Source organism: Xyrauchen texanus, chromosome 10, assembly GCF_025860055.1.
Source record: "Xyrauchen texanus isolate HMW12.3.18 chromosome 10, RBS_HiC_50CHRs, whole genome shotgun sequence".
NCBI classification, from domain to species: Eukaryota; Metazoa; Chordata; class Actinopteri; order Cypriniformes; family Catostomidae; genus Xyrauchen; species Xyrauchen texanus.
This window is the reverse complement of record NC_068285.1, coordinates 34,446,024-34,553,425: the sequence shown is the minus strand read 5'-3', so window position 1 is coordinate 34,553,425 and position 107,402 is coordinate 34,446,024. Positions and strand designations below refer to the sequence as shown.

At 39.5% G+C, this 107,402-nt stretch overlaps 2 protein-coding genes across 4 annotated transcripts; both read right to left on the bottom strand.

Moving 5' to 3' along the window:
• Nucleotides 1–36,473: 36,473 nt before the first annotated feature.
• On the bottom strand, nt 36,474–91,357 carry trit1 (tRNA isopentenyltransferase 1). Of its 3 annotated transcripts, none has more exons than XM_052135331.1 (11): nt 91,198–91,357; nt 61,829–61,968; nt 58,556–58,655; nt 58,271–58,425; nt 56,410–56,552; nt 56,216–56,327; nt 52,224–52,336; nt 50,100–50,177; nt 37,998–38,107; nt 37,713–37,830; nt 36,474–37,362 (listed from the first exon to the last, which is right to left on the bottom strand). In XM_052135331.1, exons 1-11 carry the CDS (start codon nt 91,354–91,356, stop codon nt 37,229–37,231), a joined length of 1,362 nt encoding a protein of 453 aa, XP_051991291.1. In that variant the 5' UTR covers nt 91,357; the 3' UTR covers nt 36,474–37,228. The 3 variants fall into 3 exon arrangements, with proteins under 3 accessions (XP_051991291.1, XP_051991292.1, XP_051991293.1); XM_052135332.1 differs by lacking the exon at nt 91,198–91,357 and adding an exon at nt 62,439–62,506; XM_052135333.1 differs by lacking the exon at nt 91,198–91,357 and having other exon boundaries at nt 58,556–58,652; nt 61,828–61,937.
• A 4,129-nt stretch (nt 91,358–95,486) lies between these two features.
• myclb (MYCL proto-oncogene, bHLH transcription factor b) lies at nt 95,487–101,343 on the bottom strand. The gene is made up of 3 exons (XM_052135335.1): nt 101,017–101,343; nt 99,733–100,344; nt 95,487–97,614 (listed from the first exon to the last, which is right to left on the bottom strand). The coding sequence occupies exons 2-3, from the start codon at nt 100,304–100,306 to the stop codon at nt 96,968–96,970; spliced, it is 1,221 nt and encodes a 406-aa protein (XP_051991295.1). The 5' UTR covers nt 100,307–100,344; nt 101,017–101,343; the 3' UTR covers nt 95,487–96,967.
• Between the last annotated feature and the right edge of the window lie 6,059 nt (nt 101,344–107,402).

Below are 107,402 nucleotides of genomic sequence, written 5' to 3'. Positions count from 1 at the left end.
TAAAAAATATGGGATTAGAAGCAAAAGAATGAATCAAAAAGACAAAAGCAGTGCTGTACTTTGGATGTCTCGCGCCGTTAGTCTGACTTAATTTGATCTTCTAATACATTTTCTATATGGAGTTATGTTGAAAATCTAAATTCTGTATGAATATATAGATGGCATGCTGTAAAAGTTCAGACAAAATTGTAAATATGGTGTTTTTATTCATTTTTAATTGTTCAGTGACTCTGAATTGGGTATGTGTTGTCTTTAAAAGAAAACAAAAATAAACATTCGTTTTGGCTTGGACCATCAGACTTGCCCTAGAAATATGTTCCAGATCTTCAATTTCATAAACAAACAGGGTGGGGGGAGGTGGGAGATGGGGAGTAGTCAGGTTTGTCCATTTGCTTGTTATTTTGTACATTTTGTTCAAGAAATAAACTTGTCATTTACTAAAGTACAAAGTAACAGGAGCTTTGTTGTTTCTTTTTGAACTCTCTCTGACCTTAATCATAAAAGGTTTCAAATTAGGATCAAGAAGATTATTCCGTATTATGAGAATGTATTTTTAAGGCTAAATGACGCCAGTCTTTTGGATATTGAATGCTTCAGATCACCCTTTAATGAATGTGTACTCACCGTAGTCATGTGCTTTGAGTTGCTGTCCATGGTGCTGTATTCTTAGCACAATGAATTAAATCAATGCAAAACTCTGAACTAATCATGGACAGTCAATTTGGACTTGCTGTTCTGTTGATTATTATGGTTGAAAATCATGAATAAAAAAGAATCTATGCCTAAATAATTGGAAAACTTTTATAACTACAATACTAGATTTTCAGCAATCGCTTCAAGATCAGATCAGATACTTAATTTTTACCCCTACATTTTATCAAAATAGATTAACTGGTCAAAACTTCATAATACATTCAGAATGTTTCCAGAGTAAAATACATAGATATATTAAAGAGATAGTTCTGGAATACTCGATTCTGATTGGTCAGTGGTGGCATCCAGCGGTCAGATATTGCTCAGAAACTACCACACATCCGGGGATTTAGACGTATCAGAGCGCTCATCGGGGTTCTGCGTGCCGTCTCTCCTGCTTCTCGGATCATTGTGCAATCTCTACAAGTAAGCTAATTAATGTGCATTTATGTATTTTTTTGAAAAGAAGTCTTGTAATAGGCTGAATAATGAGGAGTCAGATGGTCATTTTTATAAAGTACGCACAAACAGGACTCGGAGGTGGATTTCAGCTGTTCAGCAATTTCTTTCTTCTCAAATTACATAATTTCAATGCAATTCAAAATTGTATATCCATGCATTTATTTATTTGGTTAGTAGCTGTGTAATAAGTGGGATAATGTACAGTCAGCCGGTTTTTATTGCAAAATAAACCCTTTCAGGGTGATACAAGACCCCTCTGCTTTGCATCAGGGTCCTGATCACCCTGTCAGGGTTTACTGTGCGATAACAACCGGCTGACTGTACATTATCCCTTCCATATGCCATCCCAGATGTGTATGACTTTCTTTCATCTGCAGAAAACAAAATAATATTTTTAGAAGAATATTTCAGCTCTGTTGCTCCATACAATGCAAGTGAATGGGTGCCTAACTTAAGAAGCTCCAAAAGTCAGCATAAAAGTAATCCACATGATTCCAGTGGTTAAATCTATGTCTACAGAAGTGATATGATAGGTGTGGGAGAGAAACAGATCAATATTTAAGTTTTTGGTGATTCACATTCTTCCTGCACATCACCATCTACTGGGCAAAGAGAAGATTTTCTAGAAAAACGGAATAAGCAATAAGGTTCCATTTGTTAATATTAGTTAAAAACATTAGCTATCATGAACTTACAATGAACAATACTTTTACTGCATTTATTAATCTTTAATGTTAATTTCAACATACCTGTTATACAAATACATTTTTACAATCAAAAGTTATAATTGTTAAAGTGTTACCACTATTTTTATCCATATACTCATTACACTTTGTGCTACTACAATAAGGAGTAAGCATCATTCACAATATATATTAACAGTCAAATGTATTATTTTTATTATTACTATTTTGAAAATAAGTCATCAAGTCCATGGAATGATACTATGGAATAATAATGGGAAAATTATGATTTTTCCATTATTATTACTCTATGTAATGACCATAAATGTTGAATCAAATATTATCTTACTGTATATTTTAGCTTCTACAAAGTAGCCACATTACAACATATATGTTTTCATGAAGTATCCATCTGGGATGCTTGTACAGTGCATCCGGAAAGTATTCACAGCACTTCACTTTTTCCACATTTTGTTATGTTACAGCCTTATTTATTCTAAAATGGATTCAATTAATTATTTTCCTCAAAATTGTAAAAAAATTACCCCATAATGACAACGTGAAAAAGTTTGTTTGAAATCTTTGCAAATGTATTAAAATCACATGTACATAAGTATTCACAGCCTTTGCCATGACACTCAAAATTGAGCTCAGGTGCATCCAGTTTCCACAGATCATCCTTGAGATGTTTCTACAACTTGATTGGAGTCCACCTGTGGTAAATTCAGTTGATTGGACATGATTTGGAAAGACACACACCTGTCTATATAAGGTCCCACAGTTAACAGTGCATGTCAGAGCACAAACCAAGCCATGAAGTCCAAGGAATTGTCTGTAAACCTCCGAGACAGGATTATATCGAGGCACAGATCTGGGGAAGGGTACAGAAAAATGTCTGCAGCATTGAAGGTCCCAATGAGCACAGTGGCCTCCATCATCCGTAAATCGAATACATTTGGAACCACCAGGACTCTTCCTAGAGCTGGCCGCCCGGCCAAATTGAGTGATCGGGGGAGGTGACCAAGAACCTGACGGTCACTCTGACAGAGCTCCAGCATTTCTCAGTGGAGAGAGGAGAACCTTCCAGAAGAACAACCATCTCTGCAGCACTCCACCAATCAGGCCTGTATGGTAGAGTGGCCAGACGGAAGCCACTCCTTAGTAAAAGGCACATGACATCCCGCCTGGAGTTTGCCAAAAGGCACCTGAAGGACTCTCAGACCATGAGAAACAAAATTCTCTAGTCTGATGAAACAAATATTGAACTCTTTGGCCTGAATGGCAAACGTCATGTCTGGAGGAAACCATCATTACCTGGCCAATACCATCCGTACAGTGAAGCATGGTGGTGGCAGCATCATGATATGGGGAGGTTTTTCAGCTGCAGGAACTTGGAGACTAGTCAGGATCAAGGGAAAGATGAATGCAGCAATGTACAGAGACATCCTTGATGAAAACCTGCTCCAGAGCACTCTGGACCTCAGACTGGGGTGAAGGTTCATCTTCCAACAGGACAACGACCCTAAGCACACAGCCAAGATAACAAAGGAGTGGCTACAGGACAACTCTGTGAATGTCCTTGAGTGACCCAGCCAGAGCCCAGACTTGAACCCGATAGAACATCTCTAGAGAGATCTAAAAATGGCTGTTCACCGACGCTCCCCATCCAACCTAATGGAGCTTTAGAGGTCCTGCAAAGAAGAATGGGAGAAACTGCCCATAAATAGGTGTGCCAAGCTTGTAGCATCATATACAAAAAGACTTGAGGCTGTAATTGGTGCCAAAGGACCTTCAACAAAGTATTGAGCAAAGGCTGTGAATAATTATGTACGTGTGATTTTTTTTTTATTTTTAATACATTTGCAAAGATTTCAAACAAACTTCTTTCACATTGTCATTACTGTAACATGTGGAAAAAGTGAAGCGTTGTGAATATTTTCCAGATGCACTGTATGTATTCTGCTTTTACTTAAAACTCATCCATTTCAAAAAAGAAAGAAACAAATTTAATGAGTACAAAATTCAGCCAAGTGAGTTCAAACCTTTGATCTGTATCGTATTTAAGTGATGTGTTACCACCAGGGGGAAGCAGAGTATTAAAATAGAGAGTTTAATCATTCATGGCACTACAGTATCAGGGGGCCCTAAAATTGTTATTGTTTTATTTTGGCCCCTATTAAAAGTTTCACAACCCTCCTTTTTGTAATATCTATATAAATATTACCACATCTTAGAAGACAAAGTGAGTGCAAAGGGGAGTTGGTGGATATTAGTGGGTCAGAAGGACAATAATCCACTTTAGTATCAATGTAGTAACATGATCTTGAGAACCTTACTGCTTATATGGTGTTTTGCATCAAAGTGCTGCTCATTTTTTTCAAACAATGTAAATGAATGGGAACTGATGTTTGTGTTCTACACAAGAAAGACATTTATATGGATTTAATTGTTGGGTGAACTATTGCTTTAAATTTCAACCAATTACATTTACATTTATGCATTTGGCAGACGCTTTTATCCAAAGCGACTTACAGTGCACTTATTACAGTGACAATCCCCCCAGAGCAACCTGGAGTTAAGTGCCTTGCTCAAGGACACAATGGTGGTGGCTGTGGGGTTAGAACCTGTGACCTTCTGATTAACAGCCCTGTGCTTTAGCCACTACGCCACCACCACATTACCTGGAGTTTCAATTCAGTTAATTAAACTGGTAATTACAAATCACTAGTCATTTCAATATTTTCAAAAGCACGAGAGAAGGTTGATTTCAGTCCACTGTACCCCAGTACACATCCATATGAAAATAAATATTTTATCCCTGTCTGATTATCCTGTCGTGATCAGCGCTGACATGTCTAGACACATCCATTGCTAACCCACTAAAGTTAAAGGCAATCCATCACATCTCAAAGCTTTCCATTAGTTTCCTCAGAGGCCACAGCAGCTATAAGAATACAATATCACCCTTACTTTTGCTGATCACTCACGTTGGACTAGAATCTGACATTGGCAGTATTTTGGAAGTTTTCCAGGTAAATTCTGGAGCTGCCGGGCCATTGACAGGTGTATTGCCAAGCTAAACAAACTGGCCCGACACGGGCCAGGCTGTTCCACCCCCGCACATGGAAGGAAAGACAGTAGAAAGAGAGGAAAGTGTAGGGTGAGATTTTCTAGCTGGAGGGATGGACCATGCCCAGTGACAGTTACTGGCTCTTTTTTATGACCGAGGTGTTCGTGTCATTTACAAGCATTGGATTAGCCAAGTTTATCAGTTCACTCCCATAAACTTGAGTCTGGGTAACACACAATTCAGTTGTTGTGTGTATCCTATTTCTTTTGTTCAAGGGAAATGAGCTGCGGTTATATTCCCTAACCGCCATCACCTCCACCTGCCCTGTACACACCCACACCAACTGTAACAACAGAGCTGTTAAGAGTGCATCACACAAACATTTACAGTTGCATGCACCTGCAAGACATACATTCTTACTGAAAATCAATTATTGAAACATTTCACTAATTTATATAACAAATAAACAACTCTTGAGTGGTTGTAGGCAGGTGGGTAGAATTGCACATTATCATAGCTAGCAAATCTGTATTATACACTGAATATTATAAAACACACACACACACACATATATATATATATACACACACTCACCTAAAGGATTATTAGGAACACCGTACTAATACTGTGTTTGACCCCCTTTCGCCTTCAGAACTGCCTTAATTCTACATGGCATTGATTCAACAAGGTGCTGAAAGCATTCTTTAGAAATGTTGGCCCATATTGATAGGATAGCATCTTGCAGTTGATGGAGATTTGTGGGATGCACATCCAGGGCACGAAGCTCCTGTTCCACCACATCCCAAAGATGCTCTATTGGGTTGAGATCTGGTGACTGTGGGGGCCATTTTAGTACAGTGAACTCATTGTCATGTTCAAGAAACCAATTTGAAATGATTTGAGCTTTGTGACATGGTGCATTATCCTGCTGGAAGTAGCCATCAGAGGATGGGTACGTGGTGGCCATAAAGGGATGGACATGGTCAGAAACAATGCTCAGGTAGGCCGTGGCATTTAAACGATGCCCAATTGGCACTAAGGGGCCTAAAGTGTGCCAAGAAAACATCCCCCACACCATTACACCACCACCACCAGCCTGCACAGTGGTAACAAGGCATGATGGATCCATGTTCTCATTCTGTTTACGCCAAATTCTGACTCTACCATCTGAATGTCTCAACAGAAATCGAGACTCATCAGAGCAGGCAACATTTTTCCAGTCTTCAACTGTCCAATTTTGGTGAGCTCTTGCAAATTGTAGCCTCTTTTTCCTATTTGTAGTGGAGATGAGTGGTACCCGGTGGGGTCTTCTGCTGTTGTAGCCCATCCGCCTCAAGGTTGTGCGTGTTGTGGCTTCACAAATGCTTTGCTGCATACCTCGGTTGTAACGAGTGGTTATTTCAGGCAAAGTTGCTCTTCTATCAGCTTGAATCAGTCGGCCCATTCTCCTCTGACCTCTAGCATCAACAAGGCATTTTCGCCCACAGGACTGCCGCATACTGGATGTTTTTCCCTTTTCACACCATACTTTGTAAACCCTAGAAATGGTTGTAGCGTTAAAATCCCAGTAACTGAGCAGATTGTGAAATACTCAGACCGGCCCGCCTGGCACCAACAACCATGCCACGCTCAAAATTGTTTAAATCACCTTTCTTTCCCATTCTGACATTCAGTTTGGAGTTCAGGAGATTGTCTTGACCAGGACCACACCCCTAAATGCATTGAAGCAACTGCCATGTGATTGGTTGATTAGATAATTGCATTAATGAGAAATTGAACAGGTGTTCCTAATAATCCTTTAGGTGAGTGTATATACACACACACACACATATATATATATATATATATATATATATATATATATATATATATATATATATATATATATACATGCATATACATATATATATACATATACATATATATATACACATATACATACATACATATATATATATATATATATATATATATATATATATATATATATATATATATATATATATATATATAAATATTTTCCATAATTATTAAATACAATATTTTATATTACTGTATATTTATTATATATATCAATTTAACATGTTTATGTAGTGCTATTATGTTAAGATAATGTGTAAAAATTAAATATTGCATATATATTACTGGTCCCAGGCAATTTCCTGCATAGCAGTGCTACTTTTATATATGTCTCAGTGCTGCTTGCATTTTATTGTAAAGAATTTTATTCTATAATCACAGGGACTACTATTACAAACAGAAAGCAAGAGGCTCTCCCTGAGATAGTGTTGAAAAGTTTGAGATGTCTATCACAAAGACACAAGGTGCTAATACATCTGCATGTAAAACAGCTGCAAAACTTAATCAGTAATCAATTAAAAAAAATGAAGTGTGTAAAAACATTCAAACCAACACCCATCTCTGTACATAAAGTCATAAACTTTATAACCACTCTTTCAAGTCTTTATGTAACAGTACATGCAAACTTTCCACACCAATGTGTAAGCCCATAAATCGGAAGTTCAAAGAGGCCAGACAACTCATTTAAGGCATGGCAAAGTCATTAACATCTATGTTACTTCTATTAATGTGCAGAGGACACACACATGTTCTGAGACTATGCGAGCTGCTGTGAGTTACATAACTTGGAACATAAGGTGGGACTGTGTGCTTATGCAAGTTTTTATAATGCTTCTTGGGTTAGGAGGTTCATGTACACTGTTGTGCAGCACTGAAACAGTTAACCCCGTTTCAAATGGCTGCACGCCCCTGCCCACCAGGGCTCATTTGCATGAGGCATTTAGCAGGAAAGCCTCCTTTGCTGTCTTTGTGCCAGAGCTCCTCCCTCATGGCGGGCTCTAGTGGCGGGAAAACCAGCACGCTAAACTGCAGCTAGAGTGCAGCAGACCGGTTCTGGCCACTCCCATGTCTTTCTCCCACGGCAACTTGAGGCCAACCGGCCCTGTCATACCCAGGCAACCAGTGAAAACATTCAGCCTTGATCTGACACATTCAAATACACCCCCTATAAAAGATACAGTAAAATAGCTAAGGGACACATGCAGTATCAAAAAACACACACACACACACACACACACACACACACACACACACACACACACACACACACACACACACACACACACACACACACACAAAAACAGAGTGTAGTAGTCTGTAAAGGGTTAAAGAGACATTTGTGTTCGTGCCTTGGTTTTGGCGCGAAATGCCCCCAGAAATAAGAGATGGTTTTAAAAGAGAGGAGGAAAAGAGTGACATTGCAGAACTGTTATTTAAGATGGCTGATTGAAACAATTCATATAGGTTTCATATGGTTACATGAACAATCAATGGTAAAACATTACAATTAGGTTGTATTCATTAGTTAATTAAGATGAACTATCAACAACACTTATACAGCACTTACTAATTGATTAATGTTTATTCCAACATAAACTAATACATTTATTTTTAAATTAGAAGAGACATACATACATACATACATACATACATACAGGTGAAACTCGAAAAATTTGAATATCGTGCAAAAGTTCATTAATTTCAGTAATTCAACTTAAAAGGTGAAACTAATATATTATATAGACTCATTACAAGCAAAGTAAGATATTTCAAGCCTTTATTTGATATAATTTTGATGATTATGGCTTACAGCTTATGAAAACCCCAAATTCAGAATCTCAGAAAATTAGAATATTACATGAAATCAATAAAAAAAAAAGGATTTTAAATACAGAAATGTCGGCCCTCTGAAAAGTATAATCATGCATATGTACTCAGTACTTGGTTTGGGCCCCTTTTGCATTAATTACTGCCTCAATGCGGCGTGGCATGGATGCTATCAGCCTGTGGCACTGCTGAGGTGTTATGGAAGACCAAGATGCTTCAATAGCGGCCTTCAGCTCTTCTGCATTGTTTGGTCTCATGTCTCTCATCTTTCTCTTAGTAATGCCCCATAGATTCTCTATGGGGTTCAGGTCAGGCGAGTTTGCTGGCCAATCAAGCACAGTAATACCATGGTCATTGAACCAGGTTTTGGTACTTTTGGCAGTGTGGGCAGGTGCCAAGTCCTGCTGGAAAATGAAGTCAGCATCTCCATAAAGCTTGTCTGCTGAAGGAAGCATGAAGTGCTCTAAAATGTCCCGGTAGACGGCTGCATTGACTCTGGACTTAATAAAGCACAGTGGACCAACACCAGCCGATGACATGGCTCCCCAAACCAACACAGACTGTGGAAACTTCACACTGGACTTCAAGCATCTTGGATTGTGTGCCTCTCCATTCTTCCTCCAGACTCTGGGACCTTGGTTTCCAAATGAGATGCAAAATCTGCTCTCATCAGAAAAGAGGACTTTGGACCACTGAGCAACAGACCAGTTCTTTTTTTCTTTAGCCCAGGTAAGACGCTTGACATTTGAAGCCCATGTCCAGGACCCGTCTGTGTGTGGTGGCTCTTGATGCAGTAACTCCAGCCTCAGTCCACTCCTTGTGAAGCTCCCCACACATCTGAATGGCCTTTTCCTGACAATCCTCTCCAGGCTACGGTCATCCCTGCTGCTTGTGCACCTTTTTCTTCCACACTTTTCCCTTCCACTTAACTTTCTATTAATGTGCTTTGATGCAGCCTTTGAGAACATCCAACTTCTTTTGCAATTACCTTTTGAGGCTTTCCCTCCTTGTGGAGGGTGTCAATGATGGTTTTCTGCACAACTGTCAGGTCAGCAGTCTTCCCCATGATTGTGAATTCAACTGAACCAGACTGAGAGACCATTTAAAGGCTCAGGAACCCTTTGCAGGTGTTTAGCTGATTAGAGTGTGACACTTTGAGCCTACAATACTGAACCTTTTCACAATATTCTAATTTTCTGAGATTCTGAATTTGGGGTTTTCATAAGCTGTAAGCCATAATCATCAAAATTATATCAAATAAAGGCTTGAAATATCTTACTTTGCTTGTAATGAGTCTATATAATATATTTGTTTCACCTTTAAGTTGAATTACTGAAATTAATGAACTTTTGCACGATATTCTAATTTTTCGAGTTTCACCTGTACATACGCATACATACATACATACATACATACATACATACATACATAAGTTCTATCAGGAAGACTCGCAGACTTAAGTGAAACTTAAGATGACATTTGTTTGATGAACATAAAACAGAAAGGTAATGTCTCTCTTTGGTGTAAACCCCATCTGGTGGTACGAAGAAGTTGTACTTTGAACCGTCATATCCTGCTGGAGATAGGAGGCAGGGACGAGGAGTCTAACCCCGTGCAGGACAGGACTTAACTGGTGGTGGTGGGGTGGTGGAGGTTGCCATCTTAGCACACTGAAACAGCAATGTGATATTGTGAGCAGACTTATAAAGCAATGGCTTACATGTGATTGGCTAGGAATTACCCAGCTAATGGTGCGACGATGTACAGCTGCCAGTCTTCCTGCTAGAACTACACTGCTCTTACATTTATTGCATTAAATTACCATGACCTAACAATGAATAATTGTATTTTTATTAATTAACATAAAAAAAGTTAAATGCTATAAAGAAAAATTGCTCCTTGTTGGTTCATGAATACCTAATACTTTTTCTCGTGTTAACAAATAGAAATATCGTAAAGTGTTACAGCATTTATTATTCTAATTAATTGTAACATAATACATTTGTGACATTAAGTTGTTTAACATGCACTATGAATTAATATGAATTAACAATTAACAATTGTATTTAAAAAAATTTAATTAACCAAAACTACTAAATGTTGTAAACAGTTCCGTAGCCAAAGGTGGGCCAGAAATTACACCAAGACACACCCAGATTACTAGAGATTATTCTTTGACTTCAAATATATATTTATAAAACAGTTTTTAAAAAATGCATAAATTCTCATTTCTGAAAGTGTGAATGCACATTTATCTGCTTTTAAGGAAAGCTTTGGGTGAAAGCTTGGCCTATCCATTTCTATTGAGACCCACCCAAAGGTAATTTCCTAGCTACTCCTTTGGCTGTAAAGATATAATGTTCTTTGTAAGGAATATTCTGAGTTTAAAACAAGATAAGCTCAATCGACAGCATTGTGGCATAATGTTGATTACTACAAAAATTTATTTGGACTTGTCCCTTCTTTTCTAAAAAATAAATAATTAAATAAATCAGGGTCACATTGAGGCACTTACTGTACAATGGAAGTGAATGGAGCTAATCAGTAAACATTAAAATACTTATTGTTTCAAAAGTGTAGCCACAAGACAGTGTGTGTTATCATGATTTTAGTGTGATAAAATCACTTAATAAGCTTTTCTCTGTAAAGTTTTATCCAATTTTATAACTTGGTTGCCATGACAATGTTACACTGTAAACCTGAAAATGACTATACAAATGTAAATAACTTTACAGCTCAAGCATGAGTTTTACTAGAAGAATCAATATAAGTGCTTTCATAAAATGATATGCTTTACATTCCTGCCTTTAAACCCTACAAAATTTGGCCCCAAGCGCCTAATTGTAACCTCGATTTTTGCTTCTTTTAAGAGGGACGAGTAAAATTATTTTTGCGGTAATCCACATTATGCCACAAATGCTGTCGACCAAGCTTAACTTGTATTGAACCTAGAATATACCTTTAATGGATTAAACTGTAAATAAATAGAACCTTAATGTAAAGTGTTACTGATTTATTAATCTTGATTTCTACACAATTCTTTCCCACATTTAAAATAGTGTATGATAACATTAGTAAATGCATAATTAACTAATATTAACAAACAATGAACAATAGTATTTGATAAATTATCATCAACCAAAATGCTGTATGAATTCATTGTTAGTTAATTTGAACTAATGTATTTCCTCATGATAACATGGAACCTCACTGTAAAGTGTTACCATTGTTTTGCACTGGATATTAAGCCATATTGACAAAATTAAACATCGGCAATGGAAAAAAAAAAAACATCCATCTAAACAGACAAAACCACAGAAGAAACTAATGCTCTATGATGTCTTAAGCTGTGAAATTCTGCTTTTCCCTCAAGCCTCAGCCATTTCTTAAGTACACAGTGAATCAACACAGATTAAAACTCTCATTTTATTCCCCCAGCTGGTGACTGTGTGTGTAAAGAGTCTTTTATAAATAACTGTGTTGTGGTATGAAGTGAATGTGACCTGGCACAGAGAAGTATTGCAGTCAATCTTCCACCTTCCTTTCTCACCATTTCTAGCCACAGGGCCAACAATCACACAACCGGACTAACCACCACAACTGCCTTACCTCATCCAGAACATATTCAACACACACAAGCCTCTTATGTCCTAATAAACTTTCTCTCACCGTCTCAGTTGTGAAACTCTCACCTTACCGGTTTCTTTGTCATTTACAGCATAACTAACTGTCTTTGCCTGCAGCACAGCTGTCTTCAACTGATGATAAAATGTGCATGCTTGCCTAAAAATCAATCTGTAACTAAATGGCTAGATTTTTACAGTTTCTTAAGAAAATGTTGAGTGGAAAAGCAGCACAGTACAGAAAGCACAGGGCATATCCGGGTTACGGTAAACAGAGTGTTTATGAAGCAGAGATTATTTTTAATGCACACAGAAAGGCCGAGTAATACTCTGGGGTATTGGGGGAAAACCAGCACAGTGACTCATGGGGAGGTGTGTCTTTCAGCTGAGTGCTCTTATCCTGTCTCTGGGAAAGGGTTCAGTGGGCCACTGAGAAAACAGGAAGAGAGGAGCAGAGCAGCAGATCTGCTCAAGGAAGGAAAAAGGAAAATAACAGTGAAGGAGAAAACCCACTGCCCTCGGATTACATAACACAGCAGGAAATCTGCAGAGCTATAACATTCTACACCAAACACACAGACAATCCAGCGTCTAGACACACACATATGCTCCTACACGGCATTTACATGCAAATTGGCTTAAATAAATGGATTGGAGCGCATGCTGTTCTCCACCAGATGATCTCACAGTGAAATCGTAAACAGTAGGTTGACTTGGGCACTTGTGAGCTCCACGGAGGGGTGCCAAAAGCGAGTTGAACTTCAGTGAGGAGGATACAATTTTCACACTGTTCCCCCCCAACCCAAATCCAAAAACGTCTAGGTTACGTATGTAACCTTCGTTCCCCGATGGAGGGAACGAGACGTTGTGTCAGAGAAGCGACACTAGGGGTCTCTCTTGAGCGCCGATATTGACCTCTGAACTATGAAAAAAGGCCAATGAGAGTTGGCAACCAGTATTTGCATGTCCCGCCCCCGGACATACGGGTATTTAAGCAGCGCAAATACGAGAGTTCATTCAGGATTTTTCTGAGGAGCCGGAAATGGTCCGGCCACAACGGTGGCTCGGCTCAGCGACGTGGCAGGGGAGACACAACGTCTCGTTCCCTCCATCGGGGAACGGAGGTTACATACGTAACCTAGACGTTCCCCTTCTGTCGCTCTCTCCACGTTGTGTCAGAGAAGCGACACTAGGGGTCCACTTATAAAAGTGCCATGCGCTGAGCCGTGTACGTGAACTGCTGATACAGGAGCGAGCAGGTATTCTTACGTGCAGGACGACCAACTGTATCAGGCTGCACGTACCCTTCCCCAATGCCCCATTTAAGCCATCAGGACTCCTTATCGTTACCCTGGAGGGGGGAACAAGGTGCTGGCCGCACCCCGAGAGGGGAGGCAAGTTTAAGTGGCAACACCATCAGAGGCCTGACTTAGGGCCTATGTGGAAAAGTTGGTGCGGTGGTGGATCCAGCCTCATAGAGGGGGGAACATACAGCACGGCATCCGAGGCAGCCGTGACTGCCTAAGGGAAACACGGGAGTCCGCTCGCCAGAGGGGACAGAACCGTGGTGTTCCACACAGGGGGAGTCCGAAGGAGGCCTTACCTGTAGAGCACCTATACCAGTACAGGGTAGCTTGCGGTACCTGCAGTGGCTTGGGTCGGCGAGTTCCTCCGCTGAACTGCGCGTCCGCGTTCACATCGAGGTTGCCGGGGATGTGAGTGGCGTGCAGTGACTTGAGTCGCTGCTGACTCCAAAGGAGGAGACGACGGGCGAGCTGTGACATGTGGAGGGAGCGTACTCCGCCTTGGTGGTTTATGTAGGCTACGACCGTGGTGCTGTCTGTCCTGACTAGGACGTGTTTGTTCCGAATTAATGGGAGAAACTTCTGCAGGGCCAGAAAAACAGCCAGCAGCTCTAGGCAGTTGATGTGCCAGCGCAGCGGGCCTCGGTTCCACCGGCCTGCGGCTGCGCGCCCGTTGCACATGGCGAACCAACCCAATTTGGAGGCGTCGGTTGTGACCAGAACGCGTCGGGACACCTGCTGCAAGGGTACTCCTGCCCTTAGAAAGCAGAGGTCTGTCCAGGGTTTGAAGGTTTGGTGGCAGGCAGAAGTAACTTTTACGTTGTGCGTGCCGCGGCGCCATGCTCGTCTCGGGACTCGAGTCCGGAGCCAGCGTTGAAGTGGTCTCATATGCTTCAACCCTAGCGGCACGACCGCCGCGGAGGTTGCCATATGCCCCAGGAGCTGACTTTGTACTGATACGCCTGGCCGTCGAACGCGAACCGTAGGAAGGGTCGATGTCGAGGGTGAATTGAGACGTGGAAGTACGCGTCCTTCAGGTCAACCGCTGCAAACCAATCTAGATGCCGGACGCCAGATAGAATTTGTTTCTGGTTGAGCATTTTGAACGGGAGTTTGGACAAGGTCCAATTGAAAACTTGCAGGTCCAAGATCGGTCGTAAGCCGCCGCCTTTCTTGGGTACAATGAAGTAAGGGCTGTAGAAACCCTTCTTCGTTCCGGTTGGAGGGACAGGCTCTATTGCGTCCTTTAATAGAAGGGAGGCGATTTCTTCGCGCAGGGAACGGGCATGTTGGCCGTGTACTGCGGAAAAATGTACGCCCACGAAGGGGGGCGGAGACCTGGCAAACTGAATTGCGTAACCGAGTCGAATGGTCCGGTGCAGCCAGCGTGACGGTTGGGCAGTGAAAGCCACGCCTCTAAGCTCCGTGCTAGGGGCACCAAGGGGACGAGTTTTTTGGACGTACCCGGCGGGGCTTCGCAGCGGTGCGGAACAGGTAACGCGGCATCGGGAGGCAACATGGCGTCCCGAGGCTCTGGTGCTGAGAATAAACTCAACGTACTTACCTTGCTCCGCGCACCCGGCAGGGGGCGGGTTCGTGACTGAGGAGGAGGTCTGACGCTGGCGTCCTCTGGACTCGTCTGAACCGGCCGGCCAGGGAACAGTCGTGAGGCTGAAGGCGGGGACACCGCGTCCATGGAGCCGGGACTGTTGAGGCCTGAAAACAAAGTGCCGTGAGAATGGCATTTGCGGGCCATGTGCCCCAGAGACAAAGGAAATATCTCTTTTATTGAGAATTTGGGTACCGCAGCCCCTGTTAAGGGGTGCGGCAAATGAAAAAACAAAGGATTCTCCTCCCGGCCCTCCACCGGGGGACAGAGCGGTCTTACCACCTCCGGAGATAACGTCTTGGGCTCTGGGTGCGTTGTCTCAGGAGCGCCTGGGAACCTTCCGGGTCCTCGAGGGGGTCCGTGAGACAGGGGGCGTGCGCTTCCCGCGGTTTGCTCGACGCTGGGGCTGAGAGCTGGGCCCGGGTTGAGGCGGAGCAGGAGCTTGTCTTCTGGCAGCGGGAGGATGCCCTCGGTGAGCAGACGGGGCATGGGCTGTGGCGGCAGGCTTGCGGCGAGGCATGATGTGAGAGATGGCCTCCGTCTGCTTCTTTACCGTGGAGAACTGCTGGGCAAAGTCCTTGACGGTGTCGCCGAAGAGGCCGAACTGGGAGACAGGGGCGTTGAGGAAGCGAGTCTTGTCGGCTTCACGCATCTCGACCATGTTCAGCCACAGTTGACGTTCCTGGACCACTAGCGTGGCCATCGCCTGCCCGAGCGCTTGCGCTGTGACCTTCGTCGCTCTCAGGGAGAGATCGGTCGCTGAGAGCAGTTCCTGCAGCGTGTCGGGATCAGGGCCACCCCAGTGCATGTTGCGTAGTGCCTTGGCTTGGTGCACCTGCAGGAGAGCCATGGCATGCAGGGCGGTAGCGGCGCGTTCGGTGACGCTGTAGGCCTTCGCGGTTAGCGAGGAGGTTGCTCTACAGGTCCGGGAAGGGAGTACGGGGCGACCTCGCCAGGTGGTAGGGGTTCCGGGGCATAGATGGATCGCAACCGCCCTATCCACCTGGGGAATCGGCGCTTACCCGTGGCACGCTTTTTGCCTCGAGGGTGGCGAGGGCGGACGAGCCTGTGGCGGTGTGATGAGTGGAGAGGGTTGCTCTCCACGAATACGTCAGCTCGTCATGCACTTCTGGGAAAAACGGAACCGGGGGGGGCGAGGCTGTGAGCGGCGCCCAGACCCCAGGAACCAGTCGTCCAGCCGTGAAGGCTGTGGGGAGGATGGAGGGTTCCAGTCCAAGCCCACGCTGTTGGCTGCCCGGGAAAGCATGTCGGTCATCTGTGCGTCGGCCTCAGCCTGGGCGTGCAGGCCCGAAAGCGGCAGCCCAGGGGAGTCCTCAGCATCAGATACCACGCCCTCCGATGCCGCGGCGAGCTCATCTGCTTCCATCGCAAGAGGGTCGGCAGACTGGCTGTGAGGCGAGTCGCCGCCGCCTCAAGCACGGACGGGAATCAACGAGCATGCTGGGGTGCGGGTGGTCCGAGGGGGCGTACCCGGCGGAGCTGCACCCGCTGCCATCCCCAAATCGCCTCCATCGCCAGCTGCATCGTCCTCAATCCCGGGAAGATTGGAGCAACACGGGGGGCGGCTGGAGTGGCTTGCTCACGGTTGTAAGCAAGCCGCGACCGCAACGTTGTCATGGTCATGTTCTCGCAGTGAGAACATGAACCATCCACAAACGCAGCCTCGGTGTGATCGCTACCCAGACACACGAGACAAAGCCTGTGGCCGTCTGAAGCGGAGAGCACTCTACCGCATCCAGAAACAACACAGGGGCGGAAAGGCATCTTTATAAAGACGCGTCCTTAAAAGGACGTTCAACGCCGCTGTGTTTTGCTCTTTTAGAGTAAATTACTCTTTTAAATAAAATCACTCTTTTATGAAAAAAGGACACATGAGAGTTATTTTATGATCTGCACTGCCGAAGCGCCCAGGGGCAGGGATGCACAGCCGTGCAAACAGGAGAAAGCCACTGTTGTGCAGCGTGGAATCCAACAGCATGCAGCAGAGGAATGACAGGAACTCGGTGTGTAACACGCAGCAATTGCAGACACGACCATTGGCTCCGAAGAAATTTTCTGAATGTACTCCCGTATTTGCGCCGCTTAAATACCCGTATGTCCGGGAGCGGGACATGCAAATACTGGTTGCCAACTCTCATTGGCCTTTTTTCAAAGTTCAGAGGTGAATATCGGCACCCAAGAGAGACCCCTAGTGTCGCTGCTCTGACAAAACGTGGAGAGAGCGACAGAAGGGGAACTAAACCTAACCATCAGTGTAGTAAAATTTAATGTTAGGGGAGAAAAAAATGCAACCTCCAAATCATGCTAGTCACTGATTATGCGAACGAGAGTACTTCGGGGTTTCAATGCGGGATCTGAACACGGGTCTCCCATGCTGTTGACGCAACACAAGTCTGGTCGCTCTACAGAGGTATGGGAAACATACCGGAGCCGATGCAAAAATGTCTGATAGGTGATGACTCATTTTACCTCATTTACATCTGGTATTGAGATCCATTTTTAAGCTATTACAAGTGGACAGCCATAAATACAAGCGTAAAAGGGGTCCACAATGTTTTGTGATTGGATAAAGAGACCACATTCATGTAAGAACTTTTGAGAATGTTTTTAGTGCTGAACTATGCAAGTTCTGTAAACAAGCTTGTCTCAAAATTCTCATTAATGTGCAATAGACATCAAGTTCAAATTTTGTGTTGTTTCTCACCAAAACGAAAGTCTTCAGAAGACTTGGAAAATAATGCAGACGTTAATGAACTACTTTTATGATAATATTAGGTCTTTTTAGTTTTAAAGTGAGCCACCACTGCCATTGTATAAAGATGGGTCTGTAACAATCAATATGTCTCATTAAATCTCCTTTTGTGTTCTGAAGAAGAAAGTCATACAACATTGAACGACATGAGGGCGAGTAAATCAGAACGCACAGACAAACGCACGTCTCCCTGCAGGCCTCTCACATCAGATCAACTGCATGTGTCCTCGAAGTGTGACCTTGACAGATAATGAAGTAATTAGCCTCATATTGCCAACACTCGCCTGCTTCGTCCAATAAGATAACTTACGGCTCTGACGCCTCCAGAAAACACGCTTGATTATTCACACATTAGATATTACATCACCGCTCTGAGCTTCCACAAGATAATACATCTCAATAATATTTCAGATAACTAGCTAAATTTAAACTTTGAAAAAAATAAATAAATAAAATGGTTGTAAATGGAAAAAGAAATGGATTGCCCAAAAAAGAACCTCGATTTTCTCTCCCATGTCATTCGAAACCTGTATGACTTACCTCTGTGGAACACAAAAATGCAGAAACAATGTAAGCCTATTTTGCACTATAATCCAAGTATTTCTGTGGGGAACAGACCAACATTTTATTTTCACGTATTCACTGCCATAGCTGAACAAATACAACTACATGTTCAATTACTGTTCTTTAAATAACTTTGAAATACACAATGCAGACTAATTAATTCTAATGCTTATTTCAGAGTAAAACCTAAGCTCCTAAAATCACCATGTGTCCAGATCAAACACTCTCCTGAGTAATTACCTCAGCAAATGCAACACAGAATGCAAAGAATGCTGACGTATGACAGGGTTATGTGTGAGAATGCAACTTACTCAGGGCCGACATGAAAATCTGCAATGGGGGAGTGTTTACTTCTTTTTGTGAGAAAGAGTAAGTGTGTGAGTAGGAGCCTGGGAAGAAGAGAAGCAGAGAAGTAGGCTGTGTCTGCGAAAAATGAGGGCAAAGTTTCCCTGCTGTAAAAAAACTTCTTAAAGGCACAAATCATCCAAAAATGAGAATTCTGTCATTTACTCAACGTCATTGAGTAACCAAAACCATGACTTTCTGAATGTTAGGGCCTTTTCACACCAAACACGAACCTTCACCGTGATTTACATTTATTTTTTACATTTATTTTATTTATATTTTTTTTATTTATTTTCCCAATTTGGAATTCCAAATGCGCTCTAGGTCCTTTTGGTGGTGTAGTGACTACCATCAATCCGGGTGGCGGAGGACAAATCTCAGTTGCCTCCGTGTCTGAGACTGTCAATCCATGCATCTTATCACGTGGCTTGCTGAGATGCTTCTCCGCAGCATCCACGCACAACTCACCACCTGCCCCACCGAGAGCGAGAACCATATTATAGCGACCACGAGGTAGTTAACCCAACATGACTCTACCCACCCTAGCAATCGGGCCAATTTGGTTGCTTAGGAATCCTTACTAGGGTCACTCAGAACGCCCTGGATTCAAACTTGCAATTCCAGGTGTGGTAGTCAGCATCTTGACTCGCTGAGCTACCCAGGCCCCTCTGATAAAATGTTCGGAAACAATGGATTACTAACGAGCCCGTCACACCTGGAACAAACATTCGCGCCGAATCACGCGTTGACAAAGCTAAGCATTTTTCTTTCTTTGCCTGTTGAAGAAATACCCCAACCAATAACATTTGAGCTCTGAATCACAGGTCAGGAGCTGCTGCAGTTCCCAAAACCAGCAGAACATGTGGTGCTAAAGCACAGAAATCCACTTTGACCACTGACATTAAACACTGAAGAACTCCTGAGAAAATCCTGAACCAGCAGTGAAGACATTGCATTTCATTCATCATCAAATGCCATAAACAGAAACTGTTTTTTCTCCTATGGGTTCTCTTAATATGTCAATTATATTGCATTACACAGTGATTATAAAAATGTACAGTGGCAGGGCGGAGGGCGGGGCCGGGTCATACACACCCGGTCCCTTATCAGGCTAATCAAGCCTCCGAGAGGGATAAAGGGCGACTACGGAGGATTGTACGGGAGAGAGAGATAGTTTACGGACATGTCCGTCATGTGTGTGTTTGTCTTTTGGTTTAAGTTATTAATTAAAATATTATTTATATTATCAAGCCGGTTCTCGCAGCCTCCTTTCCATTGACTTCTTTACATGTACTTAACATACATAAAATTGCTTGTGATTAGCACCACCTATTGGGCATCACTTTCTATGTCCAAGGGCTATTGTTCGGTGAGTTACTTCTCTTAATCGAGTCGCTTTTGGTGTGAAAAGGCCTTAGTCTCAGTAACTATTTACTTTAATTTTTCCACAGAATTCATTAGGAGGCTAACATTCTGTCTATCATCTACTCCTGTATTCTACAGAAGAAAGTCATACATGCTTGAAAGAACATAAGTGTAATAATGACAGTAGAGTCATTTTTGGGCTAACCATCCCTCAAAAACAGTCCAAGCCTGAACCCCTTAAAACTAGCAAAGACCAGCTTGTGTGCAAAAACCCCTAAAAGTACTCAAAATCCTTCTAAAACCAGCAAATCAGACCAGCCTGACTAGGCTAAATGATCAGCTAATTTTTTTTCTCCCAAAAGGGTCTTTAGGCTATGTTCAGTGTACCATTTTTTAAACCCTTCCACTAAAGACTTGACTAATCAAGTGCCTCAAAATCTCTAGAGGTAAGGAGGGAGGCAGAGAGGAAGTGAGATTTAGCCTCAGAAAAAAGATGGGGCAAGCAAGCAAGAAAAAGAGATAAAAGGACTTTCCTTTTAGGATTTCCAAGTACATCTTCTTTACTTCTGTTTGAGAGATGGAAATCTCTACTGCTTAACCAGCTAGCAGTAAGAGGGGAAGAGAATGCATGTGTGCGCTGCATCCTGTCAAACAAAACCAGAGTGAGTCAGCAGTGTTTAACAGGTGGCTGCTTCCGTTAACCTGAGAGGGTTTCTGACAACAAACAACTCAAGTGATATCCTGCATTAGACCCGAGAGCTTCCTCAAAAACAAACTGACCAAAGATGCAAACATTGCATGGCCAGAAAAAAAGGAAATGTACAAATGTAAGTTGTGGGAGGAAGGTTGTGCTCGTGCAAGATGCGATTTGTTACTGAGCACAGTTACATAAACTGACTTCACATTATTATTCTTCTGCCAAGGACTCATAGAAATAGATTTACATAGACCAATATTGTCAGACAATCTTTAGTCACATAAAGCTACAAAACAGCTGCATGTAACCTAGCCTCATCTTCAGACAACAAGTTATGTCCATACTGCACACAAAAATGGAAAGAGCTTTTTTGAAAATAGCTAGCTACAATCTGACGACAAAAGTTCACAGTCTGCTAAAAGGGTATTTATGAGGATAAACTGGTCAGCATGATCACACGGGAGGTTGGCATGTTGGTTCTGATACTTCTGGTAACCTACGGTAGGATCAGCAACATTATGTCAACTCAAAGTCAAGTGCCAACTCCCATCAAATATTTTTGCATTGGCTCCATCGCTTATCTCTGTCCATCTCTTCTGATCGTTTTCCCTTTCTCTGCAGATAAATCTCAAACGAGGGTGTGATCATTCTTGGGAAGCCAGGCAACTGTTACTTTATGGTTGTAATCAAGAATATGCAAATGTGAGGCCACCTCCAACCACCAGAGGAACACCTAGGGGAGTTTTTCATAAAATGATACAGCCCTTTGTTACCAGGTGCAACAAATCGACCAAGAACAAGACATGTTAAAGAAGAGCTGACAGAGATAAAAACTGCCCCAGAAAAGAACAAGAGAAGCAGAGATGGAGAGAAACCACTAGGTATTTAGAAGGGAACATGGTGCTCCTGAAGTGATGGACAAGATAGAGATTGTTCCCTGTGGTACTGCTGGTAAACACTGTTATTGAGAACTGATGGCATCTTATCAAACAGACCTTCAAAGTTTCAGCTGTTTGTGTAAGGACTGTGTGTCTAATCCACTGTTATTGAGACATATACCAGGCAAGGTTCATTACGCACCACAGAAAAGCGCAACAAGCATCATAAATATGAGTGTCCTCAGTTTTAATTGACATGACATTCATGCTGAGAGATGTGTGGAATTCAAGTTCAGTGTATTCGTTAGATAACAATTTCCAGAGACTTTGACAAAGATACAATATAAGCTATCCAAAAAATAAAAACAGGAGCCATAAACAGTTTAGGGATTTGAAGACAAAAACTGGAACATTCACAGATGTAGTCGTATTGTTAAATGGTAGGACAACTATGAATGACGTTCAAAGGGGGCACAGAGTAGCAGACAGGCTGGTAGCCAACTCAAACAGGCCACCCAACCACCCTGCCAGCATTCCTGCATCTGACCACCACACTCATGCACAAAGAGGAAAGGCTTAAGCTAGGGCTGTCAATCGATTACAAAAATGTTAAATCAAAGTAATCACATATAACAATATTTGTTCTGGACAAGCCTACAGTCACCAGCAAGCCTCTTCAACTGGCGGCCCGCAGACGAAATCCAGCACCTTTTCAGTGGCCCGTGAGAGGTTGTCCGATATCTCTTGCTTTCCTAATGGTAAAAAAAGTCATTTTTATATATGCATTATTTTTTTCTAAGACTCTTATCACCCACCCCACGCATTGGAGAATGTGGGTCTCAACTGTCAATAATTCATTTTAAAATCAGTGAGACTGTTTTTTTTGAGGTTGCAGTACGAATAATCATATCAGACTGAATGGGAAAATGTAATAACTAAAATATTTGTCAATTCAAAAGTTAAAAATCGTTCTATAAAGAGTCAACATCTGTGCCAAGAGCTCGTGCCAATCACTGTGCAGATTTTTATTTTTCTCTCGCAATGTGATCAGCATCTGGCAGTCATGTGATCATGTCAGCCGATTAAATGATTAGTATTCATTAATTACTCCATTGGACAGCACTTGAAATCTCTTGTTCTCTCACTAAACCCTCACTCACATATCTCTCCAATTTTTGTTCACGGTTGCGATTTAAAACATAATTTTTATCACTTCTAATCCTTTACATCATGTACTGTGGGCATTTTTCAAAAATTAAGAAATTCAATTGACTGGATATATTAGTTTTATAGCTGCCAAAAAGACAGAAGGCATTTTGAACTCTCCGCCAATGTTTTTGAAATTCTGAAGATGACAAAATAAAAAGCTGGTTCTGATGAATAAACGTGAAAATTTCCATCGAGAATGGACTGTCAACTAGCCTACTTTTCACACTACTGAACCAATGTGTTTGGTAACACTTTACAATAAGGTTGTATTCAGTAACAATAAGTAACACTTTTACAGCACTTAATCTTCATATATCAACAAATAATAATTATTTTTTTTTTTAAAGTTCGATATGTTAAAATTAGTGCATTATGATCTAACAATGAACATTTGTATTTTTACATACATTTTTAATAACATTACCTAAGATAAATAAATGCTTATTCAATTGTTCATTGTTAGTCCATGATACCTGCATCTGCTAATGTTAACAATTACAACCTTATTGTAAAGTGTTACCATGTGTTTTTTAAGCAATAATACTGTAACCGTAGTCATAAAATTATATGACTGCTCTTGCATCTACATGTCATCAGTAAAGTCAAGTTAACTTTACATTTTCAGAATTTCCTGCTCGGTGGAAGTGTTTCTCATGACAAAATAAGATGAAAGCTCAACAGAAGTTGTATTTATATAGTGAATAAATATTATACTACTGTATATAATAGGACCGTTATCTGCAGAAAGAAGCTTTTTGCTGACAAGATGGCTTCTGGCTTGGCCCGCATGCCCTGAAGAACTTCTCCATTTGGCCTGCTTGTTGATGATGTTGAAATGTCCTGGTCTGCATCAATGCATTTTGTGATCAAATTTGTCAATCTGATTGAGGTATACTGGCGGCGCATTCTTGTATGCAACATTTTTCAATTGTCGGTCTATGCTACAAAAGTCAAATGGAGATTTTTAGTTTTTGCGCCACATCTTACAGTTTTTTCAGTGTCCCATACTTGCAACGTTGGTTCAGTTTAAATGTTTAACTTTTTAAAAGTTTGTCTGAAGACCACTGCATTCTTTTAGGGTGTGTTCACACTTGTAGTTCGGTTCTCTTGGTCTGGACCAAAAAAGGTACATTCTGGTTCGCTTAACATTCACCCTGGTATTTTTATCAACGAACCTAACGATACAAAACCAAAGGCATTAGGATATTTTTTTACAACGTGCCGATCATCCAAAACAATGCAGTCTGCTGGGAGAAATGCACTCGTTTTATTTAAATATATATATATGGTGGCATTTCTACCAGCTGAGTATAAATGAAGAGCTAATAAAATGTGTAAAGGAGTCAAAACAGTGCCAGGAATTTCTCCGTTGAACACACAAACGAAGAAATGCTGCAAGGACTGCTGACGGCGGTTCCGACGCCTGTACCGAACAGTAATGGGCAACATAGCTTCTATGACAACAACCACCAGGTATGCATGAGGTCCGTATTAGGCAAACTATTTCCTGCTTTTGGTCTGTTTAGACATGTTGCATTCATTTATCAATCGAACTGCACCAGAGTTCGTTTGGAAGCGGACCGAGACCCACTATTCAGGTGGTCTCGGTCTGCTTGTTTCGTGCGCACCAAGTTTCGGGTGGCAGCGTTCACACTTGTTCAAATTAACCGCACTAACAGAGCAATCGCACCAGAGTTCGTTTTAATCGAACCAAACCTGCCAAGTGTGAACACACCCCTTGCCATTTTAAACGCAAGAACGCATCCTTTAAAAACAGGTCCTGATTCTGTGTTGCCCACTCTCGTTAAGTGTGGTTTGGCCACATGAATAAAAGCGTAAATTATAATTGCAATATTTTTGGAATAATTGTACTAAACTAAAATGTTAAACTGACAGCCATAGCTTAACCATACACTGAAGAGGACAATCACAAAACACTAATGAATTTTTTGAACTAGAACTACAATATGGATATAGGCGGTGTCCGAAACCAGGAAAATGCTGCCTCCAGAGGCTGTATAGGAGGGATCAAGGCACGTCAGAATACAATGTTCGCGTCACATCCTGGCTACTGAGATACCTTCACCTGATTGATTTTTGAAGGCAGCACAGATGTGTCCTTCGCTGAATATGAAATCCCACAATCCAGTGCGTCCAGATCCACACCAGTTGAGCTGAAGAAAATGGCAGCCGAAGAGGCAGTTGGCATTTGTATTTAAATGCATGTTTTGTTTTCTTCACTTTTTCAAACTTTTATATCTAGTGAGAAAGTAGTATGGTAGTTATTAAATATATGCTTGGTTATCACCAGTACTCTCTTGTTTTTGTTCTAGAATTATAACCTGTTGTGGTTCGGTTAGACTGAATTAATGCCGGTATCCTTGCAACGATATGACAGTTCTGCCACAGAAGACTGTACAAAACCGAATTCAGGAGGTACCTTCAGAAGCAAACAATGTCTGTAAAGTCATTGACTTATAGGTCAGCAAGGCAACAAGGTAGTTAGCTACCCTTTGGATTCGGACGCAGCAATGATGTTGAGTGGGGAGTGGTCCTGGTTTTAATAAAAAAATATATTAAATACAGAATTTAAAATTTAAAATGTTAAAATATGCCATTTACATAATTTCCTGCTGCAATTAATAACTAGCAGCTTTTAAAAATTTATTCTTTGTGCTAAGCCAAAAGGTCAGTTTCAATTCTCTATTGGACATACTGTACGCCTTCTTGTCATACAAATTTGCAGGTCAGAATTTCCCAAACTTGAACTTTCGTCTGTATGCTAAATTTCTTAGCATGCACTTGCGTTTCATTCTCCAGTGTTTGGATGCATTTGATTAGAAGTGAATGGAGTGTGTGACTCCACCTTAACACCATTCAGACAATAATGACAGTCCACCACCCATTTCACCATTATAACGTAAATGTTTCCTGTATAAAAATAAATTCCACTAATATCAGCAAAGTAACAAAACATTAAAACCAGAGAAAAAGTAGATTTGCAGAGTAAACAATGTCACAAATTATAACCCTGGGAGCGTGAAAAGATAGCAGGCATGACCTTCGTTAAACTATGCATTAGTCCCATGTGTTTGGGTTAGGGCTAAATGTGCAATATCTGCTGGTTCCCTTAAAACGACAACATGGTGTTTTGTGCCAGGAAACAATGTGTTTTCCAGTTGACAGCACAGTTACACATGGTAATAGTGTTAGAAACAGGTGCTAATGCTGAAGTCATGGATATTTTGAATGTCAACACAATCCCATATGAGCTCACAAGTTTTTGGTGAAAATGAGTGATTACACACTATAATGTTTGTGTCCAAACATTGTCATAAGATAACGACTATGACTATCCTGCTTTAACATCAGAATTATTTTTTACACTTCCAGGTAAACATGAAACAGGACATGCTTCTCTGGTTGAGAATTTTATAGCTTGATAGTGACTGATTTCACTCTTACCAATAGCTTGAAATCCCATAACTAAATTATGTTATCAATCCATATCTATATGCATTCTGTAACTTTATTATGTCGACTTCTAACGTTTTCATAGAAAGCTGCTGAAGTCAGCTAGCTAGAATCAATATATACAAAGCAGGTGACAACCACATTGTTCACAAGTCTGTCTGCAACAGTTGCATGTTACGTTACTATCAGTGTTTGTGCCTGACTGGCTGTGGGCTTGTGTGCATGTTTATTAGCTGCATTTGTCAGTCTAGCTCCAGATGGCAGAGTGTTTTGTCTAAGGGGATTAGGATTATAATGTAGACTCAAAGGCGAATTTAAGAGCGATCACGGCATACTGCCTCTGACTACTTAAATCCAATACAAACTCCACTTTTCAGACATAGAGATATACAGTATCTCACAGAAGTGAGTACACCCCTCACATTTTTTTCAATATTTGATTATAACACTGAAGAAATGACACTTTGCTACAATGTAAAGTAGTGAGAGTACAGCTGTGTAAATTTACTGTCACCTCAAAATAACTCAACACACAGCCATTAATGTCTAAACCGCTTGCAACAAAAGTGAGTACACCCAATTAGCCATTTTCCCTCCCCTGTGTCATGTGACTCGTTAGTGTTACAAGGTCTCAGGTGTGAATGGGGAGGTGGTGTGTTAAATTTGGTGTCATCGCTCTCACACTCCCTCATACTGGTCACTGGAAGTTCAACATGGCACCTCATGGCAAAGAACTCTGAGGATCTGAAAAAAAGAATTGTTGCTCTACATAAAGTTGGCATAGACTATAAGAAGATTGCCAAGACCCTGACACTGAGCTGCAGCACGGTGGCCAAGACCATACAGCAGTTTAACAGGACAGGTTCCACTCAGAACAGGCCTCGCCATGGTCGACCAAAGAAGTTGAGTGCACGTGCTCAGAGTCATATCCAGAGGTTGTCTTTGGGAAATAGATGTATGAGTGCTGCCAGCATTGCTGCAGAAGTTGAAGGGGTGGGGGGTCAGCCTGTCAGAGCTCAGACCATACGCCGCACACTGCATCAAATTGGTCTGCATGGTTGTCGTCCCAGAAGGAAGCCTCTTCTAAAGATGATGCACAAGAAAGCCCGCAAACAGTTTGCTGAAGACAAGCAGACTAAGGACATGGATTACTGGAACCATGTCCTGTGGTCTAATGAGACCAAGATAAACTTATTTAGTTAAGATGGTCAAATGTGTGGCGGAAACCAGGTGAGGAGTACAAAGACAAGTGTGTCTTGCCTACAGTCAAGCATGGTGGTGGTGGGAGTGTCATGGTTTAGGGCTGCATGAGTGCTGCCGGCACTGGGGAGCTACAGTTCATTGAGGGAACCATGAATGCCAACGTGTACTGTGACATACTGAAGCAGAGCATGATCCCCTCCCTTTGGAGACTGGGCCGCAGGGCAGTATTCCAGCATGATAACGACCCCAAACACACCTCCAAGATGACCACTGCCTTGCTAAAGAAGCTGAGGGTGAAGGTGATGGACTGGCCAAGCATGTCTCCAGACCTAAACCCTATTGAGCATCTGTGGGGCATCCTCAAACAGAAGGTAGAGGAGCACAAGGTCTCTAACATCCACCAGCTCTATGATGTCGTCATGGAGGAGTGGAAGAGGACTCCAGTGACGTGAAGCTCTGGTGAACTCCATGCCCAAGAGGGTTAAAGCAGTGCTGGAACATAATGGTGGCCACACAAAATATTGACACTTTGGGCCCAATTTGGACATTTTCACTTAGGGGTGTACTCACTTTTGTTGACAGAGGTTTAGACATTAATGGCTGTGTGTTGAGTTATTTTGAGGGGACAGCAAATTTACAGTTATACAAGCTGTACACTCACTACTTTACATTGTAGCAATGTGTCATTTCTTCAGTGTTGTCACATGAAAAGATATAATCAAATATTGACAAAAATGTGAGGGGTACTCACTTTTGTGAGATACTGTACATAGTGGACTTGACCACAATTTACACACTTTAGCTGTTCAAAACCTAATGAGCTGCCTTGATGTCTAATGCATACATAGTCAGCAACCTTGTATGGCAGCATCCAACATGAAATCTCACACATGGAACGGTCTTTGGAATGGTCTTCGTAAGCAGCAACTCCATGTGGCAAACAAATAGTACTCTTTACAGTATGTTAAGCATATGGGAGATTAATTCACAATAGTTTGATGTTAGCATGTTGCTAAGCAAATCTCTAATAAGCATACTAGCTACTCTAATCAGCATGAAAAATGCCTAGCACCATAACATTTTGGGTAGTAAATGTTTTCCTAAATATTAAGATTTTGGGGTCCATGCACAAATAGCGATTTGTAGCGACACAAATAGGATTAATTTCAATGTATATTTTTTAGCGTCATTTTCCATTTTTTGAAAAACCTTTTTCTAACCGGCCACATGTCCGATTTCCACAAAACATATCATCTATTGATGCTCCAGGCATAAATATGTTCAAATAATTTGGATTAGTCAAAAACTTTTGAAGATATAAGCAAATTATTTTTTGGGCCGTGGCCCAAATTCACTCATCAACCTATATCTTCTGAACTGAAAGCCCAAAATTATAGAAACTTGGTATACTGTGACAACAGGACACTAAGGATGCATGCCAAGTTTAGTCTAATTACGCCTATATGGGGTGCTAAAACTAAATACCAGCTATACACCCGCAACCGTCCAATTTAAATTTAAATTCGGCATGCATTTTTTGGGGCAAGTGCTAACATGTACTTAAAAAAATCAATCAGACAAATCAACAAAATTCAGTATTCAGAATTCAGTAGTCCACAAATTCATGTGACTATCCGATTAACATGAAAATTTGTATACATGCAGGGTGTCTACATGAAGCTGTGTGTCCCATGTTTTGTGAAAAATCAGACAACACGGCACTATAATAAAAAAAATTAAACCAAAGGAAAGATTTTCGAAATCTTTCCTTTGCACCTGAATAAAATAACAATGAATTTCCATTCCTGCAAAAAAAAGTAAGATTCAAATTAAATGTAACTCTTATCATCTAGAGATTGTCCTGACAAAAAGTTGTTGACAAGGTATTTTGATTAAGTTGTTCATAAGATATAAGCACATGTATTTTTAGGCAAGGGCCATAATGACTAGTTGGCATGAATCTTGTAAGTGCATTGCTCAAACTACACAAAACTTGGTTCACATGGACCAACAGGATACTCAGAGAACACGTGCCCCATTTTTCAATGTTGACATTTACAACCAATACAACTGGATCCACAGCATCTGCATGATCTGTTTGTTCAAATTTGGCAATCTTGGCAATTCCCAAACCACTTGGATCGCTTAAAGACTGCCGCTTGTAGCTATATTTTATTATTGTTTTTTTATTTATACATTGATTTACATTTATAATAAAACATTTTCACGACAACTCTGGCATTTTGCATCCATTTTGCCACTGGGCTAATTGTAATACATGCAGGGCATTCCATATATGTGAATGATAAATGCAATGCTTCCCCAGAATTTAGTCAAAACTAGGTATCTAATGCTAGTATTAATATTACTAGTATTAGCTTTATGTAATAATGTTGACGACTAACTTTAAGAACAGTCTTTGTGGTCTAAGTAGACTGCTTACTAGGTTTTGGAACAGAGCTTTAGTCTGGCTGACCAAACCACAAATTAACAACAAAAGCCACAAATGAAAAAAAAAAAAAAAAGAATGAAAATTTTGAGCTTGATATTGGGACATGGAAACTTTTTCCATTCACAGTACATTTAATCAGTCAGTGAATCGAAGAAAGCTCTACACACCTGTCATTCATAACATTCAAGGGCGTGAGATTGACAAACAGACACAACATTGTTGAATGCTCTCCTCCTCTGAATGCAAACAGACACGGTTCACTGCCTGGCAAGGGAACAAAGGTTAAAAGGTATGTTATCAGCATTTCCATTTATGCCATGCTTAAACAGTATATACCTTAACTGACACTAATTCTATACAGAGAGGGAAGACTGTGTGCTTGTGGAGCAGTGTGCCACATGGCTATTACTAACAGACACAAAGCTGACCTCTGCTAAGGACTGGGCATATACTGTTCTATTGCACTCCAGAATAACATGATTCATTCTCTATTATATCATTACTTAACGAGAAAAAATTTGAGAATGAAAGACAGAGACAGACAGTGCAGGGAAAAGGAGAAAAGCTGAGAGAAAATTAAGCCATGACCTCCCCATTTAAGCTGATATTCAAGTAATGGAGGGGAAAGGTAAGATGAGAGAGAAAGAAAGTGAGAGAGTTTCTAGAAGGGGAGTGTATCAGAGAAAGTGAAGGAGAGAGAGATAAGAAGTTGAAGGGAAGCCGAGTCATTCATGTTGGTTGAGTTTCAGAGGTCACCGGACCTTGACAAGGGGCCATCAAAGGGGGTAGACTGTACCTGACTGTGACCCTCATTCACTCCACAGAGATACACAGTCACATACTGATAAGCCCGTAAGCAAAGCAGGACCCACTACATATAGGCCAAATCCTGATCCCCATACTTTTACGAAGTACGGAATGTATATACTGGGCTAATAGTGGTAAAGTACGTACTTTAAAGTACAGCACATTAAATCAGCCAGTATTATGACATACTACAATGTCATAAAATTCCTTTTCTATACTGCATCAGATAATCATCACAAATCAATCATAGGTTAAATACATTTTCGGAAATACTCCATGACCAAAATGTGTACTTGTGTGCAAATGTGTACAGATGAGTACTTGGAAAAAATGTATAATAATAAATGGTACACCATACAGGCAATTTCAACATACAAATTTCCTCATACTATGATTTGTTGAAATAATCCTAATCTAAAATACTGTAGTGGTTAGAGGGCAGGGCCGGGTCATGATTCCGCACACCCAGCCACTTAATCAGGCTAATCAAGCCTCTGAGAGGGATAAAGGCCGACTGGAAGCTGCAGTGCGAGAGAGAGATTCGGACAGCTGTCCCGACACCTTTGTGTGTTTGTCTTTTTGTTTCAGTTTTATATTAAACTATTATTTATATTTTTAAGCCGGTTCTCGCCTCCTCCGTTCCATTGATCCCTTTACACTAGAGTTGAATTTCTAGAGAAGGTTGCCAACATTTTTAATACAATGTACTGAAAGCAATTAAGAGGTTCCTGACATTGCCTTTTAAAGCATTGTGCGAACGGTCTCAGATATACGGGTTCTGGATACGTGGGAACCAGGAAGATTGCGTTAACAAACAATGAGCTCTATTCCGAGGTTGCATTTTTTCTGAGATTACATTTTTACTTAGCTGACGGTTAGATCTAGTGTTTGGGTAAGGGGGTAGAGTTAATCAAATATGCGTTTCTGTTGACTGCATTTCATAATTTACAACTCTATTGGTGCCACTCTGCAGACTTTTCACCCAAGACATGGGGCTCATACGTGACCTTATGTTAGACACTTATGCTTAAGCCACTGGCGATATGATACGAATTTCAGTAAACACTGATGATTTCAGCTGAAGAACTTTCAACCTACTGTCGCCAAATTCAGTGAGATCAACTGTATTAATCAGCCATATAATCATTACTTGTGACTAGCATGATCACTAGTATACAGCGTCAGTAGAATGCAAATTGGGCTTGAGCCATGAAATTTCACTTTTCCAGGAAGTGTTTGTAAAATAAACAAGCTCACTCTCACAGTCCTTGCACAATCATGGCTTGTGTGTGTTTCGAATGGGCTTGGAGAGATCTTAATGAGACTGTACATAACAAGCTAATTAAGCAAACAAACTTGACCCAATTATCCAGTTCTCAATGCGGGTTAAGTTGTGCCATTGAAACACATTACATCAGTTGGCTTTATTTTATTCAAGGCATGAATCAGCCATTAGGAGGGCGAAGGGAAAGAGAATAATCAAGCCAACGGCAGTATTAAACCAGCTAATCATCCCAGCATGAAGTAAACACACATACTGTCATAACACAAACACCCTCCTCATTACACATTACAAAAGCAAGCTAAGCATTCAATGAAGAGGTGTAATGGGGAGTTCTACAATTGTATATCTTTCTATTGCTCTTAACTATCAATAGCCAGAAAACTTCACTGAAATTTTAAAGGCAGCAGTCAAGCAACTAGATTTAGGATTTTGAAAAGAAAGAAAACTTTAAAACAGTTATCGTTTTACCAATTCTGATTGGTGACACTAGTGGTGCAGATATTACACACATCAACTTTTAATTAGAAACTTATGTAAAATATAAAGTTTTTCACAAGTGTGAAAATAATGTACTGTACATCTTTGCCTATTGATAACCCTTTACAAAATCGGTCCAATTGCACACAAGGTCAACAATTACAGCTGAGTGCAGCATTTTTTGTTCTTTCTTTCCATTCACTTTCATCCTTGAGAATGCTCTAATCTAAATGAACTCTTATCCGTCAAAAGGAAGCTCAGTTGACCAACTAACACTCTTTCCCGCCAAGCCTTGGACTCTTGCGGAGCTAAAATAAAACTCCCACACAAGGATGAGAGACTGCTGGTCACCCCGCTTGTACCGGAATCACAGGCACCCGCTCAGGTCCAAATCCATGACCCAAATCAGTGCAAATGTGGGGCATCCACTTACACACACACTTTGTGTAAACACTCCCTTCCAGCTATTGTATGGGGGATGTAAATTTAGCCTGGACAGGGGAGCTAATTAGTGTAGGTAGGGAACTTACTGAAATCCCACACTGGAGCACATCCACATGGGAGCACTGTTCAAAAGAGAGGGAGAAAGAGAAATAAGGTAGTTTGTGGCTCCCAGTCAAGGATTATGCACCGGTATGAGCAGATATTGGTTTGATGTGGCCCAAGCAACCCTGATAACTCAAAACCTTTCTGAGGCATCTAATTAGATAAAGAGTTGTACATTTTCTAATGAAAATCTGAGTGGTCCTTGGCTCTGCAAAATGTATCTCCTGGGTCATGGCCAGGAGGACATTGGTATTCGGTTGCTAAGGTGTTCTGGGTGGTTTTCAAAGCATTGGTAGAGAGTTCCTTATCTAAGCAAAAGAGTCTACTCTGATCCTTAAATACAGCTCAGGTCTCTCCTTAACTATAGGTCTATGGGTAGAAATCTTAATTTTGATCGTTTAGAAATCAATGCTCCCTCTGAATTTACTTCTTGAGAAAATCTTTTTTCAATTAGGCAGAATCTACGGCCACCAAAGCACAATTTTATTTATAAATACACAGTATATACACTGTATGTATAGACACACACACATATGGCCAAAAGATTGGAATAATGCACATATTTTGCGGTTTCAAAAGTAAATTGGTACTTTAAATCACCAAAGTGTCATTCAACTGATCACAAAGTATAGTCAGGACATTACAGATGTAAATCTTTTTTTTTTTAATCAAATCTAGACAGGCCCCATTTCCAGCAGCCATCACTCCAACACCTTATCCTTGAGTAATCATGCTAAACTGCTAATTTGATACTAGAAACTCACTTGCCATTATATTAAACACTGCTGAAAGCTATTTGGTTCATTAAATGAAGCTTAACAGTGTCTTGGTGTTTGTTTTTCAGTTGCCTCAGTATGCAATAGACTGGCATGTCTTAAGGTCAATATTAGTGAAAAAAATTGCAAAAAACTAACCAAAAAAATGCTCAGTCAGTCATTGTTTTGAGGAATGAAGGCCATTCAATGCTTGAAAATGCTGATTGAAGATGAAGATTTCATACAAAGGTTTATATGAAAAAAAATATATAGTTGAAAATGTAAATGCCCACTGTTCTTATTGGCTACCATTGTACAGCCCCTCAAATACAGCCATATTTTAAATTAAATAGGAAGAGAATGAATAAACAATAGTCTAAAACTACATTTCAGAGTTTACACACAACACACATACAGCATCCAAATATATTAAACGATTCATCTCAAGCACAACTGGATGTGAGAGGCGTGTCATATCAAAAGCAATAGAACCCATTATAATCAATGATGCTGTCTACTTTCGTCCGTTGCAGAAAACAGATCTCCCATTGTATTTTGCGCTGGCGTTTCTACTGCAAACAACAACACAAATAAACGATTTAGAAAGTTTGTTGATGCGCCCGGTGTAGACAGCCTCAAGTCGCTGCATTGCATCAACGGACGTGCCAGGTGTAGACAAGGTTTCAGCATCATAAACCATAAATAATTTGAAATATTCATGAATGGACCCCTTTACTAATGTTTTTAATGGGGTCCAAGTGTTTTTAACTGCCCCGTATCCATCAATGACAAATCCTTTGCAAAGCTTGAATCGTTTTATGACTGTTTCACAAGCAATCCACGCTGAAGACACATTCACATGACACATATTGATAGTCCAAAGCACAGTGATGATACACACATCCAGTTTCCAGTATCATCCTGTACTGAGGTGCACATCGGCAGAAACACATCAAAATGGTTAAAGACGTCCATTTAGTGTGTGTTTAAATACACCTACAATTAAAAACAGCAGAGATGGGCAAAAAAAACAGTATGTTGAGCAATTTGTGCACACAACAAGTGGCAGCAGCTGAATGTAACCGAATGGTAACAGTAAAACATAGTTGTAATTTGACATAGCGTCTTTTAAAAGTGACGCCAGAGACATGACAACAGTCAAAGACATCTGTATAGTCAATGTTTAAATACAAAAACATTTCAAAATAATCCAGATGGGTCCCATTTGGTTTAGGAATAGTTAGACCACACCATTTGCCCTGCTCTCTCTCTGTGTTTATGAACTGAGCCCCAGGGCCAGTGGGTGGGGCCAAGAGTGCAATGATGTAAAGTAGGTGTTGATGTTGTTGCTGTAGAGGCAGTTATGAATTAATGAGTACACCTTGTGACATAGGGTAAAGACGATTTGTCGCAGATGTAAAGACGACATGTTTTGGCAGCTTGGTTTCAATAAATGCTTTTATTCCATTGAGGATCAAGTTTTGATTTCTGAAACTTACACTAGGTTTTTATGTTAGAAAGACCTCTTGTATGTCAAAATATCAAAAATGGTATTCCTCATGAGCCCTTTAAGATCTCTAGGTTTTCACACAGAGGGGCACAGCCACGCATGCACGTAGCTTAAGAGGAACAGTGTTCAAAATGTAACACAATGGAAGATACTCCATCCAATTATTTTGTTTGTAAAATGCAAATGGTAAACTTAAAATGTCTGCCAAATTCGCCTACATTCAAGGCGAGGCGTTTGGCATCTCAAACGATCCAATTTGTTTTTTTTTTTTTACACTTTATCGTGCTTTTTTCAAACTCACTCACATGCTCACATTGGTTTATGGCACATTTTATGCATACACACATAGAAAATGCAATTGTAAATATAATTTGCAATTTGTTTTGAAAAGTGCTCTGAATATACTTCCAGATCACATAATTTGAGGCATGTCTGAAGCAAAACATTGCAAGCGAGTTATGCATTGATGTGTAAAGGCAAAAACATACTCTATGCAAGTATGTAAACCCAGATGAATCTTGATACATAATTTATGTGTTGTTGCCTTCTAAAATGTTTCAGGTTCATAACACAATCCTAAAATGTTTCAGGTTCATAACACAATCCAAGTAGGCCCTATGCATTGCATTCTCAATGTTGCCGCAATGGGCACTATAGCCGACATTAGAGTGAACTGTTGCTTCTAATGTGAGTTTCCTCTTAAGTCAACTACTATCATGGTGGAGCAAATATTTGAAGAGAATATTGCTGAGCAACTTAACGTCACCTGAATAACAAATTTAAATGGCAGACATTTGAAGGTATCTCTATCGCCTGCTTGAGTTCTGAGGCTTGATAATGCCACAGTAATGCAAACATGTCTGTGTTTGTGTACTTGTTCTACCTAAGACTCAAGGTCAGGGGTAAGTACAAGTCCATGACCCAAAGTATAAGCTATATTAAGTGATGCTTGCCACTTAAAAAAAAAAAAAACTGTTTAGAAGGGTAATATTTAAATCATAGAAAGTTTATTTGCAAATTACATTTACATCATTTTTGTATTGATAGACATTATGCAACACTCTTGCTATAAAAGCCTTCGAATCAAAAGCAAATGCAATCGAGACTTGAAACTGAAGAAGAATGTTTTGATTTGTTGTCTTCAGAACAAAATTAAAGGCACTTAGAATCCAGGCGAGAGAAAGTCCACAATAGCTTAAATGTTCAGTCACATGCAAACCCAAAAGGCTAATCAACAGATTATAAAAGTTTAAGGTTTCAAAATAAAACCAAATAAAATCCTGTCTGATCTAACAAACTCATTCCAGTCCTGATCAGCAGAGAAATATGTGACCCAGTATTCCAACAACAGTGATGTAGTCCTCTCAGAAAAAGCCTAAGGGGAGAGCATAGCTCACTTTGAAGATCAAAAAAGCACCAGACATGGTTAGATGTGGTTAAAAAGTGCACCAAATAGACAAAACAGCAGCGGGATGACATCTGTTCAGCTCAAGAATCAGAATCCAGAAACGATCCATAAATCTCGGTCTGTGGCAGATGGGGATAACCAACAAATCAAGTTGCCCAATCACAAACCCTGCGGTTTACACAGCTACTCCATAGGGACAGTTGAGGTATCACTGCTGCTATCTTATGTCCATCACAGACACGAGAAAGATTACTATTGATCTTAAAAATACATCATGATCCATAACGGAGCACTTTTCTCTGGTCCATCAGCGAGTTTGACCCCATAAGCCACAGTAGAGCAGGCGGGGCTAGAGGACTGGTACCTGCCTGTCACTGACATTTTCATGTTTGCTAGGATTAACATCCTGGGATTGATCTGTGGCCTGCTCGGCTTTTCTCCTCTTGCGGACTTGGTAAAGATGGTTTTTGGACTTTTGATGTGCTGGACAGGTCAAGAAATATCAAATATTAGTGACTTGTTTGCTGTAACTTGTGTATGACATTTGAGAATACGCTAGTTTGGTCTTTTCCATACAATGAAAGAGAAAGGACAAATGACAAAACAAGCACCATAAATCATGTCCAAGTGATGTGTACAAGCCTTCTGAAGCCAAACAATAGTTTGAGAAAGATGTAAATCTAATACAGTGTTTTTTTTTGTTGCTGTTTTGAAGCATAACCCAGTCCCTTCTGACTTTCATTGTATGGTAATGAGCAGCCCGTTCTTCAAAATGTCTCCTTTTTGTGATACATAGAAAATAAAACACAATAGTTGGAATATTGGTAACTCACCTGTCCATTCCAAGTCACCGATGATCACCTTATCGCACAATTCACACATGTGATGACTCCGCTTGTTGCGAGGCCCCACCCCCAGTGCTCTGATTGGTTGCACAGATGGCTGCTCTCCCTGGAACGGTTCCAAAAGATGAGGGACTATGAGCTTACACATGCCAGCTTGATTAATAGAGGGTCAGTAAAAACAAAAATACGAGACAAATCTGACCACTGTGGTGTAGAAACACTGTTTGCCAACCAAACAAAAAATGGGGGGCAGGAAACAATAGAAAGTCAAACCTTTTGCAGGCAGTCCAGTATATCCAGGGCAGGAGTGAGTACAGTAGTCTCCCAATTGGTCACGGCCGTCACATCCAGACCGTAGACAGGAGGCACATTGCTAGCAGGTCCTGAAGATTCAGAAGATAGATTGACAAAAGAACACATTGATGAAAGAGCATCTTGATAAACTGGAAGCAGTATTAATCACATTTTAAATGTAATTGTGTGAATCACAGTGTACTCAAGTTTGATGTTCTCATAGCAGATCTAAATGAGAACACAATGTAACACCTTAGGCTAATGGTTAAAAAAAATGCTCACCGGTTTCATGCTTTAGTGCACTGGGAAATGCTTAACTACACAACATATTCACTGCCTTCAAAAATGAACAGTTGTTTACTAAAGCTGCAAAATGACAAAAAGGTTGTAATTTGTGCGCTATAGCTTATTCAAGTCTTCTGAAGTCATACGGCAGCCTCAGACTGAGATTTCAATTGTTATTCACTGAAATTAAACTATTTAACAATTAAATTTTACCATTGTGTAGTCCAAACAACTTTTGTAGTCTATATCAGAGGAACAATACTAGTGAACAACTAGAAAAATATACTAGACTGGGTAAAAACACAGATTTTTCCATTGCATCGCAATCTTCGTTTGAACAATCTCGATATTGAATTGAAAGCTTGTGAGTGAATCGGAATCGAATTGGGAACTCTGTATCAAAACCCATCCATATAAAAAACTACTTAAATTTTGCACTCATCCTCGCACAAAACTATACTATGGCTTCAGAAGACTTCGAATGTAAATCTTATGCACTACTTTTATAGGTCTTTTTGGTTATTGTGGAGTTTGACAGCCCCATTCACACGCATTATATGGAAGAGATTGTCCAGTTTATTCTTCAACATGTCTTTTGTGCTCCATGGAAGAAAGAGAATACAGTGATGGAACAACATGAGTGAGTGAGCAACAGTTCTCATTTTTCAGTGATCTATCCCTTTAAACTTCCTCATCTAACACAGAAAAAAAAACCATGTTGCAAGCAAAAGGGCATAAAGAAAGAAAGTGGCTGGTTTTATGTTGCAGGCGTTAGCGCGGTGCAGTGGATGGATATGGAGTGAAGCAGGAAGGGGCCTGCAGCAGCCTAAACCTGCTGAATCACCGCCACTCGATAATCTCCAGCAGCATTCTGACACTGTCAGCAGAGACGACCTCACTCTACCTCCCCCTCAATGCTACTGATACACTTACAATACAGCAGACACATTCAGCTAAAAAATACAGACAGATAATGAGAGGCCTACACGTTAGGCACATATAGAGAGACACGCCAAAAGCCCTGGAGAAAAAGGAAAATAAAAAAACAGGCTAAGGGACACAAAGTTTATTGGAAAAACTAGATAAACTGTCCAATGCAACAGACAGACAGACAGACAGACAGACAGACAGAGAGACAGACAGAGAGACAGACAGAGAGAGAGAGAGAGACTATGTGAAGAATTTATGACAAAATCACTAAAAAGGCATTTGGAAAAGTAGAAAGGTTTTTGAAAAAAAAAAAAAAAAACTAAAAATCACACATACCTTTGAGATCAAGTCATTCACTGCACAAACCACATAACACCAACTGTGTTATGTGGTTTGTTTCTACCTTGGAAACAAAGTTTTTTAAAAAGCAGCTTTGAAACACCCCATGAAATCAAAATGTGACTTGTAACTTTTAGTCCATGTCTGTTGGCTTGGAAGCCATCTATGTGAAACTGTATTTCTAAAACTTGACCAAATTTACCTTTAGCAGATATATGAATTTAAAATCTTTTAGCAAGAGAGCAAGAATACTGATGACTCAACTTGCACTTCACAGATTTTTGTCCAATCAAACGCTCTTTAAAATGAAAATGTCTCTTCCCCAATATCACCAGCAAATCATGGTTGATGACTAAGACATAGTTAGTCAAATGGCTATTTAAAAATAAGTGGGGTGAAGTCCTTCTACATGCAAGTCAACACATAAACACAGGAAAGAAAACAGTGCTCTTCAATTTATTTTATGGAACTTGTCTGTTAGCAGGGGGGAAACATTAAACTTTGTCTTCAATTGAGAGGTCTTGACTTGCTATCATGCTTTACTAGGATCCTCCCATTTGAGGAGTGGTGATATAGAAATTATGCAGAAGTTCAAAAGGTCAACATGTGACCTCTGAGCTTGTCTGACAGGAGATGCACTACTTGAGACCCCTTCATTCTGCAAGCAGGTGGTCCACTCTAAAGACCTCTCTGGAGATGGACTAAATCGCAAAGACCATATTATTACAATATAATAGTAACTATTTAAATGATCAGCTTTTATTTAAATCTATTAAAGGTTAATATAGAAAGCAAATAATAAAGCCCAATTTCTATGCCTAACCTTAAAAAACACATTGTGGTGGTACATGGTTAAGTGATGTTTCAGATGGTTATACTATGGTACTAAATGATTACCATATTCTAACACAATAGTATTTACATATTACAATATACTTTAAGGAATACTTCGGTATTATCATAGCACGTCAATATTCCCATAGCACAGGTCAAAAAAACATATATATCACGAGAAGAACATGGGAATATCATAGCCCTTTTTTTTTAAGTGCAGTAAAAAATAAAATAAAAATAAGCATCTATCGTTTTCTATAGTACATTGTTTTTCTTTCAATTAATGCATGTAAAGTCTGAATTAGTGTTTTAGTGTGAACCTTTTTAGTAGACAAAACAGATTTATATTTAAATAAAGTACAGATTTATCATTAACAGTATTGGACATAAGTCCTATAGTGGTGCATCCACAGTCCTTTTGGTGGAGAAAACGACTTTCTCAGCATTTACTAATGCAATTTATTTTGATTCAAGTAAGCTAACAGCGGTCAGTGAAGTGTCACTGTGACCAACTGCAATGGTTTGGCTCACGGAGGCTTAATTACATCATTGCAGAACTGATGAAGACGTGAACGGTCTAATTTCTCCTGATGTGATCACCAGTTTCAAATGCAGCATCAGTCAAACTGTCTGGATCAACTTTCAATCTACTTTTAATGACTACCTGTACTTAAAAAGATTAGTTTTTCTTTGAAGTAATGAGAACAGAGAAACATTCATTAAAAATCAAGATTTCCCAAAATGTGTTGCTGCTTGTAATAATCCTGATCCCTGAACTGCACAACGATGCCGTTTTGGGTAGATTAATCCAAGAAGAGTTGTGGTAAGTCTTGATTCTTAACTGAATCAAGTATTTGACACTTTTTGCATGAAAGGGAAGGAACTTCTACAATGTGTAAAATGCAAACTAACAGTCTACTGCACAAAATAAAAAACTAATTAAAATCTCATCCAACCACAACAGGACTTTGTCAATATCATGGTTTCTATTTCTGCAGGGTCGTACTTGGTAGCCCTGTCCACCCTGAAATCGAATTGTTCCAAATTCACGCTCAGAATTTTGTAATTGTGTTTTCCAGGCCTGATAAAGTCATGCAAATGAATAAAATCTTAAAAAAAAAAAAAAAAAAAAATGGAATTATTATAATGAATTATGGAATACTTTTGTAGTTATGCTTGGCTCTAAAATATTTGATCAGAACATTGTCTTACACGAATTAAGTGTCCTCTTTCAAGCTGCTTTTGGTGAAATTAACTTTCTTGCCTAAGACACATTAGCGGGAGTATTTAAAGAATCCTATAAATGCATTTGGAAAAAATGAAGAATTGAATCGTTCATCGAAAACCTATAAATCGTTAATCGATTAGATTTCAATGCAAAGATCCACAAACCTACATACAGTTAAAAATAAAAAGCATCTTCTGATTGGTGGACAGAAAAGCCTCTTGTCGATGGAATCTTTGTTGCGTCACACCTGGTTAGAAAATGGTGTAATTCAGGATCAACAGCTTTGCTATATAGTGCAAAATGACAGAAACAAACTTTTTTACAACGTTTGCACTATAAGCTATAAAGTTTTTCTGCCTGACCCCTCTAAAAAGACTACAAAGAGTCAAGCAAGCTGATAATATCATGCAGCCCACCTTTGTTTGCATGAGGCAACTGCTACGCAAGCACTGTGACAAAGTGATCCATACACATTGGTAAGATTTCTGTAAAATGGTCTAGTAAGCTCTTAATTAAAATAGGACTTTACAAAACAACTATATACAAAAGCATTCCTTTTACATAGAACACAAAGCACACAAACAAAAATCATTATCTGTAACCACAAGTTAAATGTTAATTGCAAACAGTTCCTCCATGTCAGCCAAAAAAAGGAAGTGACAGTTTGTATTTTGACCCTCAGCCAACTACTGGAATGACGCCAAAAGCAATTTACATCCTTATCACCCTGTTTACAATTAGAGCAAACCTAAATGACCCAAATGTAAGTATTACATAATCCTAAAACTCATAGCTTTCTGAATATTCAACAAGGCACCATACAATAATTATTTGGTAATCAAAAACCTGATTTGTTAAATTAAATCCTTTTAAATTCATGAAAATGTGCCGGCACATGTTTTGCATTGACATCAAATCCTCAGGTGTTTCTGCACACAAGAGACTGAGCATGCCACCTGGCTGGTGTAAAGCATCTCTTTACCCGTACGCAAAACCTTGCTCCTTATCAAAGATTGTTCTGCAGTCTTTATGTCCTCTATTGTGCCAGTCAAAAAAAGAATGGCAGCAGGTGGGCCGACACAGAGACACCTGGCCTACCTGAGCCATGTGGACAGTGGAAGAGCACATTTCTTTATACTTCTTTTCTGTACTTTTCTTTTAACTTTTCATTCTCTTGTCACTATGTGGGGTATAGAAATGAGGAAGAATAGGGCAACGATGGCCATCTGGGGCAAACAGATGCTAAACGGCGGTCTTCTAACCCCTCTCAAAATGTAAATCTCAGTGAAATCTAAGTAAAGCAATCTTGCTGGTCCTGAAAGGTGGAAGAGAAGACAACAAGGGTTTTTAACTACATAGATATCAAATATCCTCTTCAATGATGGAGTGTCTCTACAGCACACCCCCAGCAGACAGCCGTACAGCTGCTGACTTTTGAAGGGTAAAAAGGCCCCCTGCTCACCAACTGCTCACCAAGACCTCACCACAGACATGCGCCTTAAAGAGACAGGTCTGTGGACAAACACCTGCTGCTATTTGTATGATAAATGTAAAGCCAAGATGCATGGATTTCTGCACAGGGCACCCATTGAGATCAAAGACAGTTGTAAGACTTTATCAATCATTGTTGCACATCTCAAACACAGCTGGGTTGGGAAACATACCCTTTTTTAACCACAATGGTGCCTGGTGTACATACCAAAGCCAAAGCTCATTTGGTCTCGGTCAGGAGATCTTCTCACCTCCTTCAGAACCAGCTGTAAAGCCTCATGCTTTTTGGGGCATGGGGGGTGGGGTTACAATTTGAATATATGTTGCAGATTCCATTGTTTATGAGTCTTTTGAGAACATTTTAATATTAAAAAAAATTGTAATCACTAGCTTCTATGGATGCAAATGTCTAAAATGATATCCAGCCAGGGCTGTCGAACGATTTAAAATTTTCAACTAATTAAAATCGCACAGTTTTCTGATTAATCACGATTAAATTATGATACATGAAAGAGAACAAACATTACAAAAAAATCATAAATATGAGTAAGAATAATATAGTAATATAAGAAGAGTAAATATAAAAAAATTAGACAATACATACAGATATAAACCATATTGAATGCTTAAGTTTAATTAGCTGAAGTTTAAAATCTCAAAACTATTATTTTCTCTGGCTGCTGTTCAGTATCTACAACCGGAAATACATCTTTTATTCTTTAACCCTGCTTAAAGTGAATGGCATCAATGCTCATTTTATTCCATTTCTTTCCGTCTAAACCTCTGGATTATATCCTACCAGATCCATCACCGGTCCTGCCTGATGTCCAATTCCCACTGTGTCACTGAGTGATGATGACTAACTGCAGCATGTGCCAGCCAGACTTCAGTCTACTAAGACGGACTTCACAGAGAATGAACTGATGCAAACTCAAAGACATGGGATTATTCATGAGCCACTGCCTGAAGCATCAAAAACCTTCCAGTCGGACTGCGATGCTCCTCACTGAATGATACTTATATCATCTCGGTCAAAGGAGGGACAACACTCTTAATCTCCATTGAAAATAAATGAACCACTAACAAAAGCCTTCATCGGCCCAAATCAAAGAGCAATGCATCTACTTTAGGGCTGGACGTCGACGCAAAAAATACGTCAACGCAAAATATGCGCGTCAATTTGTCGGATCCAAAACAAAGATGGCGGCGCCGGCGAGTAGTAGTAACACGAGTGGCTCCTCGGACTATCAGAAGCGCAAGGCGGCGTGCACTCGTTCCTCTAAAGTATGGGAATTCTTTAATTTAAAAGGAAACAATTCCGTGATATGTCGTCTTTGCAAAATGGAGATGGCCTTCCATTCTAGCACCACGGCAATGCACCAGCATCTGAAAAGTCATTATAAATGTACCAAATTTTGTTATGTACCAAATAAATTATAGATTGGGATTGGAGTAGCACAATAAACTGCATCTGGGATTTCATAAAATTTGTACTCTTGTAGTCTTTGTGTCTGGGCTATCTAGTAACAGTAAAGAAAGACCAAGATATGTGTGTGTGTGTGTGTGTGTGTGTGTGTGTGTGTGTGTGTGTGTGTGTGTGTGTGTATATAAGCTTTTGATACTTGGGACCATTGAGGGTCTCATACACTACTATTACACAAGGTGCAAACATTCACACTGATGCTCAAGAAGGCAACACACTACTATACACATACTACACTTTATGTAAATATCTGTTATGTAGATTTTGAAGGGCAGAACAAAATAAAAACCAATATTTTATCTCTTATATTTGTATAAATTCTGAAAGGGGTGTGAAAACTTATGAGACAAAAGGGGAATGCAAATTTGTGCAATCAACTATGCAGTATGTGCTGTATTAAACGTCTTTTCTTTGGCTTTCTATCTTGTTTTTGAACAACCATCTAAATCGAGCAATTCTGTGATGTGGCAACTAAACAGCCTTTTGGCTCCTAAATGTTTCAGTTTGGGATCCAATGGCTCCGAAGTTATTTTTTAGTCTGGAGCCCTGGTAGGTCCTTAAAATGCAAGTGAATGGAGATTTCTCTTTTGAAGCTCCAAAAATCACAGACAGCAAGTTCTTTTAACTATAATCCAACGCTTAACGAGAGGATGGAGTCCAAGCAGTTTCATGTGTGACGTATTCGCATTGCCATGGTATAGAGGTAATCTCACGTTCTTCACTCAGTTGAGACATCCAGGATAAAGCACACAAATGCACCAGTGTGAGTAAAGAAACTGATAAATATAGATCTAAACCAAAACCAGCCAAGGTACTGTACAGCGTTCCTCCTCACTTATAAACAGCGCTGCACTTCCGGCTGTGAATTATGTTTCAAATGCCAAGGCGACCTAAAGCATGATTTAGGAGTTAAAAAAGTACTTAAATATTTATATTTTTGCACCAAAACCAGTCGTGTCGCTTTAGAAGACATTAATTTAAGCACTGGAGTCGTATTGATGACATTTATGCTGACTGTCTGTGGTTTTTGGAGCTTCAAAAGAGAAATCTCCATTCACTTGCATATTAAGGACCTAATGAGCTGAGATATTATTCTATTATTCTTCACATAAGTTCTGGTGAAGAAAGAAAGTCATACACACCTGGGATATCAAGAGGGTGAGAGAAAAATTAGAGAATTAAAATTTTTTGGTGAACTGTCCATTTACTCAATCGCAACAACTGTTTCCAGTGAAGACAGGTGTCTTTTGGCAGTTTTATTTTTATTTATTTTTTCAGATTTTGTTATTATGGGAGCAATCTAGTTCGACTTTGGGTCAGTCTTGCCAAACTGATTTGTTGTTGATTTCATAACTTTACTTGGTTATGACATTATCACACCCTCAGCCTCTGACATTAGCGGTTCCAAGTTTAAGACCAGCAGGTTTTAGGAGCTAACACAGTGCCAGAACCTGGCCCCGAACCTGCAGGGGATGCACATGGAGCGGTTCCAGTTAGGGTACTTGTTCTGGCAACAGCATTCTGTCAGTGGAAAAGAGGCTTTCAAAGCAAGCATTCAATATGAGGTGAAAAGTTAGAGATATGGTGACATTGAGCCACCGAGGGCCATAACAGTCAGCCTCTCCAAATCATCAACATAGCCATTGTCACAGTTAACCCCCCCAAGCCGCTCACCCAGTCTCCCCGAGGAATCATGGACGGAAACAGAGCTCAGGTTTACCCTCATCCCAATCTCAGTTTTGACGTTCAATGTCAACATTAGGGTTCAAAACAGAACAACTCAATGGGCAGCAAGATGCGGCTATTTTCCTGCATCGAAAACTAGGACTCCCCAAATTACAAAAACTACTCAAACAACAAAGAAACACTACCTCAAAATATTAATAACACAGAGACATTAGAGCGGTGCCAGAGAATGCTAAAAATCTATTTATTCCAATGGGGTTGGTGTGTCGCCATGCAAACAAATGTTGAGAAAAGTTTGCTGCAATATACTCTCATATAGGCATCGACTGACCAATGAGAATTTCAGAGATGCGGGCCCAGCTGTGCTTTCTAAAATCTCATTTGCTGAATTCTTGCTTGATTTCAAAGTTACTCTACTCTTTCGAATAATAGGAATCTTACACATTCCTATTTAACAATCAATCTATGAGAGCTTTTTCTAGTGTGGCAGCACCCTTAAAACACCTAAGGCTGAAAACAGCGACTGAGAATAACTGCATTTAATGAGCTTCCCAACACACGTGGGTTTACTTCTGTTCCAAACTATTTCTGTTCTATGGGCAATGTTCTATTAACAGCTGCTCTGAGGTCAGCCTGGGCTAACAGATCAATATAGTGATCTGTCCCAAAAGCAGAAAATAAAGACGATGAGAAAAAATGTTGATTGCCCCCTGTAGGTCAGGAGGAGTACCATGAACTCAAGTTGCCCTCCATAACCCCAGCAGTCTTTATCCTCAAGAGGCCCCTCTACAGACTACAGCCTCCTGACACCTTTTTGAATTACTGGTAGCAAGCTTATGTTTGTAGGATTAGACCGGTCAGCTGAGGGCCCCATGAGGCCCTGCAATGCGTGGGGGGCATAAGGAGGGCTCAGATAGGCCACTGACAGGTAGCCACAGGAGCTTTATCAGACAAAAAGCAGGTCAGGAGTCCAATTAAGGGTACGAGAGAGGTGGAGATGGATGTAGGGGTTCAAGGAGGACAAAAAAAAAAAAACAAGAGTTGAGATTTTTGGAGAACCACTGACCAGGTGAACCCGTTGAGTAAGGTAAAGAAAACAAGCAAAGTTGTTGGGAAAGGCATGGTGGAGGGAAAATTCTGCTTGTAGCTTTTGTAATTAGCTTCTGATGTCATTAGGAAACATAAATACTCAGTGTAGTACAATATTGAGGCACAGACAAAGCAGAAACTGTAGCTTGGTATCATGGACGCCATGCAGGTTTGATCAGAACCATCTGGTGAACCTAAATACTTTTGCAGAATAACCAAAAGGCACTTTCTTGATCAATTTGGATGAAGATGCCTCAGCCTCTTTATCACAACAGTAGCCCGTGTCAAAGCCATGACACCATAAAAGGCCATAGGAAAAGGGCATGTTCATGAGCAACTCACCTAACAACAGTTCCCTGTGTGTAGTGTCAGGGTGCATTTGACAGGACAGCACTACGCTTAATGAGGGCAAGTCACTGTCTCTGCCTAATCCCATTAGGGATTACAGGACTGCTGGTAGCCTGTGTTGGGATGGGAAGCATGGGGTAATCCAGGCCAAGATCCTCCGATGCAGGGGTCAGAATACAGGAAATGGTGGGATAACTTTAAGAGTGCTAGAGCTGGTGCAGGCCCAGGGCATGTTTGATAAATGGCCAATGACCAACTATCTCATCTCACTGACCAAAGCATGTCCGAGACATGCTTTGGTCAGTGAGAGAGTTTAGGGAAAAAGGATAGGGTGATTTAAGGGTTGAGAGGGAGGTGGTTTCTAGTGATGGGTCAGAATTGTCCACCAACCGACAAGTCATTTAGTGAGGTTGACTCATTATTACACCATGTAATTTTTGCTATAAATTTAAGATTTTTGAAGGCAGTGCTTTAAAGGAAAGGAATTACAAGATGCAACTTGGAGACATCTTTAGTCATTTTGCTGCTTCTCATTGTTTTTTCAGCATCTCAAGCATTGGGTTTTTGAGACACTGTGTCAATGTAAAATGGTTCACATTTTAAAAATGTTTCAGTTTTCAAAGTTTTGAGCATTTTTGAACACGTCTTATGTAAACACCCCCTAAGATATGTGTCATATTTGGTGGACACGACACTAAATCAATGTTATAATCCACAAAATCCTTTAGACAGACAAGTCTATTAGTTGTTCAGACAACTTGATGTCTATTTGGTTATGAAAAAATGCAGTGTTGCACATCCCTGGTGGTTAGAGGAAGGTTGTGAAGAACAGGATAAAGGAGGGGTGGAAAAATGTATGCAATGGGACAGTGAAAACCATAAGCATGCTTGTAACACACACACACACTTGACCAATCCTTCCTTTTAGCTTCAGATTTATCAGACAAAGAACAAATAGTCTTTCGTTTGCATGCTCTCATTCTTATGAAGAATTCTTCACCACCTTTCTCTAGCTGAACTTCACACTCTGATGTCACCAACACATACACAGCTGTTCTGCCACTGAATGGCTTGTTGATTTGGCTGTTGTCGGTCCAGGAGCAAAAGAACAAATTGTTCAGACTAAACGTGTCTTTAAACACCCAAGCTTTACAACCGCTTGATCTTTTATCAACCCAAGGCCAGTAAACACAACCCTGATCCTTGGAATTTTGAGGCTCTCTATAAGGGAGGGGTAGGCCTTCGAACGAACATGCATGGTATTTCTGCTCAAAAGTTTGTGTGTTTAAAATGGTCTGCATGAAGCCAATCTTGTTATTACCTGACCACTGGACAATGCTGAACGAAAATGGAAAAGATACATACGATTCCAGTAACATCTAGGGGCGATTGCTGCCAATATACAAGCAAGCCAAGAGTGTTTTCACATAAGCAGCCAAAATATGATGTGGACCGATGAATTCAGAAGCTGAGTGAACTGTAAATTTACAGATGCAGCTGTTCTCTTCAGAGCAAGTATAATCCAAATCCAAACCCACTGTCTCAGTGACTGAACTACAGCTGTGGTGTTATGGAGCATCCGGCAGTAGAGAAGGTACTCTCACAGACCAGTAAAGGGTAACTAAACACCTGCTCAGAGTCTGACTCCACCCACTAGAAATATTTGAAAATGCTGGAAAAGTGGGCAGACCCCCGCGGGGATAGAGGGAACGAACCGAGTGCGGGGCTGAGCGGGGGGTTGTGCACCTGAGACTCGTAGTGACGGATTAATTGACAGCTGCTGTCAGACTCTATGATATTATTATTCCTCACACGGTCGTAAGACGACATGTACATGAATCTGGCGTGGTGAGCTGGAACCTGCTTACGTCAGCTGTCACTGCTTACGTCACAAAGTACCGCAACAGCCAATAGGAAAATTCAACTGCAGTAGCCACCGTTCAACCTGAAGAGGGCAGCACTCAGACGTTTTTACACCATATTGTAGAATTAAAACACTTTATACACAAATGTCAAAAAAATTACTTCAATCAATGACCAGTACTAATAAAGCCCCATGCTTACAGATCATTAACTAAAAAAAGTTGGTTTAGGGTTTAGTTACCCTTTAAACAATCAAAGACAACCCAGATGATAGGAAAGTAGAGGTGGACAATTCAAACCACACTAGACAAGCTTGTCTCAAACAGCCAGGCAGGTGTAAATTAACTATGACTTGTACACAATGTCGACATAGAATGGGTCAGTAAAGAATTGTATAATCCAATTCATCTCTGGTTTGTGATTACTGTTTTGTTGTTTGAAATCTGAAAAGATCTCTCATTTGACCACAGGTTGCTGAGGGAAGTGAATGCAATATAATACTTACTCTTGAGGAATCTGTTGCGGACCCATTTGTTCTGTTTTCGGGCGTAGCGGCGGGTCACCTGCTTGAGGGACTCAATCCCTAAGGAAGGAGGAAAATATAATTATCCCAATGGGATGGTCACTGCAAAAATTGCTAGTGCAGATGTCTGCGGAAGACATCAATTGAAGAAATTAAGTGATAATGTGTATACTGGCACAGTTTGAAGTGCTACATTGCTAATCCTAGAGGATATGGGTAAGTGAGTGAGGGAGGAAACAAGAGAGAAGCAGCAATGACGGACCCAAGCACAACTGGTCCATTTCCACCTGGTGGCTTTCGGAAAACAATGCAAGGTGGCCACATGCATTTGACATTTTTAACTATTTGAGTAAATAAAAGAGGACTATTTTAAAAGTCTGTTGTAAGAGCAATATTTCCTGCTGCCAGGTGGTGGTGCTATGAATGTGACCCAAAATAGTCAAATCCATGCAAAATTTGAAGCATGACAAGTGCCTCAAAAACACCCAAATATAGGAAGGAATAAAAACAATGTGTTGCCATGGCAACAGTATTTAAGTTATCAAATATCCCTTAAAATTACATCAACAGTGTCTTGACATTATTCTACAGAATTTAGAAGCAATTCATGAACACTAGAGGGCTATTTCAAAGATTGTTAAAAGTGGCATACATCCTGCTGCCGATCATAGCAGGTGGTGGTGCTATGATCGTGACCCATAATAGCCGCCGGCATCAGTGTGATCAGCCCTCATTACCAAACATGCAGCTGAATTTCCATCAAAATCACACAATGCACACAGAAGATATACAAGTTTTCCATTTTTCGCCATAAATGCATTGCTTCGGCATGGCGACACCATTCAAAATATCAAAAATCTACAATGTCTTGGCATGATGTTGCACAAATTTGATGTTAGTCACATGAATTCCCTAGGAGGAGGATTTAAAAGTTCAGAGCCTGCGATTTTCAGAAAATACAAAATGGCTGACTTCCTGTTTGGCAGAGCTAATGACAGAGTTTGAAAGTTGTTAAACTTTGAGAACTATACACACACACACACCGATCAGCCACAACATTAAAACCACCTGCCTAATATTGTTTAGGCCCCCCTCGTGCTGCCAAAACAGCACCAACCCGCATCTCAGATTAGCATTCAGAGATGATAATCTTCCCACCACAATTGTACAGAGCGGTTATCTGAGTTACCGTAGACTTTGTCTGTTCAGACCAGTCTGGCCATTCTCTGTTGACCTCTCTGTAACTGCTGATCTCCTGGGATTTTCAACCACAACATTCTCTAGAATTTACTCAGAATGGTGCCAAAAACATCCAGTGATGGGCAGTTCTGTGGATGGAAATGACTTGTTGATGAGAGAGGTCAACAGAGAATGGCCAGACAGGTTCGAACTGATAGTCTACGGTAACTCAGATAACCGCTCTGTACAATTTTGGTGAGAAGAACATCATCTCTGAATGCTATTCTGAGATGCGGGTTGGTGATTGGTTTTGGCAGCACGAGGGGGACCTAAACAATATTAGGCAGGTGGTTTTACATTTCATTTCATTTACATTTCTGCATTTGGCAGACGCTTTTATCCAAAGCGACTTACAGAGCATATATTACAGGGACAATCCCCCTGGAGCAACCTGGAGTTAAGTGCCTTGCTCAAGGACACAATGGTGTTGGCCGTGGGATTCGAACCAGCAACCTTCTGATTAACAGCCCTGTGCTTTAGCCACTACGCCACCACCACTCCACTGTTTTAATGTTGTGGCTGATCGGTTTATGTACTCATTTTGGTGAGAGTAGATAAAAATGGGGGTGCAACAATAATGATATCATTGTTTGAATTGGTGTTATTGCTTAAAATGCATTACAAAAAATGTGTTCATTCAAGGACTATGCCAACAGTAATAAAAAAAAACAACTTCATTTTCTAAAACAGTGACCCTCAAAAACATGTTTTCAGTCTAAGCATCTGAGATTGGGTTTGGTCTCTTTACTTTTTGAAACCAGGAGAGGTTTCATAACTGTTCTCATGCATAAAAATCTCAAAACCAATTGTTTTACAATTGTTGGTCTCAATGGTTGAACTGAATAAAAAAAAAAAAAAAAGTGTTACCTTTGATCCTCAGTTTCTCACGTTCTTCATGACTGATGTTCTCGCTTGCTGTCAAGTACTCGTGAAACTCTTTAAAGCCAATAGACTGAAATATGCCATGCTGATAGTCCTGACTGCAACACACAAAGAAAAATCAATGTTTCTTATTTTCCCTAAATTAACTTAACTAGAAAAGAACTATCAGTGCAGTAGCATATTAAAAGCTTAAAAAAAAATCCATGGACAACAAATACATGTTTCTTATTCCAAAGAAAATGTAATTGTTTCTTTCACATGCAAAACTCATCACCACAAAGCTAAGCTATTATGGGTTGCTTCGTGGTAGTTAATTTGTTCCATGTCATTGAAGTTCAATGCTCTGGTTCCTATGGTGTTCTGGGTGGTTGCTTACAGGGAAAAACAGCCCATCCCCAAGTCTCCATGATATTATGACACCTAAATATGGCTTGGGTCCCTACTTTAACGTAACTCTGGCTTTTTTCTCCACCTATCTATTTGTCCACCATGTGAAAAGTAAAAGCCTTTTAACAAGTCACACAATTTGGGGAATCATTCATTTCTGTAGCACAAACTGTTGCATGAGTTGTGTACCAGTTTTTAATACTTGGGGTTAGGGTACCCCAATTTAAAGAATAATACAATGGTATTGCGACAAAAGACCTGGGTGAACTCAAGTGTTCCATCACATGTCTAAAATTTCAAGGGACACAATATTAGAGCTGGAATTGCGGTCACTGGGTGCATCAGAACACCAGCCCTGGGGTAATAATGAGTTGTCATATAGCTCAGGAATCACAGGGACACAGACAGTGCAGAGTGGGGGAGGGGTGTCTATTGATGGGGCAAAGCGAGATAGACGCAGAGATAGAGAGAGAGAGAGAGAAAGAGAATAGAGAGAGAGAAATAGATCGGAAAGGAGAGACAGGCAGAGTCTGACCTTCCTGCCTTGTGACGGCTCCCGATGTAAGTTGAGACTGCTAACGGAAGGGCAACAGATGCAGACAAGGAGAGAAAAAGGGGAAGAGAGTGGGATGATGCGAGGAGAGGGAGAAAAGTGCTTGAGTGGCGAGATTGTGGCTAAAAATGGTCTGAGCAAGGTGGTGGTGGTACGATCGGCGGGAAGGAGAGCTGGGCAGTCGGATACTGTCTCATCAATCACCCAAAGCCACACCCAGAATGGTCCAACCCCAGACACTTCTGTGTCATCAACATCCACACACACACAGACAGACTGCAGTGCAGCCCATCTGCCAATATCCTTGCACAATCGAGCATGTGACAGCACTAACAATCAATAATGAATTAACTTATATACAAAATACTGTTAGTGTGCTTGTAAATACGGGCTAGAGTGCGGGATACTTCAAAACAGCTTACACATATGATGCTGTAAGATGTAAATCAAGAATGAAGTGCAATTTTTTGTGCCATATAAATCTAATGGCAATACTACACAGCTGCCAAATACAATGACAGGTGCTGCATGTCTGTGTCAATCTGAATTTATTTCCAAAGCAGATTTTTACATTTTTAAAGTGTGAGTGGTGCTTAGCTGTGCAAAACTCACTGCCACAAGGTTAGGGCATTGTGGAAAGTTGCAACGACGTTGCTAAGTGGTTCCTAGTGTGTTCGAGGTGGTTCCTTACTAGCCCAAATCAAAAGATCCCCAAATCTTTCCAAGTCTGTTTTATAATTTGCCAGGTGAAAATCTTAAATCCAATCACATAGATAAGAGATAGCATGAATGGCAGATATTATTCAAGTCCGTAGCAAATCCTTTGTGGGTCAAGTTACTTCCAGAAGTTTAATATTAGGGGTTTGTTCAAATGAGATTTGTCATTATTGTCCAATACCTGTCAATTAGTGAGGTTGACTAGTTTATCAAGATTATCAAGATTTTGTTTCATAAAGTTTGATATCTTTAATGGTGGTGCTTTAATTAGCATGTTGACAACATGCTATGCTTTATCAGTTAAACAGTTTGCAGGGTAATATGCTCTCAGAGAAGTTGCGTCTCTAAATTCATTCCCATTAAAACACAGCAATAGACCTTATTCACACGAGTGCAATCTTTGATTTTTAACGGGAATGACAATGCGGCTGTGAGGGATAGACTTTTTCCACTGCACGTTACGGTTCGACTCGACTCTGCTCGCTTTACTTTTCTGAGTTTGCTTTTCCACTGCAGTTTAGTGCCGCCTCAATGTGGGTGAGATTATAGGTTGATCGTCATAGTTGCACGGCCTCTACTGCAGACATAATTTTAAACGTGACACAAACATTACTGACCATTAACAATAACATGACCACTAGCTGTTATTACTAGCTCATTGTGCTGCATAAATCAGTTGTTGCATGGTGATTTTACATAAGTGTAACAGTTCAATTGGCCTGGTTGTTTTAGAAGCATGCTTCCAGTAGCTGGTCAACTAAATAAAGTGAAGCTTTCAAGCAGAATATAGAGTTAACGTAACAAAACATACCATCCTCCATCGACAATCCACTCTCCCTATCTATCTCGCCATAGATAGTGTCCATTTGGTCGAATCACTTCCACTTTCTTCTGTCTGAACATCTCCAGCTGTTGTGGTCCTTGATGGTTCTGTAGTCACTTTTAAAGTTTTTTTTTTAACTTTTCCCTACACTGTTGGTAGGTCCGGTGGAAGCCATGTGCGGACAACAGCTGAGACACTTCTTGAAAGACTTCTTCGTTTTGTGTTTCGTTAGTCGCTAACTAGAGGAACATCTGCACCTCGTTTATTCACCACGGTGAGGATTTGCGCACAGCCATTTCTTTTTACAATTGGAAAGACGCGTAAACAAATGATACTGCTGTCGCTGTTTTTTAATTTACAGATTGTCCCCAATTCACTTCCTTTGTAAGTGCCTCACTGCCATGCAGATATTTGCTTGTTTTAAAGAAAAGGTCAGACAAGTCCAAATATTTTTTGTGGTAATCAACATTTTACAGCAAATGCTGTCGATTGAGCTTAAATTGTTTTGAACCCGAAATATTCCTTTAAGACTGATTACTAGTCCACATGGAAAATGTGAAGGTTTGCACATCCCTAATATTAGCAATAGTAATAGAGATGAACTAGTCAAGTCATTTTTATTTGTACAGCGCTTATCAAAACACAAATCGTTTAAAAGCAGCTTTGCAGAAAATCATGCATTAACAAAAACTTTGTGTAGTTTGATTAAATATGACTGTAAATTGTATATAAAAATTAAATAAATAATAATTGTATTTAGAACCCCAGTGAGCAAGCTGAAAGTGACTGTGGTAAGACTCTATAAGATGTTGGTTAATGGAGAAAAATATCCTCGGGAGAAACCAGACTCACTGTGGGGGCCAGTTCCGCTCTGGCTAACATCATGAACATAATGCCAATATTAGTTATTTATGTGCGGTCCAGGTAATGGTTTAAGATTAGTAAACTTAAGTAAGTGTTAAGGTCCAGTGTAGGTCATACAATTGTATGAACTGTAAAATTAATGACTAATGTCTTTGTTGTTCATGCTGGATTAACAGATGCATTGTCCTTTGTTAGTTTACTACGAATGATAAAAGGTAATACTGGGTCATAACCAAAGTTGTCAATTTCCAAAGTTTTATCCTTTAGCTGACACAATTCCACTATCCAAAGTACATTAGTTAAATTAGAGTACCCAAGTACTGTGTGTAACGCACTTCTGTGTGTAACACATCCCACACTATTTGCTTCACGAAATGATAACTCAAAAAATGGAGATTGTAAAGGAGTGGTGTGATATTACATTTCTAAGCTATAAGGTTTATGATTTTTGCCTACAGAATGATACAACAGGAGAAAAACTTACATAGATTTATACATCAGGAGGGACCCAAGCTATATCTAGGGACCAGAATATTATATAGAATTGGGGGTGGGCTCTTTTGACTTAAGCCCGTCAGGCAACACTGATATTTTTTCCAGTTAAAAAAATAATAAAATCTGTATCACAAAAACCTGCTGTCTTTGATCTTCTGCTCATTGAAGCGCAGATGAAAATCCTTGAGTTCATCAATCAGCCCAAGAGACAACATCTCATCCACACGCTTGTCCAACCTCTCATCCAGAGCTACAGAGGAAATGAAATAAACATTCTCAAATCTTATTAACACTACACAGCTAATCTAAGATGACTAGCAGGTCTTATATACCATCCATGTTGGAGTGCAGCCAGAAGATGCAGGGATCCTGGAACCGCAAAGGACCACCAAGACAATCTCCACCATCCTGCCCTCGCTGCTCCTCTAAAAGTCGACTGTGTGGAAATCCAGTGTCTTGATACACTTGCAGACTCCTGTCAATCAATAAATCAAATCATCAACCATCCATTCATCATAATCAGTTACACAGCCAAAACACAAAGTCAGTTCACCTGCCAAATAATGTCAAAGAGATTATATGGAAAGACCATTCCAAAAAAAAAAAAAAAAAAGAGCAAGAAAACAGGTAGAAAATACCGATTACATTTTTGTCAAGCCAAACAAAAGGTGCACATGATTCTGTTTACTGTGCAAGTTCATTTAGTTCATTGGCCCCTTGATACTGATTAAACACCAACTGAAGCATGTGAAAACATGCGTGTAACAAGCTTGGAAACCACAACGGACAGCAGTTCTCTCACACAAATGCAGAAAACGATGCAGCCCAACAAAAGCATAAATGTACCAGGGCAAGACATAAAAAGCATTCACACCCAAGGGCCATTCAGCTTCAACTCTACTCCTTTTAAGGGACATGTATGGGTAAAACCTCAATGCAAAAAAGCAGGTATAGGTGCCGCGGAATGTTGTAGGTTTGAAGCCCATTAGGTGCAATCGAGGCCCACCTCAGATTGGGGTACTAATTAAGATAATTAGTATCAGGATTTCCACACTTTGACCAATTCATTTTCATGATTTTTCCATGACTTTTTAATGTCACAAAGCGAGAGCGAGACAAAGAGACCAAAGAGCAGATTTATTTACAGTTCATATAGTAACTAGAGTTGAGGAATCCTCCAATGAGCACTCCCACAGGCGATCGCATGCACCGTGATGGTGAAGAGCAGAGTAGAGAGGAAACCTCCACATAAATGCAGCTGACACGCAGCTAACTGGAAGGCAACCACACTCCTGACATGCGGGCAGAGACGTGGAATCCTCCATTGAAGATTTCTGAGCGCAGAGAACACGCACAGTGCAAACTGAGAGGCAATCGCACACCAACAAGAGGGCAGAGACGGGCAACCAAACACATACATATGGCAGGACCAACATGGCAGAGAGAGTGAGGTAGGTTACTTCACATCAAACAACTTTCTCTAATGATAACACACCATACACAATGACAAACTACATTCAACAATCCAGCAAAGAACACGAAAAATTCCCATGAAAAAGCTGATTCTGCATGCCATCGGCACCTGAAACACGAGGGAGAAAACGTCAAAACAGTTAGATCAAAACAAACAGAACAAGGAGCATGAGTGTCCGGATCCCGACCGAAACTGAACCATACAGGAAGTCAGGACCTAGACACCATGCTCTGGACAAGAAACAAGACAGACTGAAGAGCTCACGGTGGTAACTCACAACCATGCGCTCACACAAAGAACGTACACGAAACACAAGACATGGGATGATGATGTCACTGTCCCATCAGAAAAAAAACCCAACCTGACAGAGTGACAGAACCGTGACATTACTGAAGAGCGCACGGTGGTAACTCACACCCAGACCCTTGTGCTCAACTCAAAGACAGGACACGAAACACAAGACAGAACATGGGGTGATAATGTCATGGTCCCATCAGACAAAAACCCAACCTGACAAAGTAGCATGACCATGACATTTAAAGCTTCTGCTAAATGACTATATGTAAATGTTAAAAGTTGAAGCCATAGGCCAAGACATCAAATAATAAGACCCAGACAAAGGCCTCATTTTTGTGACCGAGAAGTTTTAAGTCCAAGATCACATGGTCAAGAACAATTGTGTAAGACAATGAAGCATTGCCACAATATCTAGCAACTACCTTGCAATCTTGCGTGCATCATGAGGGTGCAATATGGCTGCCATATCAGGGTCCACCTCTAACAGCCTTCTGTGAAGTTCAGGACCACCCAGTTTCTCAAGTGCCATCTTTGATTCAGGTGCCCCGCCCCTTTCTGACTCAGTGTCACTCCCTTGCTGCAGGCCAGACAGAGGTTGTATAGTTTTAGATGATCTCAGCCAATAGATGCATAGAAAAATTCTAAAATCCCTGTAATATTACAGAAAGACATTTTTCATACTCACAGCATGTTTAATTCATACGTACCCCAGTGTCAATGAGCACTTTCCATAAAATGGACTCAATGTAGTAGTTTGTGCCTCCAACAATAATGGGCAGCTTTTTTCTCTGATGCATGTCATCTATGTCTCATATTAAGGAATTCAAATGCCATGACGAAGAATACACTTTCAAGTAAACATCCTATGACTCACTAACATATAAATTATGTATCACAATCATACATGTAGAATCACTTTAGGTTGCTGCAACAGTACTCAACTAAAATGCAATATCATATTCTCTGATCTATAGCTTATCATTAGTAATAATGTGCTCTCTAATGTGATGTCATAAATCTGGTGCCACATGAGGGCAGTTTGCTTGAGATTCAAATAAACAGCATCAGAAACTGCCGCTCTGGAGCAATTAGATAACTTCTTCAATAAGAGAAGGCGGATCAGCACTCCACCTCACTCAAGATGGACACAAACACATAATCTGGCCACACACACAGTGTCCATCCCCAGCCACATCACTCAGTTCTCACTGGGGAGGGAGGTGGAGAAAAGCAGGGCGTGGCAGATAAAGGCAGAGATAGTGAGGAAGACAACAAATAAAGATACTGGGAGCGGAAGAAATGAGGAAAGGGGTGGGGAAGTGACTGTGAAAGAGATATGGATGGAGAGAGGAAAAAAAGCATAAGAGCATCTCTAAATGTGTACAACAGAGGCATGAAAGAAGTTTCAGTGTATGGCTGAAGGATTGACAAATCATAATTGTTGGTTATTTTCCTTGATGCTGTAATCAATAAGGATGCGTTACGATCGTTAACAAGTTGTCCAACAACCGACACATCAATCAGCGAGGTCGCCGATTTATCTATTTTAGATTTTTTTCAAATATATTTTTTAGAACATTTTCACTGCTTTAAATAGCATTCTGACAGCACGCTGTGCTTTAGCTATTAGATAGTTTGTCAGTTAAGCCATCTCTAAAAATGTTTTAATTCACCCTCTTTAAAGCTAGGCTGAGACAGTCATAAACTTTCAGGCCACATAGACACTTATCAGATTTTCGACAGATTGTTTTCGCCAAAGTATGTAGTAGAGCGTTTTCAAAATGTTCCATTAGATAGAGGGAAACTAAGTTTTAGCGTAGATGAGAGATGTGTAGATGTAGGGAAATCAATGTGTTTATCTAAAAACAGGTTCACCAGAGCGATATTAACAACACAACACAACACAACACAACACATAATCCAGAGAACAGAACTTACTAAATATGCCTGATGAGTGTGTAGTCAGAGAATAGACGCATTTCTATCCCCAGCCTCATTTGTTTGAAACGAGGTACTCAATCAAACAGAGAAAGGAGGCGGTAATGTCCGTCAACTCTCCTCCATTCTGAAACCGAGGAGCATTTGTGACAGACCTCCAACTGACAGACCTCCAGCTTATGAAATGCTGGCTTTAATATGCTGTTATGTGAAAGTTTTTGGACGGGTGCCGGTTCACAGTGGGTGGGGTTACCTGGTTTGTCATTGTTTGACGTCACAGAGTACAAAATGTTTTCACAATTTTCTCCGTTGTGTTAAGAAAAAGTAAAAAGGGGTTAGATTAAACATTTTGGGGTGAAAAAACCCTTAAATCGTGTTTGCCATTGATTTTATGTACTATAAATCAAATAGCACATAAAATATGTTTTTGCATTGAAATAACACTTCTCATTTTCCAATATTTTATAATAAGTAAATGTTTATATACCAGTGGATTTTTTTTGACAAAGTATGGTACTAGTTATTCACCCATTTAACCGTTGTTGAAGTTTATGAGCTTTCAGCTGATTGGTCCAAGTTTGCTGCATGGCATTTTGAATGTTCATTCATAGTAAAAAAAAAAAAATGTAATGTTTTAAATAATGTGTGTAGTTTTGCACATCCTAGTAAATTGAACATATTTCGTTTTAGGAGTAGTCCTAAATGGAATAGTCACTTTATACAATTAAATCACAGCAGCCACAATCATAATCAATATTATTTTTAGATTAATCTCAATGCATGTTTCACAGCAGTTATAACTGCTCTTTCGTGTGGGAGCAAGACTGGGGAGCACATATCACCCGCCACTCACCATTTTGCACGTGTGTGAGCGTCTGAGGTGAGCGAGCACACTTGTGTCTGCGGCACTGCAGACACAGCGAGTCACCCCACCTCCTCACACACTCACAGCATCTCCCTTAGCTATTAATATCCTCCTCATCTCACAAACATCTGCAGCAGGCGGGCAGGGAAATCGAGGACAGTGATGCCTTTCTCTCTCTCTAAAATAAACGAATTTCCAGTTATACCCTTAAATTTACAGAAAGAGCATGCCTCAAGTGTCTGAAGGGAGTACAACCCAGCGCCCACTCATAAAATGCCACAGCCACTCATGTGACGCGCCGGGAAATGCCAGATTCCACAAAAGTCAGGAAATTAAAAGATTGGGATTTGCATTCACACAAGGCGCAGCCACACAAAAGCCATGCCACAGATGTCAGGGAGGCAATGACATTTTCGATGAACAATTAAACGTCTATTAAAATGTTTTCAGATGATTTCTTTAAAGGCCGAGTAATGGCCCATTAATTTCATCTATACAAAGACAAATAATAAACATTAATATTTTAAAGGCCCCTTCAACTAAACTTGAATGACTGCCTGTCATTGTGAATTACAGGAAGAGGGGATGGGTCAGGATAATTAACTAGTGCATTGGTTCCCAAACCTATCCCCAGAGGTTTGTGTGGACACAAGTCACCATTGCTGTAACCAAGGATGCAGTTAGGGTTTCCAAATTATACTACAAAAGAAATTATACTCTAAAATAAACAATAAAGGGTTGAATTTAAAGCCACAAACTCTCAGAGAAGGTTTTGTTCAAGTACTAGTAAGACTGTCAGGAAAACCTACAGTAAATCCCTTTCCAGCAAGTGGTGTTTCTAATTTCCACCCCTTTTAACTTAGAGACATTCTGTTACACCCCATCCATGATTTGTAAAAGCAAGAACACAGCCTATGTGAACACCCTGAAGAATTTATGTTAGGAAGACATGATAGCATTCGGAATTCATTTCTTTTCAATGATAGTTTGTGCTTTCTAGAAACATGAGCAATAGCGGAGCAAAATTTATGCAAATGAGCAGTGACGCAAAACAGCGGTCATGCATAACAAAAGGGGACGTCTTTAAGAAGACAGGGAAAATGCCTTAAATAATTTCATTCATTCTAGAAGACTTTGGAATTTGAATTGCTGCACTGATATAACAGGAAAGGATATGAGAGAAAGAGCTTTGTTCCTGAAGTCCACCACTGTGTATCCACTAACCAATGGATCCACAAAGCTGATCATGTGATGGCAACACTGGGCTTGTTCCTCCTCGGTAACCTTGTTGGTGATGATATCCAGCCCTTTGTATACCTGCAGTGAGAAACCAAGCAGAGTCAATCAGATCACACAAATAATGAATCAGCAAGTAGGTCAAACCAGGTCATGAGTTAAATTCTCAAAGTAGCAGAAGTTGTATGCTTCAAAGAGGCCATTGTTTTCGCTTGGTTCATCATTTCATGATTGCTACATAAATCCTTTAAAAAGGCACATTTTAAATCTCAGTCAAGGGCAGTCCACTGGGACGGATGTCAAACAGGTCACGGGCACACCCTTACCCTGTCCCACATTTTTACTGTTATGATTCTTGACTAAATCCAATGACTTTTCCCTTCTGTTATGCTGTTATTCCTTAAATTCTGTTAAGGAATTTACTGCAAGCTCACATCTATGCTATACCATTTCTTTTGCCGTGGCACTTTAGAGCAAATAAATGTATCAGGAGACATAGGAAAATGGCCGAAATGAAAATACTATGGCGCCTGCAGGAATGTCAGTCTCACCTTTCTGTTAAAAGAGCAAACTGCATATTTGATAGAGGCCTCATCTGTTTATTTTCCACTTTAGAACATGCATGCTCATTAGCTCCACCAGCCTGAAAAACACAATGATGTTTTAAGCATAATTTGAGCTAAAGCAGCAATAAGAATGGCTCTCGATTCCCAAACTTTGTCATGTGGCATTTGTCCGTAAATGTCTAGCACATTGTTCAGTTCACCAAAAAGTGTTGCCATGTGGCCTTTCAACGAACCTCTCGAGTGTCAGCAAGGCTTCAAGGGCATGCGTGCACAGCCACAGCTAAATTCAGAGCAGCTTACCGTAACTTCTCTGTGCTTGCGTGCCGATTTCGGCAAGTTAGGTAGAAATGCTACTGAATAACTGAGATCCTTCCCTTGTGCTCTCAACAGGACATCTCTGCCAGCAAAATATTAATGTGTGTGTGGGGGGTCAGCAATGAGGCGAGACAGCCATTCACCCCATTCTGTCCACAGCAGACAGATGGTAACACTAATAAAGAGGATTGATTAAAACACACAGTAGGCCTTAACAAATCGTCACAGTACTTAGAATTGCAGAGTTACTTTTTTTTTACTGCTGAAGTAAAACGCTTGGTTTTCAGACCCAGCCCTCTTGATAGCAATATTTGGGCTTTACTGCCCCTAACTCTGTGAAAACAATAACAACTGTTATTAAATAAACTAAAATGCTGAGTAGGATCAAATGATTGTTAAGATTTGTCCGTTTTTTTAGGGCACGATAAAGCAAACAGTATTTACTTACAGCCAGCCGCATAAACCATCATGGAAGTTGAGTACAGAATGAAGAACACTTAACAGTATCTAGAACTATACTGTGCACTGTAGTACTCACTAACACACACACAAATACCATAAAAAAATTCCCTAATTTAGCCTATTATAAATTTAACTATAGTATTAATGTCGGTTAAGTAGGGCTGGCGATATGGGCAAAAATATTAATCACAATATTTTTTCATATAATTTAATATCAACATTTATCACAATTAGATGGAATGAAAACAGACCTTTTCTATGTGGATTGTTCACCGATGTTGCACAGATATGACTACGCAAAAGGTACTCCGAAGGCTGCTTTCTTAAATATTTTTAGCAAAGAATATTTGACATTATTATTATACATTGTCAACAAATTCTATAAATGAACACTGAGAAATAGAATAAATAAAAATAAAATAAATAGCTAAAGAAATATCAGTACTGTATGTTTAGTATCAGCCAATTGCTGACCATTAAAATAAACAATAAACCCAATAAATTGCTAAATAAACATCAGTACTGTTTAGTACTAATCAAATGCTGACTATATTAATACTGCCAGTCAATTAGAGGCAGGTTGTAAAACAAGAAGCACCTGCCGAGTCACACCTGCTGAGTCAAGCGGTGTTACACAGTGTTCTCTTATACAAGTTCAGGGTAAACATTCAACGGTGGAAACCAGACTTTTAAATATTATAAATGCAACGACTGGAATTGTTCAGTTGAAGTGGGTACCAAACTACGAATCCTTAACAAAAGAGTTTGGTGAATACATTTCCAGTATTTCACAAACTAGTTAGCAGCTTACCGAGAAGACACCGCTTAATACTGCACCGCTTGACTCCGCCCTGTCTGCAGAGCCACAGTCAGCTCTGTAAACAATTGAGTCGGAGCGCACTCTGCTGGACAAACTACGTTATGACACCAATTCTAATGTATAAAGTATGCATTATTTGTTCTGAAAAAAGTCTGCACATACCAGTAAACAAATACGCAGATGCAGATAAATCGGTGAAAGAATAAAAGCTAAAAAGGAAAAAGGATAATATCGTCCGACTGATTCTATACTCTGTTAGGATTTAATCTTCCATAAAGACATATAACCTCATCAATGAAATTTCACCAATTTCAACATCTTTAGTTGAGCTTTGACTCCACTAAAAAGCCTTAACTTGTCACACTCCACGGTCAAGCTCAGTAGGTGTAGCATAAGCTGAATTGTCAACCGCCAATAAACATCACAAGAAGAGGAAATCATTTCTTGCCCATGACAGCACTATAGATCATGAAAACTAAACTGTACATAATAAGCAATTGTGTAGATATCGGAGTTGCTGATGTTGTGTTCAGTTGATAACTGTGTTGCATTGTCAGTGCTGTCATGTTCGGTACACAACAACATTATATTAGCCAGATAGCTAGCTAGCGGCTACCTAGCCTTATTGCTGGTTTCCATGACAGCAGGGATTACAGTGCTGTGGAAAATTATTTGCCCCCATCCTGATTTCTTCTGTTTTTGATTATATCTCATCCTAAATTGTTTAAAAAATTCTAACAAAATCTAACATAAAACGAAGGCAGAGTAAACACAAAATATAGTTTTTAAATGATAATGTTATTTATTGAAGCAAAAAAAGTTATCCAATACAAACTGGGCCTGTGTGAAAAAATATAGTTATCAAATCTAAGAAACTGCATTCATAAAGGGGTTCAGCTGGACTAGACACACCCAGGCCTGATGACTGCCAGCCCTGTTCAATCAAATCAACACCTAAACTTTTTCAGCAGCATTAATTTGGCTAAAGGGTCTAACCCAGCAGCACACTATACCAAGGTCGAAAGAAATTCCAGAAATGATGTGAAAAAAGGTGATTGAAATGCATCAGTCTGGGAAGGGTTACAAAGCTATTTCAAAGGCTATGGGACTCCCAAGAACCACAGTGAGAACCATTATCTCCAAATGGAGAAAACTTGGCACAGCAGTGAACATTTCCAGAAGTGGCACACCTTCCAAAATTCCTCAAATACTTGACGTTTAAAACCACATTAAACAGGGTTTTCAATTATGTGCTGAATTCAAACCGTTTCCGCAATTCGCGCCGTTCCTCTCCTTTGTTTTCACAGCGCTGAGCTTCGAGACTGGATCAGCGAGTAAACACATCGATCAGTGTAGTGATTTTCATCTAGGAAACTACTGCTGAATTGAAAAATTAGCCACATTAAAACTGCTTTGCAAAAACAGAAGTACAATAGCATGACTCTATGAGTCCAGGTTGCATCTACATATAGTGCATGAAAATAGAAATCACTCAGTAACATGGAGATGGAGAGAGAGAGAGAGCGAGAGAGAGAGAGAGAGAGAGAGAGAGAGAGAGAGAGAGAGAGAGAGAGAGAGAGAGAGAGAGAGAAGACTGGTTCCAATCAAAGTCAATCATGGTTTGCTGGCACAGAAGTGTGTTCTCCATTACTCCTTAGCATCACCAGCTGGGACAACTGAACCACACTGAACTCTCCTTCACTCTTCAGTCGACACACCCACCCACTCCAAACAAGACAACAGCAAAGAGAAAGTGCACTAACATTTTAATAGACACTCATCTCCATGTACTCAACTAATACCTCAAGCTAAAGTTACATTATCAGGGATCAATACGGCAAGCATATGGCCTGAGAGAACAGCATGCTGGGAGTTGCACAGCTGAACTCTGCAGAGAGGGCAAATCAGGACAGAGCTTGCTGGCTGGGTAGGAATATACAGTGAATTCTGTATTCTTCCCTGTAATCTTCTGAGTGGTTGTAATTTGGGCCCCTAGCTTGTACAAACTGCTTCACAAGGCTAAAATGACATAAGAGACAGAATAAGAAAAAGTGAGGGGAGGTATGTTGTGTGGCAGTGAATGCCAACCCTGGTCATGCGGCTCTCATTTGGGGCCATGTTTCTTAAGTGCTGTCGGTATTAGTAGGTTTTGTTCCCTGCATTCGTTTGTTAACCCGTTCAATAGGCTTTGTACCAGCTTCTCACTGATACAGAACACACCCTGTGCTCCAGGTTTCTTACAACCAGTGCAAACCTTCTGTTCTCAATCATTTCCATCTCTCATTCTAACCCTCTTTTCTTACATCAACTGCTTACCTCCTCACAACTCTATAGACTTAAGTCAAAGTAGATGGCATTTTTAAAGGAATGTTCTGGGTTCAATACAAGTTAAGCTCAATCAACAGCATATGTAGCTTAAAGGGATAGTTCACATAAAAATTCTCATAATTTACTCTCCCTCGTTTCATACAAGATATGTATGATGTTCAAACAAAGACTCTTAGAAAAATATATCTGTTCTTTAGGTCCTCACAAAGCAAGTGAATGGGTGTCAACATTTTGAAGCTCCAAAATCCACATAAGGGCAACATAAAAGAACTTCAGATGACGACTGGTGGTTAAATCCATATAGTCTATAGCGATATGATAGGTTATATTATATTATAATATTCAAGTCCTTTTCCTTAACTTTCACCTTCTGTTTTTGGTGATTCACACTCTTTATGCATATTGCCCACTACTGGGCAGGAAGGAGAATTTATGATAATAAAAAAAAAGACGGTTTCTCTCCTGCACCTACCATATAGTGTTTAAACACATGGATTTAACCACTGTAGTGATATGGCTTGTTTTCATTCTCCCTTAAAGTGAATTTTGGAGGTTCAAAATGTTGGCACCCATTTACATGCACTGTATGGACCTACATAGCTGAAATAATCTTAAAATATTAATTTGTGTTCTGCGAAGAAAGTCATACACATCTGGGATGCCAGGAGGGTGAGTAAATCATGTGATAATTAACATTTTTGGGTGAACTATAACTTTAAATGTTGATTAATGCTGAAAATAATTGACTCAAACAAAAATAGTGGATACAGTAAAGGCACTTACAAATGTAATTTGTCTTGTCCATAAATATTAATATACACACTGTTTCAAAAGTATAGCTAGAAGATATTAACATTTAAACGTGTTAGCATGATTTTTTTTTTAAATCAGGAATTTATTGCCATTATGTCGTCATGACAACTTAGTTGTAATGTTGGATTAAACTTCACACATGAGATTAGAAAGCAATATTATCACAATAAAATCATTTTAATATGTATAACGTTTGTCTTCTAGTGTCAAATTCATTTAATTTGAAAATGAGTCTGTGAGGTACATTTATAGTTAACATTTATTTAAATACTGACCTTTTTCGCACCAAAAGTGACCGTGTCACTTTAGAAAACATTAATCGCTGAATCACATATGGATGACTTTCATGTTTTTAGAGCATCAAATGTTGGATCACCATCCACTTGCATTTTAAGGACCTACTGAGCTAAGATATTGTTCTTCAAATGTGTTCTGGTAAAGATCAAATGTCATACACACCTTGGATAACATGAGGGTGAGTAAATGTAGTTTTGGGGGAGAGATAACACTTTAAAGTGTATTTCATTTATTTTATTTTATTATTTTGGAAGAAAAAAATAAAAGTTGTATGAATAGTAGTCTAAGAATTATAAAGATTATGTAATGTGTTTTTTATGATTGTATGTAATTTGTTGTTGGGACTTATTTACTGTATTATTTGTGATACTGTTTGTAATTAGGGATGGGCAATTGTACTCCAACGTGAATGATCGTGTGAGTTGAAACAAAAAGACAAATCTCTTATTTCTGATTGGTCATAGCAAAATGTTGGGCGGCACCTTGAGCTCTGATTGGTTAGTGTTGCCAGAGCATGCAGTCCAAAGCCCAGACCAAACAACAGAGAGAAACATGGCTTAAAAATTGCATAGTGACAAAAGATGAAAAATACAGTCCAATGCAAGAATATTTGTACAATTCTTTTTGGTAAGGATTACGGCGCGAGTGATTTTTATTCGTGTGACACCGAAATCGAAAGCTACTTCAGTGAGCCATGCATCTCGGTAAACCAGGATCCTTAACTCTGGTGGAAGGTAAATGAGAATCGGTTTACAAAGCTGAGCATCCTTTGCCCAGTGGTACTTCGCTGGAACCGATGTCGCTGGAACAGCTGAGCGGTTTTCCACCGCCGGCCTAATTGTGAATAGACTCCGCACACGCCTCTCACCTGTGCACGTAGACAGACTTCTGTTTTTGAACAAAAATATGTAGGCTGTAGCCTATGTTTAAGTTTCATCAGTTGTGGTAAATATACAGGATGTTTTTGTTTTGAGTTTTATGAATCACCCTGTCTGTTTTATTTACAATTAGCAGTCGTTTGGTTAAATTGATAAACCTTTTTTCTTTAGCTTTGAAATTAAAAATTAAGCTGTTCGTTTTTGTTGTCATTTAAAAAGCACAGTTGAAATATGCTGCTTAAGACAACGCTTTTTTTTATAAAATACAATTGAATAAAGTAGCCTAAAAACCAATCCTGTGTGTTAATTGTTAAATCACATTTGATAATAAAAACAAAGAAACAAGTAATATTAAATAAATTAGACGCCTATATAAAATTCTATATAATAAATCAAATGTATCTGCTCTAATTTAACTTACAATAACGAACGCAGAATTAAGGTTTAGTATTACAGAAATAGCCTATATTCGGAGAGACGATGAAAATCAACACTTTTTTTGTCATAGTTTTTATCTTGTGATGAAAATATCCTTTAAATTGTATTAATAATTCATCACTAATCATCGTGTGTTGTTCAGTAATTTAAGTCAGTTTTACTCTGACTAAAATGTCATAATTTTAGCTAATGTATAGGCGATGTCAGCAATCGCTTAAAGTAGATGAAAATACTGTAATATCTGCCATACACATAACATTATGAGAACACCACAGAATTTTGTGAATTATTTTTGCTTTGCTTGCCCGTGTTTCAGCGAGCTGTTAGAAAAGCGCATCCACAACAGGATTTACACTCTCTGGCAATAGCACGTAACTGCGTTTGCATCCTTTTGTGCAGATACAAGTTGTAATGTTAAGTATCTAGTATGTCTGATTAATCTCATATGATGGGTCATAGAAGGGGCTTCAGTTTACTGGTGTTTTTCATTTATTCTTCAGCTTCAAGATTTTCAGTTTCGATAACATTGATGCAGCATAAGCAGTGTTATTTTTTATAGTCATATGTTCATGTTTTCAAAGACATGTTTTTATGTCATTATTTGTCAACATTAATTTCATTATCTCCATGACTGAGCCCCGCCACCAGAGTACTCGAGTACTCGTTTGAGACCTATCAATGACCAAAATAAGAAATTGACAAATGCCTATTTGTAATATATTTAATTTTTGTTGTGTAAATGTATGTGCAATGTGATTAAAAAAATATTAAAACAGGAAGACTAAACAGAAACCAGGAGAAACTGTTAATATCTAAAATATATATATACTTTTTTTTTTAAAGTAAAACATTTTGTGTGAAAGTTTAAGTAAATATAATGCTAAATAATAGTTAATGTATAAGTCAATTTATGCATGTACTAATATATTAAACTGTGTGATATATCAGTATCATATCAACCTTTCGGCCACCCTGCGCTCTATATAATCGACCACTAAAAACCCATATCAGTCGACCTTTAATATTAATCCAACAGGATGACAAAATGTAACTAAAAATATTTTTTTCAGGAGACCCTTTTTCTCTCAATTCCTCTTTAAATCACTTTCTTCTGCAGAGACATGTTTGTCATTGTTTCTAGCATTGCACCTCTCTTCTCTTTCACTAATAACAAATAAGTAATATTTTTTTTTCTACAATAAGCCATCCTATTCATTTTTGCCTCTGTCTGATTGACATCAATTTGCTGAAGTCCTGCTGTTGGGTCTCATGCCCTTCCATGACATAAATGGCAGGAGTCTAATCCTATGCAGATGCCTGAATGTGTGTGTGTGTGTGTGTTTGAACATGTTCTAGAGAGCCAGGGTGTCTAACTGAAACTCATTATTAATGATGACAACTGTTCCACAGAGGGGAGGAGTGAAAGAGGGAGAATCAGGACAACTGTGAAGAATGGAACAACTGTGGTCTCCATATTTCGTATCCACAAAATAAGAGCTTTTATGTGTGTTTAGCAACTTCAACATGGCGTGAGAATCTAAGTGTTCACCCTACATGAGATGCTTAACAGTGGAAGAGAGGAGCAACACAGTGGTCTCAAGTCGACCACAGCCGCAACAGGATGGGGAAAATTGCTCTTTGTTTGAGTGTGTGTGAATGAGTGTATATATGTATCTATGAGACTGAGAGCAAGAGAATTAAAGAGAAAAAATGCAAGGGGAAAAAAATCTGCGACCCGTTAAGCGACCCTGCAACACTCAGACGAGTCACCAGACAATGGCTTCAGTATTGCGCTATTAGAGAGGCAGCCACGGCTAATCCACACAGCACCTCAGGCCACGCACGAGACAGCTGCTCCCCACTATTCATACAGGGAGGGGACCAGAGTGGAGGCCTGAGACTGTAGTGACAGTATGGCTGACAGTAAGACTGACATTTCAAACGCTGGGGGACAGAAGACATTAAGATAAAGAAAACATTATTTTTGATAACTTTGCTATGACACTTCCAATTTAGTTCAGGTGAACCCCATTTCTCTGGATCATCATTGAGATATTTCTACACTTTCACTGGAGACCACCTTTGGTAAAATCCATTGATTATACATGATTTGGAAAGGCACACACCTGTCTATATAAGGCCTCAAAGCTGACAATGTATATCAGAGCAAATCCAAGCCAGGACAAGATTGTGTTGAGGCACAGACCTGGGAAAGGCTACAAAACATTTTGGCTGTATTGAAGGTTCCCAAGAGCGCCATAATTCTAAAATGGAAGTTTGGAACAACCAGGACTCTTCTTAGAGCTGGCCACCTCGCCAAACTGAACAAAAAGGGGAGAAGGGCCTTGGTAAGAGATGTGACCAAGAACCTGATGGTCACTCTGGTTGAGCTCCAGAGACCATGTGTGGAGATGGCAGAAACTTGCAGAAGGTCAACCATCACTGCAACACTCCACTGATCTGGGCTTTATGGCAGAGTGGCCAGACGGAAGCCTCTCCTTAGTGCAAGACACATGAACGCCCACTAAGGAATTTGCACCTAAAGGACTCAAGTCAAGAGGCTTTTATTGTCATTTCAACTATATACAGCTAGTACAGTACACAATGAAATGAAACAACGTTCCTCCAGAACCATGGTACTACATAATGTGACAAAAATAGAACTGAATAAGACCTACACATTACTGCATAAATTGCATGTGTGCAAACAGTGCAAGACGGTGCAATAATTGCTAAATGTGTAAATTGCAAAGGGAGTCAGATGGTGTTCAGTTGAGAGTGTGTGTGTGTGTGTGTGTATTGAGGAGTCTGATGGCTTGAGGGAAGAAACTGTAACACAGTCTGGCCGTGAGGGCCCGAATGCTTTGATACCTTTTGCCAGAAGACAGGAGGGTGAAGAGGGGTGTGTGGTGTCATCCACAATGCTGGTGGCTTTGTGGATGCACAGTGTGGTGGAAATGTCCTTGATGGTTGGAAGAAAGACCCCAATGATCTTCTCAGTTGTCCTCACTATCTTCTGCAGTGTCTTGCGATCCAAAACGGTGCCATTTCCAAACCAGGCAGTGATGCAACTGCTCAGGATGCTCTCAATAGTCCCTCTGTAGAAGGCGAGAATGGGCGAGAATGGCGAAGGCGAGAATGGGCAGTGGGAGATGGGCTTTTCTCAGCCTTTGCAGAAAGAAGAGATGCTGCTGGGCTTTCTTGGTTATGGAGCTGGTGCTGAGGGAACAGATGAGGTTCTCCAAGTGAACACAAAGGAATTTGGTGCTCTTGAAGATCTTCACAGAGGAGCCGTTGATGTTCAGCGGAGAGTGGTCACTCAGTGTTCTCCTAAGGTCAACAACCATCTCTTTTGTTCTGTCTACATTCAAAGACACGTTGTTGGCTATGCACCAGTCTGTTAGCCACTGTACCTCATCTCTGTATGCTGACTCGTCGTTTTTGATGGAGACCCACCACGGATGTGTCATCGACAAACTTGATGTGATACGAGCTATGCATTGCTGACTCACGACTGTGCAGCAGAGTGAACAGCAGTGGACTGAGCAGTCCACAGTGCTCAGTGTGGTGGTCGTGGAGATGCTGCTCCCAATCCGGACTGACTAAGGTCTCCCAGTCTGGAAGTTCAGGATCCAGTTACAGAGGGAGGTGTTCAGGCCGAGCAAGTTCAGCTTTCCAATCAGGTGCTGAGGAACGATTGTGTTGAATGCTGAACTCAAGTCTATGAACATCATTCAAAAGGTTTGTTTTCTTTTTCCAGCGGGGTGAGGGCCAGATAAAGGGTGATGGCGATGGCATCATCTGTTGAGCGGTTGGGACGATACGTGAACTGCAGGGGGTCCAGTAAGGGGGACAGCTGGGTCTTGATGTCCGTTATGACGAGCATCTCGAAGCATTTTATGATGATGGGTGTGAGTGCAACGGGACGGTACTCTCAGACTGAGAAACAAAATTCTCTGGTCTGATGAAATGAAGAACGAACTGTTTGGCCTCAATTCCAAGTGTCATGTCTGGAGGAAACAAGACACTGTTCATCACCTGTGCAATACCATCCAAACGGTGAAGCATGGCGGTGGTGAAGGGCAACAGCCCACTCCCTATTTGAACTGTTCCCACCTGGCCAGCGCTACAGAGCACTGAGCACCAGCACATCCAGGCACAAGAACAGTTTTTACCCTCAGGTCATTTTCCTCATGAACAATTAAACTGCCTTAGGACTCCCCCAATTATGTAAATAAATATCTCATGTACATATGTAAATTTACAAATTTGATCCAATAACTGTACATACCCTACCTTGCACATTCACCATTATGGTATATGTCCTATTATTTGCTTGTCTATTTATACTCCCATCTTGTTTTATATTCTGTGTCTCACTGTAATGTTCTGTGTGCACTTGTTTCTCCCATCACTAAAAATAATTCCTTGTACATGGAACACGTTGCAATGAAGTTATTTCTGATTCTGAGGGGGTGTTTTTCAGCAGCAGGGACTGGTCCAGAGCACTCAGGACCTCAGACTGGGCCGAAGGTTCACCTCCAACAGGACAATGACCCCAAGCACACAGCCAAAACAAAGCAAGAGTAGCTTAGGTACAACTCTGTGAATGTCCTTGAGTGGCCCAGCCAGAGCAGATACTCAATTGAACATCTCTGGAGAGAGCTGAAAATGGTTGTACACCGACGGTTTCCCATCCAACCTGACAGAATTTGAGGATCTGCAGAGAAGAATGGCAGAAAATCCCCAAATCCAGGTTTGCAAAGCTTGTCACATCATACCCAAAAAGACTTGAATGTAATCACAGCCAAAGGTGCTTCAACTAAGTACTGAGTTAAGGGTCTGAATGCTTATGTCAATGTGATTTGTTTTTAGTTTTTAATAAATATGGGAGTTATCAAAAATCAAATCTGGCCCTTGACATAAAATGAGTTTGACACCCCTGCTCTGGACCTTTCTTCACTCCTTCTTGACTTACCTAGCCTATGGGATATTTTCATCCATTTTATTGTCTGCCAGGTGAAAATGATCTGTTTGAATGCTTTGAAAAGTAATAGCACACCTCACTTCAACAAGCCACACAATTTGATCATTTATGACCATAGTACAAGGATAGGTTTAACACTAAAGGCCAGGTTACATTTAGGTTTTCTGTGGTCCAAATGGTATCACTCACAGTCAACCAAGCGGATAGCTATTTCATCATGAAAAGACCAGGTGTAAATGTGCTCTGAAATAGCCCTGGAATTGAAGATCGGATTTATATAATTGATGTGTCCAAGTGTATATGGAATGTGCTTCTTCAATAGGATAGCAATCTGATCAGTAAAAATGCATGAAATGGCCAAGTGTAAATAGGCTCATAATTATGATGTTACCGATTCCACTTCAAGGCAGCATTAAGTTTAGGGTTTCATATCCTTAACCCGAAAGGCTAAAAGTATACTTCCATTTTCCCCATGACAATTTCGTCATCAGCCAGTTTGTGAAGACTGTCCGCATGAAGCCCAATTTTTATAACTTTGCACATCTGTGTACACCTGCACATGTGCCTGAAGTTAACTTTACTAAAGAGTATTACAAAGCAACCATAGTGCTCATGCATGGAATTCCCCCGTACAGGCTTGCGATGAAATGGGTAAAATTCGAAAGGCTAGAACATACAACCATGCGCAAGACGTAGCAGCATGAGGGAAAACAAAGTACACCCTAGCTTTAGGTATGTGCAAGCACCATCAAATATCATGTTCTGGCAAATGCTTGACAAAAATTGCTGCAAAGTTTGTTGCTAATTTGAGATTTATTGACCGAAAGTTTGACACAAATTAAAGTGTTTTTGCAAGGAATGTGTGAGGTGGTTCCATGATCAGGTGCTTCAGGATCAGCGGTAGAAACTAGAAACTCCAACACACCTCCAAGTTTCTCCAAAATTAAATGTCCCAATTGCAGACTCACTCTCCAGTATTTCCTCCATCCATCCTCCCTCTTCTCTTCCTGGAGTGGCTCAGTAAATCAAGCCTAATAAATCATTAATGTTGTCTCTCTTATCCTTCGCTTTAGCACTCTCATGCCATCATTTGTGGAGGCTTTCCGAGGCACACAGCTCACAGTACTGCACTCAACACCCCACCCACATCTTAACCCATTTCCGCACCTCCTTTCAGGATTTACTAGGAACCCAAATCCAGGGGGATGTAAAGTAGAGAACAGCGCGCCACAGGAGATGCACGATGGAGAATGAGACATTTTTCGCTTCGGATTGCGCCAAGAGACCAGCCTCAGAGTTTAACTTGATATTAGTCAGATCTTAGGCTCTATCTAGGTTTCTCTAATGCCGGATTGGATGTAGATGTCACAGCAGGCATGTGCTTGCCAGTCCTAGGCAGTCAGACTGACACAATTGGATTTTCATTCACTCAGTGTAAAATTGGGGGGATATGGCTCCTTGAAAGCATTTAGTGCCTGAGCAAACAGACAAACTGACTAGTCCATTCAATGCAAGAGCTACATTAACCCTGAGAATTTCTCCTCTTCCCATTCATCCTGTCATCTGCATCCCTTAATTACATCATTTTAAAGATGTTTTAAAATAAATCAGATCAGTTTCTCCCAAGAAATTGCTATTGCCCCCTACACTGCCACAGTCCCTAAACTTCCTAACTTAATACAAATAAATAACCATAATATAAGATATAATCTAATGATTTAATTCATAGTTGAATAAAATGTAAATTATAACAAAAAGCCGTTTACATATTCACATTTAACGATCAGTCAGTTTTTATACTGATTTAAGTTTCATAAACCCCAAGTACACAAAACAGTTCTTAAGAGTCAGACATGGTTTGCAGTTCAGTAAGTGAGACTGATTATGTGGGTTCATTTAGTAAATTATTAATCAGACTGATTCAAAATTATAACTTGTGAGTTTGTAAATTTTTCAGAGTGACTTGCGGAAAGATCTGGCAGAGTATTTTTGTTTGTTGGTGAATTTGACTGCTGTATTTGTGTGTGTGTGTATGTATATATATTATGGTAGATATTTAGGTACACATGACAAGGAATCAATTGACAAATGAGACACATGGTGGCAACTGTACATGACAAAACTTCTGGGAATGCAGTAATGTTCAAAGCAGATTGACCACAGAAATTATTGGCAAGGTTTACATGAAAAAGCCATTGCGGGTTCCCAGCATTCTGCTAGCAGTTTTCAGGCAGCAGGTTCTGTCTGCTTTGAGGTCTGATCCATTAATCCACCACACATGAATAGGTTAGACTGAACAAGTACTCAAACAGGTACAACGCCTTACCAAAGTGCGCTGATAAAAAAATTGCAGAAATGAGACAAATGCTTTAAAGGCCTGCATACAGCAGTGTTAAAATAAGGCTGAACAGAAGAACACCAATGATTCAAGGAATGCCATTTGTCAGGGTTAAAACAATGTGTTGAAAAGGCAGCATGCATTGGACTCTGAAAAAGCCTTCAAGTGAAAAAAATTACTGTGATGTCATGAAGTAGGCAGCAACCACGTGACGTGGTTCTCCAGAGTATAGCAGATTTCAATGGTGGATATAAGCTGCACTCCAGTTTCTATTCTTTTAAGCATTAAATATTGAAATAATATGTTAATGTTAGACCTAATAGAAGTTATTTTAAAAGGGACATGGTATAGAAGAATAGGTTATTACTGAACTATTGACAAAACCAGAATTTACTTGATTCAATATGCGACATGTAACAGGTTGATAAACACACATCCTCACACATTAAACACAATTATAAAGTTGTGAAAGGTGGCACAAATACCTCTTAAATTATTGGTCCAAATACAGTAAATAATATGAGACATTTATTATTTAAACTTATTAACAGCCGAATTAAATTGACATAAGTTACATACTGTTCAGTAAGGGCTGATGGCGAGACGGGTGCCCATTCAACCCATAAGATCTTCAACGGTGATCATTGGCTGCAAGATAATTGATCAATCATAGCGGTTGCACTTTGGAAATTAAAAACGGCCATTTGTGATCTGAGTTTGTGCGATTTGCGAGAATGTTAAATCTACCAATACCAGCTGTGGGACAAATGGGTCTTTTTAGAGCAGTCTTAATGACAGTTATTCCTGAAATATGCCATTCATGCCATATTCTTTATGTTGGCTACACCGCCAAAACAAGCTTAGAACAATTAAGCTGAATTACATTATTGCCATTTTATTAAAATCAAATTGACATTGGCCTACTTATTAACATGACAATACAAAAGTTATTAAATTTGTAATAAATTGTACAAAGAAATCGAGCAAAGCGACAAACTCTACCATTACAATGACTGCTGTCACTCACTGCAGGCTTATACTGTTTGAGCCCTGTAGTTCAGCGCAAGCTCTCTGAAATCAGCACGGAGTTCTGCACTCGCAACTGCTCTCATTACAAAATAAACTGTCTAATCGGCATAATCAATTATTTACACATTTTGTTGCATTGCTCTTTAGCAGTGTATTTACCATCTTTGTTGCAAGCAAGTGGCACAACAAATATCCAAATTAACTCCAAAGTGCTTATCGCTTTTGTTCTACAGCTTCTTTTTGAGCGATGATGGCGTAGTGAGCTAAAGCACATAACTGTTAATCAGATGGTCGTTGGTTCGATCCCCACAGCAACCACCATTGTGTCCTTGAGCAAGGCACTTAACTCCACGTTGCTCCAGGGGGATTGTCCCTGTAATAAGTGCACTGTAAGTCGCTTTGGATAAAAGCAACTGCCAAATGCATAAATGTAAATGTTTTAGTGTCCGCTGAGGTTTCTTCAGAATAAATATTCGTATGCCAGAGGTTAAACACAAAACAAGCATCCGGGCAGCAGACTGTTTAAAACTTGATCATTAGAATCAGCTGTCATTACTGATAAGACGGAGGACTTATTTAAGCATCATGATTGGACATATCTGTGATGCTGCAAAAACATGTTGTAAACAGAAACTATTGCAATTGAGCAGACATGAATTGAACTCTGAAATCATCAGTTTTCACGATTACATAATCGTGGCAGCCGTAATCGTAAAAACAATTAGATTTTCAGATTAATTTTGCAGCCCTAGTATTCAAGTAAACATTCAGAAATAGGAAAAAGTTTGGGGGCTGGGCGATATGGCCAAAATTATCATTACATATTGTTCGATATCGATATTTATCACGATATACATTTACACGTTGCACTTTCTTTTTTATTTCAAAGTTGATGGAAGAAGAAAAATACATTCTAAACAGTCAAAATAGTCTCAAAACCGAACAGGGGGTCCAGAGACGGCCAAAGCAGTTGGGTCTGTGGGATCTTTTACCAAAATATTAAAATATTTTATAGTTTATCAATTGAAAATCAATGTTAAAAGATCATCTGTTTGTTCTGAAGCATAGTGACAGCAGACCAGTATTTGTTGGAATATTTTTACATTAAAATGAAATATTTTTTATATTTCTTTAGATTCAGATACCAAAGTATGGGGCATAGAAGCCCTTGTGACTGTGGAATGATGCTGAATGTGGGTTCAGGGGTGTCCCGAGAAAAAATGTAGAAAACGTTTTAAAAAAAATTTAAAAACCGTTTGTATATTTTCATTAAAGTGAGAGACTAGTCTAATAACCATTAATTTTAGTCTTTCCTTATACATTCCAGACATCTACTTAATTTTCACAAAATTAGAACAAATCGGATGGAATCAATCCGGTGTCCGACGTAACCTAATCATTAGCAAGGCAGCTAGCATTAGCAAGTTCATCCAGTCTGACCCTACGTTACCACTAGTGCGTTGTGAAGGAAGCGGAGAGCGTTTTCAATTCATTCCTATGAAAGCCGAGCGTCATCCTAGCGCTGCGAGTGCCTTTGAGCGGATTTCGTCCGCCCTAGGGGAAATGCAGCCTGAGAAAGCCAAACTGCTTGTGTTTTAATGACACGAAGTAAATATAGAAAATTCCTCAAAAGTTTATGGTGGATTTTCTTTATAGTGATATATATCGATATTGTTTTATCGCCCAGCCCTAGGAAAAAGTAATGAAATGTAAAATAAAACCACATAAATAACTGCTCTTCACTGTATGATTGTAATACATTAATGATTATTAAAGCTAATAAAGTTATCAAGCCAAAAACCATGCCTGGTTTTCTTAATATTAACGACATACTGGACACCTACAGGTCTATTAGCATGCATTTACTCTTCAAGTGTGATATTTTGAAACAAATCACTTTAGTCCCGCTGCTTGCATCCACTTCAGGCATAATTGAAAAATTACATTAATCCCTCAGAAAGACACAGAAATTCACAGAATGTTTTAAAATTGCATGATCATTTAGAAATGTATCCGAAACGTATAGAAACTGCGTGAGTGCCCTCATTCCTGACTTAAATGAAACAAAATCCATCTTTCAATTTTAAGAATCTTTATATCAGGATCATTCCAATGAAAATCTAAATTAATGGGAATGTTTTTTGTTTAGTTTTTTACTGAGAAATGTTAATTAGTTACGAGTAGCTACCTTGAAATATACAGTGCAAGTTATAATATATTTAAAAAGAAAATATATGTAGTTTTACGGTAAAATGCTGTAAAAAAATGAAAGTGTCACCCTGAAAAGTGGTAACTAGACTTGCCACGATATCCTAATTTTCACACCAGTGTTCACATTCAAACTGACTAACACTGGTATTACCGCTGGTTGGACGCAAAGTGGTACTGTGGGCTAATTTTCATTAAGCAATAGCCTACACAATAAAGCAAGGCAGCTTGCTTTCAAACTTTGAACTTAAATTTCAACAACAAATTCAAATGAAACTGGAAAAAATTAATTGCAATTAAAAAAGGTGTTGTTCAACTTCATGAAAGATGGCTTTTCAACAGTTGAGAAGGACAACATCTCTTTGGCAATGAATTTACTTCATCCGTGCATTCTCTCCATCATGGGCAATCAGTCATTTATTTCATTTTCAGGAAAAATACATCACTTATTGTGGGTTGTTGCGGGTTTAATGTTGGTGTTTTATTACTTTGATCCCAGGACCCAGTTTAGCTGCTTCAGAAGGGTATTGACTTTGAATGTGTGTGAATAAATTAGTTTTGTTCCCTCCTGGGTGAAATGCAAGAAACATGTTCACGGTATTTTTATAAAAAATATATATATCATAATATCCAACAACATCGTCAAAGCCCCGGCTGATGGATCAGTTAATATTCTTGCTTTAGTGATTTTGAATTGAAAATTGTATCCATTTATTTAAAAAAAAATAAAAACCAAAGACAACAAAATCATACATAACCACCTTTCCATTTAAACGTCAGGCAAGTAAAATAATACGCCATATACGGCTATGACGACAAGTGGAAAATTACTAATACAAATTAAGATATAAAAACAATTATAAATGTAAAAATAATAATTATAATGATGATAATCATTGAAATATAAATCGTGGTTTGAGGTGAATGTGTTTGTATTTTATTATTTAAATCACAGATGTATAGGCTATATACAATATAAAGTGTTCACAACGTACTGCTCTGTGGAAATAAAGTGAACAGAACTCAGAGCACCTACTGAGCTGAGATGGTCTGAGGTCATTTGTAGCATTCTCATAGACAATACTATTCTTGCATAACATTTCAGAAGACTGAGGAAAGGAAAGAGTGAAAACCTTTTAAATACACATATTCCAAGAGACTACATGCCTCCGAACAATCAGCATGTCAGACATGCACAGTCGACTTTTCTGTCATCTGTTCTTAAAAATATAATAGTGTTTAGTCAAGCGCTTGTCTGTGTGTCTAACAGCATTTTTTGTGTTATTCCAAATCAGAGACGTCTTACAGTTACCATTCACAATATATTCGCTACCTGCAATTAAACTTCTGTCAGTCTGTGTACTTTGCTGCGTGTAATTTGATACTTTGTTAAAGAACATCTGGGTTTCAAAGAGTCGTTTATGTTAATTTATCATGGGTCGCAAACTCTTCATTAGGCAACTACCATAATTTCCGGACTATAAGCCGCAACTTTTTTCCCACGCTTTGAACCTCGCGGCTTATACAATGACGCGGCTAATATATGGATTTTTCACGCTTTCAAATTTTAGAAAAAAATAAAAAAAAAAACATTCTGTGACGTGCTCAGTTTTTTTGCCGGCGTGAAGCTTTCATTAGACCAATGAAATTGCCAAACGGGTTAAGGTCAAAACAACTTTTTTTGTTTACTGTTTAGATTAGCGTGCTCAAACTTCCCATCATTCTGATTACGGTAGTAATTTTGTCACCCTCACCATGGCAAAGACATGGAGAAACGCATATGATGCTGCTTTCAAGTTGAAGGATTGATCTGGCTGTTGAATAGGAAATAGAGCTGCTGCACGGGAGCTTGGTCTTAATGAGTTGATGATAAGACGTTGGAAACAGCAGCGTGAGGAATTGACTCAGTGCAAAAAGACAACTAAATCTGAGGCTATTCAACTCCGACACCGAAGGAGATGACTTCAGTGGTTTCAGTGCACAGGACGAGGAAGATAGTGACCAATGACTTTCTTGGTAGGCTACTGTTTACTGCAAATGTTTTATTACAAGCAGTGTGTGGCAGCGGGGGCGTGGTCAAGCGCCCGTCCAGGAGAGAAAATCTGTAAGGGCGCATACACCTGCGCTAAATTATGTCTAACACCGGTGTCTAATTTCAAGTGCCCTGCTTCACGTGTCCTTCTTGGGAAAACTGTCACACGGGCACCAGTGTGACAGTTTTCAGCAGGGCACTTGACGTTCCAGGTAAGGCTTTTAATGGCCACAGCAATGTTTACAATCAATTTTATAAAGTTTCTCAATTCTTCTATTCGCCAACACTAGACTGACATGTGTCACTCTCTCAGCTCTGTGGCTGCTGCCTTTTTATGCCGCTCTCCCCATGCTTACTGAAATTAGACACCGGTGTTAGACATAATTTAGCTCAGGAGTAAGCGCCCTTACCGCTTTTCTCTCCCGGACGGGCGCTTGACCACGCCCCCGCTGCCACACCGTGTTTCGTTAAAGCCTATTTATTTTTGTTCCAAGCCATGTTTCGTTAAAGCCTGAGTAAAGTTCATTTGTTTCAATGTACCGGTAGGCACCTGTGCCTTATAGACAGGTGCGGCTTATTTATGTTCAAAATAATATTTTATTTAAAAATCAGTGGGTGCGGCTTATATTCAGGTGCGCTCAATAGTCCGGAAATTACGGTACTCTTTATTTATTCTATTCGTTAGGCTATTGTATTGATATTGGAAGTTCCATTCATAATGTTTCCTCCTTTTACCCAGTATAACATTTTACACCAGTGTTGTCCCTTGTACAGAGTAAAACCGGTAACACCGAACACCATGGCAACCCTAGTAGTAACCGTATTTTTCTACAGTAAATCTCTGACAACCACAGCTGCCGTTAATTTACCATACATTTTAATTGATTTGATTTTTTTTTTTTTTTTATAGTGTGGTACATTCATAATTACTCTATTGTTAGAGCAGATCGTTGTAGTTTTGACACTACAGTGTGGATAACTGTATGGGTTTTTTCAGCTTTGGGCTTTGTCTTTTTTTTTTCTGTTATCCATGTTACCATGACACAAACGTACACAAACATACACAAAAGTCTTTTAATAACTGTTAGCGTTTAAGTCTTCCAGTCCTTTACTCTTGTTAATTGTCTATTAAAAAGGCTGTTGGGGTCTTGAAGACCTTGTGTGAAACGTGTGATGCCCTGAGCATCGAAAATTCCGTATTCCTTTCCTAACTTTCACTCTTAATGACCTTGGCCAGTGGTTCTCATGAGCAGTTCGTTGACCCAAGGTCCATTGAACCCTGCCCTCCCACCGGCAAGAAATTGGGTATTCAACAAACCGTTATTCAAATAACAAAGGCTAACCTGACCACAATAACAAATGATTGCCCTCTCGGCTTAGACCTATTCTTCTCCTCAGTACAGTACTGCCATTCAAAATGTAAATGGTGTCCTGTGTATGCTGCATGGCCACTGAATACCAGAGATGTTCAATGAAAGCTACAGAGCACAACAGGCGTATAGGCACCAATTCAGCATCTCAATAGAGGCTTCCAGTGGCCTGCCTGCAACTGTGATCTGAACTCATCTCACTCTCGAACATGAGCATTGCATTTGTTTCTAGACTTATCAATATGCTACACAAATACATAATACACACAATTATCTTTGCTAGCTCGCTCCCAAGCGCTCTCGTCACCCACATACTCTGTTTCTCATTCACTCTTTGTGTCTCTTGTGGAGTGTTACACCATTGTAGGCTTCAGAGGAGCAATGCAGCTTGTAGCCCAGTGTGTGAGCAATGGATGTGACTGCTCTGCAGTACAGGAGGAATTTTATTAGTGTAACCCAATTAACTGCACCAGGTGACAGTCATGCCACTCTCAATAGAGTAATATATCTTCAAGGTTGCCAAATGAGAAGGGCAACTGGATTTTTTCATTGTCTAAAAAATACTGCATGAGTGGTGCTTTCTCAGGCAAAATTCACAGCAACAATGCTAGGGTGTTGTCAGGATATTGATTAAATGTAGACCGATAAATCAGTTTTAACGTTTAATTGGTGCAGATCATTGCTTTTTAAAACTATCGGTAAAAATGTATGCCGATGGTTGCAGATATTGTTTTTACATTTTTACGGTTTTATTAGTTTTGTTCCCTCCTTCACAATATATATATATATATATCTCACAGTATCCAATTATATCGGAAACCCCTGGGCTGAGGAATCGGTAAATATTCTTGCTTTAGTGATTTTGCATAAAACATTTAATTAAAAAACTAAAAACTTAAATCAAATATATTTTCTAAATTCAAATTGCACTCCAAATGAAATGAAAAAGCAAATAAAATAATGAAGTGATAAAAAAATATATATATAAAATATGCAAGTAACCACATTTCCATTACCGTCAGGCAAGTATCCATCTAAACATGCAGGTGGAAAATTACTTACACAAATGAAGACAATGAGTTTGTCACAATGAACTGCTTTGTGGAAATAAAGTGAACTGAACTCAAAGCACCTCTTGAGCTAAGATGTCTGAGGTCATTTGCGGCACTTATAGACAATAGTTCTTGCAAAACAAAAAACAAAAATTCTGAAGACAGAAACAAAGAAAGAGTGAGAACCTTTGGCATGCACGTGTTCCACGTAAGAATTTAATAAATTAATGAGAAAACTAACCAAATATCATCTTGACATCAAAGGCATCAGCTATTTACGATCACTCTGACCATCGTTGATCCCCGAGATCATAGTCTGTCGGCACAACCCTAATGTGCATTTCTCTATAAATTAACAAAATGTTCAGACAGTATTCTTGCATGTTTGACACATTCAGAATCATTACCACTTTTGCTGGTGTCGCTGCGGCTCACTTTGTGCGTGCGCTTGTAAATTGATATTTTATTTGAATTGTTACTTACATTCTTTCTCATTACCATTTTTGATGCCCCAATATATATATATATATATATATATATATATATATATATATATATATATATATATATATTAAAAATGTAATTCAATTAATATCATAAAGTGTGAGTAGTCGACTAATGGCTTAAATTAATGACAACTAGTCTACTAGGAAAATCTTTGGTCGGGGGCAGACCTAGATTATTTTATTGGACAGGGTTGCTTCAGAGTTTTTAAAATCAAATGTAAGAATTTTAAGACCTATTTCAAGACCTATAAATACCGTATCCCCATACCAACACAATCTCAAAATAAATTATGTATCAAACTAGCAGGGGCACACATTCAAAGGCCTAAACTTTGCTTATCAGTAAAACAGGGTAGGCTATATACATTTTCATTTGGAATCCCCAATTCGCTACAAGTCCTCGTGGTGACATAGTGACTCGCCTCAATCTGGGAGGCAGAAGACGAATCTCAATTGCCTCAGCGTCTGATACTGTCAATCCGTGCATTTTATCACTTGGCTTGTTGAGCGCGTTACTGCAGAGACGTAGCGCTTGTGGAGGTTAGGGCTGTCAAAATTGCTCAAAAATGACATTCGAATATTCCCTCTAAAAAAAACACATATATTCGAACTATTCGAATATCTGGTTGCGCATTTGGTCAATGACGCACATTACGTCAATAACAGGACAAATTAATACAAAGAGACATAACTATTTGTATAGGTAGTTTATTTAAGTTTAAACATATTTGACAACGTATTACCTACACAAAAACAAGTAAATCAACTAATGGCCAAGACCTCACTCTCGCTCGCACGCGCAGGCACTCTTTCTCTCTCTCTCGCCCTCACGCTCTCTGCGCATAACGGTTTAAAAGAACAACAATAAACAAATGTTGAGTGCTGATCAAGAGTTTTGTGCAAGCAATATAAGGTCGCGACTCTTGTCCCAAATATAGCAGGCTTCATTCAGTGATTAAAACAAATTATTAACATTAATTGAAGTTTTACAGTATATAGAACCGACATTGAACGCTCCGAGCGAGCTGTGCTGTGGTAAACATGGAACTTTTCCTTGACATGAAACGGTAAATAATCAAACCAGTGGAAGCCTGCAGTGCATGAAACTGCTGTATCTAACCTACCTTATTCATGCAACATCTATTCAGTCAGTACAGTAGCCTTACATTTTATTCATGTTTCTGTTTAACGTTAAATAAAATGAGGCACACAATTCCGAGAAATGTGACAACAAAGACCCCTCAGGCAGCACGCCCACTCGCAAAGCAGACAGCCGCACATCTGCTACCGCGGGCGCGTTTTTTTTTTCCACATTCGAATATTAATTTTCACCTTCGAATTTCTGTTTTTTAAAACTATTCGAATATATATTCGAATTTAGAATATTCGTTGACAGCCCTAGTGGAGGTCCACACTATTCTCCACGGCATCCACTTACAACTCACCACGCGCCCCCCCGAGAGTGAGAACCACACATTATAGCGACCACAAGGATGTTACCTCATGTGACTCTACCCTCCCTAGCATCCAGTCCAATTTGGTCACTCAGCCACCCTGGATTCAAGCTTGCGACTCCAGGGGTAGTAGTCAGCATCAATACTCGCTGAGCTAGCCAGGCCCCCAGCTATATGCAAGTTTAAAATACTTAAGACATGTTTCGATGTGTTGAAAGAAAGCCAGTTAGTCTGTCAATAGTTATTTTAAAATTGGTAGCCAAAATTAAATGTTCTTAGCCTTTCCTTCCGTGATGGGGAGGGCCAGACAGAGGCTACAAGAGTACAAATGTGTCAAATTCCAGATTAATGATTATGGGGGTCAACAATGAACACAAGACTGATCGATTTGAAAAAGCAAGAACTTAACCAAGTCAGCTTTCATTTACCGTTTCTGTATGTTTAAGACTTCAAATAATAAACTGTCATTAATATGTATAAAAATCCTTCACAGTATCTCAGTTATTTCGTTTAAAAAAAAAAATGTAACCCCACACACAAGTATGAACAATATAACTGCATTGATTGCCTATGTGCTTCATTAAAACATACAATTATGTAATTAATCAAATTATTGTCATTTTAAATAAATGGATAAAGGTACTAAATAGGACAACTATGATTAAAATGACCCAAATTCAGGAGTAGAAAAGTCCCTTTACACTGAGAATAATAATCAGGTCTACATGCAAATGTGGTACCAAACCCTTCACTAAAGCCACCTCCTGAGTTCACAGGCCTCGTTTCCAGGGGCCCTGAGCCGAAGAATGAAGAAGAAATTCCCCCGAAGTACAGTATATCAGGGCCTTCAAAAGATATGCGCCGTTCAATCTGGTTTGCAAGTCATTTTTAAAGATTAATTTCAATGTTAGCTTTGCCCAATTCCTAATATGTTTGGCGGCTAAAAATTTATAAAAAATACAAATAATACACCCCATGGCACAAAGTATTTGAGACCAGAGGATGAGAAGAGGTTAAAATGAGGACCAAATTATACAAGATTTTTTTTTACACATGGATACTTTGGTTCAGATTTTTACTTGCCCGATCAAAATTTTCACTGACCCCAACACAAAAATTAAATATAGCTGTTTTTACCATCATGGCTTTAAAATTTGTCTGAAGCAAAAAATATATTTTTAGATATGTTTTCAAGACAATTTCCCCCAAAACTGTAACACATTTATAAATTGCAAGATATGATTTTTGCCTTGTATAACCGCATAAGCGCTTTACAGATATGAATTCATAAATACGTCATATTTACCTCAGCCATCCTGCCATTTACACATTTTTAAGATATGAATTCTTAGAAGCAAATGATGGGGTTTCAGTCACCAGTTTGGTCATGCTGTCAACTTTTGGGTCCTGTGTAGTTTTCACAAGCAGGTCAAAGATTTGATTATTGACTGAATATAAAAAACATATGAATCCCTGAGAGAGGAGACCGTGCTACTAAATTGGGTGTGACGCGTGTAATTTATAGTAGGTAGACATTAGGCATTATCTGTGAATTAAGAATGTGGATATAAACATGAAATTAGACCGCCCAAACAAGACCAACACTGACAGATACACAAAGCACAGAAAGAAAACACCTGCACAGTCCAGAAATTAGAAATGTAACAGCTGTTAACATTTAGGTGTTGTATAAGGATAATATATAGTTGGGGCAGCTGTGGCTCAGGTGGTAGAGCGGGTTGGCCACTAATCGCAGGGTTGGCAGTTCGATTCCTGGCCCACATGACTCCACATGCCGAATTGTCCTTGGGCAAGACACTGAACCCAAAGTCCCAATGGCAGGTAGCGCCACTGCATGGCAGCTCTGCTGTCATTGGTGTATGAGTGCGAGTGTGTGAATGAGTCACAGTATAAAACGCTTTGAAAACCACTAAGGTTATAAAAGCGCTATATAAGTGCAGACCATTTACCATTTTAAAAAGTAATCTTCACCCTGCAGCTGAACAGCTCTGAAAATAATAAAGCACAATGATTTGCTTCTTTTCATAACAAACGTCAATGGGCATGTCAAATTAATGTTTACGTTTTGAAACTTCTAAATAAATGTATACTTGCATTTTGGATTCTGAGCAGCTCAGATTTCCAGACATGTGAATAAATTTAACAAAATGTATTACGTTTCATTCAGCGCCTGGTCTCTAAAGGCAAAATAAAATCAGAGAAATGCGCTTAGATTTTTTTACTGTGGAAACAATACTTGCGATCTGAATGAGGACAGTTCAAGAAGAGTGTGTTCTGTGTCTGCATGCTCGTGTGCTCATGTGACTGTGCCATGGCGGTAGGGCTGCACGATTTGGGGAAAAAGTAATATTGTGATTATTGAGGTTAATATTGCGATATGCAATATAATAAACAAATGGTATCATGAGTCAACTTGCTTGGTTATCAAGGAAAATTTACAAATAGATGACTGATAATGCTGAAATGTGTATTTTTCAACTCAAACATACAAACTTACGGAAGCTCAAAGAGGCCTTGCGTTATTATTTTTCTGTCTCGTTTTCTCGTGATCTCGACATAACAAAAAGTTGTTTTTGCCTTTAATTTTCTATACAGTTTTTAATTGACCTACAGGATTCACAATTAAAATGTTATTACAAGGTATGATGGACAATGAGAGACTCTTGGTAGAAAAGTACAATTTATTATATGTAAATGTAAAGTTATGTTAATTCATTACATTTTCATAATAAAATATTCACCTGCCCTGTCCAGAGTATTCTAACCAGTCACCTTTCACATAGGCTAAATCAAACATATTAATAAACACCAGGCAGCACGTCACAAACACTTAATAAATGCTTTTTCATCAATAGAGTAAGACTCGCTTTCTTCTGCACTCAACAGGAGTCAAGAAGCACGTCTTTCTGTGCTTTCCGCAAAGTACCGTTATTACTGCAACATGCGCGCACTCGGATCTAAATCGCGGCTGGCTTGACCGCAGTCATGCAGACGTCCCGGTTCCTCAAGTTGGCTGGCAATGAAATTGACCAAACGTTCAGGGTCACTGTATCTTCTACGACAAAGTTGTAGACGTGATAGTCTTCTTCTAAGGTGTCTGACACTAATCTGGAAGTTGTCAATGACAGAGAGACGTCGAGATCTCGAAAGAAATTAAGTCATGATCACGAGAAAACAACTTTGTTATGTCGAGATCACGAGAAAACAACTTTTTGTTATGCCGAGATCACGAGAAAATTAAGTCATGATCACGAGAAAACAACCTTAGTTATATCGAGACCACGAGAAAACGAGACAGAAAAATAATAATTGAGCTTCCTTACAAACTAGCAACAATAACAACTATAAATGCAGTGTTTTCAAATTAAATATTTTTACAAAATTAAATAATTTTTTTCATTACTGCAAACTTGTTATTTTCTCAATATTACACCTAAATAAAATAGAACAATAAATAACAACATACGAATTTTCACGAAAATAAGATTGTCCAAACAAACAGGGACATTTAAGCAAGATGTAACATGTACTTTCTATAAACTGTTTTGAAAAGGAAACAAGATATAAAAGTGTGGTTCACTCAATCAAACCACTAAAACTGTTGTTGTTGTTGTTGTGTAAGATATATATATATATATATATATATATATATATATATATATATACACACACACACACACACACATTTTATTGTTGTTGTAATTTTAATGTTATTTTTCACATAAGATTGATCCTATGATGATCTCATCAATGGGGCAACACGTTGCAGAAAGCGGGGGTGAGAAATGAGCGTCTCCGTGTTAGAGTGCGCATCAACCGGCGGAACTTTAAATCTCGACTCCCGGTCAGATTCAGTCTCTTCCGCACCGAGAATGACAGTTTTGGAGTTTGTGTTTGTTTACATGGCACGCTCCTGTATAATATGAACTTTAATTAAGGATGAAATAAAGATATATCGCAAAGCTGTGATCTGTGTTCCTATCGGACACTCGAGCTGCTGACAGCGTGGTTGAGAGACGAGCGTCTCCATGTTAGAGTGCGCATCACCTTTAAATCTCTCCCGTCTCGACTCCCGCTCAGATTGGGTCTCTTACGCGACTGGTTGAAGTGGCTCTGACCGCACAGAGAATGACAGTTTTGGAATTTGAGCTTATTTACATGCCACGCTCCCGTATTTTATTAACTTTAATTATTGATGAAATAAAGACATATTGCCAAGCTGTGATCTGTGTTTCTGTGTTATTTATTCTGGCCACCAGTTCAGTGTCGGTCTGCTCCATCTTCACCTGATTTCCACGCTGCACACCGGAAACTCACATGACATGACCACACGTGCCACTCCCTAAACTGAGACTGACTGGTCATCTTTTTATTAGCGGTGTAGAAAATGGGCAAACAGCTCTCAGAGAGAAGGGGCTGTCACGTCCACACATGCACTTACTTATTTAATAAAATCGCAGCATTTGCAGTCAAATAAATCGCACAGACTCACATCACGATTTGATTAATCGTACAGCACTAAGTAAATATAAGCTGCATTGTGCACCAGATCTTAAGCCATTTACCCAAATGTCTGACTGCACAAAAACTAGCCAGTGTGTAACTTCAGAATACTATGTTTTTAATATTTTTTATTTGGTCTACAGCATTCTGGTATACTGTTAGACCCTTGAGACAATACATGACCCAACAAATGCTCCAGACACTAGAGGACTACTGCAGATGAACACTTCTTTCTATGATTTAATGAAACCCATCAAAAAGAACAGGACACAGCATTCTCGGCCAACTCCCTTTAGACAATAAGTGAATCTGTCTGAATATATCAAGTCTAATTAACAGGCTTGACTGAATCGTACAAATACAGTGACCATACGTCTTTTGAATGGTAGAAAAATTACCTGTATTAAGACATCACTCAATAACTTACACATATTGCCAAGCACGAGCCTGGTGACAGCAAAGATCAATGGGTTGGAACGTTTTATCAAATATGGCGACCAGTGAACACGAGCACGAGGAAATAAAATCAGTCTACAATTCCTCAAACATATACGAAGCGTTGTACAAAACTTTTAAACCACATTTGGCTACAACCCATCTTGAAAAACAAATAATAAATTATTAACCCATGAAAATTATTTCCCAATCCATTTTGATGATGTTTGGCCTACTGCATTCCTGCCTAATGCGACATAAAACGGGCTGCATTAATTCTACTTCAGAGAAATCAAAACGTTTGACAACGTACAACGTTCATTGTGACGTAACAACAATTCTTACGGAATGTTGCTGCTTGGTTATTCCAAAATGACCTGTCATTTTTCAGGCGCAATGCCCTTTCACGTGCTTCTCTCATTAACAGAGATGATGACACAGTAGCTCGTTCAACTCACCTGCATGGAATCGACGCTTATAATTTCCCCCTGAAGTCTTTTCCCAATTTCGATTGCCAGTTTGGACTTGCCAGTTCCAGTCGCTCCTAAAATAACCACCAAAGATGGGGTGATACCTTTCCCTAATGCACGCTGCATGCTCAGAGTGGCAGCAGCCATGACAGCAAACTCTAAAGACTCCAGAATTATCTGAGCATGCGCGTAGACCTCGCAGTGGAGGAGGGAACTGTATCCAAGCAACTAAACCCGTTTCCATAGAAACGAGTTTAAAGGATTCGATTTTAGCAGGTGAGATGAGGCTAGAGTGTCTTAAATAGGACAACAGTTCATCCAAGCGAAGAAAAGTGTTTACAATCCAGTAATCGTATTATGTGGTTGTTAATCTTTGTTCCAGACATGAAACCAACAAACAATTCAGAAACAGTCAATTTTTTCATTACTTTATTCAGCTCCCAGAGAATCCATTGACCTCAGATAACATTTATATTTGAAAATGTATGTGTTATTGCGTAAACAAAAAACAATAACACTGCATTAAAATATTAACATTAAAAAAGAGAAATAAGTCGCAGTGTCACAAAAAATAAATAGAGTTATCCAACGGATCTGTTGAATTCTTGATTCTGATTGGTTCACGGACGTTGTAAGGTGTGCAATTATTTTTCAAGTAAACGCACGGCTATGAAGTAGATCCAGGTCTTGCCCGCATAAAACGGTTCCATATCACTTCGCCAAATTATTTCAGTTATTTCAAAGAGCCCTACAAGCTACCAAAACAAAACAACAAATTAAAACAAAGTCATTTGTTAAAGTAAATCTGTAAAGAACGTCAAACCATGTCTAAATTGCATACTTCAATTTCTGTTAAAAAAAAGAGCCTCAAATGCTCTCTCTCTCTCTCTCTCTCTCTCTCTCAATTCAGTTCAATTCAATTCAGAAAGCTTTATTGGCATGACAAAAAAATACATTTTGTATTGCCAAAGCATCAAAACAACATAGAAAATGATTTAGAACATTTAGTACACAAAATAATAATACTGATAGCATAAAACAATAATAATAAAATAAACAAAGATTAATAAATAAAATAAAACGGATTTAGAAATCTATATAAAAAAAACAAAACAAAGGAACACTGAATTGGAATTGAACATTATATACATGTGTGTAGGTCTGATGCAGTGTGTTCGGCTGTGAGTGAGTGTGTGTTTATTGGATGTTTGCTGGTCTCTGGTCGTCCCTCAGGATGTGGCAAGATGCAACAAATTTTGCAGCATTATTTGAGCATTTGGCTTCTTCGCCAAGAATGAAACAGAGTTTTTGGGTTGGATTACAGGTGTTAAATTGGAGAAATATTTGATTAATTTTGGGGTAATAGTGGTCTCTGATGTGTTTATATTTTGGGCATTCTGTGAGGAAGTGCAGCTCGGTCTCCGTCACTCCCAGGATGCAGTGCGAGCAGAGCCTGTCCTCACGGGAGAGCCAGGTCTGTCTGCGCCAGCCTGTCTCCACGGCCATACTGTGCTCGCTGAGTCTGTTCAACGTCAGGGTTTCCTGAGTTTCACAGTACTCTCGATTTAGTGCCGAATAACATTCCAGTTTGTGTTGGTTTTGAATGGTGTTTGTCCAATGGGTGATGTACTTGTCTTGTTCTGTGTTGATAATTTGTGCGGGCCGAATGTGTGTGAGTGTGTGTGTGTGTGCTGAGGTGTGCTGATCTCTGCAGGAGAGAGCTCAGTCAGTCTCTGCACCAGCTGGCACAGGGGACTCCTCGCTACGCTCAGCTCTTGGTGTTTTAGGGCTTTGTAATGGTATGTGTTGGGGTCGCTTGTTTTTAGGTGTTTCCAGAATTTGATGGCTCTTTTTTGGATGTTTAGAAGGAGAGGGTATTGGCCTAATTCTGCCCTGCATCCGTTGTTTGGTGTTTTTCTTTGGACTTTGAGAATTTGTTTACAGAAATCTAAATGTAGAGTTTCAATCGGATGTTTTCCCCAATTTGAAAAATCAAATTTGATAGAAGGACCCCACACTTCACTGCCATATAAAACAATTGGTTCAATTATTGATTTGAAAAGTTTGAGCCAAATTTGGATTGGGATGTCAATTTTGATTGATCTTTTTATGGCATAGAAAGCCCTTTAAGCTTTCTCTTTGTGTTCATTCACAGCCAAAGTAAAGTTGCCAGTTGGAGTTATTTTCAGGCCGAGGTAAGTGTATGTCTTTGTGCTCTCAATGGTTCTGTGTGAATGTGTGTTTTGGTCCCTGAGATCTGGAGCGTTTCTGAAACATCATGACTCTAGTTTTCTGGAGGTTGACAGTCAGGGCCCAGGACTGACAGTAATCCTCCAGCAGATCCAGGCTGTCCTGAAGCCCCTCTTTAGTGGGCGACAGGAGAACCAGGTCATCTGCGTAGAGAAGACACTTGATCTCTCTCTCTCTCTCTCTCACACACACACACACACACACACACACACAAACGCACTCATTTTTGTTCTCCGTTGCTAGTTCTAACGTGACATTTTCGAATTAGCAACTAAGGCTGTAAAGTAACACGCTGAATATGTTGCGTAAGAAAGTAGTTCCACTCGCAGGAGCGTTTTAGGGACGAAAACCAGAAAATGTTTTGAGATAAAACCCTGAACGACGTCTTAAGGTGTGGTAAACATGGTAGTATAAGCAGAATAATTGACTCCAGCCCTTTGAATTGTTTAAAAAAAAAATGCACACCCGAGATTCAAAGATCACTCAGCTGCGCGTCGTGACCGTATTACCACCTCCGGTGTGCATTAATTAAACGGTCAGTCGTCAATGATTCCTTACATATTATATTTATAATATATCAAAACTTTTAATTATAATTAAAAGTAATAACAGCTATGCTTATTCAGAAAATAAAAACAATGTCATGACTCATGATACCTTGGAAATTTGGTATTTTTAGCATTATTCAATAGTTTAAGCATTGGTTTAATTAATTAATAGCATGTACACCATTTCAAATCTGGGTAAAAAAAATCCAGAAATTTTTTTATGTTAAGGATTAACAATGCAAAATAAAAAGTTACCAACATATTTAATATAGACCCTTTTAAAAAGACACAATTTATTGTAGTATAAATGAGAAAAAGGGTTTGTGCATGTTTACACTCATAAAACAGATGCAGACTATTAACAGAATTTAACTGTACATTCATTGGACACATCATCAAAAGAAGCAATTAGACAATTTGTTATATACTAAAAAGTCTCAGTTGCCTCCATGTCTGAGGCCGTAAATCAGCATATCTTATCACGTGGCTTGTTGAGGGTGATACCATGGAGACGTAGCACGTTTGGAGGCCCAAGCTATTTTCAGCGGCGTCCACGCACAACTCACCATGTGCCCCACCAAGAGTGAGAACCACATTACAGCGACTATGAGGAGGTTACCCCATGTGACTATACCCTCCCTAGCAACCAGGCCAATTTGGTTGCTTAGGAGACCTGGCTGGATTCACTTGGCACACCCTGGATTCGAACTTGTGACTCCAGGGCTGGTAGTCAACGTCAAAAGTCACTGAGCTACCCAGGCCCAATTTTCAAAATATTTAGGGGAAGCTATATTAACCTAATTCTAGTTACTTGTAACATGGTGATTTATCTCATGTTTATTTTTGTTTAATTGTAAAACAGTCAACTTTGATTTTTCAGTTGCTCAGATATTTCATGAGTGGGCAATCGTACAGTTTTTAATCATTTAACATCCAGCTTTCACAACACTGTTGACTTTAGCAGGTTGACTCGTGCACCTCCCAGTATGAATAGCTCTCTTTCATCTCCATGGCAACACAGCATTCTGCGCCAAGGAGAAGAGAGATAATCGTTGCCATGGCAAAGAAGGCCACTACGACGTGTCAACTAAAAGCGGCTCTAGCTAATGAAATGATCAAATCGAGTTCACACACTCATACAGGTGTTGATGGAGTAAAATACTTCTGATGCCACATATAGTACAATTTTGCTCAATAATCTGTCATGACTGCACCAATATTAATGTGTCTAATGAATAAATGTACAAACCTTAAAGCATGTTTTTAAACCAATCACTGCCCCTGCGGTCTAAACATGATATGAGAAATATCTTAATTAGGTCATCCTTCTTCTAAGCTTTAATGTTTCAACATTTAAGTTTGAAAGAGTTTTGTTTGGCTGGATCATTGATTTATGTAATCAATAAATCTTAATACATGTAAGGTGTGTTTAATTCTAATTAATAAAGATAAACAAACAGACTCGTGATTTGAACTGATTTTATTTATTATCCGATTTTGAGTTAATGTATATAGGCTTATGAGGTACAGAACACAAAGTGTTTAGACAATGCTGATGGCCATTCATCTCCCAGTATGACACCCAATGACAAGGTAAAAAAGCAAATGGGTTACTAGTGGTATATGCGCACTGGTGTCAAGTGGCATCCATTTCTGACTGCATTTCAACATTTTAAGCCATACAGATGAATTTCCCAGATGAAGGTTCAATTAAGAGTCAACTCAATCTATCACTGATGTTTGTTGTGAACGTATGGCCTCTGTTCTTAGAAATAATTGAATTCTGGAACATGGCAACTGAGAGTGTGCGTAGGCTTCAGATTATAAGCATAGGTTTTGATGACCATATTTGGGGGGAAAGTAAGCATTTGCCACCAGTAGAACTTTATATTCAAATAGAAATGAAACAATGATACAATGAATTCTGTAAGAAAATATAATCAGTACAAAATCTTTTTCCCCTCATAAGAGAGATGAGTGAACGAAAGGTCAGAACAGAAGGGAACAGGCAGTGAAAACAGCATAACAAAGTGGCTAGTGATCAAAATTAAATGATGGATAGTGTTGTTTTATTTAATTTTTTGCATTTTTAAAAACTTTTCTTAACAAAAATAGAAACTTTGAGAGACTCTTGAGGGAAACTTGGCAGATGGGCCAACCAAGTTTTAGAACAAAATGACAGAAATATAGAAAATAAAGTCTTTTAACAGTGCCGATTTACAAATTCAAACACAATGTATCTTTATACAATAATCTGTACATCAACTACTATTATATACACATAGGTCCATAGAATATGCCACAGTTTATATACACTGTGAGGCTGTGCTGGATACCATCCTGAATGTTCATTAGAAGAAAGAAACAATGTATCAGTGATCCAACTTCCTGCCTGTTAAATGTACAATGTCATCAAGTGGCAATGGGGGCACATAGCTCTCCTTTAGACTTAAAGTGACAAAGCACCATTAATGGATAAGGTACAATGATCAGAGACCTCTGAATATTTTTAACCAGATAGCTTCAAAATTCTACCACAAAAACCTTGATTTATGAGATCAATTACACATGCGTTTAAATTGCTACGTTTTAAAAAAACATGGCATACTAAGTCAATGAAATAATATATCCCCACTTAAATACTTTCTTCTTTAGCTCTTGTGTGAGAATGGGTGTTCTCTTAAGTTTAGTTTTAAATCTTAAAAAAGGAAACGCCAGAAATAACGACCCTCTTTGGAAATATGCTTGAAGCTTGGGGGGTTCCACTGGGGAACAACAAACATCTGCTTTAAAGTATGTCACCCCCCAGTCGCAAAGGCAAATGTGCAAAGAATGAAAGCTGAAAAACTTAACTCAAAATAAAGAGTCCATTCCATGAAATATCTGCATGTTTTGACAAACCATGCTGCTCTAGAGAGTTCCTATTGAAAATATGGCTGGACAGACTGTGCTAGCCTATTTTATGCACGTTTCAGTCCTGCTAGCCTCCGTAGTAACTGCTGTTGCCTGCTTTTCAGCTGCTTCTTCTCTTGGGCCTTCTTTTTGTCACTGGCATGCAGCGTACGCAGGTATTCCGTGGCCTTGGTCAAGATCACAACTTTGGGTGTCTTTGGACAGTCAACCAGGCTTGGGATCTCATCCCGGAGAGCCAGAAAGCGTGAGCGCAAGTCATTGCGTCTCTTCCGCTCCAAGAAATTGTGTGTCTTGCGCTTGTCTGTGTCCTCACAATCTGAACTCTGAGGGCTGGATGGTTGGGATTTGAGGTGGTAGGATGTGTGGGTTGGAGAGCCAGAAGCAGTCTGAGATGGGACAGGGACCATGGGGGAAGGAATAGGGGGTTTGCACTCAGGGGTTTGGGGCGTGGAAGCAAGCCTTGGCTGCAAGGTCTCTTGTCTGACCTTCTTACGAGGCGGTTCCTCTTCAGGATAACTGTCGGGTGAGCGAGCAGCATAGTTGTGTTGCTGCTGGTGAATGGATATGTGAAATCGCTTCATGCAAGGGTCATAGGGGTCTGCTCGAACTGTGATGGTGACTGGTTTACGGGCATTTACCAAATGTGACTTGTTCTGCTTATGTTCCACGGTCACAACGTCAATCTCTTCATCATCTGCAAGAAGAAAAAGAACATAAGGCATCTCAGTTCTCTGCATGTGTCATACATTTTTGTTGTATTGCATCTATTGTGAACAGGTCATATGCTATACCTCTTCCCCTTTTGACAGATTTTGGCCAAACTTGAAAACACTTTCCAATCCCCTTATTCTAGCCTGTCATTCGAACTTAATTCAGAATGTAAGATTTCATCAGACAGGCCCCACATGTTTGAGAATCCATTTGTTCCCTGCTCTCAGCAAGAAGTATGCTAGAATACAACATGTGGCTTTGATCTGTAAAAATGAACTCTAGGTCGCCTTTGATTTGGATTTTGAAAAAATGCATCTGCACTCACTATTCCCCGAGCATGACAGTTACATTGGTCACTGAACACAAATCCCAAATGCTTCCATCACAAATTCTGACCAATAATCAGAATTTCACCAGAATATTCCGGGTTCAATACAAGTTAAGCCAAGTCGACAGCATTTGTGACAATGTTGATTACTACTAAAAATGATTTCAAATCATCCCTCCTTTACAAAGATTAAAAATCGAGGTTACAATGCAGAGGCACTTACAAAGAAAGTGAATGGGGACAGAGTTTGGATGCTTTTAAGGCAAAAATTTGAAACTTTCAATATAATAAAAGCACTTACATTAGTTCGTCTGTTAAAACTTGTTAATTATTGGAGTTGTTAAGTTGTTTAAATCATCACTTTTACAGTCATTGTAGGGTTGACAACGTCGCCATTGCAACAACGTTATAAAATTGGATTTAACTCTACACAGAAAAGGTTCAAACTAAAGTCATGTTAACACATATCGTTTACGTCCTGTAGCTATACTTTTGAAACAATTAATATTTTAACATTTAATGATTGGCCCCATTCACTTCCATTGTAACGGCCTCTTTGTAGCAAAGACTTCAGCATTTTTTTTTTAAGACTAGGAGGGACAAGTTGCAGTAATTTCTTTGCTATATTATGCCACAAATGCTGTTGATTGAGCTCAACTTGTAGTGAAACTGGAAAATACCTTTAAACATTTAAGTGTAAATATTGTACGTGTTTTTTTATACATTTGAATGCAAAAAAAATACAAATACAAAAATTGGAAGAATCAAAGCCAAAAATAATGCAAAATTGCTCTACAACAGATTTAGATACTGGTACTAACTGTTCACCCATCAACAAATGTACAGCCTTGAATACTTGAGAATCCTAGCATCCTTATCATTTCTTGCTGCTGGTAATTGTGTAGGTCTCCCTCGTGCCGCAAAACAGCACCAACCCGCATCTCAGAATAACATTCTGACATGATATTCTTCTCACCACAATTGTACAGAGCGGTTATCTGAGTTACTGTAGACTTTGTCAGTTCGAACCAGTCTGGCCATTCTCTCAAACCAACACGTCTGGCACCAACAATCATGCCACAGTCCAAATCACTGAGATCACATTTTTCCCCCCATTCTGATGGTTGACTAAAGCTCCTGACCCGTATCTGCATGATTTTATACACTGCATGCTGCCACACAATTGGCTGATTAGATTATGGCATGGATGATTGTTGGTGCCAGACATGTTGGTTTGAGAGAATGGCCAGACTGGTTTGAACTGACAAAGTCTACGGTAACTCAGATAACCGCTCTGTACAATTATAGTGAGAAGAACATCATGTCAGAATGCTTTTCTGAGATGCGGGTTGGCGCTGTTTTGGCGGCACTAGGGGGACCTACACTATATATATATATATATATAGCACACACACACACACACATATATATATATATATATATGTATATATATATATATATATATATATATATATATATATATATATATGTATGTATGTATGTATGTATGTATGTATATATATATATATATCACACACACACACACACACACACATCATGATTACAGAGATTTGGATCTTTCTGGTGTGAAAGGAGGGAGGGCTGTCAACATAACAACAGCTGTCAACACTGAAATTTGGCAAAGGAAAGTATGAATTGCAAAATGTACACTTACTGTACAATTCCAAGCTTACATGGTATTCAAATAAAAATATTTGAGCACCACTAAGCTCAAACTAAAACTGTTAGTGCTCTTTTATGGTCAGTGCTTACCGGATGAGTCAGTGCGAGACTCTGACCCGGACGACACCTGTTTCTTGCAGCTGCTGCTCAGAGGAAAGGTAAGGACAGCTGCAGGATCAACGCAATCTGTCGCCAAGCTGTTAAGGCCAGGCGAGTCCGCGGGGACGCACTGCGCTTTGCCGGCGAGTTTCGTCTGCGCCGAACAAGACAGGCGCTCGCTGACAACTTTCTCCAGCTGCTGCTGACTGGCCGAGATACTGCTCCACATACAGTCCTGAATAATTATGGAGCTCAAGTTTTCGAAAGTCTCCTCCGCGTTGAGTTTGCACTGTCCCTCCTGTTCGTCGTCCTGTCCCAAGAATTGGGACACCCATTCTAGCCGGTCACCTAGAGATGGAGCGGTGCCCTCCAGTATCCTGACAGGCGACATGGGCGGGGTTGGCACGAGCTCGAATTTCTTCCAAATGTCCTCACTCGGTGCGGTGGATTTAAAAAAGTCCTCGTCCAAGTTGTGGTCGTCGTAGAAATAGTGCTGATATTGGTCGCATTCCTCCTCCATCTCACACTTCTTATTGCGCGACGGGTTTGAACTGATTCCGAGCATTTGTGTCGTCTTCAGAGCGCAACCTCAGAGCTCAAGATCTGAAACAACAGTGATCAGATTTTAAAACACAATCCGATCCTACTGTGCAACATTTTAGGAGAAATAATCAACTTAATACGGTTCATTTTTATTTATTACCAACAATTACATTTCGGGGTCGTTCACACAAAAGACGTTTTCAATAGTTTTTCTATGTAAACATGCACAAAGCGTGGGTCGCGTTTTTAGACGCTGTCAACGTCTACGCAAAGAACCCTAGCTTTTAAAAACGCGCCTCGAGATACCTGCGTTTTGTTCCTATATTTTAATTTTTTAACGCAAGAACGTTTTCGGTGTGAACGGCCCCTAGCTTTAAGTAAATAATGCAAGTATAGACCAACCAATGAGGGAGATATATTGAGACTAGATTGCATTAATTAGTCAACACTGCGAATAATCGGACATTCTAAAGTCTGTTTAATAAATCAAGCTATATAAACATAGGCTATAGCATTTAAAACAAAAAAACGCTTCTGCATGCAGTTCTACTTTTATGGCACAAAACTTGGAAGTTTCGCAACTCTATTACATAACAATACGATGTAACGCATCATGTACCTTACGTCTACACTAGTCCTCTTGCTAGTCCAAGTTGCCAGCAAAATGCCTTTTTTTTTACTTTCTTTACAAAAGCCGATTAAGATAAATCATTTGAATTAGGGAACACTTACCGTAGTGCCAAGAGTCAGTACGCTGCATGCCATTTAAGATGAGCTAAAGATGGTTTACAGTTCACCGGAAAGCTCCAGCAAAATAAATGACTTCTACAGTTCAGAAATCACACCAAAATCTTTCATGTCAACAAGTTATGAAAGCGCCATCAGCTGTGAGCTTTTTAGTAATCCCGTCTTGCATTCGATTTCCAGGTGTGGATTGTTTTAACCAACCGTTATTTTCCCTTTGAATTGCGGGCTGTTTGCTGATTTGCTCATGGAAACTTCTCTGCACTCTTCTGCTTTACAGCGACCGTGAGGTCTCCTCTCACGCCGCGCCTCGCGCTCACTATGGACAGCTTACAAGTACCGCACTATTTTACCCAGTCAAAGCAACGGGTGAATTTGCATATAGGGCGGGTGGTAGTCAATTAGCCACACCCACAACTTAAAGGGACAGTGCTGTTTAAAAATATATTTTCAGGGTTTTGACTTTTGCTCTTTAACAGCGAAAGTATGCAAGAAGAATTAAATATGAAAATGCATGGTGCAGCATTTTCCTGATGTGCTGTAGTGTATTTGTCCAATGTGCATGCAATCTCAGACAAGCAAAGTGAAACTTTAACCAACATGATGTTGCTTTGTTTGTCTATATGTTTCATGGGGAATCATGCACCTACTTTATTATTATTATATATATATATATATATTTTAACTATTTTAATTATTTATTTATTTATATTTTAATAGGCACCAGATTTATAAAATGACTGGTAAGGAAATTATTCACACTGAAATAAGTGAGACAATAAAATTTTATTGTGTTTACTTTTAAAGGAATGTTCTGGGTTCAATACAAGTTAAGCTAAATCTACAGCATTTTTTAAATAATGTTGATTACCATAAATTATTATGAGTCATCCCTTGCTTATTTAAAAAATACAATTAAAAAAGAAGCATAAGTTGCTGTCACAGTAAGACACTTCAAAAGTTGAAGTGAATGGGGCCTGTCCATAAATGTAAAAAACACACTGTTTCACAAATTTAGCCACAAGACGTAAACATTATAGGTATTAGCATGATTTTAGAGTGATACAATGCTTACTAACCTTTTCTGTTAATTTTTTTTTTTTTTTTTTGTGGTATTCAACATTATACCACAAATGCTGTGGATTGAGCATAGAGAGTGGAAAGATGCTACATATTTTAAAGTGATAGTTCACCCAAAAATGAAAACTTTCTCATGATATCCCAGGTGTGTATTACTTTCTTTCTTCAGCAGAATACATTTGAAGAAAAATATCTTAGCTCATTAGGTCTTTAAAATGCATAGCGATCAGGGGTTTGAAGCTCCGAAAGACACAGTCAGCATAAACGTCTTTCATACAACTCCAGCAGTTAAATCTTCTTAAACACTACGATTGCTTTTGGTGCAAAAATGATTAATATTTAAGTGCTTTTTAACAATAAAAATCACTTCTGGTCAGTAGTAGTATGCGCGTGTGATGTAATCACGTTGGCATGTTCATGTGATATCTGACACATATGTGACATCCAGAATAGCAGTGCTGTTTACGGCTGAGCTTAATTGGATTTGGTTTAGATCTGTATTTATATCTGTTTTTAACTCAAAATGGTGCATTTGTGTGTTTATCCTGGATGACAGAGAGAAAAATGTGAGATTACGTCCGTAACATGCCAACATGAATTCGTCACATGAGAGACCGCACAAACTCTCTTTTGCGATGGTTTATAGTAAAAAAGTACTTTTTGCACCAAAAGTGATCGTGATGCTTTAGAAGACATTGACTTAACAGCTGTTGTCGTATGGATGACGTTTATGCTGATTGTCTGTGATTTCTGATCATCATCCACTAGCATTTAAAGGACCTACTGAGCTAAAATGTTTGACTATTTTTCTTCAAATGCGTTCTGCAGAAGAAAGAAAGTCATACACACCTGGAATAGCATGAAGGTTAGGGTAAATTATGATAATTTTCATTTATGGGTAAACTATCCCTTTAATGTCAAACAAATGCATTTTAGCTGCACAGAAAATGAACTACTGACACAGTACAGTATGAGACTATAAATAAAGTCTCTTTATGACTATCTCGTCATAGTTTGCAAGCATTAACTGCATGTGACGTGCCCCCTCAGTTTGAATGATCAAGACAACTCATGCTCATTAACATCATTTCCAGTTTGCTCATGCTGAATTCCAAGAATGTAACCACATATTCTGTAATAGATGGAAATAAACACCCTCAGTGTTAATGGTGGTAACAGTCCTTCTGTTTTTTTATTGAACATATTGTATGCTGTTGCATTATTAATGTGTGTGAATGAGCACATAATACCCAGCCTATACATCTTGTCTGTGTTAATTTAGTTCAGTGATAATTAGTGCCAGACAGTCTAATGAATTGCTGGCAATGCACAAACTACGGACAGTACTGTTTCATATCACTGCGTCAAATGTTGCATATGGCAAATCTGTGAATTCAACAGCAAATCCCTGACTAGTTTCTCTCAATTCAGTATCTATCCTCTTTATTCTCTATTTAAGACCTTGACCTTATGCAGAACAAAGGCAATTCCCACAGTGATTGATAAAACTCCCAGGAGAGATGTAGTTCTCTTTCTTTATCATTATGGTCCTTTTTAATATTTGCTTTGCTTTTTCAACCCATCCTTTCTGTCCAATTGTCATATTGAAAATGAAAAAAAGTGTTTGTGGGAAGCAGGTCAATGACACCAGTTCAGTTGGCTTGTTTTGACCAGTGTTGTGTAAAAATGCATTACTAAGTAATTAATTAACTTTTACATTGAAAAATAAAGTAAGGGTTTACTCTTAATCTTTCAGTAATTTACAGTTACTTCTGATGTAATTGTGTTAAATACTGTATAGACTATAGAACAATTCTATATAAAACGATAGTGAATTTAAAATTGAAATTTATTGATAAAAATATGTATTGAGATATAACTAATGTTAAAATATATGTTTTCTTATTTAATACTGGCCACTTAAATTCTTTGGCCAGTTCATGAATAATGTGTTTGGTTTTATATGATTTATTTGAAATAATTAAAATAACAATTTCATGTCTATCCTTGTATTTTTCATCTGGTAAAGGTTGATAAGTGTTTCAGAAAGTAAATGCAATTACTTTTCAGACAGAGAAATTAGTAATGTAATTACACTGCAGAAGATACAATTAGTAGTTAGTAATTAATTACTTTTTAGAGTAACTTACCCAACACTGGTTTTGACAATACAATTGTATTGATTAATCCCTCTCAGGCCCCAGCACACTTATGGAGAAGTTCATGTTAGTTGTCCATTCAGAGGTAAAAAGAAGTTTGAAATAGCTGAACAACGATATACTGTTTGCGAACTTTCAGAAACTGGCCACAACGCTGGGGAATGCTGTCACGGTTTTTGCAGAGTTCAAAACCAAAATTAAGTTTTTACCCCTTTTCTCCCCAATTTGGAATGCCCAATTCCCACTAATTAATAGGTCCTTGTGGTGGTGTGGTTACACATCTCAATCGGGCTGGTGGAGGACAAGTTTCAGTTGCCTCCGCTTCTGAGACAGTCAATCCGTGCATCTTACGTGGCTCATTGTGCAGCTGTAGCACATGGAGGCTCATGCTATTCTCTGCAATCCATGCACAATTTACCACGCGCCCCATTGAGAGCAAGATCCACTAATCACAACCTTGAGGAGGTTACCCCATGTGACTCTACCTTGGTTGCTTAAGAGACCTGGCTGGAGTCACTCAGCATACCCTGGATTCGAACTTGCGACTCCAGGGGTAGTAGTCAACGTCAATATTCGCTGAGCTACCCAGGCCCCCATCAAAAACACTTATTAACAAAACAAACTCCCACAAGGGGGAAAAAACAAACAACCCGAAGGGAACAAAGGGTTATCCAGGCTGGGGCAGAAGGGAACAGGGAATAAGGACCAAGCGGAGCAAAACCAGGAACAGGGATACAGGACTGACTGGAACACAGAAAATACATGCAGGACTGACTAGAGAACAAGACAAACTGGTACTGGAGACTAAACTAGGGAGAGAAATCAAGCGGGTTAATATAGGGAAGGTGTTACTAATGAAACAATAATAAGCAAAGGAGGCAGGTGTGACGTAAGACAGAGAAGCATGTGGCGATACAGAAACAATAACAAAGCCACATGCTTTCACAAGAAGGCAAAACATCCAAATGGCCTGAGCGCACACCGCCAAGACAATGAGGCTATATACACTCATGCCAATCGACAGGACACTTGTGTGAGAGTTCGACCACACACACACATCCGACACCTTACTGAAGTGACCGAACCTCAGAACAACATGAAGACAGCTCGCGTCACGGGTGCATGGCACAAAGCAAACACAATGCGAGAGACAGACACAAAGACCAACATAGATTATTGATGCGAGTGCATGCAGCCAAAATTACACAAGCGCTATGCACCCACATCATTGACAGACAGAAAAGGAGTATGAATGTCTGGGTCACCAAACAGACCGGAACCGAACTAGACAGGGAAGTCAGGACCCCGGCACCACACTCCAGACATGAAACACAACAGACGGCAGGGAATATAACCAAAACCGTGTGCTCACACAAAGACAGACATGGGCGGATAATGCCATGGACCTGTCGGACCAAAACCCAAACTGACAGAGAGACAGGACCGTGACAGAAGCATTCAGAGCTGCAATTAAAGGTTCACTCAGTAATTATTTCCTCATATAAAAAGTTATACTTCTACAGAAATGAATTTTAAAATCATGATCACTCAAGTGAGATGAAGAGTTCAGTCATATCAGAAACCTTATAAAAGCTCTTTTACTTTACATGGGGCAGGGGCGCCTCATGAGGGCAGCCATGTTAGCATCACATGACCATCTGAGTACTTCTCGCTTAATTTCAGTAACTGCCATGTTATTGGACACTTTTATTCATGGATTAAATTAATTCAGACTTACTTTGCGTAGTGAATTTCTACAATGACAGTGGTAACTGAAATTACAGTTTGAACTGTTTACATTGTGCATTCATTGCGCTAATGCGTTAACACACTATATGTTGGCAAAATATGTGCCAGTTAGGTGCTGTTATTGTTAATTATGATGAAACTGATCATAAAAATGTTACAAATGTAGGAGTTCGCACCAGCTCGCTAAGAAATGATGCACCGGTGTGTTCATGTTGACTGATTTTGACTGATTGAATAACGCAAATGTGATTAGCTGGCCTCAATGTAGGTGACAATGATGGCAAACTTTTAGGAACCACCAAAACTCAAAAAACGCAAAAACACTTTGTTTTGGCCAGATTTTGTTCTAAATGATGTCACACCCATTTGTTCTTCGATTTCTTGTGAAGTATGCAGGGCTCTTCACTCTTATGGTCATATTTGATCATAGCTAAAGGGATGGGGGACCCTCAAGTATTTTTTTTCCGAAAATGTCTTTCTAGTCTATTATGCATTGCTGTGAATGACTATTATTGCTGCCCATGGGGTGGCCATTCCCAGCTTGGGGCTCCAGGCAATTGCCTGCCTTGCCTGTCCCGTATGCCCGCCTCTGATGATTGTGCATGTATGTGGACATTTTGAATCATTAACTGTATGAATCAGACTGAATATATTTAAGATCAACTGCAGGCGATGAAACTGGTGCTCTGGGGACAATGACTTTAAGAGGTCTGTAAGTGTTTCCATGTATGTGTGTGTTATGAGAGGCAGAGGTTCTTGCACATTAGCATGCTGTTATCATATACTAGAGGTGCTAATTAAGAAGTCTGCCCTCAAAGCTTTGGGCTGTGGGCTTTGAGCTTTTGGATCTGCACTGTAAAGGTATTTCCCTGCTAAACATATATATATATATATATATATATATATATATATATATATATATATATATATATATATATATATTTAACTTATGCAATTAAACTTTGTGAAAATACTACATTTTATTGCATCCCTGACTTTTTAATGCTCTTTTTTTTTATGCCTTTTACTGCTCTCGGTGGTGCCTTTTTCTAGTGATATCAAATCATTTCAATTTTTATTTCTAAGTAGGAAACAATTTCTCTATACACAGAAAAGCACATCATAGTACACAAAAACAAATAATTTTAATTAATTCACAGTATGCCCATCTCATCAAACACTACTACACCACTGGGTGTGAGTGAGAAACATAAATATTTAAGTATTTTTTTTACTAGAAATTCTTCTCCCTGCCCAGTGGGGGGCGATATACACATATATTGTGAATCCCCAAAAGCACAAGAAGAAGAATGTGAATGTGATCTGTGGCCGAGTTCAAAATGGCATTCTACCATATTTCTGCCATAGACAAACATGGCAGAAATA

Coding starts and splice junctions, on each gene's coding strand:
- trit1 (XM_052135331.1), bottom strand. CDS start 91,356: ATGGCTGCTGCCACTCTGAGCATGCAGCGTGCATTAGGGAAAGGTATC. Junction 61,969..91,197: donor TAAGCGTCGATTCCATGCAG/GTGAGTTGAACG, acceptor TTCTCACTGCAG/GTATACAAAGGGCTGGATAT. Junction 50,178..52,223: donor TGAGAAACTGAGGATCAAAG/GTAACACTTTTT, acceptor CTCCTTCCTTAG/GGATTGAGTCCCTCAAGCAG.
- myclb (XM_052135335.1), bottom strand. CDS start 100,306: ATGCTCGGAATCAGTTCAAACCCGTCGCGCAATAAGAAGTGTGAGATG. Junction 97,615..99,732: donor GTCTCGCACTGACTCATCCG/GTAAGCACTGAC, acceptor TTCTTCTTGCAG/ATGATGAAGAGATTGACGTT.